General features: G+C 42.3%; 3 protein-coding genes across 7 annotated transcripts; 1 reads left to right on the forward strand and 2 right to left on the reverse strand.

Annotated features, from left to right (window-relative positions):
• Positions 1–34,455: 34,455 nt before the first annotated feature.
• Positions 34,456–103,388, reverse strand: rnf144aa (ring finger protein 144aa). 2 transcript variants are annotated; one of them, XM_029713946.1, is made up of 9 exons: positions 103,010–103,388; positions 102,636–102,860; positions 59,912–60,062; positions 51,344–51,448; positions 47,589–47,649; positions 45,192–45,411; positions 42,082–42,229; positions 41,279–41,368; positions 34,456–39,267 (listed from the first exon to the last, which is right to left on the reverse strand). In XM_029713946.1, exons 3-9 carry the CDS (start codon positions 60,044–60,046, stop codon positions 39,136–39,138), a joined length of 891 nt encoding a protein of 296 aa, XP_029569806.1. In that variant the 5' UTR covers positions 60,047–60,062; positions 102,636–102,860; positions 103,010–103,388; the 3' UTR covers positions 34,456–39,135. The 2 variants fall into 2 exon arrangements, with proteins under 2 accessions (XP_029569806.1, XP_029569807.1); XM_029713947.1 differs by lacking the exons at positions 102,636–102,860; positions 103,010–103,388 and adding an exon at positions 87,722–87,990.
• A 7,228-nt stretch (positions 103,389–110,616) lies between these two features.
• On the reverse strand, positions 110,617–115,947 carry rsad2 (radical S-adenosyl methionine domain containing 2). Of its 3 annotated transcripts, none has more exons than XM_029713949.1 (7): positions 115,779–115,947; positions 113,293–113,550; positions 113,005–113,166; positions 112,309–112,538; positions 112,031–112,180; positions 111,704–111,736; positions 110,617–111,252 (listed from the first exon to the last, which is right to left on the reverse strand). In XM_029713949.1, exons 1-7 carry the CDS (start codon positions 115,798–115,800, stop codon positions 111,088–111,090), a joined length of 1,020 nt encoding a protein of 339 aa, XP_029569809.1. In that variant the 5' UTR covers positions 115,801–115,947; the 3' UTR covers positions 110,617–111,087. The 3 variants fall into 3 exon arrangements, with proteins under 3 accessions (XP_029569809.1, XP_029569810.1, XP_029569808.1); XM_029713950.1 differs by lacking the exon at positions 115,779–115,947 and adding an exon at positions 115,168–115,719; XM_029713948.1 differs by lacking the exon at positions 115,779–115,947 and having other exon boundaries at positions 113,293–113,791.
• Positions 115,948–122,611: 6,664 nt separating this feature from the next.
• Positions 122,612–134,165, forward strand: cmpk2 (cytidine monophosphate (UMP-CMP) kinase 2, mitochondrial). Of its 2 annotated transcripts, XR_003869574.1 has the most exons (6): positions 122,612–123,324; positions 130,353–130,467; positions 130,672–130,873; positions 131,612–131,845; positions 133,337–133,687; positions 133,746–134,165. XR_003869574.1 is itself a non-coding variant. In XM_029713951.1 (5 exons), exons 1-5 carry the CDS (start codon positions 122,737–122,739, stop codon positions 133,455–133,457), a joined length of 1,260 nt encoding a protein of 419 aa, XP_029569811.1. In that variant the 5' UTR covers positions 122,612–122,736; the 3' UTR covers positions 133,458–134,165. The 2 variants fall into 2 exon arrangements, 1 of the variants encoding a protein (XP_029569811.1); XM_029713951.1 differs by having other exon boundaries at positions 133,337–134,165.
• Positions 134,166–144,179: the final 10,014 nt, after the last annotated feature.

Consider the following 144,179-nt stretch of genomic DNA (forward strand, 5'->3'; position numbering starts at 1 on the left):
GCAAACACAATCCCATCCATCCCTCTGAACCAGCGTTTTAGCCTGCTTCAAAATCACACAGCATACTGTTGGCCCTAGGAAGTCTTCCCTGAGAGCTGAGATTTGTGTGTGTGTGTGTTTATGGAAAGAGTAGTCCTCCTCTCCTTCCCTGGCTTGTCCTCCCTGACTTGGCTCCTGGTGAGGAGGAAGGAGAGCTGTTCCTGTTCCTCAGGACTGTCCTCGCGTCGCACACAGATGGTTATTACGGCGCTGCACATAAATTGATTATGTTGGAAATTAACTGTTGCTGTCAAAGGCAGCCGCCAACCTGTCCCAGTGTGTCCCTCTGCTTGCTGATGCATAGGATCCAGCTGATGAGCCAGATGTTGCACAGTGCGCTGCTCATTTTAAGGTCAGCACAAAAGTGGTATGGGGGCTCCGAATCGCCGGCTTTGTAGTCAGTGCACCGCTCGCCCTCTTGCGGGATTGTGATGTTCGATGAGTGTGAAGTTTTTTGTTTTATGCTGATGATTTGATGTTAGGGAGTGATGGCTGGTGTAGTTTGTTGTCTTGGCCGTTGCCAGCGATACGTTTTCAGGGTCAAGAGAATATCATGGCTGTTGGAATCCCTTTGATTTTGCTTTCCTTATGACTCAATTCCCCACCGAGGGTCACCAAGGAAGGTTTTCTTGGGTCACTGGTGACTGTTTACCTTGTCCATGTACGTGGTCCATACAAATAGCTTTCGCTAAATGACCTTTTAACCCGTTGAAAAATGAAGTATTCTTTTGTGACGTGCCAAACGACCATGTAGGAGTCCATTCCAGAATCTCATTACAGGTTTGCATGGATAAGCATGGGTCGTTCCTGGTTCCTGTCTCAAGGGATAGGTGAGGAGATACCAATTCAGCACAAACTCAGGTCTTCGGGGGGGCTTGAACATTGTTATCCAGGACTACCTTGATTCCAGTCTCATTCCTGGATGTTTTCTTTATGCATGGCAGGGTAGGGGAGACAGGTTGGTTTTCACACTTTTTTACTCGTGGGTATTTCTCAACACTAGTATATCTTACCAGACTTTTTTTCAATATTAGGATAAATACCATTGTCTTGGGTTGAAATGGGGACACATGTTTGGATGAGGTGTCCCTCTTCGAAGAGACATGCATCTGAACCAACAGCATGAATGCAATACGTCCAAATAACAGGAAATGTAAATTCGAAGGTTTTTGAAAAGCCCAGTTTTGGTGTCTTTGTTCTACATCGTTATTATTTTCTGTTACATTGTCCCCCTTCTGTTGCACGATACATATACAGTATACGAATCCAACACAGGCCTTTTAGTCGAGCAAGCCGGTCAGATCCTGTTGCAGACATTAATATGAATGACGGCAGGTGATAAAGTGTCGGTCTCTGGGATGTGTTGCTGACACATCCCCCTCACACCCCAGATGTACTGGAGCTAGGGAGGCTGTCACTCAATCTGGACACATCTGAGCAGCTAGAAGGGAGTCGTCACAACACCACCCAACTCTAACCAAGTGAGAGAGATGCGAAATGGAGGCAAATAAAAATTCTTCAGCCTCCTTATGTGATGAAACTGCAATGCTGGGGTGTTTCTTATATATATATATATATATATATATATATATATATTTGAGATTTATTTTGATATATGACATAATGCTGGTGTGTTTCAAACATTTCTGATTTCTGTGTGTGTGCACGTGCGTGCTTGCGTGTGCGGTGTGTATGTGAGAGAGAGGTGAGAGCACAGTAAGTCCTCTTTTGATATCTTACAAAGTCAACAAGGTATGGGCGTAAGCGGTTCCACTCCCACTGATGCTATCAAAACATGTATTTTTTTCATTAACCCACGTACTTTCACCTTAGCTTCCTGAAACATGTCATTACGGGAGACATCAGAAGTGGGAAATGATCTGTTTATCGAGTACACCATTGAGAATAATCTGCATCTTTGTCATTAACATAAGAGTCAACCTAATTTACCTCACAGTGACAAACAGTGCTTAGTCAACTGACATTATTTGACGTGACTGTGTACTGTAGGTGCTTCTAAGGTGTTGCGTAGGGACGTGAACTGGTTTTGAATAATCAACAGCGGTTTTAAAAAATGTCATGGTAATGATACCACACATATTTGCAAAAGAACCGCATTGCTTTGCAAATGGAGTTGCAATGTTTATATTGGATGGTGAAGCCTCACACTCACAATATGTAAATGAGTTGCCTGCAACACAGAGAAAAATTAAGTAGAAGTAGATGATAGTTTGCATACCCAAAGGGGAATACTTTTCTTATTAAAAATGCTTGGGAATTTTAACATATTGAAGAATTACATGTTTATCTTCCTTTATAAAGGCTTTGCTTAAGAATATCTTTGAACATCCAGACGGGGGGAAAAAAAAGCCAGGCAAAACAAGGTTTGTAGCAATGTGTGTTTATTGTTTCCCAATTTAGATTAAAAAAAAAGAGAGGGGAGGATTTTTGGCGATTTACACACCTCTGTAAAACGGCAGAAATCTCTCTGCTGTTATATCAGGCTCGAACACCTTGGCAGATAGGGGCTCAGAGGTAGCACAGACCCAAATGAAATTTTCTGTGCTTAAATGGGAAAAAAGGGGGGATATTTTCCAATCACCGCTCCGCCGACTTCTCATTGTTCTGGGGAGCTGTTCGCCATTCTGCACGATTAACAATATTATCTGTACCTGCCCGAGTCAGCCTGGCAGTCCTTGGGCCATTGTGTTCCCGTCAGGGGTGACTGCTTTGGGCCCGGCGTGTCACGCACGCTCCCGCCTTCACCCATCAGTGGGGACAGGCTTGGCTGGGTCCAGGTGGGACGTGCTGGCATTTGGGCTTTCGTCCGCAGCAGGAGGGAGTGGAAGGGACCGGTCCACCACAACCTCCACAGCAGGCCGGTGCCACAGTGCAGGTTCCCTCTCCCCAGCCGTGGCAGCCCCAGACCAGGGGCGAGGCAGGGTGAGGAGGGTGATGGGGGGGGGGGGGTCCCCAGGGGCCACCTTTGCGTGCCCTGAGCACGGAGTCTCCATCTGGCCACTCTGCAGTGGAGAATGGCAGCGACATGGCATTCGCTCAAAATAAGTGTCTCTCTCTCTCGATTTTCTACTTTTGACTGTTTCTTTCGCTTTTTCGTTCTCTCTCAAGCTCTCTCTCTGTCACACTCACAATGCAAGACACGCTCACCATTACACCATCATCATGTGCACCTTTAAACATGTTTGACAGTGTACTCTATCACAAAACCATAATACATGCCACCACTTAATGCTGTGGCCATGTATGAAAACAGCTGATAAATGCAATATGATGGTGGTACCATTTCACAAATAATCCCCTTCAAGCCTACATATTTGAATCACAGGTTTCAGGACACGGTTTGTTTGGGTTTTCCCCAATCCCCACAGAAGTAAATGGCAGATTAGCATACCTGAGGTCCTATTTGATTAAAGATCTCTCTCTCTCTCTTTCTCTCTCTCTCGTCCATCCTCAATGCACCAGTGACCCAGGCCACCTCTGCCCCCAATGGAGGCTCCTTTGATGAAATCAAGAATTTATTGCCCAGGTGGCCGGCCCCTTCTATTCCTTTGGTCCTTTCTCTCTCTCTCTCTCTCTCTCTCTCTCTCTTGCCCCCTCACCCTTCTCCCCTATACTGAATAATTGACTCAGCTGCAGCCTTTGTGATATAATAACCCGTTTACTCCACAGAATGACATTTCACAGGCTCTGCGCCGGCATAAAGCTAATTGTTCTAGAGAGAGGGAGCAGTGTGTGTGCCGGCTAATGATAAGAGGAAGAGCGGGCGGCTGTGTCTGTGCTGCAGGCCTGCGGATAGGATGGAAGTGACATTTATCTCCTGCACCGAGCCCCAGCCCCAGCCCCAGTTAGGTCCTGTATCCAGCCTCACACAGACTCTCTCTCTCTCTCTCTCTCTCTCTCTCTCTCTCTCTCTCACACACACACACACACACACAGTGCTACACTGTTACTGTAGTTTTATTACTTTTCAATAACCAACCGTGTGTGTGTGTGTGTGTGTCTGGAGCTCAGTAGGCTGCCCTGCAGAGAACAGATAGGATGTTTAATTTCAGGGCGAAATTCCCATTTTCTCCTCTCTCTGTTCCTCACAATGAGAAAAAAAGAGGGAAAATGAGATATGGACAGATGAGGAGGAGGGAGTGGGGGGTGGGGGTGGGTATTTTTTGGTTTGATAAGTTTTGAGCTCTGTGTTGGTTACTTTTGTGTGTTGCTGTCTAGGCAACTTCTCAGTTCCTTTGTTTAAAGGACAATGTGGAAACATGTCGGATAAGATAGTCAGTCTAAACCCCTCATTCTCTTCTAAATAAGCAATAGCATGAATGAGATATCGGGGTTTTCTAGTGCAGAATCCACAAGATGATCCACTTAAAAATATTGATATTCAATATGTAATAACAAGATATCCAATATACAATTATCATCAATTGTAGAAATTAAGCATAGCCTTCAGAAAAGCATAGTCTTGACTGAGTATTGATTTAAACGTATCTCTGTTTGAATGACATTTATAGATATTTATGTGACCGGGGCCATAACTATACTGAACAAAAAAATGTAAAAGCAACATGTGAAGTGTTAGTCCCATGTTTCATGAGCTGAAATAAAAGATCCCAGAAATGTTCCATACGCACAAAAAAGCTTATCTGGGGAGGAGGAGTTGGCTTTGGGGATGACCAGTGAAATATACCTGCTGGAGCGCGTGCTACGAGTGGGTGCTGCTATGGTGACCAGTGAGCTGAGATAAGGCTTTACCCAGTAAAGACTTATAGATGACCTGGAGCCAGTGGGTTTGGCGACGAATATGAAGCGAGGGCCAGCCAACGAGAGCATACAGGTCGCAGTGGTGGGTAGTATATGGGGCTTTGGTGACAAAACGGATGGCACTGTGATAGACTGCATCCAGTTTGCTGAGTAGAGTGTTGGAGGCTATTTTGTAAATGACATCGCCGAAGTCGAGGATCGGTAGGATAGTCAGTTTTACGAGGGTATGTTTGGCAGCATGAGGGAAGGATGCTTTGTTTGCGAAATAGGAAGCCGATTCTAGATTTAATTTTGGATTGGAGATGCTTAATGTGAGTCTGGAAGGAGAGTTTACAGTCAAACCAGACACCTAGGTATTTGTAGTTGTCCACATATTCTAAGTCAGAACCGTCCAGAGTAGTGATGTTAGATGGGTGGGCGGGTGCGGGCAGCAATCGGTTGAAGAGCATGCATTTAGTTTTACTTGCATTTAAGAGCAGACCATTGAAGACAGCCTGATCAACTCTATGCAAAGAAGATGTTTTAAGCTGCACGAGGTAAATGTTGGTCACACCAGATACTGACTGGTTTTCTGATCCACGCCCCTACCTTTTTTTTTTTTTTTTTAAGGTATCTCTGACCAACAGATGCATATCTGTATAACCAGTCATGTGAAATCCATAGATTAGGCGCAGCATTTCCCAAACTCAGTTCTGGGGACCCGAAGGGGTGCACGTTTTGATTAATGCCCTAACACAACACAGATGATTCAAATGATCAAAGCTTGAGGATTAGTTGATTAGGGCAAAAACCAAAACGTGCACCCCTTGGCGTCCCGAGGACATAGTTTGGGAAACCCTGGATTAAGGCCTAATTAATTGATTTAAATAGACTGATTTCCTTGTATGAACTACAACTCAGTAAAATCTTTGAAATTGTTGCATGTTGCGTTTAGATTTTTGTTCAGTGTACATACTGCACGAGTACATGTAAACCCACCCCCCCCCCCAAAAAAAAATAAATGCTTCTAAATAGCGCTCCCAACGTTGATCAAAGCTCAGAACGCTTATGTTCTTGATCTGACAGAGTTCTAATCGCATCTGGCTCTTTGCGAATGAGTGGAATCATGAACAGTGGTTTGTTTGTTATGTTCGCCTCCGAGTCCTCTCAAGTAGGCAACTGCTGACAGTGTGTTTGCAAGACGCCGGACAAAAGGCCATTCTGAAACCGTCTCGAGACTACAGACATCCCCCAAACAAACAAAAAAACAACTCTGTCAATGAGTGCACAACTGGTAAATAGTCGCTTATAGATATGTGCAGTAACGTTGAAGGGCTCTGGCTATTAGCCAGCTAGAAGGATGAAGTAAGAAGCTAATGTTAAACAGAGCCTACCTCAGCAGGAGCAAAAAAAAATAGGCTACTAAATTCTCATAATAACTTTGCTTTTCAGAGAGTAGGCTACTGAGACAGACAGTGATGTGGTGCTCAGTGGTGAGGTTAAAGCAGGTTGCAATGCATGCAGGAGGAAGCAGAGTGGATACATAGGAGAGAGAGGAAGCAAGCGGAGAGAGAGGTTAGTACAGTGGTTCCCAAACTTAGGGTCGGGGCCCCATGTGGGGTCCTCTGAGAAAATCTGCACTAATCAAACAAGTTAGGAAGTAAATCAAGTGAAGATACGTTTCAGTATGACCATCTCCACATGGCCTGTCTTCCCTATAGGCCTACATTAAAATGCTATCAAAATGCAAACAATACAGTTCTAAAAATGGCATACGTATTCGTTTACGTCGGTGGTTGTTCGTTCGTCTTATCTTGATCGCCCACTGGAGTTTATAGTTTAACCATTACGAGCTTCTTTTTTTTTACTACTACGCTACTGATATTAATACAGAATCACAAGTAATATTCTCATAATTCACGTGAATGGGATAATACGATCGATCATCTGTGTGCTACGTTGATGTCTGTTTGTGCGGAGCTTGATTAGTAATGCCTAAGAGAACGTTATGTCTACATAAAGAGTTGGTGATTTTATGCAACTCCTCATTACAACCGACTGTCGCTGATACACTGACTGTGCAAAACATTAAGAACAGATGCTCTTTCCATGACATATAGACTGAGCAGGTTATTGATGTAATTTGTTAAATCCACTTAAAAATCAGTGTAGATGAAGGGGATGAGTCAGGTTAAAGAAGGATTTTTAAGCCTTGAGCCAATTGAGACATGGATTGTGTATGTCTGGAAGGAAATGGTTCCACTGTTGAACCAGAACATTCAGTGCATACTGTCTGTCTGGACATCTCAGTACAAGGTTAAGGTCTTTGAAGTCTCCCATCTTGTGATTGAATTACATTCTTTATATAGATCCAGATAACTCACTTAGCAGGAGAAACTTGCTGCATGAAATGTTTTCTATTGATCGTAGGTTTGTAAAATTCTAATGGTTCTGTCTAGAGTTTCAATAGGGAGGCGAGAGAGAGGCGAGAGAGGGGGTAGGGAAGGAGAAATAGAGGGAGGGAGAGAAAGGGCGAAGCAGCCTCAAAACAAGATTATGCATTGCTGATGGCTATATCTTTCTTGTCGTCTCTGATATGACACACACTTAGACATTTAGAGAATGAGTGAAATAATCTGTGATCCGTCTTAAATAGCTCATGAGAAAATGACTTTTGTCTGTTGTCAATATTGCAGTTGATTTGAAGCCCCAGTAAAATGATTTATTGATTGAATACCATTTCAACTATATCCACTGCCATTGGTAATGACATCAGAGGGAGAGCATGTCACTTCACCTTAGTCCTCTCGGATGTCAAATGCAAGTAGACATTAACAGAACAAGTCATGTGACCTCTATAGACACAATGAGAGGTCGTCTCGACATTACCATAGCCACTTATACGAAGGGACCATGAGTGGGATTTTAATGCATTTTGGTTTTAAAGAATATAAATAGTTATAGTAACAGTATCTCCAAATACATGATCAATATCAACAAATGTTGAAATATTATATATAAGGCCTATTAAATCAAACGTTGAAGATTTATGACAATAATCTATGGTTTAATCAGCAGATGCACAGCGTGTTGTCTGCAGCACCTTTCTCCTCCCAAGAGGCCCCGCAATCAAGAGCCGACCAAGCAAGACCCTGCTTACTGTAGCCGCAGCTGTACTGTGTAGCAACAGATTTAAGAGCCTAATTGCAATTTTAGCACCTATGAGTCTTTTGTATGATATACAGTAGTAGAGTACTGATGAAAGCCTGCAAATGAGGGATTTACTGAGACCACAACCTTCCACTGAAAACCCCTCTACCTACAAACGCTTAAGAGAACAAATTAGTACGGGTAGAAAAAGTTCCAACTTTACCACCTTGAATAATTATGCCGTCAGAAAAGAGCAGGCGTGATGATAACCTCGGCGGTACTGCCGATGTGTGGATCTCTGTGGAATTCTTATGACACTGCGTTTGGCCCCGCCTTGTATCTGTTTCTCATCCTAAGTTGGTGTTTGAAGTGAGAACCGCACCTGCACATGAGCCCAGCAACAGCTGTGTACGGGGCGGTGGTTGCTCTGCAGTGTGGTGTGTCGCCACACACACACACACACACACACACACACACACACACACACACACACACACACACACACACACACACGTGGGTGGTGTGAACAGGAAGGTTGGAATGCTAAACTGAAAGACACCCCCAATGCACCTCTGAAGCCCAGCATCCACCTAGACAGGGAGAGATACAAAATCATGGGTATTAATATGGAGTTGGTCCCCCCTTTGCTGCTATAATAGCCTCCACTCTTCTGGGAAGGCTTTCCACTAGACGTTAGAACATTGCTACGGGGACTTGGTTCCATTTAGCCACAAGAGCATTAGTGAGATCGGGCACTGATGTTGGGCGATTAGGCCTGGCTCACAGTCGGCGTTCCAATTCATCCCAAAAGTGTTCGATGGGGTTGAGATCAGGGCTCTGTGCAGGCCAGTCAAGTTCTTCCACACCTATCTTGACAAACCATTTCTGTATGGACCTCGCTTTGTGCACGGGGGCATTGTCATGTTGAAACAGTAAAGGGACTTCCCCAAACTGTTGCCACAAAGTTGGAAGCATTGGCTAGAATGTAATTGTATGCTATAGTGTTCAGATTTCCCTTCCCTGGACCTCAGGGGCCTAGCCTGAAGCATGAAAAACAGCCCCACATCCTTATTCCTCCTCCACCAAACTTTACAGTTAGCACTATGCATTCAGGCAGGTAGCGTTCTCCGGGCATCTGCCAAACCTAGATTAGTCCGTCGGACTGCCAGATGGTGAAGCATTATTCATCACTCCAGTCCAATGGCGGCGAGCTTTACACCACTCCAGCCGACACTTGGCATTGTGCGTGGTGATCTTAGGCTTGTGTGCGGCTGCTCGGCCATGGAAACCCATTTCCTGAAGCTCCCGACGAACAGTTCTTGTTCTGACATTGCTTCCAGAGGCAGTTTAGAACTCGGTAGTCTTCCCTGTGGCTCGGTAGTCTTCCCCCTGGTCTCCCCTGTGGCTCAGTTGGTAGAGCATGGTGTTTGCAACGCCAGCATGGTGTGTGCAACGCCAGGGTTGTGGGTTCAATTCCCATGGGGGGCCAGTACAAACAAAAACAAAAAAAGGCATGAAATGTATAAAATGTATGCATTCACTACTGTAAGTTGCTCTGGATAAGAGTGTCTGCTAAATGACTAAAATGTAAATGGTAGTGAGTGTTGCAACTGAGGACAGGCGATTTTTAAGTGCAATGCGCCTCAGCACTCGGCGGTTCCGTTCTTTGAGTTTGTGTGGCCTACCACTTTGCAGCTGAGCCGTTGTTGCTCCTAGACGTTTCCACTTCACAATAACAACATTTACAGTTGACCGGGGTAGGTCTAGCAGGGCAGAAATTTTATGAACTGACTTGTTGGAAAGGTGGCATCCTGTGACGGTGCCACGTTGAAAGTCACTGAGCTCTTCAATAAGGCCATTCTACTGCCAATGTTTGACTATGGAGAATAAACATTGTAAAAGAAGTTCAGGCCTTGTTCCGGCCTTGCCCTGAAGACTTCACGTCACATCACTATGATCAGGTCTCAAAATCAAACCACTGGTCATTTCACCATCACCAGGTGATATGGATTATTAAACCACCTGTAAAACAAACTTCCTCTATGATTTTACGTGGGCGAGAACAGGAACAAGGGTTCTTGTACAAACACCACAGTCCACCTCGATCTGAAATGGCCTCTTTGTTTCCTACTCTGAAGTGGATGGAGTGTTTCAGAGATGTATCAAGTCAAATGCCACCAAGCAGATGACTTGCATGTTATTACCATAATTTACCCCGCTGCAGGCTGTGTTGTACCATGGCCATGTATGCCTATACTATTCTGTGAAACCTACAGTACTGACAGGCTTAAGAGCTCTCAGGCAGTTATGTACAGTAAAGTTTGTAGCAACTCGTCAGCAAGGTTAGAGATTCGCACTAGCTCCACTTCTCTGGTGACAGCTGAGTTGATTTGAGTGGCGTGCTGTGTGTGTCATTCTGTCCTCCTCCCATCATCCTCCCCGGCTGACAAGGCTTTCATGGGGCTGTAGAAAATCTGCTCGGCAGATGGGAGCTTCGCTTTTTACAGCTCACTTGAGGGACGCCCATGCGGGCGACACAATCTGTGACCCACAATGCAGCACCCGTGGATCCAAACAGAGAATCGATGCAGAGCCACGGCCCAGATTTCCTCAACAATCCCCTATGTATCTCTAACCTGCATCCCTTTCTTATTTCTGCCCGGCCCTGAAGAAGCATCGCACTTTATTTATCTACTGGAAATAACGTAGGACCTTTCGAGCACACACATGCATAAACACAAAAACACACACACACACACACACACACACACACACACACACACACAGCCTCCTTCTGTCTCTCAAAAGTCGACACTTATAGGGAGTGAGGGGAGGGACAATTGGGATTTGCATATGTCGTAGAGAAAGAACTACAAGTCCCAGCAGGCACGGTGGTGGAAATGAACCAGCTGTCCATGGTTTGTAGATCAGATCCTATCCTCTTGGTTACGAAATCGTAAAATAATGAGGACCAAAGTGGTAAGCATGCCGTGTGTCTCTCCTTTGTTGTTTTCCTACGACAGAAGTTATTTTTCTTCCGTTGCCTCCGAGCTGGGTTCGGTTTGTGCCAATGTTTGCTGTGCTACATTTGCTCTCTCTCTCTCTCTCACACACACACACATACACACACACACACACACAGAGAGAAGGAGAAGACTTGTGCCCTGCCCCTCCAAAGCTGTCATCCAACTCCCGCCATTTGTTTAATTTAGACTTGAGAGTGGTCCATAAATTGTCCTCACCAACTGGCTTCATCAAACATGCAAAGATCAGAGCGATCAGACACATATTGAGGTTTCAGGAACTTTTTTTCCATCCAAGTTTTGGTTGTGTGCTGACCCTATGCTATGGACTGGTTTGTTGGACTCGATGTATCTTGCAGTGTACTCAATGTACACCCAACAGGTAGGAAATAATTGAACTTGAATTTGATTAATGTTCCACTAATGTTCCCCACACACCACCACCCACACTGGTACTTCTGAAATGTCATTAGAAAGAACATTCCACGCCAAATAGAGACTATTTTCAAAATACTACTACAAAAACACAGTGGGTATAGGAACACATGCGTGCCTCACTTTCAGTGGGTTTAAACAAGAGGCCTGCTTGCTTTGTGTGTTTTGGTGAGAAGCATGTCTCCACAATTAAGGATAGCTCTCCTTGCAAAGACAAACATCTGTCAGGACTAAAAGAAATAAGCACAAACAATGGCATAAAAGCTTAATTAAACAGATAAGGATAGAGGTTGTTATGGCAGCGGAGTCGAGTGGCAGGCAATGGGGGATGGGAGGGGCCTCTAAATACATCAATACAGTGTGTGGGTTTGTGTATGATGTTGGGTTCAATATGTTTTATAGGCCCATGCTGAGGTGACTGTATACATCCAGCTGGCTGGTCATCTTGTGAGGATGAAAACAGGTTATATTACTGTTTATGGGAAGTAATGAATTCTGTACCAGTGATGGTGTCTATAGACTATAGGTCATTTTCACAGGCATATCGTTACCATATTCCTGGACTACATGGAACCTCTGAAAAAATGTTGACGTACAAACAAGTGTCTACCCACTGGGCACACCACGTCATTTCAACGTGGACATTTCGATAACATTTGGTTGAGAAGTTGATCAATTCGATTTGAACCTTTATTCACCCACTCAAAAAGACAGCCAGAGGTTTGTTGAATTCCCAATGTGTTATCACTACGCTGTCAATCATCTAAATTCCCAATGCAAAAACAATGTCTGATTTTTGGTTTAGTTGTAATCTAAATGTGTTATTACTGAGCTTTCAACCATTTAAAAATAATAACAAGGGTCAAATGGGATTACAATGTCAGATATTTTGTATTTATACAATTTAATGTGTTATCGTCGAGCTTCATCTAATAGCACAACCAAATGACCTGGATTACAGTTGAGATTACCTTAAAAGTACACGGTGCAAGTGATCAATTGTGAAGATCTCCACAGACCTGCGACCTTTGCAGGCTATTTTGAACATGAACGCTTTCTATGATTACATAAGAAGACATTTATAGTTACAGTAGGCTAACCTCAAAATGTGGTCATGGATGTGCTACTCATTTTAAGGTTGAATAAATACTGTTACATTAGTTTGTAAGATAGCCTTAACTTTAGGCTATTTTTGTTTCATCTGATCGACTGGTTCTTTAACTTTTATTTTCGGTTTAGTTGGAGACGTGAATCCAACATATAAATTGAACTTGTCGACAAGTAAATAGGCTATTTACTGTATTTCAAAAGTGATATCCCACTGGGCACACACTGATTGAATCACCATTGTCGAATAGATGTTGGATTGACGTCTGTGCCCAGTGGGATTGAATGGTGTTTGGTTGTCAACACAACCAAATATCAACATTTGAAGGACATGTAAACCTTTGTGCCACTGTCTCGCTTTAATTGCAGTTTTTCTACAAATGAATGATTGATACGTTGGATTCACATCACAGTCTCAACCAAAATTCTAGTTCAAGAATAGAACTAAATGAAATCAAACTTTAAAATGCACTTTAAAAAAAAGTTTGATTTGATTCCGTCCTACTCTTTAACCTAGATTTTTGGTTGAGATGGGAGACATATTAATGATTAACTTGAAGATGACGTTTGAAAAATCAACCAGAGCTTGAAACCCTAGGCCTATATGTACTTTCAACTTTTTGTTGAACCCTGAGTTGAATTGAAACAATAGCTGTTGATGACTTTGCAAATGCTATACAGGCCTAAATAGTCTCAGTGATGATATATATGACTTCGAAAGTATGGATACATTTCATTTGCTCTGTTAAACCTACCCTTTGGAATGACTTTGATAGCAACTGTAAATATATTTAGTGATTAAGAGATCTCTCAATAATCTTTCTCACGATAGTAGTCCGTGACAAAGCCAAGCTGGGCTTGGTTAAAAAACGGGATGGGAGACCAAATTAATAGCTGTGGATAGACTCAATCTCCAGTAGAAAGTGTTGCATATCCTGTTGTTGTTTTTTCTGATAGTTGATATATCGTTGAAGATCTGACGTTGTTTAAAAAAAAGGTACAAATTGTCAAAAATAAAAAGTCAAGGTTTGTCTATGTTGAAAATAGGTTACAATGAGGACATAACCCTGTGGTTGAAATTTCACCCTCAAAAACAACAGTTGATTGTTTTTTTCCCCCAAACGTAATGTATATTCCACTTAGATTCCACATTACAAAGTGGTGACAAGTTACATTGAAACAACGTTGATTTAACCAGTTTGTGCCCAATGGGTATTTATTCATAATGTCACAGCACCCCCTTCAGATTATTTCTCTTTTTTTCTCTGCATTGTTGGGAAGTGCCTGTAAGTAAACATTTCACTGTTAGTGAAACCTGTTGTTTACGAAGCAGGTGACAAATAACATTTGATTTGATTTCACATTTGTTATCGCATTAGAACTGGATAGAACGTTTTCAGACTGTTATTGTACCAGTAGCGGTGGGGAAGCCAAGATAGGGGGGAAAAAATTGCCATATTACAACCTATGTATCGATATAATTGCGTTGTTTGCTCTATAACCTGTTAGTTCATATGCCTTGCCACCGTGATATATATAGGCCTAAACGGCGAGACAATAAGACAACGTAGTGGCAGAATAAATTCAACCACACCTTTGTTTCATCACAAAACCGGAGAGCAATATCTGCAAGTTAATGTTTCCGTCATTTTCGGAATACTAAACAACTATTGATTTAGGAGCACGAAGAGTTACCGCTAAGTCTCTAATAAAAACAGGACCTGCCTCCACTATTGCCCACCATTTCAATTTCACCATCATCAAATCCCCTTTGCTTAGTCTAATTCATTGTCAACTAAAAATACCAAAAAACGATTTAGTCCAATCAACAGAAGCTAATATGATGTGGCTGTCCATAGTACTGATTTCTCTCTGTGTGTGTGTAAGTAGAAAAAAACATGTTGAAATCACCCTACTCGTAGAGAAACGCCAATGCCATCCTCCTCTCATGTTGGCGAAACGGTCTATGGGAACACGCCTTTCATTTTTGTTGTCCTAGGCTACCTGGCTAAAATGCTTGCTCGCTAGCCTAACTTCCTTTCATGGGCAGTGATGTGCCAGGCCAGCTAGTTAACATTAGCTTACTACATCTGGCTACATATTGAAATTCCACCCTCTCAGGCCAGGGGCATTGGCCTGTGCGTTGAAGTAAAACCACAAGTCCAAATCCCTATCACCATCCATGGCTAATTTAGAAAAGGGACAATTGTAGCTAGCTAGCTAGCCACCAGAGGATAACGACACAATTGAAGATTATTTTTGTATGATGTTTTGCTTCTGATGTGATGTGATTGGTGTGAAGAAACTGGCTTGCCTTGACACTTTTTTGGGGGGTGTGACAGGACACAGTTGAGCTCACTCAGTTTAGCTCAATGCTGATTGGCTATTATTGTATAAAAAATAATTATCAAGGGAGGCTAATGCTCGCTGGCTTCCCTGGCATTCAATGCTATGAGCGGCAACAATGTCATACTCTTTCTGACCAGACAGCATTAGATTGATGGCCTACACATACTTAGACAGAGGGGCGCTGTTTCGCTCACTCGGATGCTTTCTCTGGTGAGATACACTGCATACGGAAAGTATTCAGACCCCTTGTTACGTTACACCCTTATCATTAAAATTGTATAATATATATATTTTTCCATCAATCTACACACAATATCCCATAATGACAAAGCAAAAACAGTTTTTTTTTAAATGAAATAAAAAATACCTTATTTACATAAGCATTCAAACCCTTTTCTATGAGACTCAAATTGAGCTCAGGAACATCCTGTTTCCATTGATCATCTTTGAGATGTTTCTACAACTTGGAGTCCACCTGTGGTAAATTCAATTGATTGGACATGATTTGGAAAGGCACACACCTGCATATATAAGGTCCCACAGTTGACAGTGCATGTCAGAGCAAAAACTAAGCGAGGAGGTCGAAGGAATTGTCCATAGATCTCAGAGACAGGATTGTGTCGAGGCACAGATCTGGGGAAGGGTACCAAAACATTTCTGCAGCATTGAAAGTACCCAAGAACACAGTGGCCTCCATCATTCTTAAATAGAAGAATGGGAGAAACTCCCCAAATACAGGTGCGTCAAGCTTGTAGTGTCATACCCAAGAAGACTCGAGGCTGTAATCACTGCCAAAGGTGCTTCAACAAAGTACTGAGTAAATGGTCTGAATAATTATGTACATTTGATAGTTTTGTATTTTTAATACATTTACAAAAATGTCTAAAAACCTGTTTTTGCTTCATCATTGTGGGGTATTGTGTGTAGATTGATGTTGGGAAAAAACGATTTACTCAATTTAGAATAAGACTAACGTAACAAAATGTGAAAAAAGTCAAGGGGTCTGAATACTTTCCGAATGGACTGTGCATTCAGCCTCTTGTGAATTGAAGGACAATTATGAAACACAAATTATGAAACACAACTATGAAACACATATCTATGCTTTTTTCTTGCAATTTTTTGGGGGAGAAGCCTGGCTTCCCTTGGCATCCATGATTACACATCACTGTACAGGACTTAACTTGGACCAAGTTATGACTTTGGCAAGTTTAAGGTTGAGATATTGTCAAATGATGCTTTTATTTTCCCAACATTTAATTTCACACATTCCATTTTCATGCAACTGTACTGTATGATAATCAAAAATCCAACTTCTCCCACCTTTCCATATTATGAGGAACACAAAATGAGCAAACTGCAAAATGTGGTTTGAATGTGCTGCAGGTGGGGGAAAAAAACATGGAAAAAGCTGACACGTTAATACAGGAACCAAAAGGAGAGCGCAACCTGGCAGTCACTCAAATTCTGCACCTGCACCTATCCAAAACAAGCTCTCCTGTGTGATTCTCTGGCTCTGGCTCCCTTTCCCATTTCCATTCTCTTCCGTGTTCAGAGGCTAGGGAAATTGTCATATTTTTTCGTGTTTTTTGGGGGGGGGGGGGGGGGGGGGGGGGGGGGGTGTTGCACTCCATGTGTGTTAATTGTGCCCACCCTTATGAAGAGGACATGTTTGAGAGCAGTCGTGCCAGGTTCTATCGATGACACAGCATGGAGCTACAGACACCTGGTCTGCCTGAAGGGCAAGCGGAAGACTTCCTCCCTCTCCTCTCCTCTCTTGCCCTCTATTCTCGCTCTTTCTCACTCCCAACTCGCTTTCACTCTTTTCGCTTGGAGAAAACAGCTGCTGTTCAGCCGCTCACACACAGCTATACCACCATACCAGCCTAACCCATCCCATCAATCACCACACCGTTGTGTAGAATGGGTGTGTGTGTGTGTGTGTGTGTGTGTGTGTGTGAGAGAGAGAGTGTATGTATACACCGCGCTTTGTGTCAGATCAAATAAAACTTGGGTGAAAAGTCAATGCATTAACTAATATACAGAGAACTATTCCAGAACATTCAATTATTTTTGTGATTGAAGTTGAAAAGCCATGAGCAGATCGGTACAGTGGTGAATATTCATGGATGCCAAGGGAATCCAGGCTAGCCCCAAAAATTGACCAAGAAAAAACCCCACACTAAATCATTTATCTTTCATCTCTCTGTGTTTCATACATTTCCTTGAATTTGCAAAAGGCTGAATGTATCTCTTGTATGTTGCCTTGTTATTGTTGTGTTACTATTTTCCTTTAGTTGATTTAGCACATTTTTCTTGCTTTTTAAAACTCTTTATTGTTGGCTAAGGGCTCTTAAGTAAGCATTTCACAGTAAGGTTTACACTTATTGTATTCGGTGCATGTGACAAATGAAATTTGATCTCACCGGAAAAATTATCCAAGCGAACTAAACAGCGCCCCTCTCTCTCAGTATGTGTTGTGTATCTATCTGATGCTGTCTGGTCAAAAAGCGTATATGTCATTGTTTTTGCCCGTAGCATTGAATGCAAGGGAAGCCAGCGAGCTTTGGCCTTCCTTGATAAATGTTTTTTTATAAAACAGTAGTCAATAAGCATTGAGCTAAACTGAGTGAGCTCAGCTGTGAATGGTCCTGGTGCACTGAAAAAAAAAAGTCTCAAGGGAAGCCAGTTTGGATTTGGCTTAAGACCAATCACATCACATCAGAAGCCAAACGTCATTGACAATTTTTTTTTTTTATTGTTGCTTCTCGTTGTGTCATTGTCCTCTGGTGGCTGGCTATCTAGCTAAAATCAGCCCTTTCCTAGAGTAGGCATGGATGGAGATAGAGATTTGGACTTATCCTAATCCTAGGTGTTTTGATGATGTTGACTGTTTTAAGATGAAATGGTGCTGGAATAGTGGAGGGACATGGTTCAAACGCAATAGTTGTTTAGTGTTCCGAAAATATCGGAAACATTTCCATGCTTGACCATGCAAGTGTTTGTTACATGCAATATGTTTTGTGAACTTCACCGGACAGATGTTGCTCTCCTGTTTTGTAATGAAACAAAAGGTATGGTTGAATTTATTCTGCCACTGTCTTCTTATTGTCTCGGCCTTAGGCCTATACAGATATCACAGTGTGAACTAACAGGTTATAGAGCAAACAAAGTAATTATCAAAACACATACAGTATGGTAGATTGTAATATGGCTTCTTTTTCTGGCCCTTGCTTCCCCGGTGATTTCAAATCTAATTTTATTGGTCACATACACATGATTAGCAGATGTTATTGCAGGTCTAGCGAAATGCTTGTGCTTCTAGCTCTGACAGTGCAGTAATATCTAACAAGTAATATCCAACAAATAACACAACATATACCCAAAACACACAAATCTAAGTAGGAATGAATTAAGACTATATACTTATGGACGAGTGATGTCAGAGCAGAACGGACTAAGATACTGTAAAACAGTATAGAAAACAGTATATACACATCAGATGAGTAATGCCAGATATGTAAACATTAAGTGACTAAGATACCGTAGAATAGTATAGAATACAGTATAAACAGTTGAAGTCGGAAGTTTACATACACTTTAGCCAAATACATTTAAACTCAGTTTTTCACAATTCCTGACATTTAATCCTAGTTAAAATTCCCTGTTTTAGGTCAGTTAGAATCACCACTTTATTTTAAGAATGTGAAATGTCAGAATAATAGTAGAGAAAATGATTTATTTCAGCTTTTATTTATTTCATCACATTCCCATTGGGTCAGAAGTTTACATACACACTTAATTAGTATTTGGTAGTATTGCCTTTAAATTGTTTAACTTGGGTCAAACGTGTTGGGTAGCCTTTCACAAGCTTCCCACAATAAGTTGGGTGAATGTTAGCCCATTCCTCCTAACAGAGCTGGTGTAACTGAGTCAGGTTTGTAGGCCTCCTTGCTCGCACATGCTTTTTCAGTTCTGCCCACAAATGTTCTATAGGATTGAGGTCAGGGCTTTGTGATGGCCACTCCAATGCTTTGACTTTGTTGTCCTTAAGCATTTTGCCACAACTTTGGAAGTATGCTTGGGGTCATTGTCCATTTGGAAGACCCATTTGCGACCAACCTTTAACTTCCTGACTGATGTCTTGATGTTGCTTCAATATATTCACATAATTTCCCCTCCTCATGATGCCATCTATTTTGTGAAGTGCACCAGTCCCTCCTGCAGCAAAGCACCCTCACAACATGATGCTGCCACCCCCATGCTTCACGGTTAGGATGGTGTTCTTCGGCTTGCAAGCCTCCCCCTTTTTCCTCCAAACATAATGATGGTCATTATGGCCAAACAGTTCTATTTTTGTTTCATAAGACCAGAGAGCATTTCTTCAAAAAGTCTGATATTTGTCCCCATGTGCAGTTGCAAACCGTAGTCTGCCTTTTTTATGGCGGTTTTGGAGCAGTGGCTTCTTCCTTGCTAAGCAGTTGATAGAAGACTCGTTTTACTGTGGATTTAGATACTTTTGTACCCGTTTCCTCCAGCATCTGCACAAGGTCCTTTGCTGTTGTTCTGGGATTGTTTTGCACTTTTTGCACCAAAGTATGTTCATCTCTAGGAGACAGAAGGAGTCTCCTTCCTGAGCGGTATGACGGCAGCGTGGTCCCATGGTGTTTATACTTGCGTACTATTGTTTGTACAGATGAACGTGGTACCTTCAAGTGTTTGGAAATTGCTCCCTAGGATGAACCGGACTTGTGGAGGTCTCCAATTTCTTTTCTGAGGCCTTGAAATACATCCATAGGTACACCTCCAATTGACTCAAATTATGTCAATTAGCCTATCAGAAGCTTCTAAAGCCATGACATAATTTTCTGGAATTTTCCAAGCTGTTTAAAGACACAGTGTCACAGTTTACGTCGGTGAAGGAGGACCAAAACGCAGCAGGTATGAGTAAGCTCATCTTGAGATTTATTCACTCCAAAATGAACGCCAAAATAACAAAAGAGAACGAACGATAAACTGACAGTCCTGTAATGTTGACACACACTAAACATGGAACAATCTCCCACAAGTGACAAACACACCCTCATATATGGGACTCTCAATCAAAGGCAAAAGGGAAAACACCTGCCTTCAATTGAGAATCCCAATCCCAATTAATCAACCATAGAAACACACTTACTAGACTAACATAGAAATACATAAACATAGACCATAAACCAAAAACCCCAGAAATACTAAATCAAACACCCTTTTAACAAACACACCACCCTGAACCACATAAAACAATACCCTCTGCCACGTCCTGACCAAACTACAATACTAATTAACCCTTATACTGGCCAGGACGTGACACACAGTCAACTTCGTGTATTTAAACTTCTGACCCAATGGAATTGTGATACACTGAATTATAGGTGAAATAATCTCCTTAAACAATTGTTGGAAAAATTACTTGTCATGCAAAGTAGATGTCCTAACCGACTTGCCAAGTGGTTGAAAAACGAGTTAATGACTCCAACCTAAGTGTAATGTAAACTTCCGACTTCAACTGTACATATGAGATGAGTAATGCAAGATATGTAAACATTATGAAGTGACTAAGATACTGTAGAACAGTATAGAATACAGTATATACATATGAGATGTGTAATGCAAGATATGTAAACATTGTTAAATGGGGTGGCAGGTAGCCTAGTGGTTAGAGTATTGGGCCAGTAACCAAAAGGTTGCTAGATCGAATCACCGAGCTGACAAGGTAAAAATCTGTCGTTCTGCCCCTGAACAAGGCAGTTAACCCACTGTTCCTAGTTTGTCATTGTAAATAAGAATTTGTTCTTATTAACTTACTGGTCTAGTTAAATAAAGGATAAAAAAATGTAAGTCTTCCATTCCTTAAAGTGGCCAGTGATGTCTATGCCTATTGGCAGCAGCCTCTAATGTGCTAGTGATGGCTGTTTAACAGTCTGATGGCCTTGAGATAGCTGTTTTTCAGTCTCTCGGTCCCTGCTTGGGTGCTTGATGATCTTCTTGGCCTTCCTGTGACATCGGGTGCTGTAGGTGTCCTGTAGGGTGGGTAGTTTGCCTCCGGTAATGAGTTGGGCAGACCGCACCACCCTCTGGAGAGCCTTGCGGTTGCGGGCGGTGCAGTTGCCGTACCAGGTGGTGATACAGCCCGACAGGATGCTTTTAATTGTACATCTGTAAAAATTTGTGAGGGTTTCAGGTGACAGGCCAAATTTCTTTAGCCTCCTGAGGTTGAAGAGGCTCTGTTGTGCCTTCTTCACCACACTGTCTGTGTGGGTGGTCCATTTCAGTTCGTCAGTGATTTGTACGCCATGGAACTTGAAGCTTTCCACCTTCTCCACTTCGGTCTCGTCGATGTAGATAGGGGGGTGCACCCTCTGCTGTTTCCCGAAGTCCACGATCATTTCCTTTGTTTTGTTGACGTTGAGTGAGTGGTTGTTTTTCAGGCACCACACTCCCAGAGCCCTCACCTCCTCTCTGTATGCTGTCTCGTCATCGTTGGTAATGAAGTCTACTACTGTTGTGTCGTCTGCAAACTTGATGAGAGGTAGTGTAGAGGTAGTGGCGGAAGGAGAGTGTATAGTCATCATAACAGTCTCATCTGAACTTAGGCAGGTGTGTCCCACACATACTGTATCTCTCTTCCCATCATCCCAGCTCACTGAATCTAGGATCAGCCATCCTTCCCTATATCCTAACCACAACCACTAGGTGAAAATACCCTAAACTGACATACAGTGGGGGGAAAAAGTATTTGATCCCCTGCTGATTTTGTACATTTGCCCACCTACAAAGAAATGATCAGTCTATAATTTTAAAAGTAGGTTTATTTGAACAGTGAGAGACAGAATAACAACAAAAATATCCAGAAAAACACGTGTCAAAAATGTTATAAAATGATTTTCATTTCAATGAGGGAAATAAGTATTTGACCCCTCTGCAAAACATGACTTAGTACTTGGTGGCAAAACCCTTGTTAGCAATCACAGAGGTCAGACGTTTCTTGTAGTTGGCCACCAGGTTTGCACACATCTCAGGAGGGATTTTGTCCCACTCCTCTTTGCAGATCTTCTCCAAGTCATTAAGGTTTCGAGGCTGACGTTTGGCAACTCGAACCTTCAGCTCCCTCCACAGATTTTCTATGGGATTAAGGTCTGGAGACTGGCTAGGCCACTCCAGGACCTTAATGTGCTTCTTCTTGAGCCACTCCTTTGTTGCCTTTGCCGTGTGTTTTGGGTCATTGTCATGCTGGAATACCCATCCACGACCCATGTTCAATGCCCTGGCTGAGGGAAGGAGGTTGTCACCCAAGATTTGACGGTACATGGCCCTGTCCATCGTCCCTTTGATGCGGTGAAGTTGTCCTGTCCCCTTAGCAGAAAAGCACCGCCAAAGCATAATGTTTCCACCTCCATATTTGACGATGGAGATGGTGTTCTTGGGGTCATAGGCAGCATTCCTCCTCCTCCTCCAAACACGGCGAGTTGAGTTGATGTCAAAGAGCTCAATTTTGGTCTCATCTGACCACAACACTTTCACCAGTTGTCCTCTGAGTCATTCAGATGTTCATTGGCAAACTTCAGATGGGCATGTATATGTATTCTTGAGCAGGGGGACCTTGCGGGCGCTGCAGGATTTCAGTCCTACACGGCGTAGTGTGTTAAACAATTGTTTTCGAAGGTGACTATGGTCCCAGATGCCTTGAGATCATTGACAAGATCCTCCCGTGTAGTTCTGGGCTGATTCCTCACCGTTCTCATGATCATTGCAATTCCACGAGGTGAGATATTGCATGGAGCCCCAGGCCGAGGGATATTGACAGTTCTTTTGTGTTTCTTCCATTTGCGAATAATCGCACCAAATGTTGTCACCTTCTCACCAAGCTGCTTGGCGATGGTCTTGTAGCCCATTCCAGCCTTGTGTAGGTCTACAAAATGCATGGCTGTGCGCTGAAACTAATCGACGGATTACTTTCAATTTCTAGAAAGTGTTTTACCTAATTATTTCGATCAATGGTGAGCTCACTCGTGTTGTGATTAATTATACATAGTAATTGCTATTAGCTAATTCATGGTATAGTTTACGTCAGCCGAGAGACAGAAAAAATGACCGCTTGTGTTGCGTCAATCTTTCCTCAGTTAGCACTAGGACAAATGTAGCCTACATTTTTCCAGTTAGGATGATTGTGTTATGCTATAGATACTTCTGTGAATATCTGAACATTGCATCCAAAAATAAACTGCTCACATTCTGGACATAACTTTGTAAGGACTGTGTTTGTGTAAATAGTTTCTGAAAAAAGTGTGGCCAGCTCAAATGCTGATTGTTGCGTCATTCGAAACTGGCCGTTCTAAATGAGCGTTCTAAATGAGTGTTCTAATCACACGGGGTGTGATCGTACGCTTCAGGGACCACTGTAGAACGATCACACCCCGTGTGATGGTACGTGTGAAAGGGTTAAGAGTGTGCTCCTAATCTCAGCTCATTACCTGTATAAAAGACACCTGGGAGCCAGAAATCTTTCTGATTGAGAGGGGTTCAAATACTTATTTCCCTCAATAAAATGCAAATCAATTTATAACATTTTTGACATGCGTTTTTCTGGATATTTGTGTCGTTATTCTGTCTCTCACTGTTCAAATAAACCTACCATTAAAATTATAGACTGATCCTTTCTTTGTCAGTGGGCAAACGTACAAAACCAGCAGGGGATCAAATACTTTTTTCCCCCACTGTAAGATCAGTGAGTGTCTCAAGGCAACTGCATCCAACCTCATCATACTTTACCAGACAAACAGACTCAAGTCAAACGCAACAGCTTGTCTCCTAGTTTCAACTCCTACCTATTTTCCTCTAAAGTGCATGGCCTTTCTAGATCAACTCTCGCCCATATGTGCACATGGAGGTTGAGCTCTGAGGAAAGTTGGATGTTACATATTCTGACATATTGAATAATGAAAAGTTGCTTGTGGAGTACTTGTGGGCAGAGCCAGTGACATACGGGCACAGGCACGTACACACACACACACAACTTGGTCAGCACAGATGAGTTCTGGGAAAACAAGCAGCTGCAGGAGGAAGAATGGACCATAAGGCTGGACTGCTTGCCAAATTCCATCATCTATTATGGATTGCCTGAGAAGCACACTCCTCTGCGACCGGGGGCATGTTTCTGAATCACATGCAATCTCAAATTTGCATACTTCACGCAGACACCAAACCCTTTTGGAACGAAAGAACGCATTTTATTGTATTGCATTTCATATTGTGTTGTTTTATAAAGGAAGTATACTATATTGTGATGGGTAAGTGGATTGCCAATCAAAAAGAAATGACAGGGTATAAAACTGTGAGAAAATGCTACCATTATAATCATAATGGATAACGAATCACAATATCAATTGGAGTGTATCATATTGAAAAAACAACAATCATAATGAAACCATGAATTCACAATACAGATCACTTACAACACAATGCCAATTTCACATGAGCACCATTCCCGAGCCTAATATCAGGAGAAAGTTAATGGTAGACTCAGCGATAGGCAGAAAGCATAACAGGGGAGTGCGTCAATTTCGGCGAGGCTCAACTTCTCCTCTGTTTTGGTGCCCTGGCTACAACGCTGTGAACAGCGTGAAGCGAACCCGTGCACACGCGCAGATACTGTGTGTGACTGTGTGATGGTGGCCTTTGTATTGGGTGTACCTTCGCAATGGAAAAAGAAGTCGAAAAGTAGGTCCCAGGTAAGAAAATGCCAGAAGTGATACCTCTATGTCCAGGATGATGACACTCCAGCTATGATACTGTAGATTCAAAGCATTCTTCTGAATAGGAGCAGAAGACAAACCCCAGTGTTTCTTGGGTTTGTAACATGTTTTCGGAGGGAGCCTCTTTGGCAGGCACCATTACCACTCAGCAGTCAATTGCCTTGTAAATTACAGGGCCCGGGTAATAAAACCAGATTTGTACATCACCAGGAGTGGAGACTGTGTCTGTCTTGTAAATTTAATTAAACAGCAGGTGCAAAATCAGGTCATATGGCTTTGATGTGCCCCATGTGAGAATGACAAGCAGACAAAGATTCTAATATGGGCAGCATTTACATATTTTTGCATGCGCACGCTTGTACGAGGGGAGCTGCTATCACCTTGTAGAGTATTCAATTGCACCCAAATTAAAAGATGATTCAAATTAGCTGTCACCTTCAATTTTAATAGATCGGCGCCAAAATAAACGGTTAAGCTCTTCAAAAACAACCCCTGCTCGTCTAATGTGGCGTAAACGCCCCTATTACCAACAGCTCGTGGAGACAGGAAGGTTTGCACTAATTGCGTCTTAGCAATGTGCCCGTCTACTGTACATGACAAAACCAACCTCTAAACCTACCTCTAAAATGCATTCAGAGTACTCCTTCAAAGTCCCATAGACAACACTTGTCAACTAATGCCTACAGCACAGTATAATCACATTCTATATTTTCTAAGCTATTACAGTCAGCCCTTAATATAGACTTCCACTGGGGAAGGAAGTGATGCGCAGTGAAGCTAGAAATCATCCTCTTATGGACGCGCGTGACCTGTGACACCATTCGCTCGCCATCTCCACGCGGCAGAAGGCCGCCATCGATTGGAGTTGACTTGCGAAATGTGTCAACCACCTGACCTGATGGCAACACCTTCACTTGTTTTTGGAAGGAAGTGTTTGATAATTACCACCTAGGATGTAGCCATCTGTGCTGCTCTTTCACGGCCTGTTAAACTTGCTTTTCAAAAAGTTTACTGGCGACAGAGGGCACGCCGTCGAAAAAAAGACTGTACACTCAAGCATTATTAAAGCCAGAGCTAAGGAGCTCGTAGAAACATGGAATTACTGTAGTGGCTATATAGAGTAGACTGCTCTGAGAAACATGAAATTACTCATAGTGAAATATGAAGGCTGAAGGTAAGACATGTTATTTCTTAAAAAGGTGAATATTAATTTTGAGTAAAATGCTTACATGTATAAGGATCTAATTTGCTTGAACAGAACAAATTACTCACCCAAAGCCAACAACCTAGTGTCACCATGACAACAAGAGTTCATCATTGTTTGCTTCATACGTCTCCCACGAATTGCCATTAGTTGGACATCTACCCTGATTCCATAAAAACAGTCAGTGATTATCAGCATTGTCAATTACATCTGGGTTTTGTCCCTAGCCTGAGACACCGGTGTTTTCACAATAAGGCACCAGCTATCAACAACCCGCTGCTGGATGTCATCTGTCTGTCAGTTTGAGAGTCTTTGTGGGAAGCGTCACTCGTCAGAACTATTTCTGTCAACTTTCGTCAGAGTTTTAATGAGAAACGCCAAGCAAAATCCACAAGCAACACGAGAGCAGGAGGAAGGAACAGGTGCATGGCTGGGAGCGCTGGTATAACTGAACATCCATCGGAGAGCTGTGCTACACATCTCTTCTGATTACTGCCACATCCAATCACACTAATCAAACACACATAAAAGAGAATAAGTAATACAGATGTAGGATCTTACTTTGAGCCAGTTTGCTACAGCGGGAAAATAATCATTGCAGCAACAGGAAATGTGAATTATTATGTGGGTTATAATTATTGGACATTTTTGTAGGGGTTGATACATTTTCCGTAAGGGAAAATCAAGACATTTCAAAGTGGAAATGACAAACTTTAGAAGCCTTTTCAAACCTCAAATAAAAACTACAAGTTCTATATTTCCTGCATTCCACGACAATTCTCCTGCAACAGGGTGATCCTACACCTGTAGAGAGATGACTGAGTGACACAACTTAAAAACTGGTGCGGTGCGAAATCTGCCAAGTCTAACCCTGGTGGTTTCAAAACAATGTGCCAAACTCGTGCGAATTCAGGTTCTCTCTACTGCCCAAGGCTGTGCAGCAGTTTGAAGTCTAAAGACAAAATGTACACTTTGAACACTGGCAAATTCTTGGCAAACTGGAGGCCAATCTACTTAGATCCATAACCAGGAGTGGTGTATTGTGGAGTTTAGGGAAAGTGGAAGGCAGATAAATTCAATGAGCTTTTTTGTGACTATGAACATCAATATGTAATTGAGCTCTTAACTGTCATTTGACACCTATAAGGAAAACTATGCAAAGAATGATAACTCACACAAAATTCTCCTAATTTCAGTCATTTCCCTTATGACACATCATCTCTCGTGTCCTGTGTTCTTATATAATCAAATCGTCCCTAAAAATCAGTCCAAGACATAGATATGGCTGTTTGCAGATTGACTCGGTGATATCCATTTCAAACATGTTTGTGCATCTGCATTTGCCTGCATTCACTACCGACAAATTCCTCTGGCACGCTCAGGTCTGAGGGCGTGTCAGAACAGACACAGAGAAACAGGGCTTTTTGCCCGTGCAGCAGGGAACAACATTTCCACGGAAGCCAGCAGATATGTCAAAGAGAGAGAACGGCTGAGAAGACTCAGGTGAATGACTGCAGGCGGGAGAGGACGAGGGTGGAGCCCTCACGGAGAAGAGACATGTCAACACTATTGGCAGTTGTTACATAACAGTTTCTACTGTAGGGCATGAATGTCGTAGGTCCTACCTTTGGTATCATAACATTCACTGGGATGGTTACTCAATAAACACACTGTAGAACAATACATACTGTATGTTGATATGAGGTTATTTGGGTGATTCAGTGCAATACACTCTTAGAAAAAAGGGTTCCAAAAGGGTTAAGAGGCTGAGAACCCTTTTTGGTGTCAGGTAGAACCCTTTTTGTTTCCAGCTCTTTTGGGTTCCCTCTGTGGAAAGGGTTCTACATTGAACCCAAAAGAGTTCTATGTGGAACCAAAAGGAGTTATTCAAAGGGTTCTCCTATGGGGACAGAGTGTACATAAAGCAATGACTTGGAATTAAATGTATTCTGCCCTGGTATCCGAATGTTTATGGTTATCAATCAATCAAATGTATTTATAAAGCCCTAACATCAGCTGATGTTAAAGTGCTGTACAGAAACACAGCCAAAAACCCCAAACAGCAAGCAATGCAGGTGTAGAAGCACGGTGGCTAGGTAAACTCCCTAGAAAGGCCAGAACCTAGGAAGAAACCTAGAGAGCAACCAGGCTATGAGGGGTGCCGTCAGGAATATGGTGAGTTTAGAATTACTTCCATCTGTCAGAATTACTTCCATAGGAGTATGATGGTAATTTGCCTTATGCTATACATTGATCCCAGAATGGATTTTATTGCCTCCCATATGTGTGACATCATGGGCAGAAAATCTTGTCAAAGGGGCAAGAAGACCTTTGGAAAGCCACCAATAAGTGCATCCTTTGTTGGTCGGAGGCCAACAAGCCTTTTCTTCTTCTGCTAATGTCACACAGCGTGAGAGTACCAAGGCCACGCCGAACCACAGGAAGTTAATAGGTGTCATGGGTGACATGGACAAAGAGCAGCACTGTAGCATGCTGGGAGAAAACTGATCAACATGTCATCTGATGGCAGTCACATGGCCTCCGGTCACAGCTTGAGTCACATCACCCCGCTCATTATTAACCTTTGACCTTTCGGGGGCATCCCCGATGGCAACCTGTGTTTACTCCATTCATCTGTGTGTGGGAAACAAACAACCCCTGTCAACAGATCATAACAGGCATGTATGCCTCCACTGACCTCACAACAATCAACACTGTGTCAGCTATGGATATGAAGCAATATATGGGCTACATTCAGGAAGGCTGAAGCGTTAGAGAATGTTTAAAAAAAAAGAAGAGGAATATGGTATAGAAAAGACAGCCCTCTGTCATGCAAAATTTGAAATCACATCAGCACCTATACGTTCCCGGTCCATATGCAACACTACATGTTGTTAAACGCTACTAAATAATTCACTTGAAGCACAACTTGTCATCATGTTGTGGCCAGAAGGTGACATACTCTAGGTTAGGTTAGCTCTATATTCAGGTTATCAGTCACATAATGTGTATTAGTGTGTGTGTGGGGGGGGGGGGGGGGGGGGCATGCCATCTGTGGTGTAGATGATAGCACTCTAGTTCCCTCTTCTGGCAAACTGATCTATAGCATTCACCTTGGAATTCTACATGGCATCCCTTACACTGCTCATATCCCTTGAATTAAGCCCCCAAAGATCATAGAAGCAAAGACAATCACGACATCATTTTTTTACAGTATTTACTGATTTAGTTAACATCCTAGTACATTTATGAGGACCAGTGAGTTAAAGGAAATAACTTGAGATTAATATTGCACATTTAAATCCAGGTAGATATAAACAACCATGTCACTGGGCCAGTAAAATTGTGAAATTCCAACACCATACATTTTCCAGATGATTGCGTGATAATCAGTCTATTCATATTGTATGCATTTCTTACAAATCACTGCTGTGAATCTAATGTGTTGTAGGTGGTGGTAAGAAGAACAGATACATGCTAACTGAAGCGAATTAGTTAGTTTAAGTGATAATGATAATATTCAAAGTTGAATACTTTAACTAAAAAGGACTTTTAATTGCCACAGTGCTGCACTCCTTACATTTTTTTAAAGTGAAAGTAGGAAGGACCAAAATAACCACTTGCTACGTGTTAATCATATTATCTCAATTCATCACACATTATAGACAATTAACAAAAACTAAGAACCAAAAATGGATCATCACCGACACCTTAAAAAGTTTGAACTTTTCAATATTGGCTAATTCATCTAACCATATGTGCTGTGTATATGAGGTGTGTGAAATGATTAACTACTTACATTGCAAAGGTTAAGTTGAGCTTTAGTGATACTGAAACAGAAACCATACATGGAAGTTAAGGCATGAGTAGGTAATGAACCAATAAACTGTGGTCTGTGTCATTCATCACTGAAAAACATTGTGTAACATCGGGTTGAGCATGAACTGCCATTTGTCAATATCAATGTGACACCCTTATCTCAAGTTCTAACACAACTCAACCACTGATGGACCAAAAGGAGTTCTTCGCTTGCAGTATTATCAAAGCAAAGATGTGCATTTTCACATAACACAATGGGGGGCGAAGAATCAACGACGCCCCATTCATTTTCAATGGAGGGAAGTGGGCGGGGTGGGGGGGGCTGGGTGGGCAAGAGAGCGTGAACAAGGCGGGACCAAACTTGGGGAAAGCTGAAATTTATGCAAATGCACAGCAATATCGCGACGCTACTGACCAGTCGAAGCTCTCTATAGCTCACTGGATTAGCTGTTGATACCGAGCACTCCCTAGCCTGCTTGCTATCTCGCTAGCACCCACATGAGGGCAAAGATGCGTGGCTATCCAAATGATTGTGTTATGTGGATAGGGTCGGTCCAATACCGTCTGGGCAGCACCTGGGGCCTATTTTACAGCACCAAATCGCTTTGAGACATTTTATGGGCTATCCATCAAGTTGCCACTTAGAGATGATGAGAAATTCCAACCACATACCATCACCAGTCCAGTCCAGTCCAGTCCAGTCTCTCCACAGCCAAGTTTACAGCTGCCTCCCAGCTCCTAGCGGCTTGTTACAAACCACAGAGACAGGAAGAGGACCTCTGAAAGAACAGGCAGGGTCTGCAGATATAGAACAGAGCAGAGTCCTATCTAAGGTAATATATAATTGTGACATTTTATATACAGTATCAGTCTAAAGTTTGGACACACCTACAGGGTTTTTATTTATTTTGACTATTTTCTACATTGTAGAATAATACTGAAGACATCAAAACTATGAAATAACCCATGGAATCATGTAACCAAAAAAAGTGTTCAACAAAATCAAATATATTTTATATTCTTCAAAGTAGCCACCCTTTGCCTTGATGACAGCTTTGCACATTGGAATGCATTTCAATTAACAGGTGTACCTTGATAATTTGTGGAATTTCTTTCCTTCTTAATGCATTTGAGCTAATCAGTTGTGTTGTGACAAGGTAGGGTTGGTATACAGAAGATAGCCCTATTTGGTAAGAGACCAACTCCATATTATAGCAAGAACAGCTCAAATAAGCTAATAGAAATGACAGTCCATCATTACTTTAAGACATGAAGGTCAGTCAATCCGGAAAATGTCAAGAACTTTGAAAGTTTCTTCAAGTGTAGTTGCAAAAACCATCAAGTGCTATGATGAAACTGGCTCTCATGAGGACCACCACAGGAAAGGAAGACCCAGAGTTACCTCTGCTGCAAAGGATAAGTTCATTATCCTCTGCACCTCAGATTGCAGCCAAATAAATGCTTCACAGAGTTCAAGTAACAGACACGTCTCAACATCAACTGTTCAGAGGAGACAGCATAAAATCAGGCCTTCAGGGTTGAATTGCTGCAAAGAAAACACTACTAAAGGACACCAATAATAATAAGAGACTTGCTTGGGCCAAAACATGAGCAATGGACATTAGACCGGTGGAAATCTGTCCTTTGGTCTAATGAGTCCAAATGTGAGATTTTTGGTTCCAACAGCCGTGTCCTTGTGAGACAGAGTAGGTGAACGGATGATCTCCGCATGTGTGGTTCCCATCGTGAAGCATGGAGGAGGAGGTGTGATGGTGCTTTGCTGGTGACACTGATTTATTTAGAATTCAAGGCACACTTAACCAGCATGGCTACCACAGCGTTCTACAGTGATACGCCATCCCATCTGGTTTGTGCTTAGTGGGACTACATTTGTTTTTCAACAGGACAATGACCCAAAACACACCTCCAGGCTGTGTAAGGGCTATTTGACCAAGAAGGAGAGTGATGGAGTGCTGTATCAGATGACCTGGCCTCCTCAATCAGTCAAACTCAACACAATTGAGACGGTTTGGGATGAGTTGGAACGTAGAGTGAAGGAAAAGCAGATGCTCAGCATGTGGAAACTCCTTCAAGATTGTTGGAAAAGCATCCCTCATGAAGCTGGTTGAGAGAATGCCAAGAGTGTGCAAAGCTGTCATCAAGGCAAAGGGTGGCTACTTTGAAGAAACTAAAATATATTTTGATGTTTAACACTTTTTTTGTTCAATACATGATTCCCTGTGTTATTTCATAGTTTTGATGTCTTCACTATTATTCTACATTGTAGAAAATAGTACAAAATAAAGAAAAACCCTTGAATGAGTAGGTGTGTCCAAACTTTTGACTGGTACTGTGTGTATATCATGGGTATGAAGAGGGTGTGTTTGGGTAAGTACAGATACAACTAAATCATGTGTGTACATGAAAGATCAAGCTAAAAGAAATGATGACCTACTCATGAACCTGCATATTTGCACAATCCAATTACTATGCAGGTCCACTCTAGAGACAGTACAGCAATTAGTGTAACATTTCACAGAAACACACCCTGGAAGACACAAGGAGAAAGAAGTAACCGAAGTATAAAGTACACTCTTTACCCCAAAGGATAAAGTACAGGAGAGAGCAGAGGAAGGATTTGGCAGCGCAGTGGGTAAACCCAGCCCTGCGGCCGGACGCCCACACACGTGTGATTTCAGGACTTTGTGTACCCTACAGTGCAGGTGTGAGAGCCTGGTGCTGGCTTACTATCCACTCTCCTTGCTTAATTCGCTCCAGATAACCCATCAGCCTCAGCACCCGCAACCCTGTCGCCATGGCGCCCACAGATGGCGCTTTCTGCGGCCGGGCCCTGCGATTGGTGGGGGCCTTCCAAACAGAGAACAGCTGCTGGGGGATGATATATCACGGAGTTGTTATTTGGCGTTAGCAATTTCATTTCAGGCTCGTCTGCTTGACACTTCCAGACCCACATCTGGCAGGAAATAGAAGCACAATGAAAGAAAGAGGGAGAGAAAAAGAGGGAGAGAGAAAAGAGAGAGAGTGATTAACAAAGGGCTGAAGAGCAGGTGTTGGTTTGACAGGGCCACACAGGACTACAATGTGTGAGGAGAAAAGGAGGTTGCTTGCAGAAGGCTTTTCAATAGCTTTCGTGAGCATGTATTCTATAGCTTCTTGATCCTCAAAAAGTTCTACAGCTGCACCATCGAGAGCATCCTGAACGGTTGCATCACCGCCTGGTATGGCAACTGCTCGGCATCTGACCGTAAGGCGCTACAGAGGGTAGTGCGTACGGCCCAGTACATCACTGGGGCCAAGCTTCCTACCATCCAGGACCTATATACTAGGCGGTGTCAGAGGAAGGCCCAAAACATTGTCAAAGGCTCCAGTCACCCAAATAATAGACTGTTCTCTCTGCTACCACTCGGCAAGCGGTACCGGAGCGCCAAGTCTAGGACCAAAAGGCTCCTTAACAGCTTCTACCCCCAAGCCATAAGACTGCTGAACAATTAATCAAATGCCCCCCCCCCCCCTTTGTTTTTACACTGCTGCTACTCGCTGTTTGTTATCTATGCATAGTCACTTTACCCCTACCTACATGTACAAAATAACTTAACAAGTACCCCCGCACATTGACTCGGTATCGGTACCACCTGTATATAGCCTCGTTATTTCTATTTTTACTTTAGTTTATTTAGTAAATATTTTAACTCTTTCTTGAACTGCATTGTTGGTTAAGGGCTTCAACTCGGTATGTACAGTATTGAACCCCAAAGCTATACGAAAACGTTTGAGACCAAAACAACATTGTGAATGGTACCACACAAACATATTACATTTCTATGAATGTACTGCATTTATTTATTAAATGGTACCAGGAAATGAATGTTGACTATCCTAATTCTCTGTAGTCTTTGTTTATTCTGAGAATCTGTCTCTGTGCAAAGATGATAACAGGAAGAAAATAAATGGCCATCAGCTACACTATGAATAGACTTGAATGTCTCCCTCTCTTTCTCTCTCAAAAAAAAAGGATCCTTTGGAAGCTTAGCAACATTAGATTAGAGCCCGACCGATATTATCTACCTATATTGGCCTTTTAACGCTACATCGGTATCGCCCGATAACTCCACTAATAACCGATATTCCAAAAATAGGAGGGAAAAAAAGGGAATTATTCTCATGGTGTCTTTGTCACAATGTATGAAATCAACATTTGAAGCATAGTTATTGGACAATTGCTCTTTTGGATGGCAATTTATGAGAATTCAGTGTGGAAAAATGTCACTTTAGCAATTTCCCTGCTGTAAAACGTCGGACCCCCCCCCCAAAAAACATATTTGTCGGCCTGTCTTCAAATAAGACAAGTACATTGATGGCCCTTGCTCACATACTCAACATTAATCTCTATTCAGTGACCTTTACATGACCCGAGCGCTGACTGGAAAGACAATGTCCCATCAAGTGTTGGCTGAGATATGAACATACCATCTTCCAACACCAGAGGGCACACTTGAACATGAGACTGTCATGTGTTTGGAATTGATGACGGGGACTGGCGAGACATGTATTGCCTTCTTCACGCCATACGGCCAAAACTGAGCCAAGCTGTACTGGTCTGGACTGGTTAGACATCCACCACAGCTACTGGAAACGTGCTGGAAAGGACAACGCAAAAAAAAAAATCTGAGCCAGCACAGTACGATTCAGCTTGACCTATAGCGTGAACTAATGTCAATATGCTTGCAGCGTTCATGTCCAGAGGAGAGGCGAGTCACAAAAAAACAACCACATTTATTCCATTTCACAGTGTTAGTGGAACAGTAGATACATGGGAGAAGTACAATGTGTTTATCCAATGCTGTCCACACATGCCAATTTACAAGGTTACATCTTTTGAAAAGTTGGAAATATGAATCCTTCCATAGTTAACACAAATACAAGTCATTACTGTAATGATTTACTGCATAAAAGCCTACAGAACAAGTATAACACAAAGGCAACCTAAGTACGGTAAGTTGAAAGTGAAACTTAAAATCCAGGATAAAGGGTACGTCATGACCGAAACCGTCGGACGTTTTGTGCACACAATGTTGTTTCGGAGGCACAGTTTGACCTTATTTTAAAAACATATAGCGACGGTAGAGAGTAGAACATGCAATGTTAAAAACAAGAGCAATGTCATCATCTGTTATAACAGGTTGAAATATAGTTTAGAAGCCCAAAAGTGTGAACAAAGAGCTAAATAAGTTTCAAGCCATAGAATATAATTGTGCAACAGGCTTGGTCTCACCTCGAGGTGAACGGAGTTTATTAAATGTTTTGTGTCCCTTTGCTGCATAATGCTGAAATAAACCAGATGATAACAACACTAATGACGGTACGAGTCATCGGAGTTTGATTGGTGTACTGGCAAAATCAGCTGAGTCAAAGGATTTTGTGACAAGCATTCAAGATTCTCTCAGCTCAAAGCCCCTCTCAACCAAATGAACTCGTTTCCACTTCGCTTGAATGTACATTTCCTATAGTCACGCAATGCCATCCTACCAAGTCTCTGAGTTATGAGGAAGCCTGGAAATAGAGGCTACATTTCTTAAAATTACAATCCCCGAACCCCTTTAATAAGGACAACAAAAAGTGTCTGTGACAGCTTTACACATTTCCAGAGAGAACGGCAATATTTAATGAACATACTGCATCTTGAAAACAAAAACAATAGTACACTGTCATACTGTACAGTTTTCAAAAGCTCAACTTCCAACATTAACATCCCCCTGCCATAGGCAGGGCCGGCTCTAGCCTTTTGGGGCCCTAAGCGAGATTTGGTTGGGGGACCCCTACCTAGCGGGGGGGAAAAAAACATTTTAGTGGCCCCCGTCTTGACGATGGGGAATTTCCTCTGTAAGGAAAACGTACAGAAAGTTTAACTATACACACATCCCCAGGCGTTTTTTTAGATAACAGTTATTCTAGTTATGCTAATGTTAGCTAGCGAGCTGAATGGCTGAATGCCTATGACGGAATACCTCGATATAACTGCCGATTAATCCCAATTCATTATTTTCATTGTTTGACAGACCTAATTTCCACACTATGAGGTTGGAATAATACTGTGAAATTGTGAACATGATAATTCCCTTGTAGTGTTTAAGCTGTTTGAAAAGACTGTCTGAAATTTCATCCTGTTTTCATGGAATGGTGTTTTGGCCTTCCATGGTGACATCACCATGTGGTAAATTAGTTAATAGACCAACAAGAAAGAGAGTTCCAAACTTTTTTGCCAATAACAGCTACTTTTCAGTTTTCCCCTCCCCACTCAGACCACTCCCAGACAGTCCTAGCAAAATTGTTGCCTGAGAAATTGCTCTTAGCTAAGAAGCCATTTTTGTTTATTTTTTACCATTTTAATTTAAAACAATCACAGAAATTATTTGATATTGAGATAAAAATGGCTGCATTGGACCTTTAAAGCATGTTTTTTTCTGCAATTCTACATACTTTGCCATGGGGTGGGGAGAGAACTTTGCAATTGTAGAAAAGTCAGATAATTCTACAAATTTTGCCATGGGGCAGAAATAAAACATTTCAGTTTTACAGCCAATTTACTGCAATTCTACACATTTTATAATGACTTATGCCATGTTAATATGATATCGGAGTGAGAATGACCAACAAATTAAAAAATGGGGGCCCCCTGGAGGTCAGGGCCCCTGGGCACGTGCCATGCATGCCCGGTCGGTATGCAGCCATGATTACTACGGGTTTAGATAGTCTAGCCATCTAACTACCACTCTGAAAATTGTTAACTGACATTGCTAATTGACTGTCAGTGAGTGACATAAGAGAAAAACTGCTAACGCACAACCAAATTCCAAAATAGCACCTGGTGTACTCTACTATTCTTACTCTCAACAGTAAGTTGAGACCCTGATTGGCTTATGCCTGGAACCGGCCATAAGATCTCCACTTTTACTTTACAAACCTTAAAACGCTTGAAACTATTCACTTACTCTCTATCGCCACCCACAAGACTTGCTTGGCATGATTGTCACACAAAGACATGCTCAGTTGGGACCTTCATATTCCCTATTGCCAGAAAATGAGGGTAAATTAGCTCAACTGAAATGTTTTTTTTTTTAAATTTTTTAAATCGAGTCTGACTACTTGCATGCATTAAGGGTTAGCGGGAAATGATGAGGCTAAAGGTACGAGGTACTTAAAAGTTAAGGCTAATGTTTTCTTTGTGTGTGGTGGCTACCATGAGCTAGAGGTGAATGGCTAATGCTAGTTCGAGTAACTGCCATACCCACTCTTCGAATGCTACGCGGAGACCAATATGGAAGAGCAAAATTAAAAATCAGGGATTTCTGAGAAGAGTATCTCAGTATTCTGTATGTAGTCTACAGTAGTCCCGGATTTGTTTGTGCTTTTTCCCTAAATCCATTGTCAAGCCAGTTTTGCGTGACAATTTCATAAGGAGTTGGCAAGAGAGCAGAAACAGACTGGCACCCAGGCTTTTCTGTATGTGTTCCAAAGTGGCTTATTGAAGGCGGAACGCCAATGACTGATCGAGTTTAAATGGGTTTCAGAGTGAGAAATGGTGTAGCTACAGTAAATGCCTCCTCACCACAAGTTCTGATGCAACAACTTACGGGGAAATTATGGTGATGAAATAATGTATGGCTTCCCTGATAGATAAAAAAAAAAAAAAAAAAAAACTAGCAATACATCTGATGTAAGTCAACCACCCTTTTGTGAAATTTTTACTGTATGATGTGATAATGGCACATGGAATCTGGTATAACATACTGGACCACTTGATATGACCACACTGTCAGCAAGACTAAGATACTAAGATTGTACATTTCCTAACTTGCATAGATACAGTCATGTGTAGAGCAGTTTTCGGATGTGTCCAAAACAGTCCAGTGAAGTTCTTGACATGTTTATATCCCTGCGTAGGTTGCAGTAGCTGCATGTAGCGAGAGCTCTCGACTTGCTCCCAACAAAAACGTTGACAACAATACCACTAACATTATGCAAGTTTGCCACAGATTCACACAATAAAGAAAACATTGTATACGATTATTGTTCATTAGAGTAGTTGGACAGATGACCAACATCAATGTAATATAGATCATATGAAGGGACATCTTTGTATCAGAGAGACAAATTAATTTCATATGTTCTACCTGAAAATAGACAGGTTTTAATGACTGACTGTGATGCATTAAACAAATTCATTATTTAAGTGTGCTTTCACAAGGACGGAATTGGACAATGGCCATGTGTTTTTGTAAGACAGTTTTTTTCTTCTTCTTCAGAATACTGGAGGTGGCTTTTTTGGCTTTGTTTCTTATTCATTTAAGGCCATTTGTTGCTATGTGGCTAAATAGTATTCTTATTTGAGTTTAGAGGAACTCAGAACGAACACCACGACATCTATATTAAAGTATTCCATTCGACAACACAAGTCAGAACCAGTTCCATCCAGATGGTTTGTTCACGTCTGTGTGGATGGGGAGACGAATGTTCAGGGCCCATGTTCACAAAGTGCCTTGAAGTAGGAGTATTGATACAGGATCAGTTTTGTCTTGCCTAGACAGGCACTCCTACTCTGAGACTCTTTGTAAACACAGGACCAGGAGTCTTCTTTTTGGGCTGTGAGAAGGAGTTTGGGACCCTCTCTCACAAAGACACATATAGGAGGAGTTGAAATCCATTTTGTAAAAAGAATAACTTCTTGCTGATAGTGGGAGCAGAGCAAAAGATTACAGAAACACAGACACCACCAAGAGAACGTGCTGTACAGGGGAGTGAGAGACCGAAAACCTCCCGACTCCCGCCCCGGTTCTTAAAGCGACAAACGGAGTGTCTTTAATGAGTAAACACAGTGCTATTTCCTGTATGTTGAGAGCTAAAAAGAGAGAGTACAGGGGGGGAAAGCTTTGTGTTCGACAAACCAACAAAAACAAGAAACTCGACTGAAACGAGTTAAGGTGAAGGTCCTCCGATAGTAGCAGCTCCTGCATGAAAATGTCTCCGACAAGAGGATTCAGACATCACGTCTTTATCCCTCTTCTCTTGATAAAACATCCTCTTCTTCTTCGGTTCTGTACTACACCACTGTCTGTAGCTTACCTCAAGGCCTCAGAGTGGCCCTGCTACAGTAAACGGACACATGCTCCGAAGCCCACAGAGAGGCGCATCATTGTCGTCCTCAAAGTCTGACCTCTGTGAACCCATCTTCCACCAGGCCAGGGAGCACAGGGTCAACACGACTCCTCCTGTCCCACCATGACACTGCGAGCGAGATGGATCGGGATGCGGCTGGGCCGAGACAGCGCAGCTAGGCCCCAGCCCCGTTAAATGAAGCACCGCAAGAAGCTTGGAGGGAGAAAACAGAAGGGACGAAAAGAAATATGGCCGCCTGCTAAGATGAGTGAGGCGGGGTTTAGGTGGGCAGGGGGTCGTCGTCCCCTTTGCTGCACTTGCACTTACAGCAGAGGACAAAGGGCGTGGCCAGGAGGAGAAAGGGAGAGGCCACCAGCAGGAGAAGGCCGAAGCCAGCGAAGATCCCCACCACCTTGGAGAAAGAGAGAGAGAGAGAGTAAGAGACTGCAAACAAGACAGAGGCACCATCAAATAAGACACCTTTTGTTTAGCTACACTGCAAACATATCACTAAGGAAGAACACAATTGGCACTATATAGAAAATACTTTGAAAACAGGACTAGCGTACGAGAGATCCCTTAACAAGATAATACACCCCAAATCATTTCCACTTCCCTTCTCAAAACTTGCTCTCTTGTTTGACGTGATCATAACCCCCGTGCGAGTTATTTTCAATCTTTGTAGTGCAAGTCTCCCATCTCACCACATGGGGGCATCATATACGAGCAGAAACATCTCAGCTACAAAATGGCCTTCGAAAGTAGCAATTACACGCAATCCTGCCTTCTTAGAATAAATGAACGGACTTCTGCCAGTGTCAGAGTAGGAGGAGAGTCATTTTGAGGATCATCCAGGGCGGGCCAATGCAGGACAAAACAGCAGAGAGTGGCATCCTATGACAAAGACCTGTTGATTAAATAGCTCCATGCAAGTATATACATTGTTGTTGCGATCCATTCTTGTGTATTTCTGTCCACTTCCCTCTTTTTGGAGGTCTTAGTAAATCACATTATTTACCCAGACGAGCACCCCATGAACCTTTAGTTCCACCGGCATACCTGTATTAACGTGATATCCTATTTGCTCAGATCAACCAACCCTTGACAAAGCTACCGTATATAATAGACCATGTCTGATCTGAGAACAGTAAAGCGTCGAGAGAGGTGACCTTCATTCCTTCTATGGCGTCCCTAGCGGATGCAGACCCCTCAGCTCAAATCTCAAAACTGATTTGAAAAATCAGATACAGAGGCAAAAACAGAAAACACAGAGGCTGAGCTTTCTTAGTAAAAGGCAGGATTTGCCCTAATATATTAGGGCCTTAATTCATAAAACGTCGGAGTGCTGATCTAGGATCTGTTTTTGCCATAATGAATAAGATTACATTGACAGGGAGGACCTCATCCTAGATCAGCACTTATTTTGCAAATAAGGGCCCCGGGGTCCTTTCTGTATGTGTTATGCATTCATGAGAAGCTAAAGAGAGAGACTGGACTTGGGGAGCAGTGAGGTTGCACGGGCTGGGTAAAGGAGGTGCAGTACCACAAGCTGTAATCATGCTCAAATGACTCAGCCTGTCCTACTGGGCAACAGATGTCAGTGTGTATGCTAGCGTAGCGTTCACAACGCTCTGTTAAACCCGGGAAATGTGCTCGTCTACGACTAGATATGCGCCGGACGATAGCTAGAGCTGGGCGACGACTGGGGGAACAAGAAAATATATAACGTCTACTCAATATTCTCACTCGATATTAGAATCAGAATTCGAAAGGATGTGTTGGACTTTTATTTCGTAATGTATGGCATGCATTATGCATGTTGTAACTGAACAGCTTAACAGTACCGTAAAATAATATTGAGCAACCAGTGTTACGTTTTACCAGGGGCACAACTTTGGTTTTAATGAATATCATTTTTTTATCCAGTCAACTCGGAGGCGTCCGCATGGTCCTAAAGCACGCCGTTGCCTCGTTTTGTATCGCGTTCCAATGATACAACTGTGGGGGACAAAAATGCCATTTCAGAATGTGCAGTGAAAGTTGCGCCCCTGCTTTTTACTTTAGAGATTGTGCCAAAGTAAAAGCATTACTCTGACCTCATAAGTGACGCGCAAATGTCCACATATTATACACAGAAAGAAATCAACTATAAGAAAGCTATGCTGGAGACACATTGACACAAACAACGGGCCGGCACACAGAGCACGTCAACCAAGCTGCGCTCCCCTACCGACTAGTGTTTTCACAGAGCACCCTCCATGTTTATTCACGTTAAAAACATGTGCGTGTGTGTGGAAGTGTTTGTGTGAGGGGAAAAGTGTGTGCATGTGCCCTAGCACATGCTGCAGACATAGGGGAAGTCCAGTGTGTGTGTGAGAGTGAGTGAGACAAAGGAGGAAAGTGGGCACACTAACTTTACTCACCTGTGTTCTGTGCCAGATGACAGACGCCCTGGAGTGGCCCAGTTTGTTTCGACAGGGCCCTTTGTCATAGTGGATCAGGAGGAAGTCATCCTGTGTCACACACACACACACACACACACACACACACACACACACACACACACACACACACACACACACACACACACACACACACACACACACACACACACACACACACGCACACACACACGCACACACACACGCGAAGAGGAGAAAACAATGATCTATCGTTAGTACTGAGAGGTAGGGGCAGCTGCTTGGAGAAAATTGCTTTTAAATTACCAGTGTGGCGTAAAATCGCCTGTGGTCTGCAATTAGAATTGACTTAAGCCACTGCCAGTAAAGCCTCCTACAAGCCCAGATAAAATCCCTCTGTTTCAGTTCCATTGTCTTGTATCAAACATCATAAAAACGGGTTTGGATTTGGAAATCCATCCGCCTGCAGCCTTATCACACCTCCTGCAGTGCTGTTATTCCCTGATAACACATTGGATCACTGCTCACACTGCTAACACCAGACATGCGAAATATACACAGAGTGAATTCTATGCACATTTCAGACTGCTGTATTGAAGTCAGGACCAACATACTGAAAAGGGAAATTAAAACTCATTTGCAAAGTTACGTGTGTATTATTCTATACGAACATGTTGCAGCGGCACAGATGTGGGGAGGTGTTTTGGGGAAACATTGGGACAAAGTTGTACTCGTATCCAGGGGCTCCAGAAAGTACAACTAGAAAGGGGTGTGTGTGTGCGCGTGCGACAAGGTTCTCTACTCACGTCCAGTGACTCCAGACAGTACCAGCAGAAGGCGTGTTTGCAGTTCTTACACATCATCTGGGCACAGCCCTCGTCCCTCTCGATGTACACCTTACACTTGGGACAGCGCTTGATGGGACCATCGTCATCGTCACTCTTGTAGAAGGAGCTGAGGAGACACGGTAAGCGCGAGAGGGAGAGAGCACCATGTTCAGTGTGTTACGTTTCTTAAACAAATGTTGGGTGAAACAATTGTTTTCGCTGAATGACGCTAAAGAACAAAGACCATGATACATCAGAGATCCAGAATGCCACAAGAGATTATCCACTCATACAGTTTATCATGCCACAGATCTTGAACAGCCTTTGTTAATGTGCAATAGATCTAAGCTTGCAATAAACGTCAACAGAATTTTCTCCTAACACCTGAAACGCAAACGAAATGAGAAATGTAAAGTGTGCTTGTCTCTGCCTTTCTTTCTTCCCACTCCTTTCAGGCTTTTCTTTCTTCTATTCATCTTAAAGGCAGGTCTGTTGTGTCTTTTCCCCACCTGAGTGCTGCTGACTCTTGAAGGCCAGAAAGGAGAGCAGGTGATGCTGTCGGCTGTCCTCTCAAGTGTCAGAGAGGCGGAGAGAGAGGAACAAGCACATTCATTTTCTGAGCCAATTCTCCGGCTATTGATCGCATCTGGCCAGAGTGAATTAATGCACACCTTTCATGTCCTACTTCATTTGATACCCTGGCAGCCATTTTGTAACTAAACAGGACTTTCGGATTCTAGCTTTTACTCTGGAAGGAACGGGATAGAGGCCTGAATGTAATGGAATACAGGCTAAAGGTCAGATGGTAAAATACCTGGATCAGTGTGAGGATTAAGGAGAGAGTGTCCTTCTGAATGCTGGCTGTTATGTCAGAGGAATGTCATGGGAGAAAAAAATATTTAAAAAATTGTATCAGCAAAAGGCAGCAAGATCCAGGCAAATGGGAAAGGTCCACAGAGTAATACATTTGCCCTTTGAGGTAATTGCTGCATATGTCAGCTGGGTGCAGATCGGGCTAATAGTGTACGTGGAGTCCATTCGAATTAGGACACTAATTTCCCACACACTTGAAGGGGAGAGAGGAGAAGAACGTACTCCAGAGCTCATTGTTTAGATAAGTGCAGTATGTACAGTAATCACAGTAAGAGCCATACAAGCCATACTTGGAGTCCTGACAGGGGTAGAGAGAGAGAGGAAGCGGCAGAGTTTAAAGGGGAAGTTCAGGATTTTACAACTTGATGTTAGATGGTCCCTCAACCTAAAAGTAGTGTATGGGCCTGGAAAAAAACAATCCATGGCTCAAGTTAGATGAAGTTTGTTGTGGCTGTTTAGAGAAAACTGAACTATGGATTACAGTTTCTTCTGGCCCATAGACTACTTTCAGGGCGAGGAACCATCTAACATTAAGTTGTAAAGTTAGAAACTTCCCCTTTAAACCACTGTGGCCTTTTCGTGACATCTGAGGACAACTCCACAACCCTCTCCCTCGCTTTATTTTTAGATACTTTTGTGTGTGTGTATATATAGTGTATGTGTACACCCCTTCAAATTAGTGGATTCGGCTATTTCAGCCACACCCGTTGCTGACAGGTGTATAAAAATCGAGCACAAAGTCAAGCAATCTCCATAGACAAACACTGACAGTAGAATGGCCTTACTGAAGAGCTCAGGGACTTTCAACGTGGCACCGTCATAGGATGCCACCTTTCCAACAAGTCAGTTTGTCAAATTTCTGCTGTTGTTGTGAAGTGGAAACGTCTAGCAGCAACAACGGCTCAGCCACCAAGTGGTAGGCCACGCAAACTCACAGGACTCGACTGCGGAGTGCTAAGGCGCATGGCGCCTAAAAACAGTCTGTCCTTGGTTGCAACACTCACTACTGTTCCAAATTGCCTCTGGAAGCAACGTCAGCACAAGAACTGTTCGTCGGGAGCTTCGTGAAATGGGTTTCCGTGTCCGAGCAGCTGCACACAAGCCTAAGATCACCATGAGCAATGCCAAACATCTGCTGGTATGGTGTAAAGCTCGCCGGAGTCGACAGACAAATCTCGGGTTTGACTCGTGGCTGAATGGAAGCCAGTCCCTGCAGCAATGTTTCAACATCTTGTGGAAAGTCTTCCCAGAAGAGTGGAGGCTGTTATAGCAGCAGAGCCCATGATTTACGAATGAGAAGTTCGACGAGCAGATGTCCACATACTTTTGGTCATGTAGTGTAGCTTTGCCACTGGGCCACCGCATTCTAGAGTTTTAAGTAGACGAATAGTCCAAATGCAGGTTGGCTAAGAGTTACGGCCTTGACTTCTAATGACTCCTTATATTGACATATTGACTTCCTCTGTGACCTTGATCAACCTCGGCTAGCCTTATCTGAGCCCATGGGTCCCCCAGGACTATCATCAGGCAATCTGCTCCAGCCAATACACTCAGTCATATTAAATATGCACTAGAAGGCACTAGATGACTAGTGCCTGGATGGTTATGCATGAGAGCAGCTGGCTTCATGGAGACATCAACACAGCAGTAGCTAGGCTGGTATCCAGAGTGGTAAATACAGGTTCCCACGGGGACCAGAGGCTGTGTCCTCACAGTGTCCTCAGTAGAGGGGTGAGAGCAGGTGAGGGCAGATCATCAACCACATTAGGAGAAAACAACTACAAGCTGTTTGTGTGTGTGTTGTGTGTGTTGTGTGTGGGCGCGCGAACGTGTGAGTGAACGTGTGTGTGGATAATGGCACCAGGGTTTCCAGGATAAGGACATTATTCCTGTCAAACGTACGAGTTTATAGTCTCAACAACGCAGTGTTTACAGTGTGGCTCACTGCGGAAAGACAGTTACCCTGATTGATTGAATGAGAACCTATGCTTTTTGCGATGAAATGTCATTCAACGTTCACAGAGTCTAACCTCTCTTAACTAGCTTGAGGAGGTGATGGGGAGGAGAGTGCGATTGAGATGGTGAAGACAGAGGAGGAAGAAGAGGAAAAACTCCAGCTCCATCTATACCTGGTCTCTACAGATATCAAAGAATTGATGAGGTGGAGAGGAAGTGATTGAAATGATGAAGGAAGAGGCAACAGTCCAGTTCCATACCTGGTCTCTCCGGGTAGGAAAGCGGTGATGGGCAGGTTGTTCTCCTGGGGTGGGCAGACCTGCCCGGGGTGCCAGTTAGCCTTGCAGGCTGAGCAGAACTCCAGGGTGCACACGGCACACTTCACCAGCTGGGGCTGCGCCACCTCCATCTCCTTCAGCTGGCACACTGCCTGGCATGACGACGATGGGCACCACGTCCGGCACGGGTCCAGAAGCACCTCTGTGGTGGCACAAAACCAGGTGTCACCACCAACAGTACTGTATACAGTGACTGCTTCCAAAGCATGGTGACAGGTCATGAGGTCACGAGGTGATTGTAGCGCCTATGTCTCTGTGTTAACACACACACACACACACTTTCTCATTTGCAATGGCTTTTTGCACAGATTACAGATCTGTAATCTGTGCAAAAAGCCATTGCAAATGAGAAAGTCTGTGTGTGTGTGTTAACACAGAGACATAGGCACTATGTGCTGGACGTGGTTTACTACTTTACTGTTGATTGTTGTCTTTTTTCGTGTCTATTAATAAAACATGTATCTTTTTATTTCATGCGTTTAACCTATGCACAAGGACACACTCTCAGAAGCACAAGTGTCATTTGACATATGCACACACAGATCAGTTGGTGCTCCCTAACACAGCAGCTAAATCAACATCTATTTTTCTCCAAATCACCCTATTTGAATGTGCTTCTACCAAACTAAAACAAAGTTGGCAGACGCTCAATGTTTGGTCTCTGTGGCTACATAGCAAGTCCAACCATCCTGTCCCAATGACTAACACACACTGCTTGCTATCACATGGCTCTGTTCTGTTGACTCGCGCATGTCCCTCAGTCTGTTGCTGTTGAACCAAAATGGCAGCCCCCTGCCCTGCTGTCCTGCTGTCTGTGCTGCTCTGGCTCTGCGACTCTCCATCCTTGTGTGTCCACAATGTGCGTCTGTGTTTGTGCCTTTGGATGGGTGGAGTACCTTCAAGGCACATGCCATATAGAGTGGGTGTGCAAGTCTGGCTGAGATTAGCGTGGGAACCCCATGTCACAGATTAGCACATATCATAATCACAATATTATTCACATTTTTGGTGGTATTTGAGGTTTGTTAATAATAAAAGTTCTAAATGTGCTTTATTAGTAGCGTATGACCTTAGGGTGGCAACACATACATTCTAAGTGTTTTTTTTTTTTTTTAATGGGGCTTTGTCCATTCTGATTGTTTTATACTGTTCAATGAAATTTCAAAAGTTGGAATATAGTAGGCACTTTGAATAGTGAAAAAAACAGGGCTATTGGGACAGGGAAGGAACCAAAGTGTTGGTCAGTGTTTCCCAGTGGACAATAATGAATGCTACATAAAAAAAATGGTATCTTACTGTTGCTTTGATGTAGCTAAAATGTCCATGCTTTGCCTATTCCTCTCTTATTTATAATATACCATTGCGTAAACATGCTGATCTAGGCCTACACCAGCACTGGTATCAGGCTGTATTAGCTAGTTAGCTACTTTTGCTCTGACTAAGTACATTTAGCTAGCTAGCTGGCTAGCTGGCTAGCCAGATCTGCAGCATTGCATCTGCACCATTGACCATGAAGACTGACTGTGAGTGGTTGTTGCGACTCGTGGTAGCGCAAAACTGCTCTCCTTGAATGACAGGGGGTGGGGAATGGTGTGTCTGGAAGGAGAGAGACGACTCAAGTAGAAAACGGAGTAAACAACAAAAACGGACATTAATTCACCGCCGAAGAACCGGCGTTAACACATTTAACAAACCAAACATTGAAATACCGTTATACAAGGTAAAGTAAAAACCCAAACCGGTTCGTGCATCAATATCGGTGAATGGCCATACGCCATTCACAGCAGAAAGGCACCCCCTTATACTCCTCAGTGAGACTTTTACGTCATCGCTCACATTCGAAAGGTATAAAAATACCTTTTATTAAATATACAGACAGACAACCACAGATGATGAATTCATAACTTAACACAGGGACTAAATATTAAAGGCTTTGAATTAGGATATTTAGACATACTGTATAGATATATAGTCCCCAGCCAGACACAGTTTAGGTTATGATATAGCACTACCTATCCAATTAACATCACTTTAAATGAACCTGAAAAGGCTTTTCCCCCATGCATCTTTGATGGTGGCCATGTTAAACTTTGATACAGAATTTAGCCAAAAAAAGGTAGAGGGTTGTCATTGTCCTCCAGGTCAAATTGATATTGGACTCCAGGAAGAGTAGTTACTGCCTTGGCAGCAGCTAATGGGGATCCCTAATAAATACTAAATGGTGTGGGGAGACAAGGGAGCCAGGTGGGGCTCAATTACCTACACGCCCCACACGTCTATGAGCAGTGATGCGGTCAGTGCGGTTACTCTCCCACTTACCCCTCTCAAACTGCAGCTTCTTGTATCTCTGCATAATCGCTGTAGCCACTATGCACTCAATCTGCAGGAGAAAGAAGAGGAAGAGTTAGGAACATAAACGCCCTTGCGATAGCGTACCAAACGAATACAGGACATGATGCTTTCAGCCACACTAGTCTGAAGATGATCAATTACAAAACCTCACTCAATTTCAGCATAATTAGGACTAGCCCATCGGTTTTATTCACATGTTCCGTGAGCGGTATACTTGCATACTGGCTACATATACTAAAAGGTTAAATGTAGTCATTACGCAATGATGAAAATAACAATCGGTTGAGTGTGAGAACAGTCAATTATGAGTCAAAGACTTATCTGTCACAGCGGCTGGATGAGAGACGCCTCGTCTCTGACTGGTGTGACAAGCCGGGTCCCATTAAAGGCCAGTGACTTTGATTGATTGGAAACATACGGCCGTGCCGCCGGCCTCCGAGACAGAGAGTGAGAGGTGGGGCACAGTGCCTTCGGATTGACCCCAAATCGGGGAAGGACGCAGACAAGCGGGGCCCATTCACTCTGTATAAACATGCTGATACGTCTAGAAGGTGGGCCAGAGCTGAGACGGAGCTAGGCCAGACTGGTTTGTGCAGGTAGTTTTGGAGAAGACGGAGCGCGATATTCACAGAGGGCTAACATCTGCTCGGCAAGGGACCCTAATTAAAAACACTGTCTTTCCTCAGCCTCAGAGGTCTCTGAGGTCATGTTAAGAGATTTCTTTCATCTAAATAAAGCACACACATTACCTATATGTTCATAGTAATTGAACATGTTCAAAAGGTCTAAATATCAATAAAAGTAAATAAGTTTATTGGGCCAGGAAAGACACTAATCCCTGAGATATATATATATATTTTTATGTCTTTCAAATCCACGACGGCCACTTGAAATTCATTGGTTTTGGTCATCAATGCTAATATTAGTAGTTGATAGCAGCGGCTTAGTAAATAAATCAGAAGAGTGAATTAAAGTTTATCTTGGCCCATACAAGTTTAAAGGTAAGGAGACTAACTATTTCTGTAACTGTCCCTTTAAATTGGAACTTTCCACTTCCCCCGCATGTGTAAATAACTACCGTACTAACTGTGTAAATATGGAAGAAAGAAAATACTTAAATATGTATTCTTAAATTGTTTTTACCTACAGTACATTTGGAGAGTATTCAGACCGCTTGATGTTTTTCACATTAAATGGTGGGGCAAAAAAGTATTTTGTCAGCCACCAATTGTGCAAGTTCTCCCACTTAAAAAGACGAGAGGCCTGTAATTTTCACCACAGGTACACTTCAACTATGACAGACAAAATTAGAAGAAAGAAAATCCAGAAAATCACATTGATTTTTAATGAATTTATTTGCAAATTATGGTGGAAAATAAGTATTTGAGATGAGAGAACCTTCCAGAAGAACATCCATCTCTGCAGCACTCCACCAATCAGGCCTTTATGGTAGAGTGGCCAGACGGAAGCCACTCCTCAGTAAAAGGCAAGACAGCCCGCTTGGAGTTTGCCAAAAGGCACCTAAAATAGGCTCAGATCATGAGAAACCAGATTCTCTGGGTCTCATGAAACCAAGATTAAACTCATTGGCCTGAATGCCAAGGGTCACGTCTGGAGGAAACCTGGCATCATCCCTACAGTGAAGCATGGTGGTGGCAACATCATGCTGTGGGGTGTTTTTCAGGGGCAGGGAGACTAGTCAGGATTGAGGGAAAGATAAATTGAGCAAAGTACTAAGAGATCCTAGATGACAACCTGCTCCAGAGTGCTCAAGACCTCAGAATGGGGCAAAGGTTCACCTTCCAACAGGATAACAACCCTAAGCACACAGCCAAGACAGCGCAGGAGTGGCTTCGGGACAAGTCTCTGAATGTCCTTGAGTGGTCAGAGCCCGGACTTGAACCCGATCGAACATCTATGGAGATACCTGAAAATATCTGTTTAGCAACGCTCCCCATCCAACCTGAGAGAGCTTGAGAGGATCTGCAGAGAAGAACGGGAGAAACTCCCTAAACAGTTGTGCCAAGCTTGTAACGTCATACCCAAGACGACTGAAGCCTGTAATCGCTGCCAAAGGTGCTTCAACAAAGTAGTAGTAAAGGGTCTGAGTACTTATGTAAATGTGATATTTAATTGTACTTTTTTACAAAAACTTCTAAAAACCAGTTTTTGCTTCGTCATTATGGGGTATTGTCTGTAGATTGAAGAGGATCATCTGTCTGTGCTGAACAAAGGGGGAGCCCCATACGCACTGAGCCTGGCCAACCATCTCTAAGGAGGCTGAGGCTTTCCTCAGTGAAACCAAGAAGTACTACAGTGCCAAGTTGGAGGTCCAGTGTAGAGGCTGCAAGGGGGTATGTATAAAGCTGGGTGGAGAAATAGAGGGTAAAATGAATTACCTGATGGGAGGAGACTTTCAACTCTTTAACAAAACTAGTGTTGGTGACTGCAATCTACTTCAAGGGCAAGTGGAGAGAGGCATTTGAGGAGTCCTGAGAAGATCAGGTTCAAAGTGAGCAAGATTTAGAAACTGCCAGGTAGAAAATATGAAAATGATATTCAATGTCCACTTGACCTTCATCCCTGATATGAACCTCCAGACTCTGGAGATGCCCTATGAAGGAACCAATGTGAGCATGCTCATTATGCTCCCTGATGAGGGCTGGAGAAGCAGCTCACATATGAGAACTTTGCGGCATGGACGGGGCCAGTGAGGATCCAGTACATGGAGGCACGAGTGTAACATCCACAATGTAAATTGGATGAGACCTACAACCTGAATGACATTTTGTCTAGGACGGGCATAGTTGACGCCTTAGACTGGTGTAGCGGACTGGTCTAGTCTGGAGTGGTAAAAAAGGCCTTTGTAGAAGTGAACAAGCAGTGCAACAAGGCCGCTGCCATCACCGCTAGCTTGTTTGAATAATATGACTTATTTTCTTATTTTTGGAAACCTGAAGTAAACACCTTCAAAGCCGACTACCCCTTTTTGTTCTTCATCCGCCACAACGACACACAGAAAATCCTCTTCTGTGGGCACTACTGTCCCCTTAAGGCTTTACCAAAGAATGGTGAAGTTGAGGGGCTTTGGTCACATGGTTTTCCTTGATGATCTGATGGTATACATGCAATACATGCAATGCATTGTGCCTCACTATGAAATAGTGGCTGTGTCTCCATAGCCAGGTCCCGGATCGGTTTGTTCTTGCCAACTCCGTTGCTCAATGTCAAGCCAATCATTGGCATGACAATGAATGACAAGAAGTTGATATGATAGCACAAACAGACTGGCCCTCAGGCTAGTTTCCCCCATCATCTATCATGACTGTGTTGTGTTATGTCTGTGTAACCTCCCTTTTGTCGTCTCGATATGAACACACTTTATGAAAGACACTTCTGTCAATTCTGCATTGATTCTGTTTTGTTGCTGTAAAATGCAAGCATCAAGTCCAGTAAAATCAAATGCAATTATCCTCCAACTTGCCACAACTTTGTGTATTGTGATCATGAATTCACTCGCATGAATTATGAAGATGTGTATGTGCGTGTTCTGATGTAAGAAAGGTTCTTACAATTAAGCAACTGTTCACTGGAAATAAGCGCCTGCTGAAGTGTGATGGTACAATACATGACTGTTTTTTGTTCAATGTATCAATATCATAATTGTATCTTCCCCTCAATCAAATGATTAACAGTAAAATACAAATAGTTGGAAATAATACCTCATTTTCCAATAAGTGTCCTCGTTTTGGACAGGCAGAGTCTGGACAGCTAATAGCAGTTTCAAGGCCCTCTTTGATCAGGAGTTCCACATACTGCTTCAGGCACTGAAAGAAAAAAAAAAGAGCATAACATTGACCTTATTCTATGGCCATGCAGTCAATCAGAAAACGTGTAGGCCTATTGTGTGGTGCGATGACAAACTCCACTGTGCCTCTCCCTCTCTGAAACCCGTAGTAGATGTTCTCTGCTTTTGGCATCGACTATTCATTCTGCTATCTATTTTTTTTGTTTACAGTGTCTGGTTAGCTAAAGAGAAGCATGCTAACCACATAACATCCTAATGAAAGTATTGTTTTATTTATTAATGAGATAACGATAGAGGGACTTCTAAACTAAGACTCCTCTCAGCTACAATATGTACACTTTCATTGTGCTACAAATCCTGTCCATTCCCTATAAGCAACTGCAGTGAACATTAGTTTACTCCCAAACTAAAAGCCATTGCTCTTTCATAGCTCTGATTGAGCTCCAGTGAACAGGAACGGTATAATCAGAACTTGCTAATGGCGCGATGCTTCACCGTTCAAATAGGCCATCGTCGTAAAACAAGTACAGCACACCTGATATTTATCACTGAGTTATTTACTTTTTATGCCTCATTATTTTTATGGTTCGGTAAAAAACAAAATCGTTTCTCATGTTTTGTATTTCTCCCACTGTCCAAACACAGAGTGGCAAGAGAAATAGCATGATTCATATTAAGGCTGAGGATAAGAGGGGCTGAGTTTTCAAGCATGTTTAGACATTTCCCATGCTGGGAGAGTCATGGCTGTGGTACCAGCTTGCTTGTCAGGTCAAATGTCCATTTGTCTCTCTGAATTCATGCAACTGGACATCAGTCCAGATTGACTGTGGGAGAAATGTAGTTCAGTGTAGTTTAATGACATGTAAACACTGGAAGATACAAGTTATATTTCTCTACATGCAATGCAAACAAAATAGCAAGATCAGGAAGTCAAGAAGGGATTGAAAGTTGCAATGAGATTTCAGATTTACCCTGGTAGGCGGACCATGGACTTACGTGTGTAGGAGTTGCTCACTCCCAATAGGTCCTAGATCTAATTATTAACTAAGTATGTGAGGTACAGTGGGATCTGGAATTATTGGATCCCTTGATAAAGATGAGCAAAAAAGACTGCATAAAATAAATAATACAAATACTGAGATGAATTGTATTGTATGGACATTATTTTATATTAATACAATTGCTCAGAGAAAGAGATTGTTTAAAAATAATAAAATAGCCAAAAAATATTATCAAAATGATTGGATCTCCTGTTTCTGATACTCCAGCAGCCTCACCTTGTGAGGATAACGACACTGAGCCTTGAATATATTTTATATGACATACATGATTTTTTGTTAACCTGTTAGGGTATAGGGGGCAGTATTTTCACGGCTGGATAAAAAAATGTACCCGATTTAATCTGGTTACTAATCCTACCCAGTAACTACAATATGCATATACTTATTATATATGGATAGAAAACACCCTAAAGTTTCTAAAACTGTTTGAATGGTGTCTGTGAGTATAACAGAACTCATTTGGCAGGCAAAACCCTGAGACAGATTCTGACAGGAAGTGGATACCTGATGTGTTGAATTGACTTTCAGCCTCTGCCATTGAAAAACAAAGGGGCTGAGGAATGTTTTGGCACTTCCTATTGCTTCCACAAGATGTCCCCAGCCTTTACAAAGTGTTTTGAGTCTTTTACTCTGAGATCTGACTGAAGAAGAGCCTTGGAACGGTGATGTCCCATTAGACACCTGGCGCGCGAGTTCATGTTGGGTACTCTCATTCCGAAACATTTTAAAAGAGAACCCAATGGTCCGCCTTGAATTTTATTCATGTTCTGGTTAAAAAAGGCCCTAATGATTTATGCGATACAACGTTTGACATGTTTGAACGAACGTAAATATATTTTTTCCGTTCGTGAAGTGAAGTCCGGCTGGCTTAGATCATGTGCTAACAACACGGAGCTTTTTGGACATAAATGATGAGCTTTTTTGAACAAAACTACATTCGTTATGGACCTGGGATTCCTGGAAGTGACATCTGATGAAGAGAATCAAAAGGTAATGGATTATTTACATAGTATTTTCGATTTTAGATCTCTCCAACATGGCGGTTAGTCTGTATCGCAATGCGTATTTTTCTGGGCGCAGTGCTCAGATTATTGCAAAGTGTGATTTCCCAGTAAGGTTATTTTTAAATCTGGCAAGTCGATTGCGTTCAAGAGATGTAAATCTATAATTCTTTGAATGACAATATAATATTTTACCAATGTTTTCTAATATTAATTCATTATTTTGTTGCGATGACTTGACTGCCGGTTATTGGAGGGAAACGATTTCCTGAACATCAACGCCATAGTAAAACGCTGTTTTTGGATATAAATATGAACTTGATAGAACTAAAAATGCATGCATTGTCTAACATAATGTCCTAGGAGTGTCATCTGATGGAGATTGTAAAAGGTTAGTGCATAATTTTAGCTGATTTTATGGTTTTGGTGACGCCTGTCTTTGAATTGACAATACAGTACACACAGCTATTGTCAATGTACTCTCCTAACATAACCTAACTTTATGCTTTCCCCGTAAAACCTTTTTGAAATCGGACAACGTGGTTAGATTAAGGAGATGTTTAATCTTTCAAAGGGTGTCAGATAGTTGTATGTTTGAAAAACTTGAATTTTGACATTTATTAGGTTTCAAATTTGCCGCTCTTGACATGCACCTGCAGTTGATAGGGTGCGCCACGGGTGGCACGCTAACGTCCCAAATAGCCCCAAGAAGTTAACTAGTAAATAGTAGCCTACAGCAAAGTGTGTTTAAATAATTTCTAACTTGTTAACAATTTCTGCTAGCTATTTTTTGCTACCATGTGGGTTTTAGCTTGCTTGAGCATGCTAACTGAGGAGTGTTAATTCACCTGTTTCCATACATGTTTTTTTTTTTTTAACTCATTTTTTTCTAATCTTAACAGGACAATGCCACGGGCACAATCTGATGTGTGGAGACATTTCACAGCAGCTAATGTAGAAGGAAAAGCTGTGTACATTTGCAAATACTGTGCCAAATCATGTGAAGAATGCAACAAAGCTGCAGAATCATCTGGCCAAGTGCATAAAGTTGCCTCAGCGCTCACAACTAGCAAGCTCTGACAAAAGTCCCTCTACTTCTATTCGAGGTGAAAATGATGAAGACACCTTATCGATAGCAACAGCTCATGGTCCTCCTGGAAATATAAGTTTTTTTTTACTCAGTGGAAGAATGTAGTCAGAGAAATGCTGATGAATGTCTTGCTCGAGCTGTGTATGCAACTGGTTCACCCTCTGATGCTCACAGGCAATGTGTATTGGAAGAGATTTCTGAATGTTCTTCGCTCAGCATACATCCCTCCAACCAGACATGCTTTATCTACTCATTTGCTGGATGCAGAGTTCAAGTGAAGGTCAAGAAAATCATAGCGAAAGTAGACTATTGCAATCATCTCTGATGGCTGGTCGAATGTCCGTGGGCAAGGAATAATTAACTACATAATTTCCACCCCTCAACCAGTATTCTACAAGAGCACAGACACAAGGATCAGACACACCAGTCTCTACATTGCATATGAGCTGAAGGCAGTCATCAATGACCTTGGACCACAGAAGGTATTTGCACTGGTGACAGACAATGCTGCGAACATGAAGGCTGCTTGGTCTAATGTGGAGGAGTCCTACGCTCACATCACACCCATTGGCTGTGCTGTTCATGCATTGAATCTGCTCCTCAGGGACATCATGGCACTGAGAACAATGGATACACTCTACAAGAGAGCCAAGGAAATTATTAGGTATGTGAAGGGTCATCAAGTTATAGCAGCATCTACCTCACCAAGCAAAGTGAGAAGAATAAGAGCACCACTTTGAAGCTGCCCAGCAACACCTGTTGGGGTGGTGTTGTCATCATGTTTGACAGTCTCCTGGAGGGGAAGGAGTCTATCCAAGAAATTACCATATCACAGTCTGCCGATATGGACAGACCCATCAAGAGGATCCTCCTGGATCATGTATTATGGGAGAGAGTGGTAAGCAGCCTGAAACTCCTGAAACATATAGCAGTAGCCATTGCATGGATGGAGGGAGACAATGCCATTTTGTCTGATGTTCAGACTCTGCTTTTAGATGTAAGAGAAGAAATCCATACTGCCCTGCCCACTTCACTGTTGCTCCAAGCAGAGTACACCGCAGTTCTGAAATAGATCAAAAAGCATGAAGACTTCTGCCTGAAGCCCATATACGCCACAACATACATGTTGAACCCCAAGTATGCTGGCAAGAGCATCCTGTCTGGTGCAGAGATCAACAAGGCCTATGGTGTCATCACTACCGTGTCTCGTCACCTTGGCCTGGATGAGGCCAAGGTTCTTGGCAGTCTGGCGAAGTATACTTCCAAGCAAAGGCTTTGGGATGGAGATGTAATATGGCAGTCGTGCCAACATATCTCGTCAGCCACCTGGTGGAAGGGACTTTGTGGATCTGCGGCTCTTTCCCCTGTTGCCTCCGTCATCCTCCAAATCCCACCAACATCAGCCGCCTCAGAGCGCAACTGGTCCTTGTTTGGGAACACACACACCAAAGCACGCAACAGGTTGACAACAGGGTTTAAAAATTGGTGGCCATCTGGGCAAATTCTAATCTTTTTGAGCCTGACAACGAGAAAACCTCAACAAGGTTGGAAAGTGACAGTGAAGATGAGGCCTCAGAGTCTGATGTTCAAGAGGTGGACATTGAGGAGGTCCAGGGAGAAGACATGGAAGCCTAAGAGGAAGACAACCAAAGCTTTAGTTTCTTGAGTATCATTTTACAGATGTATGTTGAAAACTTTTTGGGGAGATGCAATGGATCCTTGGGGATCATTCAATATTCCCTTTCTTTTGTTGTTCAGTGAAATCATCCCATGTGAAGAGTCAACTAATTTAATTAAAGTTAAATTTGTAACTAAATAGTTTAACATTTCTATTGGAAGGATTTAATCATTTGCAATTATGTCTACTTAAGATAAACATTTTACCTTATGTTTCTGTCTCCATATATGGTAAACATATCTATTTGCAAAAACATAATATTTATTAACTTAATATTAATTTGCATATATTTCCACAAAAAGTTTACACCTCTGAATATTCCCCAAAATGTGCAACCTGAGCTGCATGTGGGACATAACTTATAAATATGACTGGTGGAGTTAAAAGAAAACAGGTTTAAATCTTCAGTTTTTTTTCAATTAGTACATTTGAGTTTGCCCACAATATTTATTGTTTTATTTGTTCGGTCTTTTCTCGTGGATTAAATTGAAATCGTAACAAACTTTTTATGGCTTGTTTTAAGATAGCGATATTTGGGAGATTATTTCCTTTTCAAATAACTGAAAGTGAGAGGTTGTAATCTGAATAAAGGGGAAAAGGCTATTCTTTAACGTGGGGTGAGAAGTTCTTACTAATTTGCTATACAGAATCTTTCCAGATCCTTGATATCCTTCATCTGTGTTAATGGAGTACCCTCTTCAATATTATAATTTTTTTTTTAAATTTTTAAACAGATTTTCAATGGGGTTCAAGTCCAGAGACTGATTGTGTGGTCAATTAACCATTTCTTTGTGGAATTTGATGTGTGCTTTGAGTTAATGTCTTGCGGCCAAGCTTCAGCCCATCCACCCACCCACACAGTGAATTGGGAAAGTATTCAGACCCCTTGACTTTTTCCACATTGTTACATTAGCCTTATTCTAAAATGTATAAAATTAAATTGTTCCTCAAATCTACACACAATACCCCATAATGAAAAAAGCAAAAACAGGTTTTTAGAAATACCTTATTTACATAAGTATTCAGACCCTTTGCTAAGAGACTCAAAATTGAGCTCAGGTGCTTATTGTTTCAATTGATCAGCCTTGAGATGTTTCTACAACTTGATTGGAGTCCACCCGTGGTAAACTCAATTGATTGGACATGATTTGGAAATACACACCTGTCTATCTATATAAGGTCCCACAGTTGACAGAGAAAAAACCAAGCCATGATGTTGATGGAATTGTCCGTTGAGCTCCGAGACAGGATTGTGTCAAGGCTCAGATCTGCAGAAGGGTACCAAAAAAATGTATGCAGCATTGAAGGTTCCCAAGAACAATGGCCTCCATCATTCTTAAAACCTGTTGGGGATACCTGCCCGGTAATGGGATTCATTGTCAAGAGACCATGGCGGGAAATTCAAAACGGCAAGAATCTAATAATTTCAATTTCTCAAACAATCAACTATTTTTCACCATTTGAAAGATAAACATCTCCTAAATTCAACCACATTGTCCGATTTCAAAGAGGCTTTACGGCGAAAGCCTAAAGTTAGGTTATGTTAGGAGAGTACGTTGAAAATAGCTGTGTGTAATGTTTTGTCAATTCAAAGACAGGCGTCACCAAAAGCAGATAACCAGCTAAAATTATGCACTAACCTTTGACAATCTTCCTCAGATGACACTCCTAGGGCATTATGTTATACAATACATGCATTTTTTGTTCCATCAAGTTCATATTTATATCCAAAAACAGCATTTTACAGTAGTGGTGAAATTCAGAATTTTTTTCTACCTCAAATGCTTCCCGTCAATCAACGTTACAATTTACAAAATTACTATTCGAAAACATTGGTAAATTATAATATTTTCATTCAAATAATTATAGTTTAACATTTCGTAAATGCTACTGCATTGCCAGATTTCAAAATAACTTTACTGGGAAATCCCACTTTGCAATAAACGGGGTGCTGTGCTAAGAACAATAGGCTAGGATATACAGTTTAGCACCATCTTGTAACCATGTAATATCAATAATACTATTGTCAATAATCCCTTACCTTTGATTATCTTCATCCATTGGCACTTCCAGGAATCCCAGGTCCTCAACAAATGTGGTTTCTTTCGACAAAGTTCATAATTGATGTCCAAATAACTCCAAGTTGTTAGCGCTTCGGTAGGCTACTAAAAAGTAGGGCGGGAAAGGGCGAGGAAGTCACGATGAAAAGTAAAAAAAATAATCTATTTACATTCGTTCAAACATGTCAGACGTTGTTTAGCATCAATCTTTAGAGCCATTTTTAACGTGAAACATCAGTAATGTTTCAACCCGACCTCTCCTGTGTCTTGAAAAACGTTTTTGAAAAAAGTCTCGCTTGACATGAACTCACATGCATGCATGCGCAGGTGCGGGCAATAATGAAGTGACGACATCCCAGGGAGGTCAACTTCTCTTCCTTGTCATTCGGTCTCTGTTCATCATAGACGCTTCAAACAACTTTATAAAGATCGTTGACATCTAGTGGAAGCCGTAGGAAGTGCGAAATGAATCCTCTCACACTGTGTGATCTATTAACAATGACTCAAAAAAATAGTACAGCCACAAAATTCTTTTTTTTCTCTTCAGATTTTTGCCTGCCATATGAGTTTTGTTATACTTACAGACACCATTCAAACAGTTTTAGAAAATTCAGAGTGTTTTCTATCCAAATCTGGTAATAATATGCATATCCTAGCTTCTGAGTTGGTGTAGGAGGCAGTTAAAAATGGGCACATATTTTTTTCAAAATTCTCAATACTGCCCCTAGCCCCAACAGGTTCTGGAAGACGTTTAGAAAACGGCAAAACTTGTCCTAGAGCTGGCCGCCCGGCCAAACTGAGCAATCGGGGGAGAAAGGCCTTGTTCAGGGAGGACCAAGAACCCAATGGTCACTCTGAACCCAATGGTCACACCAAATCAGGCCTTGGTAGAGTGACCAGACAGAAGCCACTCCTCAGTAAAAGGCAAACGACAGCCCACTTGGAGTTTGCCAAAAGGCATGTAGAGGACTCTCAAACCATGGGAAACAAGATTCTCTGGTCTGATGAAACCAAGATTGAACTCTTTGGCCTGAATGCCAAGCATCACATTTGGTGGAAACCTGGCAGCAGCCCTACAGTGAAGCATGCGGGTGGCAGCATCACGCTGTGGGGATGTTTTTCAGCGGCAGAGAAACTCCCCAAATATAGGTGTGCCAAGCTTGTAGCATCATACCAAAGAATACTCGAGGCTGTAATCGCTGCCAAAGGTACTTCAACAAAGTACTGAGTAGAGGGTGTGAATACTTGTGTAAATGTGATCAGTTTTTATTTTTAATACATTTGTAAAAATTTCTAAAAATCTGTTTTTGCTTTGTGACTAGTTAAGTGACTAGCTTTGCTACTCTCGTGTCCTTATATCAGTTGTTAGATGTAAACCAGGATGACTTTTTTTTTTTACTCAGTTTGTTGACTTTTTTATTTTTTTATTACATTTTGTAATCTATAAAAACGGTTATGGCGGTTATTTAATTTTGATGACGGTCTTCATTCATAAATCGGCGGTTACACGATTATACAATTACTGTGCCAGTCCTAATGCATACAGAGGACATTTTGACAAGATGGGTAAAAGACGATGAAAGGGCACTCACTAGTGTACAGAAGACACATTGGCACTGAGTAATGGTGGTCATCTGCTCCAGCGGGAACTCTCCAAGGCACAGTTTGCAGGAGACCAGGGGGTCCAGGGCCAGGTCCCAGGTGGGCCGATACCTGGCTGTGGTCATCTTGCCTGGCACAGAGCTGACAGAGGGAGGGAGGGAGAGAGAACGAGGGGAGTTAAAGATGTAGGTTGGCTAATGTTTGTTGTTTCACAGACAACAAAAGGAAACTGACATGATATTCATGAGGTATGAATGAAGCTAGCTCAACATGAGCATGTATACATGATCTGTCCCTAATCCAAGACGTGCACATTTTTTGCTGCGATATTATGCATTGGCCAAAAAGGCCTACTGAGTTGTGTCCAAGTGAGGACACATTAGAGACACAGGCCAATGCAGAGTGACACCAGCTCTTTGCCTAAGCGTCCCTTGTCAGTAACTATCATTTCCGTTCTGTTCTGGTTGCTCACATACAGAGAATACATTTAGGGCCCTTTACAAATGCGTGATGCGGAGAAGACGGACAGAATCACGGAATCCAGACATTAAAACGGAATTCAGTTCAACAATAGCATTGAACTTAGTAGGGAATCAACTACATGCATTGAAAATGTAGGGAAACGGGGATGCCTAGTCAGTTGTACAACTGAATGCGTTCAACTGAAATGTGTTTCCGCATAAAAGTATTACATTTGCCCAAGTTTATCATAAGATATGAACAGTGATTTCCCACCCCCGGGCTGTGCATGTACAGAGCGCACGTCTACCACTTTGTGTAGCTGTTAGCGATGATGCTAATGAAAAGTCTTCTGGTAGATGGAAAGGCTTTCCCAAAAAAACCTTCTCAATTGAATGTTAACTATAAAGTAGCCTATGCCTACCTGGCAGAATAATATCATGATTATTTGCATCAATCCAATGGGTGTTTTGTTTTGAAAACTCTGCCATCACATACAAAAATGTCAAAACAACAGCCCCTTGCTAGGGAATTAAAGGGTAACTACACTCAAAAATCTACATTTCTCAGTTCACCCAGACCTCAAAAGTGTTCTCCTGATGTGGTTTAAGCTTTGTTGTAGACTTAGAACATCCAATTTAATTGATTTTCTATTATCAATTGTGATTTTCAGAGGGTAAACATGAAGAAAAAAAACAAAAACAGGTGAAAACAGAAACCTGGAAAAACGAAACAGAGAAATACTAAACGGAACCAGTAAAAAAATTCAACATTTTATAGAGCCCTAAATAAATACATCTCAAAACAAACAGTCCTGCAGCAAGCGTCTTGTTCCCCCATACGATAAAAGCATTCATATTAAAATAACACTTTCCCTTTCCAGTCATCTCCTTTCTATTTGGAGAAAGGGGTTTATTTTGGGCCACCTCAACTCTGATTCCCACTGCCTTTCTTCCACCGTGGATGAGAGCGGAGGCGGCGAGATAGAGAGACACAGAAAGAGAGAGCGCGAGCACAGAGTGGCTTAATGTCTCTGAGTGTTTACAGGAAGTGCCCCCATGCAGGCAACGTCAACACTGTCAAAATCTCCCATTGCTGCTAGGCAACTGGGGGGAGAGACGAGGGAGAGAAGAAGGGGCCACCAAATAAATAGTAGTTACTGCTTAGACAAGTGAAAGCTAACAGAATAGTGTCCCTCTCAGAAACCTAAAAGGGGAAGGAGGAGGGGCTGCTGCGGGGGATGGGAAGGAGTAAAGCCAGCCCAACGCTGTTTACATGTGCTGCGGGAGATAACGTGTCCTGACCTGTGCTAGAGGCTGACTGACAACACACTGGCCAGTGTGAGTTGCGCACAGGAACAGTGTGCTGGTATTGTAGCTGTGTGTCAACAAGGTCAACATGCTGCATGGGAAGTCACCAAAACCACCATGTCTACTAGACAAAAACATGGAGACAACAGACAAGATGAAGAGTTGTGGGAATCATTATGTGATAAATTATTATGCTAATGATATAGCAAGCAACTGAAATGGGCACTTCCTAATTAAAAAGTGATTCCCCTTGATTTGTGGGCTCCGGTCTTCCCTTCAGCTCAGTGGAGGCAACCAGGTTGTGTGTGTGTGTGTGTTTGTGTGAGAAAAAGTGCGAGTGAGTGAGAGAGTGTGAGTGTGAGAGAGAAAGAGAGCGAGTGTGTGAGTGTGAGTGTGAGAGAAAGAGAGCTTGAGGAGAGCCTCCCCTCTATCCATTAGCCTAGTACACTGGGCCTGCTTTCATCAGGACAGGCAGTGAGGTTAGCCAGGAGCTCTAAAAGCCAGTACTCTACACCAAATCAGACCGGAGGTGTCAAGAGAAGACTCACTGGCTGCTCAGTGAATACCTGCCAGGGCCAGCTGAGACGTCAGCAAGTGGAAGCGGAATCCCATTAGCGCTATAGATAGCCATATAATTGATGAAATGCTACGTGCATTATACGGCAGTCTTTACAGCGAGAGCCTCATTGAAGAGGTTGTGTTGTCTGTTACAGTAGTACCAGGTAGATGGACTGCCATAATACAGACCGCGTACTCAATCACAGTACTATAAAGCTTCATCCTCCTTTTTTCCCCACCACCGTCTCTGTATTGCTTAGGCTAAGGTTAACAATGAGAGTCAAGAAGGACAAAGGAGCGTTTCATAAGGCGAGCCAGACGAGTGGAAAAGAGCAGAATTTTCTTGACAAAAAGGTGGTGCAATGCGAAAGGGAGCACTCCCACCGCTGCATTATTTACAAGGAGGTCCATTATCGCTCAGTGAGAAAAACACACACACACACACACACACACACACACACACACACAAACCAAATGCATGATCTCGGCTCCCTGCTTTATGAAACGCATGTCTGGCAGGTCACATGTCGGCACCAATCAATACACAGGGTGCCGTAAGTGAACATGGTTAACCACTGCTAGACGAGGAAGTTACCAGTCATATCATATAGATTAACTAAACGGAGTGGGAGTGATGAGTCTGGTGTAGCATTTATGCTTCCAACCACATACACCCCCTGGCAACAGGGGTTAGAGCCTGCAAAAAATAACACAAATATATAAGGGGCGGGGGGTCAGAATTCTGACAACAGAGTGTGATTTTGTATGTGTCTACATTTTGTAGTGTCCCAGGGGGTTTGAGGGCAGTTCTATCATCCTGTGACTATAACTGCACAGAATGCGTATCTCTGTCTCTGTCAGCGTTGAACTCTTCCATAACATATTATGTGAGCAGCCTTGATAGTGAATGTGTACAGTAGAGGGTAGGGCTGTACGGAAAGTGGAGCAGTGGTCCTTTCTGAGATGAGCTAGCCAAGTAGGACATCTATAAGTGGACATATCCTGTACAGTATATTATGAGCTACAAAATCCCTACGGTCTCCACACAATTCATCTTCCATCAGAGGAAAAATGGGTCATCTTCAAATGACCCGAGTTATGATATGCAGAAACACATGACACTTCATCATATTGGCCTAGTCGAACCTCCGTTTCGTTCTCAACCCGTCTGTCACTGCACTCTACCATTGAGACCACACAATAGCCGAGCTCTGCATTAAAATCAATGCGATACGCGCTGCCATTGCTCGTTAATATCAATATTAAAACGCCTACTCGGCCGCGATGCAGACGGAGACTGGTCAAGAACGGCTCTCGTTTGAACCTAGCAGCTTTCTCTGTAATTACATAATGTCATATCAAACTGGGTTGCGTAAGGTCTATTTATACTCTACCTAGGCTAATGTGAGAGAATGCTTATGACTGCAGCCTCCCGGAGCGGATGCACTCTGTGTTCCACACTCCAAAACGCAGGTTCACTTTTGTGAAACGGCCAAGCCACAAGCCGTCGTCGTGCGTTTGTGCTTTGATGGTGGATAGGGTTACTTTCTCAAAGAGACCAAAGCGCTGTTAAACAACTGATGACCTGGCCCTGGTCAATTCAACCTTTGAAGGACAAAAAAAATGAAACAAAAATAGAATATAACACATGCAAAAAATGGCTTAGAGATGGAATCAAATTGTATTTGTCACATGCACAGAATACAACAGGTGTAGACCCTACCTGAAATGCTTACTTACCAACAACGCAGTTACGAAAATTAAGAGTTAGGAAAATATTTACTAAATAACATAAAAAATATATATATATTTAAATCACAAATAAGTAATAAAAAATAAATAAAATTGTTACTTTATTGTATTTCACCTTTATTTAACCAGGTAGGCAAGTTGAGAACAAGTTCTCATTTACAATTGCGACCTGGCCAAGATAAATCAAAGCAGTTCGACACATACAACAACACAGAGTTACACATGGAGTAAAACAAAACATACAGTCAATAATACAGTAGAAAAATTAGTCTATATACAATGTGAGCAAATGAGGTTAGATAAGGGAGGTAAAGGCAAAAAAAAAAGCCATGGTGGCGATGTAAATGCAATATAGCAAGTAAAACACTGGAATGGTAGATTTGCAGTGGAAGAAAGTGCAAAGTAGAAATAATGGGGTGCAAAGGAGCAAAATAAATAAATACAGTAGGGGAAGAGGTAGTTGTTTGGGCAAAATTATAGATGGGCTATGTACAGGTGCAGTAATCTGTGAGCTGCTCTGACAACTGGTGCTTAAAGTTAGTGAGGGAGATAAGTGTTTCCAGTTTCAGAGATTTTTGTAGTTCGTTCCAGTCATTGGCAGCAGAGAACTGGAAGGAGAAGCGGCCGAAGAAGGAATTGGCTTTGGGGGTGACCAGAGAGATATACCTGCTGGAGCGCGTGCTACAGGTGGGTGCTGCTATGGTGACCAGCGAGCTGAGATAAGGGGGGACTTTACCTAGCAGAGTCTTGTAGAAGCTGTTAAGGAACCTTTTGGACCTAGACTTGGCACACCATGTGGTAGCAGAGAGAACAGTCCATGACTAGGGTGGCTGGAGTCTTTGACAATTTTTAGGGCCTTCCTCTGACACTGATCTGAGGACCCATGTCAAATATTTGCAGTCTCCTGAGGGGGAATAGGTGTTGTCGTGCCTTCTTCACAACTGTCTTGGTGTATGATAGTTTGATGGTGATGTGGACACCAAGGAACTTGAAGCTCTCAACCTGCTCCACTACAGCCCCGTCAATGTGAATGGGGGTGTGCTCGGCCATCCTTTTCCTGTAGTCCACAATCAGCTCTTTTGTCTTGATCACGTTGAGGGAGAGGATGTTGTCCTGGCACCACACTGCCAGGTCTCTGACAACCTCCCCATAGGCTCTCTCATCGTTGTCGGTGATCAGGACTACCAACATTGTGTCGTCTGCAAACTTGATGGTGTTGGAGTCGTGCTTGGTCACGCAGTTGTGGGTGAACAGGAAGTACAGGAGGGAACTAAGTACGCACCCCTGAGAGGCCACCATGTTGAGGATCAGCCTGGCAGATGTGTTGTTGCCTACCCTTACCAGCTGGGGGTGGCCCGTCAGGAAGTCCAGGATCAAGTTGCAGAGGGAGGTATTTAGTCCCAGGGTCCTTAGCTTAGTGATGAGCTTTGAGGGCACCATGGTGTTGAACGCTGAGCTTTAGTCAATGAACAGAATTCTCACCTAGGTGTTCCTTTTGTCCAGGTAGGAAAGGGCAGTGTGGAGTGCAATAAAGATTGTATCATCTGTGGATCTGTTGGGGCGGTATGCGAATTGGAGTGGGTCAGCGCATGTGCTGAGTACACATCCTAGTAATCCGTCTGGTGAATGTTGACCTGTTAAAAAGGTTCTTACTCACATAGGGTATGGAGAGTGTGATCACACAGTTGTCCAGAACAGCTGGTGCTCTCATGCACGCTTCAGTGTTGCTTGCCTCGAAGCACGTATAGAAGTAATTTAGCTCGTCTGGTAGGCTCGTGTCACTGGGCAGCTTGCGTCTGGGCTTCCCTTTTTAGTCCTTAACAGTTTGCAAGCCCTGCCACATTCGACGAACGTCAGAGCCGGTTCCATAGGATTCAATCTTAGTCCTGTATTGACGCTTTGCCTGTTTGATGGTTCATCGGAGGGCATAGCGGGATTTCTTAAGCGTCCGGGTTAGTCTCCCACTCCATGAAAGCGGCAGCTCTACCCTTTAGCTCAGTGACGATTTTGCCTGTAATCCATGGCTTCTGGTTGGGGTATGCATGTACGGTCACTGTGGGGACAATGTCATCGATGCACTTATTTATGAAGCTGGTGACTGATGTGGTGTACTCCTCAATGCCATCGGATGAATCCCGGAACATATTCCAGTCTGTGCTAGCAAAACAGTCCTTAGCTTAGAATCTGCCCAGTTCCGTATTGAACGAGTCACTGGTACTTCCTTCTTTAGTTTTTGCCTGTAAGTAGTAATCAGGAGGATAGAATTATGGTCAGATTTGCCAAATGGAGAGCGAAGGAGAGCTTTGTACATGTCTCAGTTTTTTCCTTTGGTTGCACGTGACATGCTGGTAGAAATGCGGTAAAACGGATGTAAGTTTTCCTAGGAGTGCCACCTCTGGATCAGTATTTTCTTGTTTGTCATGGCCTACAGCTCATTGAGTGCAGTCTTAGTGCCAACATCGGTTTATTGTGGTTAACCTGTTAGGGCTAGGGGGCAGTATTGACACGGCCGGATAAAAAACGTTTAATCTGGTTACTACTCCTGCCCAGTAACTAGAATATGCATATAATTATTGGCTTTGGATAGAAAACAACCTAAAGTTTCTAAAACTGTTTGAATGGTGTCTGTGAGTATAACGGAACTCATATGGCAGGCAAAAACCTGAGAAGATTCTGAACAGGAAGTGGCCTGTCTGACAAGTTCTTGTTCATCTTGGCTCTTTTTATTGAAGACTGAGGATCTTTGCTGTAATGTGACACTTCCTACGGCTCCCATAGGCTCTCAGAACCCGGGAAAAAGCTGAATGATATCGAGGCAGCCCCAGGCTGAAACACATTATCGCGTTTGGATTGTGGCCGGTCAGAGTACTCAGACTCAGGCTCGTGCACGAGATGTTTTTATTTTCTCTCTCTTTGTACGTATACACGCTTTCCCGGTCGGAATATTATCGCTTTTTTTACGAGAAAAATGGCATAAAAATTTATTTTAAACAGCGGTTGACATGCCTCGAAGTACGGTAATGGAATATTTAGATTTTTTTTGTCACGAAATGCGCCGTGCTCGTCACCCTTATTTACCCTTTCGGATAGTGTCTTGAACGCACAAACAAAATGCCGCTATTAGGATATAACAATGGATTATTTGGGACCAAACCAACATTTGTTATTGAAGTAGAAGTCCTGGGAGTGCATTCTGACAAAGAACAGCAAAGGTAATAACATTTTTCTTATAGTAAATCTGACTTTGGTGAGTGCTAAACTTGCTGGGTGTCTAAATAGCTAGCCCTGTGATGCCGGGCTATCTACTTAGAATATTGCAAAATGTGCTTTCACCGAAAAGCTATTTTAAAATCGGACATAGCGAGTGCATATAGGAGTTCTGTATCTATAATTCTTAAAATAATTGTTATGTTTTTTGTGAACGTTTATCGTGAGTCATTTAGTAAATTCACCGGAAGTGTTCGGTGGGAATGCTAGTCACATGCTAGTCACCTGCTAATGTAAAAAGCTGGTTTTTGATATAAATATGAACTTGATTGAACAGACATGCATGTATTGTATAACATAATGTCCTAAGATTGTCATCTGATGAAGATCATCAAAGGTTAGTGCTGCATTTAGCTGTGGTTTGGGTTTATGTGACATTATATGCTAGCTTGAAAAATGGGTGTCTGATTATTTATGGCTGGGTACTCTGCTGACAATCTAATGTTTTGCTTTCGTTGTAAAGCCTTTTTGAAATCGGACAGTGTGGTTAGATTAACGAGAGTCTTGTCTTTAAAATGGTGTAAAATAGTCATATGTTTGAGAAATTGAAGTAATAGCATTTCTGAGGTATTTGAATAACGCGCCACTGGATTCAACTGGCTGTTGAGTAGGTCAAGCGTCCCACCTAGCCCAGAGAGTTTAATAGACGGCTACAAAAAAATTAAGATGTGATACAATTACTGCTGAAAGTGCTTGTTTCCTACTGAAGTGAACTCTCTGGAGCAGTGCATCAAAGGAAAGCTGTCATTCTGAGGGGAATTATCCATCGTCTTCCACTTAGGAGGGGATGTGAAAAGAAACAAGGTTGGTGTGCATTCAGCCAGAGGGGAAATTAATGGCAGTTGAGATGGTTGGAACCATGCTTATGATGTAACCTTCAGGGAAATGGTTTCTGGGTTTATCATGCAGTGAAATTATCAAGTTTTTTTTTGCTCTCGCAAATGGCCGTATCAATGAAGTGCAAATAGGAACATAGAGGCTGACCACTGAGCCAATCAATCTGCCAAACTACATCCTGGTCATCCAAAAGCTGCCGCTAATCTCATTGAACGTTTAGCCTCTGTAAGCTCCCACTTACTGGAAGTTCCTCAACACCAAGCATATATTAGGTTGTGATGATAGTGCGAGTCCAAAAATCGTTCGAGTCCAAACCACAAAACTAAAATGACAAACAGGCTAGGTTCATTCTTAAAAGTCTAAGCTGACATATGGAATTGTTTTAAGATGGTCATACTATGGATCATTTAGTTATTTTATGTAGAATTTTAGGACCCCTTTAGGTATCAAAAATGTTTCATCAGTCGCTATCGACAAAGGTCAGTGGGAAAAAGTTGTGATGGACTACTTTCAGGAGGACGATCGTCCCATGCTGACTATCTGACTCTGAAAATGAATCAGACTAGGAGGAAATCCCTGATTTTGGTAAAAACATCTTAATTGAAGAAGACATTGTAGAGTGTTCTGATGACAGTGATGGGGAAGAAACAGCAATCAACAGCGTTGTCACAGAAGAAATTGAGTTTTGAAATCAGTGGAATGTCTGGTAGAAGCATAGTATGATAAGGATACAATTCTGGCGTTTGACTGCAAATGCAGAAGGATTCGAAAAGAGAACATAAAAGGCTATAAAACACCTGTCCCGGATTACATCTTCAAACTACGGGCAACCATGGCATCCGTGACAGAGAGGAATAAATATTTTACAATTCTTATGGCATTGCACACGATCAGTGTGAACCAGAGTGACTTGACACAACGGGCCAAGCAAGCTGTACAAACAAAATGGAAACGACACAGGACGTCTTATTTAACGAAAGGGGTTGCGGTTTGCCGTGAAGCATTCGTCCATGTATACGGGTAAGAGTCGAGCTACAGTTTCAGATATTATACAATTCAAATTGTCAGAAAGATGTTTTCATTTCAAGTTAAATCTTACTGCTTGCTAGCTAGCTAGCTAGCTAGCTAGCTGAAGTTTGGTGGCTGGCTCGCTAGCTAACATTAGCGTTAAGTGTATGATCTGAGTAGTAATATTTTCTCAGAAAGCCATTTGCATTGCTAGTTATAGCCTAATGTTAGCTAGCTAACGTTGAACCTATTTGGTTAACTTTAGCTAGCTATGACAAATCGTTTTGTTTTGTTTGTACTCATGGATTGGGATTATGGTTCACTGTTTAGCTAGCTAGCTAGATGTCTAAACAAAAATACCAAGTTAAAGCATACTGTTAGCTAGCTAGCTAGTTGACGTTAGATGGCTGGCTCGCAAGCTAACATTACGTGTATGATCTGTGTAGTAATATTATATCAGCAATCCATTTGCATTGCTAATTATAGCCTAATGTTAGCTGGGGGGACGTTCACAGATCTGCAGTGCCTCTATGCACATTCACATGACTCTCTCCGAACACACACACCATACGTTGCTGCTAACATTCATTTTTTTTATCCTGCTGTGGGTATAGACAAAAGAGCTCTCCAGTGGGTATACCAAAACATTCAATGGTCATTTTCTCAAAGTGGTGTTACAAGTTTATCATCAACTTTCAAAGCAGAATTACTTTCCCATTGTTCCTCAAACGCAGTGCATCATTTTATCCAATGTAAAAACACACAATTTTTCCAAATGTAAAAAACTATTAAAATGTTTCTACATAAGACCGAAACAAGGCGGTCGGTCACACACAAATATTTAATTTGGCCTTTTACTACCATAGCGCATTTATACATGCCAAAAAAGACAGTCAAAAAACAAAAACCATAAGAAACAAGGTTTTAAAGTGTTTGTCCTTTATCTAGGAGATATAAGAAAAGGTCAGGAAATATTTAACCCCTTTTTTAGGGTAAGCACAAAACTTTCATACTTCAGACTGGTCCCGTGACACTTGTGGGGGTCGTAGAGCAAAACGTATGTGAGAATCTCCCCTTTCCATAGAGTGGTCATAATAGTTATGTAGGTCAAACCGTTCAGACGCTACAGACGTTTCGTGAGAATGCCTATTTTTCGGGATGTCTCATGGTCTGACAAACACCGCTCCGGTAGCAGTGCATGGGTCAAATCACTGAGGAAGCCAGAGAAAAAAAAAATCCATATTACAACCTGTGTGTGATGATTGCGTTGTTTGCTCTATATCCTGTTAGTTCATATGCCTTGCCACTGGGATATATATAGGTCTAAAAGGCAGAGACAATAAGACAGAGTGGCAGAATAAATTCAATCACACCTTTGTTTCATCACAAAACCGGAGAAGTCTGGTGAAGTCCACAAAGCATTTTGCATGTAACAACCAGTTACATGGTCAAGCAAGTTAATGCCTCCGATATTTTCGGACCACTAAACAACCATTGATTTAGAACCACAGAGAGTTTAGAACCATGTATGCTCTCAATGTAATGTGATTGGAGTGAAGCCAAATCCAAACTGGCTTCCCTTGACACTTTTTTTGGGTGCACCAGGACCATTCACAGTTGCGCTCACTCACTTAGCGCAACGCTGATGGGCTATTGCTTTATACTTTTTTTGTTATCAAGGGAGGCCAAATGTTCGCTGGCTTCCCTTGCATTCAATGCTATGGGTGGCAACAATGTCACTTTTTTAGACCAGACAGCATCAGATAGATGGCCTACACATACAAAGACAGAGGGGTGCTGTTGTTTCGCTTGCTTGGATGCTGTCTCCGGTGAGATGCATAACTTTCAATTCAATTCGCAAAAGGCTGAATGTAACATAGAAAGACGAAATATACATTCTTTTACATGATTATTAACTTCTTTGGTACATTTTCAGGGAAGCTTGGCTTCCCTTTGCATCCATGAATATACGCCACAGCACAACTCTAGCTCTGCCACCTCGTGGAAGTGCGACATCGGCGGATGCGCTGGATTGAGACACATCCAATGCAAAAAAACTGATATCTCTAGCTTAAACTGACATATTGATGGGAATTTATTACGTTACTAAGATTGACCTACCGGGGCGTCAATCGACTCTAGGGGGATTAACCGGCTAGGCTAATTGAGGCTAAAAGGCTAGGCCAACAATCACAATATGATTTTGTCCAGGTGATTAGAGTCAGATCTAGGCCTCTAATAGACGTGCTAAGTGGGCCTGCCATCGTCTCGTGTTCCTTCCTCTCGCTGTGCTCTTGTTCTAGAACAGGGATGGGCAACTGGCGGCCCCCCTTTTGTAGGTCCCCGGATCAATTCCAAACCCCCCAAAAAATAACTCAGTCGGGTACTTAAATTAAGTGTTAGAATAGACAATATACAAGACGCAATTTCGAAATTTGGTTGCGCATCAGAGATATTTCTCTTGTTATGTCAGTCAATCAACTAGCCGACGTCAGCTAAGCATTTTTAGATTGGTAAGTTAGCTGGCTAGACTCTCTAAAATTGTAGTAATCATGGTCGAATTTAAAACTGGGGGGGCCAGATTGATTTTGTTAGTCACTCTGACCAATACACTACATGGCCGGAAGTAGGTGGACATCGTGGAATATCTCACTCCAAAATCATGAGCATTAATATGTTGATTGGTCCCCCCTTTTCTGCTGTAACAGCCTCCACTCTTCTGGAAAGACTTTCCACTAGATGTTGGGAAATTGTTGCGGGCACTGATGTTGGGCAATTAGGCCAGGTCGCAGTCGGCGTTCCAATTCATCCAAAGGTGTTCGATGGGGTTGAGGTCAAGGCTCTGTGCAGGCCAGTCAAGTTCTTTCATACACCGATCTCGACAAACCATTTATGTATGGACCTCGCTTTGTGCACAAGGGCATTGTCATGTTGAAACAGGAAAGGTTATTCTCCAAACTGTTGCCACAAAGTTGGAGCACAGAATCATCTAGAATGTTATTGTATAATGTAACGTTAAGACTTCCCTTCACCGGAACTAAGGGGCCATAGCCCGAACCATGAGAAAAACAGTCCCAGACCCTTATTCCTCCCCCACCAAACATTATAATTGGAACTACGCAGTCGGGCAGGTATCGTTCTCCTGGCAAACCCAGATTTGACCATCGGACTGCCAGCTGGTGGAATGTGATTCATCACTCCAGAGAACGCATTTCCACTGCTCGAGTCCAACAGCGGCGAGCTTTACACCACTCCAGCCGACGCTTGGCATTGCTCATGCTGAGCTTGTGTGGCCTACGACTTTGCTGCTCTTAGACGTTTCCACTTCACAATAACAGCATTTTCAATTGACCGGGGCAGCTCTACCAGGGCAGACATTTGACGCAAGGTATGGCCCCCACTTATGGCCCCAAAAGGGCTAGGGCCGGCTCTGACTGCATGTGTGCTTATGGATGTGGGCATGCAGACCCACGAGCCACTGCAGACCCTAATGATGAGTTCAGATTTTGTGGCCCCCACCCCCATCAAAGTTGCCCATCCCTGCTCTAGACAGATAAGGCAAAACTTTGGTGCTCATGTGTGTCAAATTGTCCTCTAAAATCATCTTTGATTGACCTTATTTTAATCAACACTCCACATCGTTTAATGTTTCTGGTGTTTTTGCTAATTATATAAGTGATGACTATGCAGTTTGTGTAAGGGATGGTACAATTCCTAAACTACCTCCACGTACCATCATGAAGAGAAACTTTAAGCACTTCGATACTCATTTCCTTGAATAGAGTTGAATTCATCCCTGATGTTGAATTAGCATTTTCTTACTTCCATAAAGCCTTCCAGGATATATGCAACAAGCATGCCCCTTTCAAATACAGAATTAAGGGCAGCGACAACACTTAACAAGCTGTCGTCTAGACTGGACACATGCATGTTGATTTTGTACATCCACACCAGAAGGCGATGCAAGACACACTAAACACTCTGAAAACCATGTATTTACTACCTTGGAAAATGTACAAATATCTTGGGAGTTTGGGTGGATGACAAGTTGAGCTTCACCACCCATGTAGAGAACCTTATCAAGAAACTCAAGCCTGCATAATGGGTTTTATTACCGGCACAAAGCTCGTTTTTTCTTTGCCGTCAGAAAATAGTTTATTCATTGTACTTCTCTCTGTATTGGACTATAGCGATACTATATACAGTACGTGCAAGCGACAAGCTCTACACTGAAGGTTCTTGTCTCTATATCACACAGCCCTTTATTTTGTCACCAATCAGACGTGTAACCGACCATTTTGACCTCTACAGTGCTGTCCGGTAGATATCCCTAGCAACACGTAGGCTCAAACACTGGTACATTGTTATTTATAAAGCCATTTTAGGAAAACTGGCATTTTATCCATCTTCTCTTCTAGCTCGAAATGAAAACATATACAAGCTCAGATCTCAATGTTGTTTTATGCTACGAGTCCCGAAAATTAAAACCGAGCATGGAAAAAGGTCCTTCCATTACTTAGCCCCCTGCTTTTGTCTCTTGTCGTCATTGTAAATATGAATTTGTTCTTAAAATTGACTTTCCTGGTTAAATAACATTTTAAAAATGAATCTTTAGCATCTAGTTTTTGTCTAGTCCTGGCCATCTGCCAATATCCTCAGTCTCCCGGGTCACCTGGTTTTCGGCAGCGCTGCCTGCTTTCCGGGACACCTTGCTGTGTAGCTCCCACTGGGCATACATTGTACAACACGAGCACAGACATACCTCCGTTTGCGGTCAAGCCCTACAAGCAAGGGGAGGGGGTCTATCTAGTGTTATGAAGTCAGACAGTGTATTCTATATCTATGTACAAATGAATTAAACCAACAGATGGTTTGAAGCCTGCATGTACTTCAACGAAAGGCTGTGAACATTTCCTGTGAGTTTTCCTGTTGTTTATAAACCTGAAATTGCCATAAATGACATATTGTATTGTATTGTATTGTATAGAGGTATTGGAATAGGGAAAGGATACAACAAGTCACTGCAATCTCTTGGAATCATAAAAGAGAACAAGATGACAACAGCGTTGACATATTGAAGAGGAACGACGGCGTCTCTGAGAGGCAGTCAGAGTACGAAGTTCTTGATGTTGCAAGCCAGACAAAGGACAAGTCAATGCTATTTCATTGTCTTTGCCAAGGGATGTATTATATGCAGAGATCAGGGATTTAAAGCATAATCCCAACGGAACATGAGAAACATTTATCTTCATTTCAAGCCTGGTTGTACTACAAAAGAAAATATGAAATCTTCGCTCAACTACATCAACCGCAACACATTTAGACAGGAACCAACCCACAAGTTGCAACACAAAGAAAAGAAAGAACACAGTATATTTCCAGATGGTGATCTGGTGCATCCCACTTGCGCTTACCGTGCTCAATGCTACATTAACTCGTTCATCAGTACAAGCAGATAAAGATGAAATCAAATCCGGAGAGCATTCAATCAAATGCACCACAACGTAGAGGCCTTATTCCCATCCAGCCTGCATGTTTGGCTGTGTGTGTGTGTGTGTGTGTCAGGCTGGTCTGAGGGCCTCCGATACGGTGGACTCGGTGTGGAGTCAACCTGCTCCTAATTTGTCTGTCTCTGTAAAAAAAAAGGTCACCCCCCCTGGCCCTGTGCCAAGAACACGGCGACTCATTAACTTCTGGTTGCCATGGAAGTCATGCTTTCACCGTTTCAGAAGGAGCGGAAGACCGTGGGTAGGAGCAGGTGCACGTTGCAATGTTGCGACAGTAACACCGCTGTGACAGTTCTGGTTCTAAACGCAGCTGGGCTTAAGATAGACGCTCTCATTATTCCTGAAGCGGTCATCGGCATGCGAATTGAAGAATATAGGTACTGTGGTGGTAAGTCAATCCCTCGACCCATCTCACCCTCCCCCAAACATAGGCTCAAGGCACACAAAAAAATGGCACACATTATTCAACACAGAACATTATGAAAACAATAAGAGAATTCAAAGAATGGAACGCTGTTTCTGCTATAGCGACATATGAATTCAGTTTAATGCATTTGAATGTGCTGGGCCCGGTCGTTATCGTAACAAAATGCCGTGAGTGAAATGTTTCAAGCCGCATATTTCATGTCTCTCACGTCGGTCACATTGTTTGAATGTAGGACACAAGTTGCCATTCCTCCGTCATCAACGCTTCTGTAATATAGTGCCTGTGATCTCGGGAGGCCACACATACACTTCGCCGCTTTCCGCCGCTCTCCAGCCCCAGCCAACTGACCCAAATGTATTACCCAGAGGGATCCAGGGGTCCTTTATTTTGGGTTCGCTCTTTTTTCCCTTAATGAGGATCTCGGAGTTGACATGACATGCATGCCGAGTGCAGCATAGTACGGGGCGGGCCCAGACATTGAACAATTGGCCTTCTGTCCTTGATGCTGTGGGGGGGACTGAACTGGACGCTTAGTTGAGTGTGACAGTAGAGGTCTATTTATTCCATAGCTGGAGGAGTTAGTTACACATCAGACAGACCACCGTCCAAATGTAGAGTTGTAGATTTGATGGAAGGGTATATACAGTGTTGTGCTGTTTGGGATTGAGGTATTCATTTAGACAGGCCAATGGACAGACAGTGGCCATGCCCGGGTAACTAGGACACAACCAGTCTCATGCCTATTGGGCACGTCACCATCCCAGTGCAGGCCTTGTGCTGCTTTCTCTATTCTGAGGAGAGGAGGGAGGGGTGGCAGGAGGAAAGGGGTGGCGGTAATGAATGCTGCCGTAGGCCCTAGTGCACTTTCTACACCGTGATAAGTCTTCTAAATGTGCCATTAGCCAAACGACCCAGGGTTTAGGCAGAGCTTAATGAATCAGCGTAAATATTCATGAGATTTTGTGCCATTTATTCCTTTCCGATCCCCAAAAACGCAGAGGCAGGGACAAAACCCATCTTTCATCTGCTGTGTCTGATTGAAATCCCTCTTGGTTTTGGTTGGCAGTATGCAATTGTGGCTCAAAACGCATCCCCCCCCCCATACCCTGTGGCACACACACAAACTACAAGGCACTGTTACCGTCAGTGCTAGTCCTGAACTCATCCATACTACTATGTCAACAACAGTCAACTTGACAACCGTGTTGTTGCCACAGAGTCATTTTGAATGCTGTACACATACTCCGTGCTGGAGAATTCTAAATGGCTTCACACAGCCCAAAAGAGAATGACAACCACAGACTAAACACAAGCCTGGGTTGTTTTGATTTTGAGTAGGACGAGGTCACCCTAAGACGAGATGACTCATTTCAAAGCAACGTTTGAAGAGCCACAACGACGGAATTAAAGGAGAACAACTGGCTTGAAAGAAAAAAAAGTGAATTGGCTTACTACAGTATCTTCATTGTGTCGACCCAAACACAGTAACACACTGACATTGGTCCACACTGAAGTAGCAATGGTCATGAAAATGGATAAAAAAAAAAAATTTAAAGTACAAAATAGAGTTGTAACAGCTGAATAATAGAGTAATATACTCAACTCACTTAGATTTTTTCATTTTTTATCCATCAAATAGACTGTATCCTATAGCACACAAACAATGAGACAACGGAATCCAGACATTTTGGAAGAACTTCTGGTATTCAATGGAATGTAAAATTTGTTCTTCTTTGAAAACATAAATGCCAAGGTTTTTAATCCACATATGCCCTTGTTATATTTTTTGTTATTACGTTGCAGAACAAATAACATCTAATTAGCATTTAAATACGGGCATAATTTAATACATTTACATTATTCTATCCAACCAGCTCTTTCTAAGGTACCGCCTAGTGATGAGGGAAAACAGCAATAGTTACATAAATCGGGATATTATTTGACGATACATCGTATTGACAATATCGCAATATTATTTTTGCGCTAGTTGGCTGTACCTGCACCAAAACTCCAGCATTTTCCCTTCATAGCTTGTTCTCGATCTTCTTTTCAATAGGGAGCCAATTTGTTTACAGCACTTTTATTTCCATGGCTTTTACTCAAAGACGTGCGGCATTACATATTCATGATTGATGTCATCTAGAATATAAAAACATGAGGTGGAAATGTTTCGTACCAAATTAGCATAGACCTGTTGTGAATATCAACATATACAAATCGCTCTAGAATTAAACAATGTATATTTATTTGACAATAGGGGGAAGACAAAAAAAAGTACGATTTATGTGGATTTTGTGTGTCGGCTTTCTTTTCAATCCGACAAAGGGGAAGACTTACAGTAAGTAGACCATTTTTTGTTCCCTCTTATTCTGTTATCTCGTGGCTACCGAGTGGCGCAGCGGTCTAAGGCACTGCATCTCAGTGCAAGAGGCGTCACTACAGTCCCTGGTTCGAATCCAGGCTGTATCACATCCGTCCATGATTGGGAGTCCCCTAGGGTGGCGCACAATTGTTCCAGCCTTGTCCGGGTTTGGCCGTCATTGTAAATAAGAATTTGTTCTTAACTGGACTTGCCTATTTAAATATATAAATAATGAAAATCATGTAGTTGATGTGTCAGTGCATTTAAAAATCTGGAACAATTTTCTTGACACAGTCATAATACTGTCATGACCCATATATTTTACACCTCTTGTGACATATTGCATTATTTTATGGCTGGTTAAAACATCTACATAAGTGTCAAAACCCACTTTTATACAAATTAGTTATTTCCCTGCCAAGAAATGTCCTTTCGTTTGAAAGTTTGTTTCTTAAGTAAAATGTTAAAATAAATTCTTTACAGTTATGTTTTTTTCATATTTTAAATAACTATGACACCGTCAAGAAGCATTATGACCATCCTGTGTCACTTTACATAGACAAAGAAAATACACTATAACTGTCAAGAAGCATTATGACTAGCATAATCATATAAGCCAGATATGCCTATCATGTACAGCCTTATCTCAGTCATCAGTCAAAAAAAGGGTGTCTTGTCCTGGTCCTGAAATCTGGTCCTGAAATCTGCTCCTGCATTCATCCCAGTCATCAGCAACAGAGCATTGGGGTAGGTGCATGTCTGACATCAATGTGTGCACAATTACAATGATACTTTAATATGGTAAACAAAACTAAAACATTTTATATACTATATACACTGCTCAAAAAAATAAAGGGAACACTTAAACAACAATGTAACTCCAAGTCAATCACACTTCTGTGAAATCAAACTGTCCACTTAGGAAGCAACACTGATTGACAATAAATGTCACATGCTGTTGTGCAAATGGAATAGACAACAGCTGGAAATTATAGGCAATTAGCAAGACACCCCCAATAAAACAGTGGTTCTGCAGGTGGTGACCACAGACCACTTCTCAGTTCCTATGCTTCCTGGCTGATGTTTTGGTCACTTTTGAATGCTGGCGGTGCTTTCACTCTAGTGGTAGCATGAGACGGAGTCTACAACCCACACAAGTGGCTCAGGTAGTGCAGCTCATCCAGGATGGCACATCAATGCAAGCTGTGGCAAGAAGGTTTGCTGTGTCTGTCAGCGTAGTGTCCAGAGCATGGAGGTGCTACCAGGAGACAGGCCAGTACATCAGGAGATGTGGAGGAGTCCAACAACCCAGCAGCAGGACCGCAACCTCCGCCTTTGTGCAAGGAGGAGCAGGAGAAGCACTGCCAGAGCCCTGTAAAATGACCTCCAGCAGGCCACAAATGTGCATGTGTCTGCTCAAACGGTCAGAAACAGACTCCATGAGGGTGGTATGAGGGCCCGACGTCCACAGGTGAGGGTTGTGCTTACAGCCCAACACCGTGCAGGACGTTTGGCATTTGCCAGAGAACACCAAGATTGGCAAATTCGCCACTGGCGCCCTGTGCTCTTCACAGATGAAAGCAGGTTCACACTGAGCACATGTGAGTCTGGAGACGCCGTGGAGAACGTTCTGCTGCCTGCAACATCCTCCAGCATGACCGGTTTGGCGGTGGGTCAGTCATGGTGTGGGGTGGCATTTCTTTGGGGGGCCGCACAGCCCTCCATGTGCTCACCAGAGGTAGCCTGACTGCCATTAGGTACCGAGATGAGATCCTCAGATCCCTTGTGAGACAATATGCTGGTGCGGTTGGCCCTGGGTTCCTCCTAATGCAAGACAATGCTAGACCTCATGTGGCTGGAGTGTGTCAGCAGTTCCTGCAAGAGGAAGGCATTGATGCTATGGACTGCCCGCCCGTTCCCCAGACCTGAATCCAATTGAGCACATCTGGGACATCATATCTTGCTCCATCCACCAACGCCACGTTGCACCACAGACTGTCATCAGGAGCATGCCCAGGCGATGTAGGGAGGTCATACAGGCACGTGGAGGCCACACACACTACTGAGCCTAATTTTGACTTGTTTTAAGGACATTACATCAAAGTTGGATTAGCCTGTAGTGTGGTTTTCCACTTTAATTTTGAGTGTGACTCCAAATCCAGACCTCCATGGGTTGATAAATTGGATTTCCATAGATAATTTTTCTGTGATTTTGTTGTCAGCACATTCAACTATGTAAAGAAAAAAGTATTTAATAAGATTATTTCATTCATTCAGATCTAAGATTCAACAACAGACATAAACTGAACAAATTCCACAGACATGTGACTAACAGAAATGGAATAATGTGTCCCTGAACAAAGGGGGGGGTCAAAATCAAACGTAAACAGTCAGTACCTGGTGTGGCCACCAGCTGCTTTAAGTACTGCAGTGCATCTCCTCCTCATGGACTGAAACAGATATGCCATTTCTTGCTGTGAGATGTTACCCAACACTTCCACCAAGGCACCTGCAAGTTCCCGGAGGTTTCTGGGGGGCAATGGCCCTAGCACTCACCCGCCAATCCAACAGGTTACAGATGTGCTCAATGAGTTTGAGATCCGGGCTCTTCGCTGGCCATGGCAGAACACTGATATTAATGTCTTGCAGGAAATCAGCCATACTGCCCGTTCTGTGCGTGGTGGCATTGTCATGCTGGAGGGTCATGTCAGGATGAGCCTGCAGGAAGGGTACCACATGAGGGAGGAGGATGTCTTCCCTGTAAAGCACAGCGTTGAGATTGCCTGCAATGACAACAAGCTCAGTCCGATGATGCTGTGACACACCGCCCCAGACCATGACGGACCCTCCACCTCCAAATCGCCAGTCCTGTCTGGTCCAGCGACAGTGGGTGTGTGCCTATAGGCGACGTTGTTGCCGGTGATGTCTGGTGAGGACCTAGAAAATAAAGGAAAGCCGCACACTCTAAGAGCTCAGATGCAAAAAATTTTAATAACCAACGTTTCGACAGCTAAGCTGTCTTCATCAGGGTATCATCACAAACACTGAGAGATGAGTCATTTATATAGTGTCAAGAGACACACAGGTGTTTGTAATCATGGCCAAGTATGGCCTAATATCATTGGTTAACTGAAATATTAAAAAAATGGTATACAAGGAACATACAAAAAGACAAACAAATGGATAACATATGATCATAGCATTTGTAGTCTAAAAAGTATCTAACAAACAATTACAATGGCAAAATCACAATAATCACAAGAATGGCTTCAGATCAAAGTCTATGTTGAGACCGAAGGGAGCAAGTGTCTTTAAATTAAAGATGGAAATTACAAGTGTAATGGCTGTGCTCAATGCAATGGCACTTACAAATGTAGATCCTTCAAACACCCCCAAACAGGGAAATCTATCCCAATTAAAGGTGTTATTACGTGTTCCACTAAGTCAGTTATTTACCTTATAACTTGTCCCTGTGGTAAAAATTATGTGGGTAAAACAAAGCGTGAATTAAAAGTACGTATCTCAGAGCACCGTAGCACCATTAGGTGCAAAAACCTGACTTACCCAGTTGCGGCCCACTTTTTGGAGGCAGGCCATTCGATTTCGTCTCTGCGTTATATTGGCATCGAACATGTCACCCTCCCGAGGAGAGGGGGTGACCTTGATAATTTATTGTTAAAACGAGAGGCTGCCTGGATCTTTAATTTAAAGACACTTGCTCCCTTCGGTCTCAACATAGACTTTGATCTGAAGCCATTCTTGTGATTATTGTGATTTTGCCATTGTAATTGTTTGTTAGATACTTTTTAGACTACAAATGCTATGATCATATGTTATCCATTTGTTTGTCTTTTTGTATGTTCCTTGTATACCATTTTTTTAATATTTCAGTTAACCAATGATATTAGGCCATACTTGGCCATGATTACAAACACCTGTGTGTCTCTTGACACTATATAAATGACTCATCTCTCAGTGTTTGTGATGATACCCTGATGAAGACAGCTTAGCTGTCGAAACGTTGGTTATTAAAAATTTTTGCATCTGAGCTCTTAGAGTGTGCGGCTTTCCTTTATTTTCTAGTGTTCTGCTCCGCTAGCCAGCACCTCGCCTTTATAGGTGTGCGTTTCTTTTTTCTAGTCTGGTGAGGACCTGCCTTACAACAGGCCTACAAGCCCCCAGTCCAGCCTCTCTCAGCCTATTGCTGACAGTCTGAGCACTGATGGAGGGATTGTGCGTTCCTGGTGTAACTCAGGCAGTTGTTGGTGCCATCCTGTACCTGTCCCGCAGGTGTGATGCGGATGTTACGATACTGTGCAGGTGTTGTTACACATGATCTGCCACTGCGAGGACGATCAGCTGTCCGTCCTGTCTCCCTGTAGCGCTGTCTTAGGTGTCTCCCAGTACGGACAATGCAATTTATTGCCCTGGCCACATCTGCAGTCCTCATGCCTCCTTGCAGCATGCCTAAGGCACGTTCACCCAGATGAGCAGGGACCCTGGGCATCTTTCTTTTGGTGTTTCTCAGAGTCAGTAGAAATGCCTCTTTACTGTCCTCAATTTTCATAACTGTGACCTTAATTGCCTACCGTCTGCAAGCTGTTAGTGTCTTAACGACAATTCCACAGGTGCATGTTCATTAATTGTATATGGTTCATTGACCAAGCATGGGAAACAGTGTTTAAACCCTTTACAATGAAGATGTGAAATTATCTTTGAAACACAGGGTCCTGAAAAGGGAAGTTTCTTTTTTTGCTGAGTTAACACACATACATACAGTTGAAGTCGGAAGTTTACATACACTTATGTTGGAGTCATTAAAACTCATTTTTCAACCACTCCACAAATTTCTTGTTCACAAACTACAGTTTTGGCAAGTCGGTTAGGACATGTACTTTGTGCATGACAAGTAATTTTTCGAACAATTGTTTACAGACAGATTATTTCACTGTATCACAATTCCAGTGGGTCAGAAGTTTACATGCACTAAGTTGGCTGTGCCTTTAACCTCTTATGGCTAGGGGGCAGTATTTTCACGGCTGGATAAAAAACGTACCCGATTTAATCTGATTATTAGTCCTGCCCAGAAACTAGAATATGCATATAATTATTATCTTTGGATAGAAAACACTCCAAAGTTTCTAAAACGGTTTGAATGGTGTCTGTGAGTATAACAGAACTCATTTGGCAGGCCAAAACATGAGAAGATTCTGTTCAGGAAGTACCCTGTCTGACCATTTCTTCCCCTTGTTGATTCTCTCTATTACAAGGGATCTCTGCTGTTACGTGACACTTCCCACGTCTCCAATGGGCTCTCAGAGCCCGGGAAAAACCTGAATGACGTAATTCAAAGCCCTGGCTGAAACACACGAGCGCTTTTGCTAAGTGGTCTATCAGCAGACAAAAGGCTTAGGCGTGGGCACTGCCCGCCCCCGCCTTTCTGTTTTTCCCTCTGTTTACAGACACGCAGATTCCCGGTCGGAATATTATCGCTTTTCTACGAGCTAAATTGCATAAAAATTTATTTTAAACAGCTGTTGACATGCTTCGAAGTACGGTAATGGAATATTTAGAAATTTTGTCACGTTATGCGTCATGCGCACGACCGTGATATACCATTCTGATAGTGTCTAGAACTCACGAACAAAACGTCGCTGATGGAACATAACTATGGATTATTTGGGACCAAACCTACATTTGTTATTGAAGTAGAAGTCCTGGGAGTGCATTCTGACGAAGAACAGGAAAGGTAAGACCATTTTTCTTATAGGAAATGTGATTTTGGTGAAGGCTAAACTGGGTGGGTGTCTAAATAGCTAGCCCGTGATGGCTGGGCTATGTACTTAGAATATTGCAAAATGTGCTTCATCCGAAAAGCTATTTTAAAAATCGGACATACCGAGTGCATAGAGGAGTTCTGTATCTATAATTCTTAAAATAATTGTTATGCTTTTTGTGAACGTTTATCGTGAGTAATTTAGTAAATTGTTAGTAAATTCCCCGGAAGTTTGCGGGGGTATGCTAGTTCTGAACGTCACATGCTAATGTAAAAAGCAGTTTTTTGATATAAATATGAGTTTGATTGAACAGACATGCATGTATTGTATAACATAATGTCCTAGGTGTGTCATCTGATGAAGATCATCAAAGGTTAGTGCTGCATTTAGCTGTCTTCTGGGTTTTTGTGACATTATATGCTAGCTTGGAAAATGGGTGTCTGATTATTTCTGGCTGGGTACTCTGCTGACATAATCTAATGTTTTGCTTTCGCTGTAAAGCCTTTTTGAAATCGGACAGTGTGGTTAGATTAACGAGAGTCTTGTCTTTAAATAGCTGTAAAATAGTCATATGTTTGAAAAATGGAAGTTTTCGGATTTTAGAGGAATTTGTATTTCGCGCCACGCCCATCATTGGATATTGGAGCAGACGTTCCGCTAGCGGAACATCTAGATGTAAGAGGTTTTTAAACAGCTTGGAAAATTCCAGAAAATGTCATGGCTTTAGAAGCTTCTGATAAATTATGTCAATTAGCCTGAGTCAATTGGAGGTGTACCTGTGTATGTATTTCAAGGCCTACCTTCAAACTCAGTGACTCTTTGATTGACATCATGGGAAAATCTAAAGAAACCAGCCAAGATATCAGAAAAACAAATTGTAGAACACAATCTAGCTCATCCTTGGGAGCAATTTCCAAACGCCTGAAGGTACCAGGTTCATCTGTACAAACAATAGTACGCAAGTATAAACACCATGGGACCACGCAGCCGTCATACCGCTCAGGAAGGAGACGCGTTCTGTCTCCTAGAGATTAACGTACCTTGGTGCAAAAAAGTGCAAATCAATTCCAGAACAACAGCAAAAGACCTTGTGAAGATGCTGGATGAAACAGGTACAAAACTATCTATATCCACAGTAAAATGAGTCCTATATCGACATAACCTGAAAGGCCGCTCAGCAAGGAAGAAGCCACTGCTCCAAAACCGCCATAAAAAAAAGACAGAATATGGTTTGCAAATGCACATGGGGACAAAGATTGTACTTTTTGGAGAAATGTCCTCTGGTCTGATGAAACAAAAATAGAACTGTTTGGCCATAATGACCATCATTAAGTTTGGAGGAAAAAGGGGGAGGCTTGCAAGCCGATGAACACCATCCCAACCGTGAAGCACGGGGGTGGCAGCATCATGTTGTGGGGGTACTTTGATGCAGGAGGGACTGGTGCTCTTCACAAAATAGATGGCATCATGAGGAAAGACAATTATGTGGATATATTGAAGCAACAGCTCAAGGCATCAGTCAGGAAGTTAAATCTTGGTCACAAATGGGTCTTGCAAATGGACAATGTCCCAAAGCATACTTCCAAAGTTATGGTAAAATGGCTACAGGACAACAAAGTCAAGGTATTGGAGTGGCCATCACAAAGCCCTGACCTCAATCCCATAGAAAACTTGTGGGAAGAACTGAAAAGCGTGTGCAAGCAAGGAGGCCTACAAACCTGACTCAGTTACACCAGCTCTGTCAGGAGGAATGGGCCAACATTCACCCAACTTATTGTGGGAAGCTTGTGGAAGGCTACCCGACGCGTTTGACCCAAGTTAATCAATTTAAAGGCAATGCTACCAAATACTAATTGAGTGTATGTACACTTCTGACCCACTGGGGATGTGATGAAAGAAATAAAAGCTGAAATAAATCAATCATTCTCTCTACTATTATTCTGACATTTCACATTCTTAAAATAAAGTAGTGATTCTAACTGACCTAAGACGGGGAATTTTTACTAGGATTAAATGTCAGGAAAGGTGAAAAACTGAGTTTAAATGTATTTGGCTAAGGTGTATGTAAACTTCTGACTTCAACTGCACATACAAGCATACTGTTGACATGTAGGCTATGGTGTAGTGAAATGTTTTGCCTTGTGTGGTAGGTTTTGTGGGTTTTAACACTTAAAATGTACAGTAGGTGACATAAGCAGCCATAAAGTAATGCAACAGGTCTAAATATACTGTATGTGTCATGATAAGTTATAATATGGTCATAACACTATGTCAGCCGTTATGACATACTATGACATGGTCATGACCATGTTATAATACGTTATGGCGCTGGGTGTCAAGTAAAGTGTTACCGTTTAATCCCCATCGATATATCAATTTTGATAAACACGTGTCAAAACTTTGTCCCATGTCTACAATTTCCGACGAAACTCAAATCCTTCTGAGAATGTTCCCCCAATAGTGAAGTCCAGGAGAAAAGGTGGTTTGCACAGGTAAATCGTATGAACATTTTCAGTTTCTATTTTGAAAGCAAAATCGGTGACATGACAATTAGTAGACAAATAGATGATCCACTTCTCAAACACAGCCAAATGACAACTGAACAGAGGTGTAATCGCAAGGGGGCTTGAGCCTTGAACACACAGAGAGAGAGAGAGACAGAGAAGAAAGCATTTGCCGTGTCGCCTTCCCACAGAGGACAAACTGACACAGTGAATAATGAGATCTTAGAAACAAACAAGAGAAGGCAACATTTTTGTCTTGGTAAACTGCAGCAGGATAAATGAAATCAGTCTTGCCACAATCTTAAAAAAAACGGAGCGCAGAGCAGCTAGAGGACACGTCCTCTCCCCTGAAAAAAAGCCTCTTGGCACATATTAACGTCTGAAGAGCTAAGAGGAGACGACGCGTGCGCTCCAACGTGCAGATCCTTATTGACAGACGCAGAGAGCAAAGGCCCAGGGTTGAATGTGTCTACAATCTGTTGTCTCTCACGCCTCTCTGTGCTCTACTTCTTACAACAGCTCAAGTCGCATCACAATATATTCACCATCAGACAGGGAAAGTGCTTTCAGTTACATACATGCATACATACATACATACATACATACATACATACATAACATACATACATTACATACAGTTGAAGTCGGAAGTTTACATACACCTTAGCCAAATACATTTAAACTCAGTTTTTCACAATTCCTGACATTTAGTCCTAGTAAAAATTCCCTGTCTTAGGTCAGTTAGGATCACCACTTTATTTTAAGAATGTGAAATGTCAGAATAATAGAGAGAATGATTTATTCCAGCTTTTATTTTCTTCATCACATTCCCAGTGGGTCAGAAGTTTACATACACTCAATTAGTATTTAGTAGCATTGCCTTTAAATTGTTTAACTTGGGTCAAACGCGTCAGGTAGCCTTCCACAAGCTTCCCACAATAAGTTGGGTGAATGTTGGCCCATTCCTCCTGACAGAGCTGGTGTAACTGAGTCAGGTTTGTAGGGCTTTTTTATGGCGGTTTTGGAACAGTGGCTTCTTCCTTGCTGAGAGGCCTTTCAGGTTATGTCGATGTAGGACTCGTTTTACTGTGGATATAGATACTTTTGTAACTGTTTACTCACCTCATCTTCACAAGGTCCTTTGCTGTTGTTCTGGGATTGATTTGCACATTTTGCACCAAAATACATTAATCGAGGAGACAGAAGGAGTCTCCTTCCTGAGAGGTATGACGGCTGCGTTGTCCCATGGTGTTTATACTTGCACACTATTGTTTGTACAGATGAACGTGGTACCTTCAGGCGTTTGGAAATTGCTCCCAAGGATGAACCAGACTTGTGAAGGTCTACGATTGTTTTTCTGAGGTCTTGGCTGATTTCTTTAGATTTTCCCATGATGTCAAGCAAAGAGGCACTGAGTTTGAAGGTAGGCCTTGAAATACATCCACAGGTACACCTCCAATTGACTCAAATGATGTCAATTGGTCTATCAGAAGCTTCTAAAGCCATGACATTTTCTGGAATTTTCCAAGCTGTTTAAAGGCACAGTCAACTTAGTGCATGTAAACTTCTGACCCACTGGAATTGTGATACAGTGAATTATAAGTGAAATAATCTGTCTGTAAACAATTGTTGGAAAAATGACTTGTGTCATGCACAAAGTAGATGTCCTAACAGACTTGCCAAAACTATAGTTTGTTGACAAGAAATTTGTGGAGTGGTTGAAAAGCGAGTTTTAATGACTCCAACCTAAGTGTATGTAAACTTCCGACTTCAACTGTATATACACCTTCACTGTAATGTCAGGAGACGTGTACGCATTTACAAATCCTTTCAAAAACACTCCTCAACGATACATTCTAAGTACATGTATACAAAATAGGTTGACTTCCTTTCTTTTTTGGGGCCTTTTGTAACCAGATGTTTTCCATTACATGACTCAAATCAGAGAGCATGCCATAACTTAACTCGTTCTTAATGCACATTTAACCCTCTGGGCACACTCACAATGCTTCTGCCCCGAGTGCCTACTCACCCCTGTTGTGTTGACTTGTGCGTGCCTTGTCGGTCATCACGCACACCGGCTAGCACATAGTATGTTCACACACAGCGCTCAATGCTCTCACACACAGAGCTCACTCAAAGTACTGCACACACTCCACAGACCAGAGCATCCAGCGTGTGACTGGCCTTGCTTCCCCCCCCTTTGCCTCCAGACTCAGTGTCCTCAGCGTCCTCTCAGACGTCAGCAGATTCACACTCTCCCAGAGCCCTGGGACGGACACACACACACACAGAGAGAGAGGCTGGAAAAGCCAATAGACCACAGCTACGCTAGACCACATGTTGACGCTAGGGAAAAGAGCTGGATGAGACCGGATCTACAAGGGGAAAAAATACGTAAAAGCATAATTTAAGATAACATACCATACAATTGGGTGAAGACAGAATGTACTGAAATACGCATGCAGCAACTAGACTGTAAAACATGACCATACTAGATCCAGCTAATCAGGACCTCCATATTTGAGATGAAAGTGTAGGTCAAATCTAACTTATTCTGACACCAATGTCAACACTAAAGAAGATTCTGTGCATTCTCTCCCATCGCACCTAAAAAATAACAGGGCATAAACGGTGCAGCAGATTGCTGCCTGGCAAAACGGTAAGGGAGTGACAATGGCACTCGTCATAGCGGCTGTATTTCTGCCTGCTTGAACGGCGAATAGCTCAGATACACATGAAAATATGAATCTCTGAGCGATAGACAATATAACAACATAAAAAAGCAATATAACATTCAAAATGGTTGAACATTTCTTTTCAGGGGCTCCTAAGAGGGAGCTCTCATCCTGACTGGGCTCAGAGAGAGACGGTTACATCATCATCATCACCTGCATTCCACAAGTGCCTGGGCAGGCGGGACACCATGCTATTTTACCACAGACAGAGATATAGAGGAGAGATATAGAGAGAGAGAGAGAGATATAGAGAGAGAGATATAGAGGAAAGATAGAGATATATATAGAGAGAGAGATATAGAGGAGAGATATAGAGATATATAGAGGAGATATATAGAGATATATAGAGAGAGAGATAGAGGAGAGATAGAGATATATATAGAGAGAGAGATATAGAGGAGAGAGAGAGATATATAGAGGAGATAGAGGAGAGATATAGAGGAGAGATATATATAGAGAGAGAGAGAGAGAGGAGAGATATATATAGAGAGAGAGAGAGATAGAGGAGAGATATATATATAGAGAGAGAGAGATAGAGGAGAGATATATATATAGAGAGAGAGAGATAGAGGAGAGATATATATATAGAGAGAGAGAGATAGAGGAGAGATATAGAGGAGAGATAGAGATAGAGGAGAGATATAGAGATATAGAGGAGAGATATATATATAGAGAGAGATAGAGGAGAGATATATATATAGAGAGAGAGAGAGAGGTGCAGATAAAATGGGAATAAGAGAGAGAGACAAACAGATAGAAAAACAGAGAGAGAGACATATATATAGAGAGAGATAGAGACAGATATATAGAGAGAGAGATATAGAGAGAGAAAGATAGAGGAGAGATAGAGATAGAGAGATATAGAGGAGAGATATAGAGATATATAGACATATATAGAGAGATATAGAGGAGAGATATAGAGATATATAGACGAGATATATAGACATATATAGAGAGAGAGATATAGAGGAGAGATATAGAGGAGAGAGAGGAGAGATATAGAGATATATAGACATATATAGAGAGATATAGAGGAGAGATATAGAGATATATAGACGAGATATATAGACATATATAGAGAGAGAGATATAGAGGAGAGATATAGAGGAGAGAGAGAGAGATATAGAGGAGAGATAGAGAGAGATAGAGAGATATAGACGAGATATATAGAGGAGAGAGAGGAGAGATATAGAGGAGATTATATATATATATATATATATATATATAGAGAGAGAGAGAGAGAGAGAGAGAGAGAGAGAGAGAGAGAGAGAGAGAGAGAGAGAGAGAGAGAGAGAGAGAGAGAGAGAGAGAGAGAGAGAGAGAGAGAGAGAGAGAGAGAGAGAGAGAGAGAGAGAGAGAGAGAGAGAGAGAGAGAGAGAGAGAGAGAGAGAGAGAGAGAGAGAGAGAGAGAGAGAGAGAGAGAGAGAGAGAGAGAGAGAGAGAGAGAGAGAGAGAGAGAGAGAGAGAGAGATAGAGAGATAGAGAGATAGAGAGATAGAGAGATAGATAGATAGATAGATAGATAGATAGATAGATAGATAGATAGATAGATAGATAGATAGATATATATATATATAGAGAGAGATATAGAGGAGATATAGAGAGAGATATAGAGGAGATAGAGAGAGAGAGAGAGAGAGGTGCAGATAAAATGGGAATAAGAGAGAGAGAAACAGATAGAAAAACAGAGAGAGAGACATATATAGAGAGAGGGACAGAGAGAGACAGGGAAAATATATATAGAGACAAACAGAGAAAAAGAGAAACAGAGAGAGACAGAGACAAAAACAGAGAAAGAGAGTAGGAGAGAAACAGAGAGAGATATAGAGAGACACAGAGAGAGAGAGAGAGCGAGAGAAACAGAAACACATTATATATATATATATATATATATATATATATATATATATATATATATATACACACACACAGAGAGAAACAGATAGAGCGACAGATATATAGAGAGACAGATTTATATAGAGAGAGAGACAAGGAGAAACAGAGAGAGACAGAGACAAAGAGAGAGAGAGACAGAGAGACAGACAGAGAGACAGAGACAGACAGAGAGAGAGAGAGAGAGAGAGAGACAGAGAAACAGAGGGAAATAGAGAGACACAGATATAGAGAGAGAGAGACCGAGAGAGACTATTGTGTTAATTATATACTTCACTTGCTTTGGCAATGTTAACACGTTTCCCATGCCAATAAAGCCCTCAAATTGAATTGAATGACACACAGAGGGGGAGAGACAGAGGGGGAGAGACAGAGACAGTTTAATCCAAAGGGCATGGCACAGGGTTATTTTCTCAAGCGTAATGCAGTTTGGTAAATTGACAGGAATTTCAAAACTTCTAACCGTAAAAAAAAAAAATGCAATGACAGTGAGTTCTCTTTAACAAAAGGACACGGTCAAAGATAAAGACGTCCTTTGTGTCATCCCGGCACCCGTACCATAGGACTGACACGTTTAAGGCACTTTCTGATTTTCCCAACACAGCACTTCACGGATAATCAGTGGGAAGACTGACTGAGTGGGCACTAAGTCTCACTGTGGCTTGAATGAGATCCAGCAAGGCCACACTGGGCCATCCCAACTACCTAGCAGTTCACCACACAGTAAATGCAACGGGAGAGTAAAATGTCTTTCAGATGGAATGCAATCTCTATTTGCATTCTATTGTCCATAAAAACGGATGCAAGCTCTATTGATAATGTTGTACATACTGAAAGGCCTTATGACATACTGGTAAATACAATGCTGCTAAACATGCTCCCCCAGTCTGTGGAAACACATTTGCTGTTGTCTGACATTGATAAAGTGTACTTCTACTTAACTCTCTCCCTATGGGGCTATACAGCCGCGATAACACCTTACGCAGCATGTTGGCTCACATCTCCCCATACCCTACTTCAGAATCCAAGTCCGAAAAAAAAATCTCCTCTCCCCCTTTTCACAGACTAGTTCTGCAGCCCTCTCTGGTGTTCGACCACAGACTGACTTATACACTAAAGGCCTGGGTCATAATCATTAGGCACCAAACGGAAGAAAACTGACTGAAACACGAAGGGTTAGAGAAGGAGAGAGAGGAAGTGAAAAGTACCTAAGGAAACACACTCACATCCTGTTTGTTTTGTTGAATGCACTGACACAATTGAGCCTGTAGATAGACAGAACACACTCGCTTCAAGTAAGGAACACTCAAAAAGAGCAAGGTCTCCGACTTACCATATCAAAAAGGGAGAGACAAAACACCATGGTGACTGACTTAATAGGGGAGGGAGTGTGGGCTTTAAGGGCGGTTATGACTAACGCATTCACTTATCTGATCAAAGCATTCCCGATTTTCTCCAGTGGAATTACATAAGCGTACGAGATATCTATCTATCTATCATCTATCTATCATCTATCTATCTATAGATATATAGATATATCTATCTATATCGATATAGATCTATATCGATCTATAGATCTATATCGATCTATAGATCTATATCGATATAGATCTATATCGATCTATAGATCTATATCGATATAGATCTATATCGATCTATCGATCTATATCGATATAGATCTATATCGATATCGATATAGATCTATATCGATATCGATATCTATCTATCTATCTATCGATATCTATCTATCTATCTATCGATATCGATATCTATCTATCTATCTATCGATATCTATCTATCTATCTATCGATATCTATCTATCTATCTATCGATATCGATATCTATCTATCTATCTATCGATATCTATCTATCTATCTATCGATATCTATCTATCTATCTATCGATATCTATCTATCTATCTATCGATATCTATCTATATCTATCTATCTATATCTATCTATCGATATCTATCTATCTATCTATCGATATCTATCTATCTATCTATCGATATCTATCTATCTATCGATATCTATCTATCTATCGATATCTATCTATCTATCGATCTATAGATATATAGATATATCTATCTATATCGATATATCTATATCGATCTATCTATCTATATCGATATAGATCTATATCGATCTATCGATCTATATTGATATAGATCTATATCGATATAGATCTATATCGATCTATCGATCTATATCGATCTAGATCTATATCGATCTATCTATATATATATATATATATATATATATAGCTCACTCGAATGGTTCTTTATCGTAGCCTACCGAGCAAGCCTGTTGCCTTTTTCTTTAAAAATCGCACAAGAATCAAAGCCCAGGCATACAGGCATCATGTTCGAAAGGTTCAGGTTTGTAGTTCTCCTGAAAATGTGTGAAGTGTGTATCCATTTGTAAGGGTGTACTACTACTTTGAACTCCACCGCAGCAGTATAAGTGTACACTCCACTACGTATTCATTTGGACACTAAAGCTAGATCTTTTAATTTGGGTTTATACCCCCAGTATTTTGGATTTGAGATCCAATGTGTCAAATGAGGTGACAGTACAGAATGTCACTTTTTATTTTAAGGTATTTTCATACATATCTGTTTTACCGTTTGAAATGAAAGCAGTTTATGAATCTAGGCCCCCATTTGAAGGTGTCATAAGTATTTGGACAAATTCACTTCTAGTGTTTTAAAGTAGTCAAAAGTATTTGGTCGCATATTCCTAGCACAGAATGACTACATCTAGCTTGTGACTGACTACCGTAATTTCCGGACTATTAAGCGCACCTGAATATAAGCCGCACCCACTGAATTATTTTTTTATTTTGAACATAAATAAGCCGCACATGTCTATAAGCCGCAGGTGCCTACCGGTACATTGAAACAAATTAACTTTACACAGGCTTTAACAAAACACGGCTTGTAACAAAAATAAATAGGCTTTAACGAAACACGGCTTGTAACAAAAAATAAAAAATTAGCAGTAAGCTTTAGTTGTCTTTTTGCACTGAGTCAATTCCTCACGGTGCTGTTTCCAACGTCTTATCATCGACTCATTAAGACCAAGCTCCCGTGCAGCAGCTCTATTTCCTTTTCCAACAGCCAGATCAATCGCCTTCAACTTGAAAGCATTTCTCCGTGTCTTTGCCATGATGAGGGTGACAAAATGACTACCGTAATCAGAATGATGGGAAGTTTGAGAGCGCTTGATTTAATCTAAACAGTAAACAAAAAAGTTTGACCTTAACCCGTTCGGCAATTTCATTGGTCTAATGAAAGCTTCATGCCGGCAAAAAAACTGAGCACGTCACAGAATGTGTTTTTTTGGAGAAAAAAAAATTGAAAGCGGGAAAAATACATATATTAGCCGCGTCATTGTTTAAGCCGCGAGGTTCAAAGCCTGGGAAAAAAAGTTGCGGCTTATAGTCCAGAATTTACGGTACATCTAGCTTGTGACTGACTACATCTAGCTTGTGACTGACTACATCTAGCTTGTGACTGACTACATCTAGCTTGTGACTGACTACATCTAGCTTGTGACTGACTACATCTAGCTTGTGACTCTACAAACTTGGATGCATTTGTGGTTTGTTTTGGTTGTGTTTCAGATTATGTTGTGCCCAATAGAAATGAATGGTAAATAATGTAGGGTCATTTTGGAGTCACTTTCATTGTAGATAAGAACAGAATATGTTTAATGTGGATCCTACAATGATTATGAATAATCATGAATGAATTGTGAGTAGTGATGAGTGATAAAGTTAGAGGCAAAGATCATACCCCCAAAACATGCTAACCTCTCACCATTACCAATAACAGGGAAGGTTAGCATTTTTGGGGGGTATGATAGTTATGCCTCCAACTTTCTCTCCCAGCTGGCCTAACAGCATTTACAAGGTAATGGCCTAAAATTAGGCCCTGCTCAAAAAATGCTAACCTCCTGTTATTGGTAATGGTGAGAGGATAGGATGAATGTAAGAATGTCTAATTTACCAGCCATGTTGCAGGGTGGTCAGTCAGGGCTCTGCAGTGCAAACATTTCATTAAAAAAATGACCAAAGTCCAGTATAAGCAGTCACGTGCAAGTTGTGATTATTAGCAAAATAATTGCTGCAGTAGCTGTTTTCAAAGTATTTCTGCCATTTTGTTTCATGTCTGGTGATGTATAAAGAAATACACATCCTAACGTTATATCCCACCTTGCGCAGCAACACAGCCTGGTTGGGGCCAAAAAAAATCTGAATTAGGCTCTGGTAATGAAGAACTGAAGGTAATTAGGCATTTATTAGCCGGTAAATGCTTCTGTTTAAACGGAACGCGTGTCACATTTCTGGAATGATTGTGCATGCAGTCACAAGGAGCCTGAGCTACTTACACGAGTAACTTTTAATGGTTTAACAAGTTCAATGGCACTAAACAGATTCATGGCATTCCAATTCCGTGTCAAGGCGTGAGGAGCAGTGTTTTCAGTTACTCCCTCCATACTTATGTGAATGCAGCGCGATCAAATGTGGCAACCTTAACTCCCATCGGGTAGTCCAGTGCATGGTGCAAGCATACCCACAATTTCAGCACGCTACAATTTCCCAGTCACGTGTAACATTGATATGGTATTTCTATAAACAAATACCATATCAGAGGAGGGATAGTTTTTCTGCTTATGGCAAAGTAAGCCCTAATGTTTATCTAGTGACGATGACCAATACATTATGATTGAGTTAAAGCTGTTTGAAGTAACATCTTTCTTGTGATATTGCAAACAGAAATGGCAGTTTCACCGCTATGGATTCCAGCTTTAAAGTACAACAGTCATAAATCCCTTCATTCAAAAACAGAGGTTCCCTTCTCGAAACGGAGCAACTAATGGGCACTTTTTCAATAAAAAATGTTCAATTCATTTTTTATTTTATTTCAAGCAAATACTTTTAACAATTGCCACTTGAGGAACAGTGCAGATAAAGTTTGGTAACAGAATGACAGTAAAACCTCGGGCAGTTTTTTAGGCGACGGCGTTTTCCAAAAACTCTTACATTTCTGCTCTGAATTAAGATTCAAAGATGTCTGCAGAAAGAATGGGGTGTCAGCTATGACATGACACCTTGAGTTAGAAAAAAAATATATATTTTAGTTATTGAACTACAGTAAGTGGAGTGGTTCACCACCCGTTAACAGAATGGCATCATGGGTCCTTACAAATGCATAACTATGAATGTCATTCTCTTCATGGTGATGTATGCTGAATAGGTACACAAAGGTAGAAAAATATCCTTATTTTGCATGGTATTATTCTACACACTGGCTTTTATTCTATTGAGCTCCACCCTCAAACAAGACCACATTTGGTTGGCACAGACCGGACCAAATCTGTACCAATCATAGACATCTACACTGAACAATTATAAAACGCAACAATTTCTAAGATTTTACTGAGTTACAGCTCACAAGGAAATCAGTCAACTGAAATAAATTGGGCCCTAATCTATGGATTTCACATGACTGGGAATACAGATATGCATCTGTTGGTCACAGAGACCTTAAAAAATAGGTAGGGAATTGGATCAGAAAACCAGCCAGCATTTTCCCACTGAAGTTGGTTACAACGCCGAACTGTAGTCAGGTCAAGACCCTGGTGAGGACAACGAGCACTCAGATGAGCTTCCCTGATACGGTTTCTGACAGTTTGTGCAGAAATCTTTCGGATGTGCAAATCCACAGTTTCTTCAACTGTCCGGGTGGCTGGTCTCAGACAATCCCGAGGGTGAAGAAGCCAGATGTGGAGGTCCTGGGCTGATGTGGTTACACATGGTCTGCAGTTGTGAGGCTGGTTGGAATACTGACAAATTCTCTAGGTTGCTTATGGTAGAGAAATGTACATTCAATTATCTGGCAACAGCTCTGGTGGACATTCCTGCATTCAGCATGCCATTTGCATGCTCCCTCAAAACTTGACACATCTGCGGCATTGTGATGTGTGACAAAACTGTATATTTTAGAGTGGCCTTTTATTTTCCGATGCACAAAATTGTAACAATATATTTGGGGGTTGTTGTTTTTTTGTTGTTGTTGTTGTTGGGGCTGTGTAATGATCATGCTGTTTAACCTGTTGGGGCTAGGGGGCAGTATTTGCACGGCCGGATAAAAAACGTACCCGATTTAATCTGGTTACTACTCCTGCCTAGTAACTAGAATATGCATATAATTGTTTGATTTGGATAGAAAACACCCTAAAGTTTCTAAAACTGTTTGAATGGTGTCTGTGAGTATAACAGAACTCATTTGACAGGCCAAAACCTGAGAAGATTCCAAACAGGAAGCGCTCTCTCTGACCATTTCATGGCCTTCTTGATCATCTCTAACCAAAACAGGGGATCTCTGGCATGACGTGACATTTTCTAACGCTCCCATAGGCTCTCAGAAGGCGCCAGAAAGCTGAATGGTGGCTTTGCAGGCCCTGGCTGAAAAACATTAGCGCATTTTGTAAGTGGTCGATCTGAGAACAATGAGACTAGGGCGCGCGTGCCCGAGCTGACACCATGTTTACTTTCTCTCTCTTTGAACGAAAACAACCACTCCCGGTCGGAATATTATCGCTTTTTTACGAGAAAAATGGCATAAAAATTGATTTTAAACAGCGGTTGACATACTTCGAAGTACGGTAATGGAATTTTTGTCACGAAACGCGTCGGGCACGTCACCCTTATTTACCCTTCGGATAGTGTCTTGAACGCACGAACATAACGCCGCTATTTGGATATAACTATGGATTATTTGGGACCAAACCAACATTTGTTATTGAAGTAGAAGTCCTGGGAGTGCATTCTGACGAAGAACAGCAAAGGTAATAACATTTTTCTTATAGTAAATCTGACTTTGGTGAGGGCTAAACTTGGTGGGTGTCTAAATAGCTAGCCCTGTGATGCCGGGCTATCTACTTAGAATATTGCAAAATGTGCTTTCACCGAAAAGCTATTTTAAAATCTGTCATAGCGAGTGCATATAGGAGTTCTGTATCTATAATTCTTAAAATAATTGTTATGTTTTTTGTGAACGTTTATCGTGAGTAATTTAGTAAATTCACCGGAAGTGTTCGGTGGGAATGCTAGTCACATGCTAATGTAAAAAGCTGGTTTTTGATATAAATATGAACTTGATTGAACAAAACATGCATGTATTGTATAACATAATGTCCTAGGTGTGTCATCTGATGAAGATCATCAAAGGTTAGTGCTGCATTTAGCTGTGGTTTGGGTTTATGTGACATTATATGCTAGCTTGAAAAATGGGTGTCTGATTATTTCTGGCTGGGTACTCTGCTGACATAATCTAATGTTTTGCTTTCGTTGTAAAGCCTTTTTGAAATCGGACAGTGTGGTTAGATTAACGAGAGTCTTGTCTTTAAAATGGTGTAAAATAGTCATATGTTTGAGAAATTGAAGTAATAGCATTTCTAAGGTATTTGAATATCGCGCCACGGGATTACACTGGCTGTTGAGTAGGTGGGACGCAAGCTTCCCACCTAGCCCATAGAGGTTAATCAGGTTACTTTATCAGGTTACTTTATATGCATTACCTGTCAGGTGGATGGATTATCTTGGCAAATGATAAATGCTCACTAACAGGGATGTAAACTAAACTAATTTGTGCACAACATTTCAGAAAAATAAGCTTTTTCTGCGTAAGGACAATTTTAGCTCATGAAACATGGAACCAACATTTTACATGTTGTGTTTATATTTTTGTTCAGTGTATATTTCACAAGTTTTGACAGAGTACAGTACAGTTCAACAGAGTATAGTAAAGTACAGTAAAGTAGAGTCGAGTTCAGTACAATACAGTAGAGATGCTAAGCTACAAGACTGTTTCGCTAGCACAGACTGGGATTCATCTGATAACATTTAGGAATTTACCACATCAGTCACCGGCTTCAATGATAAGTGCATTGATGACGTCCGCCCCACAGTGACCGTACTGTACATACATATCCCTATAAGAAGCCATGTATTACAGGCAAAATCTGCACTGAGTTACAGGCTAGAGTCGCTGCTTTCAAAGAGCGGGACACTAATCCGGACACTTATAAGAAATCCCACTACGACGTCCCATCAAACAGTTAAAACGTCAATACAGCACTAAGATAGAATTCTACTACGCAGGCTCTGACGCTCGTTGGATGTGGCAGGGCTTGCAAACTTTCACGAATAACAAAGGGAAACCCAGCTGCGAGCTGCCCAGTGACGCTATGCTTGCGTCGAGGCAAGCAACACTGAACCATGCATGAGAGCAATAGCGGTTCCGGATGACTGTGATCTCGCTCTCCATAGCCGATGTGAGTTAGTTAAAACAGATTAAGGTTAACATTCACAAGGCCGCGGGCACAGACGGATTACCAGGACTCAGAGCATGCGCTGACCAGCTGGCAAGTGTCTTCCTGACCAAGTCTGTAATACCTACATGTTTCAAGCAGACCACCGTAGTCCCTGTGCCCAAGAATTCCAAAGTAACATGTCTGAATGACTATCTGTAGCCATGAAATGCTTTGAAAGGATGGCCATGGCTCACATAAACACCATCATCCTGGACCCACTCCAATTAACATACCGCCCCAACAGATCTACAAACGACGCAATCTCTATTCAACTCCATACAACCCTCTCCCACCTGGACAAGAGGAACACCTACGCGAGAATGCTGTTCATTGACTATAGCTCAGTGTTCAACTGACTCAATCAGGACCCTGGGACTGAACACCTACCTCTGCAACTGGATCCTGGACTTCCTGACGGGCCACCCCCAGGTGGTGAGAGTAGGAAAACAACCCATTCGCCACACTAACCCTCAACACGGAGGCCACCCATGACTGCATGGCCGCGCATGACTGTAACACTATCATTAAGTTTGCCGACGACACGACGGTTGTTGGCCTGACCACCGATGACGCTGAGACAGCCTACTGAGAAGAAGTCAGTGACCTGGCAGTGTGGTGCTAACCTCTCCCTCAATGTCAGCAAGACAAAGAGCTGATCGTGGACTACAGAAAACAGAGGGCTGAGCACGCCTCCATCCACGCCGACGGGCCTGTAGTAGATCAGGACGAGAGCCTCAAGTTCTTCGGTGTCCACATCACTAAGGAATTATCATGGTATTCACACACACCAGAGTCGTGAAGAAGGCATGACAACGCCTCTTCCCCCACGTGGCAGAAAAAAAAAATGCTATTGGCCTTCAGGTCCTAAAAAAGGTCTACAGCTGCACCATTGAGAACATCTTGACTTGCTCGCTTGGTATGGCAACTGCTTGGCATCCGACCGCAAGGCGCTACAGAGGGTAGTGCATACGGCCCAGTACATCACTGAGGCCGAACTCCCTGCCATCCAGGACCTCTATACCAGGCGGTGTCCAAGGAAGGCCCTAAAAACTATTAGACTCCAGCCACCAAAGTCATAGACTGTTCTCTCTGCTACCGTACGGCAAGCGGAAACAATGCACCAAGTCTGAAACCAACAGGACTCTGAACAGCTTCTACGCCCAAGCCATAAGCCTACTAAACAGTTAGTGAAATATTTGTTAAATTTACAGAAGGCAAATCATTTCTCCAAAACGAAATATAAAATGTTGATATTAGTTGACAGGGGGCTTTACTAAAACATGATTGATTGCGTTTTGATTTCTTACATCTTTTTAGACGTTTTCTAGTAGATATTTTTTTAAAGACCCCTTTTCCGTCTGTGTGACAAGAAATCAAAGCTGCTTATTCTAAATGTTTAGGATGAAAATTGGTTAAAAAAAACGTATCTATGCCTTAATTTAGCCAACATATAGACTCTTAGCTTTCATTTGACACTAAATGTGATATGTTCTTTTGAACTTCACGTTGGTGCTCATGGGTCCTTTTACATGGAAATGACCTAATCATTCACTAGCGGTCTTTTAAAAACTACAGCCGCTCACGTTACACGCCAAGGCAAGGTCAACGGCCATAAAATGCTTGGACGCACATTGCAAAATGCCCATGTACTTATTACTGAAAAGGAGGCTTGTGCTGTTTGAAGCCAACATAACACCCCACACCCAGGTACATGCAGTGCCTGTTTAAATGAAAAGGAATACTCAAGGCTGCAGTCAGTATCATTCATCTGGGCTTTCTGCTGGTAAAGGTGGATGCTTGAGGCAGGACTCACAGTTCTGAGGGATTGGGGAGTGCAATGTTGACTGCGTTCCCAAGAGGCTGGCAGGTACAGTGGGTTCTCAGCCTGCCTCTCATAACCAGCATATCACATCCATTGAAAAACACATCCATCTTCCTCTCATGCAAATCCAGGTCCATTTCCCCCCGAGAGTGGCTCGTCACTCAGTGAATGCATTTCAATAGAACCATTCTTCTCAGAACAATCATTTTTCTTAACGAGAAAACCTTTGGCCATGGAGTTGGATGTGTTTTGTTCCCTAACGGGAATGCCTGCCTCATTCGACTAGGAATAAGAAAAATGGAAACTGCATCACCTTGCATGCCTGTCTGCGAGGCTGTATTTACTTAACCTTTGAAGTGTTTGATACAATACAGAATCATTTAAGGGAAACAGAATCAATTGTAGAGCATGGGCCAGATAAGAGCAGTGATGGTGAGAGAGAAATGGGCATGTATGTACAGTATAACAATGTGTTCTCAGCCTTGACCATGCAGACATGCTCTTTGTTCAGTAGCAGGATGTCATGTCTAGGCCTAATCTTTACCACTGATGTTACCTAGCTGATTTAAAGATGCACTATGCATAAATCACACCGCCATTTCCTGGTTGCTAAAATTCTTATAGCTCGCCTAATTTCAGTTTATGTGACAAAACAAGCAGTCATTGCGTAGAGAACATTGTACCATCTAAACCACTGTAAAATATATTTTCCATAAACAAAAATTATGTATATTCAGCTGCTTGAAGCTGGTGTACAAAACCGAAAGAAAGACGCAAAAATTAAACTTCTAAACGGGAAGCATAGAAATGACACACAAAAGAGATCCACCTCTTCTTAGACTTGCTTTCAACAGGAATGAAAGATCTATAACTCATATTTCTATGTGAATTTGGTCAGGTAGTCCAAAAAAGTGAGATATTGTATCTTTAAATGGAAATGCCATGGCAAGGCACAATATGACCTTTTGGTGCCAACAAAGAGCAGTCGACCAGTCTAAACAACACAGGTTGAGATTAATATTGAAATCAACCTCTGCTGTGTTACAGTGTCATCAATGATCTTTTGTATTTCAATATGTTTACCTTGAAGAATATCATGGATTAGCTTCATCTAGAATCTTTGATATTCATTTTTTATAGTATCACTATATAGCATTTAATGTTACCTTATTCTGGGTGATGACACTCACTAGAACAATAACCCAGGGGGATATTAGACTCACAAACGTGCGTACGTACGTTCACCTAGCTGTGCATCATATTCAACAAAAACTCTAGCAGCCTATCGGATATCAGCGCTGTATCGGTCTCATGGTTGCTGAGGAGCGCTGTACTTGGATAATGATAATGTGGCTGCAGTGTCAACAACAGAGAGCAGCAGCTCATAAAATCATAACAGTGGTCACCACCTGAGTGGATCAACAAATAGTCTTGGCTAAATAAATTGGAGAGCTCGGAGTATAGGCAAGACAAGCAAATGACAAATGCAAAAGCGCTAACTAAACAACAGGTCATTGCAGAACAAAAGGCAATCCTAATGTTGGCACCCTCTCAGTTAATTTTCAATAGGCCTAATGTTATAACAAAAAGCCTACAGTAGGCTGCAACACTATTAAACACTATTTTCTTGCATCAAGAGTATCCCACTGGGCGCAGACGTCAATTCAACGTCTAGTTTTGTTGTCAACAAATGTGAATTCAACCCCCAAAAAATTTACCATGTCATCCAAGTTAAAAATTGTGTGAAAAAAAATATCCAATGATGACTTTTTGTAAATCCAATCCGTTTTCCACGTTGATTCAATGTCATCAATGAAATGACCTGGAAACAACGTTGATTCAACCCGTCTTTGCCCAGTGGGACGCTACTGTAATCTACCTGTGCAATGTAAAAGGTGAGGGATATTTCAGCTGGAATTGCGATAACAATGTACACCTATATTGCAAAGCAAATTCGTTCAAAATTGTCCCTCCGCTTATTACAAGATAACGTTACAGAAACCGTGTCGCCTCGCCTGGACGAGAAACACGGCGCCGGGTTCTCAGGCAGAACTGTCGTGTGTGAACGTTACATCTCGGTGAACATGTTGGAAATAAAAACACAAATATTACCTGGCCTTTTGTGACAGCGCTGTCTTCTTGGTTCGGAAATGACTTCAGGAGCGATGAAAGCAGAACTGCAATGGTTATCTCCTGGAAATATGTAGGTGGCTGATAGCCAGCTGCTACTCGAGAGGCATCGTGAAAGGCAGGTTACAGAGTATCGTTTTCGGTGGTGACTGACATTCTAAATGACTCCATGAATGAATGTATCTGAAAGATTCGACCATGTATCACCTGGAAAGAAACGAATATTATAATCAATGCAAACAACGACTACCGTTATGTGGGTAACGAAAGCAGCACCACAGCTGACAAGCACTAACGCCTGACAGCTACAGTATAGTAGCTGCATGGGGAAATAATGAAAATACTGGTGGACTCACTTGCAACGTCCAGAACGTCCCCTTTACCCGCCTCGAAACCGTTTGCTCACATAACACAAACCGAGCTTATCTCTGCACATAATATTGTGAATGTCACAAGGTGATGTGCCTACCTTGAAAATGCCCTGCAGCACTACACAAATCGTCAACAGTTACCAAAGCCATAAACCCCGCCCAATTCTACAATTTATATTCTAAAAATGTGATTTTGAACCTAACCATAACCACACTGCTAACCTTATACCTATCACTAAACTGTATTAAATTATGGCCAAAAAGCCAATTGTTGTCTTCATGATTTTCGCGGTCGACGCACTGGAATGACGGTAAATGTATGTGAACGTGAACGGTTCTGTTGACTTCTTCTTCTTCGTGTGTCTTTCCGGCAGACTAGACGCTGTGTTGCGTATTGCAGCCTTTCACAGATCGTGCGCATTGCACGTTTCGGTCACCCCCCCCCGCCCCCTCCCCCAAAAAGGGAAAAGGGGAATAGGAAAAACTTAAATTCCACCACCATCTAAACCTGCACCTATACATTATCTCCCAAAACCCATCACCCCATCCCACTACTTTTAGGGTGTAGGCTCCCCTAATGGTATATATAAGTCCGATGATGCTGTGACACACTGCCCCAGACCATGATGGACCAGCCACCTTCAAATCGATCCCGCTCCAGAGTACAGGCCTCAGTGTAACGCTTATTCCTTCGATGATAAACGCAAGTCAGACCATCACCCCTGGTGAGACAAAAACCGCGACTCGTCAATGAAGAGCACTTTTTGCCAGTCCTGTCTGGTCCAGTGACGGTGGGTTTGTGCCCATAGGCGACATTGTTGCCAGTGAGGACCTGCCTTACAACAGGCCTCAAGCCCTCAGTCCAGCCTTTTTCAGTCTATTGTGGACAGTCTGAGCACTGATGGAGGGATTGTGCGTTCCTGGTGTAACTCGGGCAGTTGTTGTTGCCATCCTGTACCTGTCCCGCAGGTGTGATGTTGGGATGTACCGATCCTGTGCAGGTGTTGCTACACGTGGTCTGTCCATCCTGTCTCCCTGTAGCGCTGTCTTAGGCGTCTCACAGTACGGACATTGCAATGTATTGCCCTGGCCACATCTGCAGTCCTCATGCCTCCTTGCAGCATGCCTAAGGCACGTTCACGCAGATGAGCAGGGACCCTGGGCATCTTTTTCAGAGTCAGTAGAAAGGCCTCTTTAGTGTCCTAAGTTTTCATAACTGTGACCTTAATTGCCTACAGTCTGTAAGCTGTTAGTGTATTAACGACCATTCCACAGGTGCATGTTCATTAATTGTTTATGGTTTATTGAACAAGCATGGGAAACATTGTTTAAACCCTTTACAATGAAGATCTGTGAAGTTATTTGTATTTGTACGAATTATCTTTGAAAGACAGGGTCCTGAAAAAGGGATGTTTCTTTTTTTGCTGAGTTTATATACATATATAGTTTTTATATACATATATATACAGTGCCGGTCAAAAGTTTGGACACACCTTCTCATTCCAGGGTTTTTCTTTATTTTTACTATTTTCTACATTGTAGTGAAGACATCAAAACTATGAAACAACACATATGGAATCATATAGTAACCAAAAAAGTGATAAACAAATCAAAATATATTTTATATTTCAGATTCTTCAATGTAGCCACCCTTTGCCTTGATGACCCCTTTGTACACTCTTGGCATTCTCTCAACCAGCTTTACCTGGAATGCTTTTCCAACAGTCTTGGTGGCCTACAAACCTGACTCAGTTACACCAACTCTGTCAGGAGGAATGGGCCAAAATTCACCCAAATTATTGTGGGACGCTTGTGGAAGGCTACCTGGAATGTTTGACCCAAGGTAAACAATTTAAAGGCAATGCTACCAAATACTAATTGAGTGTATGTAAACTTCTGACCCACTGGGAATGTGATGAAATACATTAAAGCTGAAATAAATCATTCTCTCTACTATTATTCTGACATTTCACATTCTTAAAATAAAGTGATGATCCTAACTGACCTAAGACAGGGAATTTTTACTGGGATTAAATGTCAGGAATTGTGAAAAAACTGAGTTTAAATATATTTGGCTATGTATTTGGCTATGTAAACTTCCGACTTCAATTGTATACAAAGACATTTCAATGGAAAACAGGTCAAATGAAATCCAGATAGTTTGCAGTCTTTCCAGCTTCAGTTTGAAGCTATTGTGTTAGCTGTGTTAATGGCTAGGTTCTCTGAAAAACAGTGAGCAGAATTTCTATGCCAGTCAAAAAATGTGCATCGTTAGCGCATTGTTATGGATGTATCCAAATAAATGTCACTAGAAAACAGCTTAAACAAATGCAAATGCGGCTGCTTTGATGTTATTCTGGCTGCACTGTTTGACCTAACTGTAAGTTGGCTAACTAGCAAGGAGGGGATAAGAACGTTCCCAGCCAATTTGGCAATAAAACATTTAGAAAGAACAACTGGGTCGCGGTCATACATTCTGTGTAGAACAAAAAATACTTAATGACTGGGTCATAGAACGATAGAACGAACGACCAGCCGGCTTGGGTAGCAACCTTTGATCTGTGACGGCACTATATCTCGTGAAAGGATGAAATAGTATGAATAAATTCATTTTTATGAAAATAATGTCAACCATCATTTAAATATGTTGGTAACCCATTGTATAAAAGTGATAATGCACTTGATGCCGGTGTTTGGAGGATATATTGGCACGGTTTGCCAGCCCTCAATTTTGTCTCGGGCCTAACAACACCCGTGCCAATATATCCTCCAAACACCGGCTTCGCGGGCATTATCACTTAAATAAACTGGTTATCAACGCAATTAAAACAGTAAACAAGTAATTTTGCATCATACCCGTGGTTTATTGTTTGATATACCACAACTTTCAGCCAACTAACATCCAGGACCCAAACGCCCTGGTTTATCAATAGATATTGTGTTTCTCACTGCAACTCCCCTCCAAGTCTCCGACCACTACCTTGTATCCTTTTCCTTCTCGCTCTCCTCCAACACTACTCACTCTGCCCCTACTCAGATGGTATTGCGCCGTCGCAACCTTCGCTCTCTCTCCCCTGCTACTCTCTCCTCTTCCATCCTATCATCTCTTCCCTCTGCTCAATCCTTCTCCAACCAATCTCCTGATTGTGCCTCCTCAATCCTCCTCTCCTCCCTTTCTGCATCCTTTGACTCTCTATGTCCCCTATCCTCCCGGCCGGCTCAGTCCTCCCCTCCTGCTCCGTGGCTTGACGACTCATTGCGAGCTCACAGAACAGGGCTCCAGGCAGCCGAGCGGAAATGGAGGAAAACTAGCCTCCTGTCACGTCCTAACCAGCAGAGGGAGTAATTGTATTAGTTTTGGTCAGGACGTGGCACAAGGTTTGTGTTTTGTATGTATATCTACGTTCTGTCTAGTTTCGTTTTTCTATGTTTAGGATTGGGTGTTGGACTCTCAATTGGAGGCAGGTGTTTCTAGTTGCCTCTGATTGAGAGTCCTATATAGAGGTGTGTGTTTGGTTTGGTATTTTGTGTAGTAAGTATAGCCTGTTAAACTGCCGGTCTGTCGTTCTTCGTATTGTTGTTTTGGTGTTCACTTTATTTAAAATAAATATTCAAGATGAGCATCCACATTCCTGCTGCGTTTTGGTCCTCTCTACCCGAAGACAGCCGTTACACCTCCCTGCGGACCTGGCATCTTTTCACTCCCCCCTCTCTACATTTTCTTCCTGTTTCTGCTGCTAAAGCCACTTTCTACCACTCTAAATTCCAAGCATCTGCCTCTAACCCTAGGAAGCTCTTTGCCACCTTCTCTCCCTCCTGAATCCTCCTCCCCCTCCCCCCCCTCCTCCCTCTCTGCGGATGACTTCGTCAACCATTTTGAAAAGAAGGTTGACGACATCCGATCCTCATTTGTTAAGTCAAACGACACCGCTGGTCCTGCTCACATTGCCATACCCTATGCTTTGACCTCTTTCTCCCCTCTCTCCCCAGATGAAATCTTGCGACTTGTGACGGCCGGCCACCCAACAACCTGCCCGCTTGACCCTATCCCCTCCTCTCTTCTCCAGACCATTTCCGGAGACCTTCTCCCTTACCTCACCTCGCTCATCAACTCATCCTTGACCGCTGGCTACGTCCCTTCCGTCTTCAAGAGAGCGAGAGTTGCACCCCTTCTCAAAAAACCTACACTCGATCCCTCCGATGTCAACAACTACAGACCAGTATCCCTTCTTTCTTTTCTCTCCAACTCTTGAGCGTGCCGTCCTTGGCCAGCATTCTTGCTATCTCTCTCAGAATGACCTCCTTGATCCAAATCAGTCAGGTTTCAAGACTGGTCATTCAACTGAGACTGCTCTTCTCTGTGTCACGGAGGCTCTCCGCACTGCTAAAGCTAACTCTCTCTCCTCTGCTCTCATCCTTCTAGACCTATCTGTTGCCTTTGATACTGTGAACCATCAGATCCTCCTCTCCACCCTCTCCGTGTTGGGCATCTCCGGCGCAGCTCACTCTTGGATTGCGTCCTACCTGACAGGTCGCTCCTACCAGGTGGCGTGGCGAGAATTCGTCTCCGCACCACGTGCTCTCACCACTGGTGTCCCCCAGGGCTCAGTTCTAGGCCCTCTCCTATTCTTGCTATACACCAAGTCACTTGGCTCTGTCATATCCTCACATGGTCTCTCCTATCATTGCTACGCAGACGACACACAATTAATCTTCTCCTTTCCCCCTTCTGATAACCAGGTGGCGAATAATATCTCTGCATGTCTGGCAGATATATCAGTGTGGATGACGGATCACCACCTCAAGCTGAACCTCGGCAAGACGGAGCTGCTCTTCCTCCCGGGTAAGGACTGCCCGTTCCATGATCTCCCCATATCACGGTTGACTACTCCATTGTGTCCTCCTCCCAGAGTGCTAAGAGCCTTGGCGTGACCCTGGACAACACCCTGTCGTTCTCCTCTAACATCAAGGCGGTGACCCGATCCTGTAGGTTCATGCTCTACAACATTCGCAGAGTACGACCCTGCCTTACACAGGAAGCGGCGCAGGTCCTAATCCAGGCACTTGTCATCTCCCGTCTGGATTACTGCAACTCGCTGTTGGCGGGGCTCCTTGCCTGTGCCATTAAACCCCTACAACTCATCCAGAACGCCGCAGCCCGTCTGGTGTTCGACCTTCCCAAGTTCTCTCACGTCACCCCGCTCCTCAGCACACTCCACTGGCTTCCAGTTGAAGCTCGCATCTGCTACAAGACCACGGTGCTTGCCTACGGAGCTGTGAGGGGAACGGCACCTCCGTACCTTCAGGCTCTGATCAGTCCCTACACCCAAAGAAGGGCACTGCGTTCATCCACCTCTGGCCTGCTCGCCTCCCTACCTCTGCGGAAGCACAGTTCCCGCTCAGCCCAGTCAAAACTGTTCGCTGCTCTGGCACCCCAATGGTGGAACAAGCTCCCTCACGACGCCAGGACAGCGGAGTCAATCACCACCTTCCAGAGACACCTGAAACCCCACCTCTTTAAGGAATACCTGGGATAGGACAAAGTAATCCTTCTAAACCCCCCCCACCCTCACCCCCAAAAATATATAGATTGTAAAGTGGTTGTTCCACTGGATATCATAAGGTGAATGCACCAATTTGTAAGTCGCTCTGGATAAGAGTGTCTGCTAAATGACGTAAATGTGTTTAACTTTTTTTAAATGACGAATGGCATTTTGCTTTCAGTGTCGATGGCTCATTATGAATACGTAGGATTACCCAACTGAGTACATTTCACTATCAAATGTTCACTCATCAACGGCCTGGTTGGAGATTAAATCATTTTATTTTGCAATTTCTGAATTACAGTTCTTATTGATAGGCCTATTACAAATTGAATCAGTGACTGTGTCAAATTCCATTCTGGTCAGGCAATTAATTTTTTTGCTATATTATGGACTAATACCAATAAATGGAAAAAAGGTGTTTACTGTAGGAAAGCACTAACATTGATCAGCATAGCAATAGCAAGGTGTCACGTCCTGACCAGTAAAAGGGGTTGTTTGTTATTGTAGTGTGGTCAGGGCGTGGCAGAGGGTGTTTGTTTTGTGTGTTTCGGGGTTTTGGTGTATGTTCTATATTTTCTATGTGTTTATCTGGGTTTTCTATTTCTATGTTGGTATTTTGGACCGACCTCCAATTAGAGGAAGCTGGTTGTCGTGCCTCTAATTGGAGGCCATATTTAAAGTGGGTTTATTTTCTCTTGTGTTTGTGTGTGGTTGTTTCCGTGTATAGTCAGCACCTTACAGGACTGTTTTCATCGTTTGTTTTGTGTAAGTGTTTTGTTTTGTTTTTCCTTCAATAAAAGAAGATAATTCATATACCCGCTGCGTTTTGGTCCACTACCTACAACGACGCTTATGACACAAGGAAGGAAATATCTAATGTTTTAGAACAGAAAGAAGAATATGAAGAAAGGAAAACAAGGAAAGAAAATTAAGCTTTACTTGATTTAGGTATTCAGCTTCAGTAGCAACCGATGAAGGCTTATAGGCCTGCTTAATATAAGGGGGACTGACTATTGTCCCATTGAGAATTTCCAGATCTGATGAGACAAAGATCAAGACAAGATTACAACATACTGTAGTAAACAGAGACATTATGTCAGTCCCAAGAGAACCCCTCCTCTTCGTGCTCTAGTGAGCAATCTTATCAGGGGTGGGGATTTGAGTTACCTCAATACACATTTACTGAACATTTAGGCTACAGTAGGCCTACAACACACTGGGGCAGCAGGTAGCCTAGTGGTTAGATGTCACAGTATCCACAGAAGGTGGCGCCCCTCCTCGGTCGGGCGGCGCTCGTCGTCGCCGGTCTACTAGCTGCCACCGATCTATGTTTCTGTGTCTTTTGGTTTTGTCTGTCTAGGTCCGCACCTGTTCCTTGTTTGTCATTAGTGGGGGGGGGGGGTATTTAGTTTGTCCTTTTGTGTTTAGGAATTCGTGCGGGATTGTTTGTATGTCACTAAGAGGGCAGGTGGTAGTTAGAGCTGCCTTAGTATTCAGCGTGTTGCTATACTGTATTGTGTTTGCCGGGGTGCGCCCCGTGCGTTATCGTTTTGGAACGAGTCTCCTCTTTGGGTGTTGTGCGCACCCTGTGCTTTTTCGGCTACCTTATTTTCAACGGTGGAATAAAACTTCTGTGCTACCGGACCTCAGTCTCCTGCTCTTGACTCTGCCCCCTTTCCTGCTCCTAAGAAAACGTGACATTAGAACATTGGGCCAGTAACCGAAAGGCTGCTAGATTGAACCCTGAGCTGACAAGGTAAAATTCTGTAATTCTGAACAAGGCAGTTAACCCACTGTTCCTAGGCCGTCATTGTAAATAAGAATTTGTTCTTAACTGACTTGCCTAGTTAAATAAAGGTAAACCCCCCCCCCCCAAAATAACATTTACAGAAAACTGAAATGCATGGAGAATAAGAGCATATAACTTTAAGCTACAGTATTCGCCTCTTAAAATTGGAATGGTTGTATGGCAACAAACCTGATAAGATAATGAGCAAATGTACTTACTGTAAATAGATTGTGATTAACAAACATCATTCTGTATCATGCAATGTCATAATTTTGTATTTATTTGAGATACATTACAAACAGAGAGAGATGTAACACACTGCAATTCATAAATTCCCTACACTTCAATCAAGGTGCTAAATTCCAAATGCTACATGAAAGTGCAAATAAGCCTCTTGGTTGGTGAATAGAAAATGTAAACAAATTTGGATAACAGGGTATATAAGAAAATTCAAACAAAACTGGGCATACAAAAAGTTATTATTATCTTGTGGGATAGTGAGTGATTAAATAGTTGTCCCTGTAGAGTAGCTGTGTTGTGTGATTTTACTACAAATTAAAGGTACTCAAACGCCTCAACATATAGCAGTAAAGGATTCCAACATAAATATTTATGACATTCTAAAAGTTAAGTGTAAAGTGCAGTTAAACAGGCGGAAACTATTTTTATAGAAAAACATACAGAAAATATATACAGAAGTGTAGCAATAACTTATTATAATGTGTGAATCACCACTCTAGCCGCATGTCAGCTTTGCTCCACACATATTTCCCTCCTCTCTTTAGAAACATCTTCTCGTCAAAGCCACTGAACTGAATGGCCTCTTCCACGCCAACATCAAGGATGGACTTGGATGGATCTTTCCTCCCCTCTCGGCAATCCAGGAAACGCATCTAAAACAGCATTTAAAAAAATAGAATTCATAAGCATTTAGAACATGAAGAATCATTTATAAAGAATTTTATAAGCATTTATAAAGGCTTAATCATGAAAGTTATTATAAAGTATTACCAACTGTTCATAGAAGAGCCTCTTGACAATCTAGTCCATTATCAAAATATCATTGCTATGAAACCTCATAACTAATAAATATAAAATATCTACAAAACAGCATCTCATTTCATCCTTCTCAAAGCCTGTAAATCCACTCTGATCAAGATTGAAGCCACACGTTACTCTGGGACTTACTATGTGAAGGTACATGTCTATAAATCTCAATCGATGAGAAGCATTTAGACAGCTGTTCAATAGTTCTGATGGATGAGGACTGTCTCCTGGGATGCTAAGACTTGGAATGTAGAGTGAGTATCATGGAAAATGACAGATTGAAAAAAAAGGACTTACATATTCATCCAGAATGAGGTAGGAATCTCTCATCTGACAAGAGAAGACAACAAGGAAACATGTTAATGTCAAAACTATTTTGTATTACAATATTGTCCACATGCAACCCAAAAGATGGTTCTACCTGGAACCAAAACGGCTTCTCCTATAGGGACAGCAGACGAACCCTTTCGGAACCCTTTTTTCTAATAGTGTACTTTAAACCTTAATAGCATTTGGAAACAACTTAAATAGAGTAGCAGTTGTTGAATCATCATAATATATATAACGGACAATAAAAAAAAACGATAATATTGTGTCGTCTTTGTCTTAAGTCCAGTCCCATACCTTCTGATTGGACTCTGGTACCAGGCAGTTGATGCTGCTGTGTCTATCCAGGAAGTCCTGAAACTGCTGGTCACTGATGAGAAACCTCTCTGCCTCCCTGAGACTGTTCTCCCCAGCGTTCTCACCATCGATCAGCAGACACTGGAACACCTATACAGCACACACAGTGAAGTCAAGGCCATACAACTTATTTGTTACATCTATGGTATGAGAAGACGCCTCTATTCACAGATACAGCAGTACTGGTGTGTAATGTTAATGCATTGGAACACCCTAACCTTCCAGCGTACAGGGTTGAGTTTGGTGATGTTTTCTCTCATGTCTTCATCCACATTGAAGGTGTTGATCACAGAGTTAATTTTGAATGCCACTTTGTACTTCCGGCACCACTCACGGACCTTGCAGAGGTTGTCCAGGTGGCTCTTCCTACCCTGGGCTCTGCCAATAGTTTGGTTGGTGTCCTCGTCAAAGCTGTCACAGGAAATGGCCAGAATGTCCAGGTATTCGCCTGTGAGGACAAGGAGAGTTTTGGTAATAAAACTGATATCATCTCAAATAATTGTATTTTGAAACCCCAATGTATTGTAAATGTATAAATATCCACACATTCACGTGATAGTTTAGATTTATTGAGATAAAATATCAACAAGTCTTTTTTTAAAACACCTTGATGATCAAAGTATGCCTTTTATGATGAGTCCTACGTTTTGTAAGGAGTCAACTGTGAAGCCTTTCAAATAAAACGTGTGAAACGCTTCTCTGAGTTTGCATTTTGTGACCTCATATCAAAAACTAACCCGATGCTGACATCTAGTGTCAATCACATTGACTTTTTTTCCCCTGACCGCATGAGAATAATGAGGATTGTTTGTTTATTATGGGTGCTTTATGATATAATGATGATCACTTGGGTAACGTTGGTCAGCCTACCATATTTTCTTTTAACACAGAAATGAAAATGAAAACCATCTTACCATACGTTTGGAACCACTTTTCTCTGATCATGCTGCCATTGCTGACAATACTGACACTTGGGAGCTGTAGGTCGTGTTTGCAGTATTGGACTAATTTCCCCAAGAAATCACCTCTGTCGTGTATGAAAGGCTCTCCACCAGAAAAGTTAATTTTTTCCAGTCCTGCAAAAAGAATGAAATTCTGAATTGTAAACACTGAATATAATATTAAATTACATAGAAATAGGCTATAATAATACTGTCATAACATATCATGTGAACTTAAATATCATATTTGGGCAAACTTACCTGATTCCTTCAGAAGCTGTAAACCTCTCTTTGCTTCCTCAATAGGTAGGACAAAAGACGTTTTTGCAGTGTGGAAACAAAAACCGCACTTATAATTGCACTGTCGGGTAAAATGGTAATTGACACTGCTTGGAGTTGCCGCAGCTTGAGATATATTTTTCACCTCCTTGATTGTAGCTGGATTGACTTTTCCTGTAGAAGATAACTGTGATGTGTTGTGCATCTGCGGTACGCGCCCACCGATCCAGGCCAGGACAGCTGCAAATATGCACTGGAGGTTATTTATGCAAAGCTGTAGGAACATCTTTACAAACACGACTTGAGTAGAGAACAATATTCTTAGTCTTCACCTGTCCTGTCCAGTTGAAATGTCTGATGCAGGGCTCACTTGACTCTATGTATACCGCGATACACGAAGCATCACATGGCGTTGTAAAGTAACTGACGTTTCATCAAAACATCATCTGGGCAGTTTCTATTTGCGAATAATGAAACCGAACAAGGAAACCGAACATTCCACATTTGAATAGGCCTCCCACAAGCCGAAAACAGGTTGAATCAATGTTGTTTCCACGTCATTTCAACCCCCCCCCCAAAAAAAATGTAATGTGATTATGTTGAATCAACGTGGATAACTGATTGGATTTGTAAAACGTTTTTTTGTCGATTTCACATTTAATTCACGTTTGTTGACAACTCAACCAAATGTAGGCTAAATCAAAACTAAACATTGAACTGACACCTGTGCCCAATGGCTAACAACTGTATGAGTAGTGGTGCAATTAGGCTTAATGGCCATCACTGCAGTGCTCTAAAAACTAACTTAAAAATAAAATCATGCCTTGATTCAAATTCAGTCCTATTACATGCCTACATGCGTAAGCGCTTATAACAAAAAATCCTGCGCGTTGAATAGGCCATCATACCCTAATAGTGCCATGCAAATTAGCTGACTCATTAGCGCAATTTAGGTGAGAACATGGGACAGGATGCAACAGCCATACTATGATAGGCCCACCTCTCTGCATTCCAAACACTTAAAAGACACACCCTATCCCCGCAGCCCTCAAATTAAGTGGACACTTCTGATGAAGTATCATGACGTCTGACGAGTATACAGTACACTTGCCGGGCAAGGGGCGAGGGAGGAAGGAATGATTTTTAAATGGATCGCCCTTGCATGGAAATTCGTCACTCATTCTGTCACGCCCTGACCATAGAGAGCCATTGTTTCTCTATGGTGAAGTGGTTCAGGGCGTGACTCGGGGGTGATCTAGTTGATTTATTTCTATGTGGGGTTCTAGGTTTTATTTTCTATGTTGGTGATTTGTATGATTCCAATTAGAGGCAGCTGGTAATCGTTGTCTCTAATTGGGGATCATACTTAAGTAGCTTGTTTTTCACTTGGGGGTTATGGGATATTGTTTGTGTAGTTGCATTGTAGTCACGGTTCGTTTATGCTTTATTTGTTTTGTATTTTTGTAAAGTTTCACTTTCTAATAAATTATGTGGAACGCTGCGCCTTGGTCCGATCATTCCAACGAACGTGACAGTCATCCCGCGATGATTGTGTTTTCAGCCACAGGTAGCTTGTGCGTGCTTTATATGCGCTACAGTCAGTTATGTCTACTTATATGTCTACTTATATGAACTATATAATTATTAATATACGCTTACTCTATGATAGCTAGCAAATTATTTAGCTAACTGACGTTAGCCTGCCTAGCTGGAACTTCTGAAGGACATTTTTTTTATTTCTACAATTTCCAAAAGCTAACCAAACAAAAACATCATTACTTTTACGAGACGTGTTTGTGCCATCATTGCATTAGTAGCACAATTTCTAACCTTTTTACATTAGTTATTTTTACTTACACTTGTATGTTGACTTATCCATATTGATGTTGAGGTTTTATGTTTCGGCTGACTTTTCTTAGCGATGTACAATCATCATGAATTGAATTATGGGATGTTTCAGGCCCGACCTGAACATAATTGTATACTCGCAAACTCAATAAAAATGAGGGCTGAGGGGCTTACATTGCGAACTTCCCTTGTTTGGCTAATCGTTTGGACCGACGTCCAAGATGGTGACGGGGATTCCGCCAAGGGCATAAGGCGAGGGTAAGAGGACGATGGTGTGTCTTTTATGAGATTGAAACGCAGCCCTTATCTCAGACCGTCAGGTGCACATTGCATCGCTTTCGTTTTTGGTATTATGGCTCAAGTTTCAGTTTGCTCGTCAAGCGCGTCATGAGTTTCGTTTTCTCGTCAGTTTCCCAAATCAGGCGTGCTATTTTGTGATTTTAATCCTACATTTAACCACACTGCTAACCTTATGCCTATCACTTAGCTTATTTAAATTCTGACCAAAAAGCTCATTGTTGACCAAAGAAAAACATCATTACTTTTACGAGACGTGTTTGTGCCATCATTTGCATTAGTAGCACAATTTCTAACCTTTTTACATTTGTTTTTTTACTTACACTTGTATGTTAACTTATCCATATTGACGTTGAGGTTTTAAATTTCGCCAGACTTTTCTTAGCGGATGTACAATCATTGCTAATTGAATTATGGGGGGTTTCAGGCCCCGAAGTGAACATAATTGTACACTCGCAAACTCCATTAAAAACGAGGGCTGAGGGGCTTACGTTGCTTGGCTATTCATTTGGACCGACGACAAATATGGCCACGGGGATTCCCCCAAGGGCATACGGCAAGCGTAAGTGGACAAGGGTGTGTCTTTTATGACTTTGAAACGCAGCCTCTTGACCTACTCTTCTACTTCATGTGTCTTTCCGGCAGACTAGACACTGTGTTGCGTATTGCTGCCTTTCGCAGATCATGCGAATTGCACATTTTGGTACCCACCAAAAAAAGGGACAAGGGGAATGTGAAAAACGTATACACTTATAAACTTATACACTTGGACACACCAAGTGTACAGGTCTAACTTAATTTGATTATATTTAAGCAATAAGGCCCAAGGAGTTGTGGTATATTGCCAATATACCAAGGCTAAGGGCTGTCCTTATGCACAACGCAACATGAAGTGCCTGGATACAGCCCTTAGTAGTGGTATATTGGCTATATACAACAAACCCCAGAGGTGCCTTATTGCTATTTAATATAATTGTTGGGTCTAATCCTGGATGCTGATTGGTTAAAACTGCATTCCAGACGGTCTCTATTCCACAAACTATAACATTGAAATGCCTATTTACTCTGTTCCATCTAACTGTGCAATCCAATGCCTCATCAGCCCAGCCATGGAAATGTATGAACTTGATCTCCACTATAAAAAGCATCTAGGCATTACTTCCCATTTCTTTTTTACTTGCATTTGGTTTTCAACAGCGCAGATATGTATAAACCTTGCTGCCTGTCTCTCCGATATTTGCAACATTGTTTCAATATGGAAATTCGATCTCCAGCTGTCCCATAGTAATGAATGTGTCGGGACAATACACAGGCAGGCAACTTTTCTCAGCCATCGAAATCATGAATCAGCTGGCATAATTTTTATGGATATAAACAAAGAAATGTCAATAGAAAACAGCTTAAACAAACGCAAATGCAGCTAATTTGCTGTTATTCTGGCTGCACTGTTTGATGTAACTGTATGTTAGCCGTAGTTGGCTAGTTAGCAAGCAAGGGATAAGAACGTTGCCAGCCAGTATGGGCAATGGAACATTTAGAATGAAAAGCTGATACTGTACAAAAAGATTTAACGACTCCGTTGCTGTCACGTCCTGACCATAGAAAGCTTTTATTTTCTATGGTAGAGTAGGTCAGGGCGTGACTGGGGGGGGCTAGTCTAGTTTATTATTTCTATGTGGGGTTCTAGGTTTGTTTTTCTATGTTGGTGATTGTGTATGATTCCCAATTAGAGGCAGCTGGTAATCATTGTCTCTAATTGGGGATCATACTTAAGTAGCTTGTTTTCCACTTGTGGGTTATGGGATATTATTTATGTTTAGTTGCCTATTAGCACTGCATTGTCGTCACGGATCGTTTATTCTTTATTTGTTTTGTCTTTGCTTAAGTTTCACTATTGAAAAATTATGTGGAACGCTACTCACGCTGCGCTTTGGTCCGATCATTCCAACGAACGTGACAGTCGCGTCTCTGGCAACCAAACTGATAGAACGAACGACCAGCCGGTTTGGGTAGCACCCTTAGATTTGTGTTGGGTCTATATCTCATGAAAGTATGAATAAATTCAACAAAATAATATTTTTTATGAAAATATGTCAATCTTTATTTGAATATGTTGGTGACCCGTTGTATAAAAGTGATAACGCCCTCGAAGCCGATGTTTGAAGGATATATTGGCATGGTTTGCCAGCCCTCAAATTTCTCTCGGGCCTAACAACACCCGTGCCAATATATCCTCCAAACACTGGCTTCGCGGGCATTATCACTTAAAAAAAACTGGTTTTCAATGCAATTGAAACATTAAACAAGTAATTTTGCATCACATCCGTGGTATATTGTCTGATATACCACAACTTTCAGCCAACCAGCATCCATGACCCAAACTACCCAGTTTATCAATAGCTACTGTGTTTAACTTTATCTTAATGACAAAAGGCGTCACTGGCATTTTGCTTTCAGTGTCGATGGTGCATTATGGAGAGGATTACCCAACTGAGCACATTTCACTATCAAATGTTCACTCATCGGCCTGGTCGGAAATTAACTCATTTTATAATGCAATTTCTGAATTACATTTCCTATTGATAGGCCTATTACATTTTCATACAAATTATATTTTGATGTCCAATTTCATTGTGGTCATGCGATTAATTTCAGAATTGTAGGCCAATTCTTTATTTGTTTTTTTTTTGCAATTCATTAATATCAGTGTTCTGCCATGGCCAGCGAAGAGCCCGGATCTCAATCTCATTGAGCACATCTGTAACCTGTTGGATTGGCGGGTGAGTGCTAGGGCCATTGCCCCCCAGAAATTTCAGGGAACTTGCAGGTGCCTTGGTGGAAGTGTTGGGTAACATCTCACAGCAAGAAATGGCATATCTGTTTCAGTCCATGAGGAGGAGATGCACTGCAGTACTTAATGCAGCTGGTGGCCACACCAGATACTGACTGTTTACGTCAGTATCCCCCCCCCCCTTTGTTCAGGGACACATTATTCAATTTCTGTTAGTCACATGTCTGTGGAATTTGTTCAGTTTATGTCTGTTGTTGAATCTTATGTTCATACAAATATTTACATGTTAAGTTTGCTGAAAATAAACGCAGTTGACAGTGAGAGGACGTTTCTTTTTTTGCTGAGTGTTTTATTTATACACTGCTCAAAAAAATAAAGGGAACACTAAAATAACACATCCTAGATCTGAATGAATGAAATAATCTTATTAAATACTTTTTTCTTTACATAGTTGAATGTGCTGACAACAAAATCACACAAAAATAATCAATGGAAATCCAATTTATCAACCCATGGAGGTCTGGATTTGGAGTCACACTCAAAATTAAAGTGGAAAACCACACTACAGGCTGATCCAACAAGTCAAAATGAGGCTCAGTAGTGTGTGTGGCCTCCACGTGCCTGTATGACCTCCCTACAACGCCTGGGCATGCTCCTGATGAGGTGGCGGATGGTCTCCTGAGGGATCTCCTCCCAGACCTGGACTAAAGCATCCGCCAACTCCTGGACAGTCTGTGGTGCAACGTGGCGTTGGTGGATGGAGTGAGACATGATGTCCCAGATGTGCTGAATTGGATTCAGGTCTGGGGAACAGGCGGGCCAGTCCATAGCATCAATGCCTTCCTCTTGCAGGAACTGCTGACACACTCCAGCCACATGAGGTCTAGCATTGTCTTGCATTAGGAGGAACCCAGGGCCAACCGCACCAGCATATGGTCTCACAAGGGGTCTGAGGATCTCATCTCGGTACCTAATGGCAGACACATGCACATTTGTGGCCTGCTGGAGGTCATTTTGCAGGGCTCTGGCAGTGCTTCTCCTGCTCCTCCTTGCACAAAGGCGGAGGTAGCGGTCCTGCTGCTGGTTTGTTGCCCTCCTACGGCCTCATCCACGTCTCCTGATGTACTGGCCTGTCTCCTGGTAGAGCCTCCATGCTCTGGACACTACGCTGACAGACACAGCAAACCTTCTTGCCACAGCTCGCATTAATGTGCCATCCTGGATGAGCTGCACTACCTGAGCCACTTGTGTGGGTTGTAGCCGCCGTCTCATGCTACCACTAGAGTGAAAGCACCGCCAGCATTCAAAAGTGACCAAAACATCAGCCAGGAAGCATAGGAACTGAGAAGTGGTCTGTGGTCACCACCTGCAGAACCACTCCTTTATTGGGGGTGTCTTGCTAATTGCCTATAATTTCCAGCTGTTGTCTATTTCATTTGCACAACAGCATGTGAAATGTATTGTCAATCAGTGTTGCTTCCTAAGTGGACAGTTTGATTTCACAGAAGTGTGATTGACTTGGAGTTACATTGTGTTGTTTAAGTGTTCCCTTTATTTTTTTGAGCAGTGTATGTTCACTCTCCGTACTTGCTTCTCATCATCAGCGTCGGTTCTTACAGAATGCGGAAGCCACCAATTGAAGCAACGAGGAGTGCTAGCTTTTCGGTAGGTGGTGACGTCAGGTCCGAGGGCCGCCGCAGATTAAACGTTCACTCTCCGTACCTGCTTCTCATCATCAGCGTCGGTTCTTACTGAATGCGGAAGCCACCAAATGAAGCATCGGGGAGTGTTGGCTTTTCGGTGCCTTAGTTGGCTCGTTGGGCTTCCACGCCCTAGCTGGCTCGAGAGGTTTCCTTGCCCCGGTTGGCTCGGCAGGCGCTCATCCCACGTCAGGCTTCCGCCGGATCGTCAGGGTTTTATGCCTCAGCCGGATCATCAGGCTCCCACGTCCCAGCAGGATCATCAGGCTGTCACACCTCAACCGGATCGCCAGGCTCCCACGCCTCAGCTAGTTCGCCAGGCTCCTACGCCTCAGCCTGCTCCCGCTCTCCCTCCTTAGCACTTGAGGGCGCCAGGCTGCCCAATACTACGCACTCCTGCCACCATCATTACGCACACCTGCTTCCCTCGTCACGCGCATCTGCGATTCATTGCACTCACCTGGAGTCAATCACCTGTGTCATTACTTCCCCTATATCTGTCTGTTCCCCAGCTCTGTTCCCCCTCACACCTGCTTTCCTCCGCATTGATTGTCGTATCTCGTTTTGTTCCCCCGATTCTGACGCTTTTCCTGTCCTGTTCCATGTCTGTGCAAGATTAAATGTTCACTCTCCGTAACTGCTTCTCATCATCAGCGTTGGTTCTTACAGGAAGGAAATATCTGTTTAGAACAGAAAGAACATTAAGAAAGGAAAACAAGGAAAGAAAATTAAGCTTTACTTGATTTAGGTATTCAGCTTCAGTAGCAACAGATGAAGGCTTATAGGCCTGCTTAATATAAGGGGACTGACTATTGTCCCATTGAGAATCTCCAGATCTGATGAGACACAGATCAAGACAAGATTACAACATACTGTAGTAAACAAAGACATTATGTCAGGCCCAAGAGAACCCCTCCTCATCGTGCTCTAGTGAGCAATCTTATCAGGGGTGGGGATTTAGTTATCCCAATAGACATTTACTGCACATTTAGGCTACAGTAGGCCTACAACATTTTCAGCAAACTGAAATGGATGGAGAACAATAGCATATAACTTTAAGCTACAGTAGTCGCCTCTTAAAATTGGAATGGTTGTATGGCAACAAGCCTGATCCAGATACTGAATAAATGTGCTTCCTGTAAATTGATTGTGATTAACAAACATCATTCTGTATCATGCAAAGTCATCTTTTTTTATTTATTTGCGATACATTACATACAGAGACATATGTAACACACTGCAAATAGTATTAACTGTATTCATAAATTCCGCACATTTCACCCACTGCTAAATTCCAAATACTACATGAAAGTGAAAATAAGCCTCTTGGCTGGTGAATAGAACATGTAAAAAATAAATAATTGGATAACAGGACATATAAGGAAAAAACAACAAAACTGAACATACAAAAAGCACGTTATCACTTTGTAATTCCGGCACCACTCACAGACCTTGAAGAAGATGTCCAGGTGGCTCTTCCTGCCCTTGGCTCTGCCAATAGTCTGGTTGGTGTACTCGTCAAAGCTGTCACAGGAAATGGCCAGAATGTCCTAGTATTAGCCAACGAGTGTTTTGGTGATAAAACTGACATCATCTCAAACAATGTTATTTTGAAACGCCAATGATTTTAAAATGTATTAATATCCAGACATCCATGTGATAGTTTATATTTATTGAAATGAAAATATCAACAAGTCGTTTTTAAAAACACTTTGATGATCCAAGTCAACTGCAAGGCCTTTCAAATAAAACGTGTGAAATGCTTCTCTGAGTTTGCTTTTTGTGACCTCATATCAAAAACTAACCCGGTGCTGACATCTAGTGTCAATCACATTAACTTGTTTTTCCTGAGAATAATGTGGATTGTTTGTTTATTATGGGTGCATTATGATATAATGACAATCACCAGGTAACGTTGGTCAGCCTACCATATTTATTTTAACACAGAAATGAAAATGAAAACCATCATACCATACGTTTGGAACAACTTTTCTCTGATCATGCTGCCATTGCTGCCAATACTGACACTTGGGTGCACGACTTGAGTAGAGAACAACATTACTAGTCTTCAGCTGTCCTGTCCTGTTGAAACTTCTGATGCATGGCTAACTTGACTCCGCAATAAATGAAGCGTCTCCTGGCGTTGTAATGTAACTGATCTTCAAAACGTCACCTGGGCAGTTGAATAGGCCTCCCACAAAAACGGGTTAAATCCACGCCATTTCAACCAAACAATTAAATGTGATCATGTTGAATCAACGTGGATAACGGATTGAATTGAAAAGTGCTTGGAACCTAAATCCAATGTCATGGTCATTTTTAATTCACCTTTGTTGACGACTCAACCAAATGTAGGCTAAATCAAAACTAGACGTTGACTGCCCAGTGGGCTACCTACTGTATGAGTGTGGTTCACTCGGCTAAAAACAGCGCTCTAAAAACTTGAAAATAAAAATTAATGTATTTATTCAAATTCAGTCCTATTACATGCCTACATACGTAAGTGCTTATAATAAAAAAGCCTGCGCTTTGAATAGGCCTTCATAATAATAGCGCTAAGCAAATTAGCTGACTCATTTGTGTAATTTAGGTGAGGCCATGGGACAGTAGGTAACAGCCATATTATGATAGGCACACCTTTTCACTTTCGTTTTTGGTATTATGGGTCAAGTGGCTCAAGTTTCGGTTTGCTTGTCAAGCGCCATAAGTTTCGTTTCCCCCTCAGTTTCCCAAATCAGGCGTGAGTTGTGATTCAGCTGAAAGTGCATTTTGTTCGTGGTTTGATTCAAGATGGCAAGACGCATGATGTCCCGGTTTGGCCAGTGGTCTTCTTATGTTTTTGCAGTAGACTTCGATACGAATTCTGACCCAATCTACTTCGCCCTAGCAAGCAAGCATAGCGAGCGGCCACAAGTGTTCAGAAATGTCCTCGCTGATGAAACATGCTACTCGCTCCATGTCCAGAGCGATGACAAAATTGAAAGAGCAAAGTTTTATGGAGGACTGAAAAACAAACTTTCAAAAGAGTTACCTCCAGAATGTACGATTTTGGAAATGTTCACATTTCAGCCTAATGTCAAAGATTCTGTCATCAAAGGATATTTTATAAAAGACGCATCTAAGTCCTCAGCGACTGAACGAGTATTAGGCGAGTTGCTTCGCAATGACCCAGTCTATGTATGCTCCTACTTGTGCGGGGGAGAGGACAGACAGTGGTCGCAACACCTGTGGTCCAATACAGAAGACGGTTGGGTGGAGGTGTTGGAGAAATACTGCGTGGTACCTGCTGAAAAGCCAGAGCATCATCCTTCAACTCTCAACATCATCAACTATGACGTGTTCTACAGTTTTGAGGATGCCTACAAAGTTCTGCAACAGGTTTGAATAGTGACACTTTTAAGTTTCAAATCAGTTGACACATGTTGCCGTGTATTTGTGCAGTTGTCATTATGTGTATAGAGCTGGCTAGTTTGTAATCCTAAAACCCTCGAAATTAGTTACATCTGGTTTGCATAGGATTGTGGGTAGTGATGCACCAATATTACATTTTTGGCCGATACTGATATCCGATATTTTCCTTGTAAAAAAAGATACCAATAACCGATATTTAAAATTTTAGCGCTTTTTAAGCATTCTAGTACAGTTAAATAGTTAACACACACACATGGACGCAGTGGTCTAAGGCACTGCATCTCAGTGCAAGAGGCATCACTACAGTCCCTGGTTCGAATCCAGGCTGTATCACATCCGGCCGTGATTGGGAGTCCCATAGGGCGGCGCACAATTGGCCTAGCGGCGTCCGGGTTTGGCCGGGGTAGGCCGTCATTGCAAATAAAAATGTGTTCTTAACTGACTTGCATAGTTAAATAAAGGTTACACACACACACACACCACACTGACCAAAAATATATTTTGTTGGCATTTACGTATGTCCCCATTACCAGTAAAACATAATCAAAACCTATTTCTTTCACTTACTTGCTGTGCTGTTTCATTGTTCACTTGTTCAGTCGTTTCATTCTCAACCAGGATTTCTATGGGACGCCGTTTGGGTCTTTGCTAAGGAACCCCGTTTGGGTCTTTGCGTGTCAAAAAAGAAAACAATGACCAGGAGATAACACTATTTGACGTGTAAAATAAGCTTGTTGACCAATCAGGACCTGAATATGACTGCATGTCACGTAATAGTTATTACACATTGATTACACTATCACTTGTATTTCATGTCACAACGATTCATCGATACGTATGCTATGATGCTGGTAAAGTTGTTTCGCGCACCTACAGTGCTGTTTCAGTAGCTATAGTTAGCTAGCTAACTGTATAGCTAGGTGTCATCATCTAAAATAACCCTAATTTATAAGACAGTTTGTATTTGATTGATGGTGGTCAGACCCATCTATGTGAAGCTAGCCACAATAAGGATTAGCCACAATAGTGGACTTAACGGTTAGTCTTCAAAAAAAAAGTATGGCATAATTCTACTATTTGTATTCAATTGCATCGCTGTCAATGACATACTTTTATTTTAAAGGCAAACCGCAAATTCCACTATTGTGCCTAATCCTTATTGTGGCTAGCTTCACAACACATAACCATTGAACTTCAGTTCATGAAAATAATAGCTAGCCAGCTACTTAACCCTGTTTCCCAAAGCTAATGTTATGAGCAGCCAGCTAGCTTCATCTGGCTAGTGAGTCTCGACCGGACTGGGTTATGTGTTGTGAAGCTAGCCACAATAAGGATTAGGCACAATAGTGGAATTTGCGGTTTGCCTTCAAAATAAAAGTATGTCATTGAAAGTGATGCAAATGAATACAAATAGTGGAATTATGCCTCACTTTTATTTTGAAGGCTAACTGCAAAGTCCACTATGGTGACTAATCCTTATTGTGGCTAGCTTCACATAGATGGGTCCGACCACCATCAATCACATACAGTGAGGGAAATAAGTATTTGACCCCTCTGCAAAACATGACTTAGTACTTGGTGGCAAAATCCTTGTTGGCAACCACAGAGGTCAGACGTTTCTTGTAGTTGGCCACCAGGTTTGCAAACATCTCAGGAGGGATTTTGTCCCACTCCTCTTTGCAGATCTTCTCCAAGTCATTAAGGTTTCGAGGCTGACGTTTGGCAACTTGAACCTTCAGCTCCCTCCACAGATTTTCTATGGGATTAAGGTCTGGAGACTGGCTAGGCCACTCCAGGATCTTAATGTGCTTCTTCTTGAGCCACTCCTTTGTTGCCTTGGCTGTGTGTTTTGGGTCATTGTCATGCTGGAATACCCAGCCCTGGCTGAGGGAAGGAGGTTCTCACCCAAGATTTGACGGTACATGATGGCCCCGTCCATCGTCCCTTTGATGCGGTGAAGTTGTCCTGTCCCCTTAGCAGAAAAACACCCCCCAAAGCATAATGTTTCCACCTCCATGTTTGATGGTGGGGATGGTGTTCTTGGGGTCATAGGCAGCATTCCTCCTCTTCCAAACACGGCGAGTTGATGCCAAAGAGCTCCATTTTGGTCTCATCTAACCACAACACTTTCACCCAGTTGTCCTCTGAATCATTCTGATGTTTATTGTAAAACTTCAGACGGGCATGTATATGTGCTTTCTTGAGCAGGGGGACCTTGCGGGCGCTGCAGGATTTCAGTCCTTCACGGCGTAGTGTGTTACCAATTGTTTTCTTGGTGACTATGGTCCCAGCTGCCTTGAGATCATTGACAAGATCCTCCCGTGTAGTTTTGGGCTGATTACTCACCGTTCTCATGATCATTGCAACTCCACAAGGTGAGATCTTGCATGGAGCCCCAGGCCGAGGGAGACTGACAGTTCTTTTGTGTTTCTTCCATTTGCGAATAATCGCACCAACTGTTGTCTGTCACCTTCTCACCAAGCTGCTTGGCGATGGTCTTGTAGCCCATTCCAGCCTTGTGTAGGTCTACAATCTTGTCCCTAACATCCTTGGGGAGCTCTTTGGTCTTGGCCATGGTGGAGAGTTTGGAATCTGATTGATTGATTGCTTCTGTGGACAGGTGTCTTTTATACAGGTAACAAACTGAGATTAGGAGCACTCCCTTTAACAGTGTGCTCCTAATCTCAGCTCGGTACCTGTATAAAAGACACCTGGGAGCCAGAAATCTTTCTGATTGAGAGGGGGTCAAATACTTATTTCCCTTGTTAAAATACAAATCAATTTATAACATTTTTGACATGCGTTTTTCAGGATTTTTTTTTGTAATTCTGTCTCTCACTGTTCAAATAAACCTACCATTAAATTATAGACTGATCATTTCTTTGTCAGTGGGCAAACGTATAAAATCAGCAGGGGATCAAATACTTTTTTCCCTCATTGTAAGAACTGTCTTATAAATTAGGGTTATTTTAGACTATGATGTCAAGGCTTTGGGTAACTGGTGAGAAGGAGTCAGGCGCAGGAGAGTTGAGATGCGTGGACAAGGTATTTAATACAAAAAAAACAACAGTATAGAAACACTACAACGGTGCGTGAAATATACCGGTACCATGAATAAACGGGCGTAAATTCAAAACCCGGCAACAAAATACCAGCCGTCAGATACAGCTATTAACATAGAACAAACACGCACACAAACATGGGGGAAACCAGAGGGTTAAATAATGAACATGTAATGGGGGAATTGAAACCAGGTGTGTAAAAACCAAAGTCAAAACAAATGGAAAATGAAAAGTGGATTGGTGATGGCTAGAAGGCCAGTGAAGTCAATTGCCGAACGCCGCTCGAACAAGGAGAGGGACCGACTCCGGGGGAAGTCGTGACAGATGACACCTAGCTATATAGTTAGCTGGCTATAGCTACTGAAACAGATTATGTTGTGTTATTTGACACGTCAAATAGTGTTTTTTGATGTGTATCTTTTTTAACACGCAAAGACCCAAACAGCGTTCCATAGAAATCCTTTTTGAGAAGGAAACGACTGAACAAATGAACAATGAAACAGCACAGCAAGTAAGTGAAAGAAATAGGTTTTGATTATGTTTTACTGGTAATGGGGACATACGTAAATGCTAACAAAATAACTTTTTGGTCAGTGTGGTGTGTTTGTGTGTGTGTGTGTGTGTAACCTTTATTTAACTAAGCAAGTCAGTTAAGAACAACTTCTTATTTACAATGACGGCCCGGACGACGCTGGGCCAATTGTGCGCCGCCCTATGGGACTCCCAATTACTGCCGGATGTGATACAGCCTGGATTCGAACCAGGGACTGTAGTGACGCCTCTTGCACTGAGATGCAGTGCCTTAGTCAGCTGCGTCCATGTGTGCGTGTTAACTATTTAACTATACTAGAATGCTAAAAAGGCCGCAAAATGTTTTAATATTGGTTATCGGTATCTTTTTTTTTTTGCCAGGAAAATATCGGATATCAGTATCGGCCAAAAGTTTAATGTCGGTGCATAACTAGTTACACTAGCAGCACAGTTACAGTCACTAACACGCTACTATGAAAACAATCTTAACTAGCTCTGCTAGTTTGAGTAAAATAGTCAGAGTGAGGTTTTCTCTCATATCTGTCGGTAACTAGCAAGCTAGCCAACTTTAGCCAGTTAGCTTTGGTGCTTGACTGCTGTTGTGAGGTCAGAACGCTCGGATCAACCCTACTCCTTGACCAGAGTCCAGTGTGTGCTCTGAAGGCTCCAAGAGCGAAACGCTCTGAAGTTATGAACTGACAATCTGACAACACTCTGAATTTACAAACAGCCCAGACAGGGCCGGCACTGGACGTTCTGCCGCACTCGGCGAGACAAAAAACTGCAGCCCCCCTCTTATCCCAGCCCAACTTTATTCTCAGCTAAAAGTCTCAGGAACAGAACATAATAGCAGTCCAATTCATAGGCTTATGCTGCAAATTTAAACAAACATTTTAAGACATCTGGTTTATAGGCTATATAATCAGTTAAATGTCAATAACATAGCCTAATATAGATTACATTGATAAAATCAGCAATAACTCTATTACCTTCATTTTTTATATTTCTTTGTGTGTTGATTGGGGAAAAACAGCTTGCAATCAAGAGAAAATGTTGTGCTGAAAAAGTCTTTAAAGAAAGTTGGATAGTGAAAATAGGGATGAATGGGGAAAAATGGACAGAGAAATAGGCATTCTTATCATATTTTTACAATGTCAAACCAGAGTGTCTTGTTTGCAATGCTCTTTTCAAATAATGAATTCTTAGACATCCTTATGAATCTAAGCATGGCACTTTCAAAAGTTACCTTTCCACCCAGACAGAGGCTCTATCGATGCAGAAAAATGTAAGCTTCAACTGCTGGCTACTTGTCTATTGCATAACCCAACAACAGAAGTGCTTCCCTAAAAGCCTCCTGGGTTTAAACAAACATCTTCTCTTTTCAGAAAGTGAAAAGCTCAATTAATTAGGGACAGAATAGCAAAGTCATTTTTTTTATCTCCTCGAATATTATCGGCTGCAGCTCAGCCTCAGAATGTCATAGAGAGTAATCAATATATCCTTTTTTGCATCGGAGTCACGTCCTTCGCGGGCATTTTAAAACTTGTTTCTACCATAAGGCATCATCGAGTTAAGCATTGTTATGGAACGCTTTATATAATCTGGATACTTTTTATGTATTTATTTCAAAATATAAAGCAAACAATAGATATCCTTTTTGCTCTTTTCTTTAACAAAGGGTATGGGATACCCTCACTCAATTCGATCCCTGGTTTTTAAGGATTGCATGTGACAGTATCGGAGGATTTGGCTATACCGACATCTATGGATATCATAACTGTGTCTGTTAAAAAGGTAGGCCTACCACTTGTTTTTTTGAATAGAAAGATATAGGCTCCAATTATCTATGTAATTCTATGATTAGGCTCATAGAAAATGTTGGTGCGTGCGTGCACATATAGGAGGTCCCTTGCCTGGAAGAAGGGGATTTTACTTTAACATCTGCAGTGGAGCGTTACAATGTTGCAATCACTATGCAGCCAACTGCCTATAGTAGGAAACCGAGTTTCTTACCAATAATATGCCACCTGTTATCACACATGGTACGATCCCGCAATTGTTACAATTACAATAAAAATATAACACTTTTATTCAACGTATAGTTTAATATTCCTGTAAGACTGTAAAAAGAGTGAGATCATTTGAGCGTTTGGAAACAAGTGCTTTCATAAATGCATGGCGGGCCTCGTTTCACTGGAGCAGTGTAAAATAAGCCCTGTGTCATTTGACCCAGGCTTAACTAATTTAGTTTATTTACATCTCGAATTTGATTGTCCAGCATTAGTTTCAGCATTTATTTATTTCGTGGCCCGCCTAGAGTGGCCTCTTTTCTCTGCAGTGATTGCAGTCAGCAATGTTTTCTCTCTGGTTATTCATTTATTCAAGTCTACATTTAGTAATTGCCTAGTTAAATAAAGGTAAAACATTTTTTTTAAGTGCGCGTGTGTTAATCCAGAGATTCTTACCTTTGCCTCGATTCGGCAGTCTCGTCCAGATCATCATGGCCCTGGTGAGTGATGTGAAGCTTGAGCTATGCATTTGTAGTTCTGTATGATAGCCACATTAGCAGCTAATTAGCATTTCATTATTGGGTGGTAAATACAGGCGAATAAATTGATAAAAGTCACCATGTCTGAGGCCTCCAGAGTGGCGCAGTGGTCTAAGGCACTGCACCGCAGTACTGCCGCGTCACTACAGCCTGGGATCGAACCAAGGCAGTGTCACAATCAGCCGTGACTGGGAGTCCCATAGGGCGGCTCACAATTGGCCCAGCACCGTCCGGGTTAGGGGAGGGTTTGGCCGGGGGGGGCTTTACCTGGCTCATCGCGCTCTAGCAACTTCTTGTGGCGGGCCGGGAGCCTGCAGGCTGACATCGGTTGTTAGTTAAACAGTGTATCCTCCGACACATTGGTGAGACTGGCTTCCAGGTTAAGCGAGCGGGTGTTAAGAAGCGCGGCTTGGTGGGTCATGTTTCGGAGGAGGCATGACTCGACCTTCTCCTCTCACGAGCCCGTTATGGAGTTCCAGCGATGAGACAAGATCATAATCACGAAAAAGGGGGGTAAAAATGTCACCTTGTCCGAGGGGGATTTACACGGTTATCAAAATGTCACGCCAGGGTAAGCCTACACGAAACGCAGAGCTTATTTGAAGTGTTTCTAAAATCCACAATGGATAAAATGAATGGAGGAAAAACATTTGGAACCATTTCCGTGTTTGAGTATGGGTATTATGACTCATACTGTGGTAATCTATATAAGCCTAATATACTGTGTGCAGTCAGAGACAAAATAAAAACCTAGCAATGTCACACTCCAGTGGTGGACAAAGGAATAACATGATATTCAAGCAGGCCAACTACAACTTTATCTCATCTCTATCTACTTTGCTCCTCATCTGTAGTGTGTTGACATCATCCCTGAGTCCAAGGCAGTGCTGGAGCTTGTGGACCAGCGACCCGAGCCTAAGGAGAAAACAGCCTTTCCTGTTATTGTCATAGAGGGATTGGATGCTACAGGTTAACACCATCACTACTTCACTATTGTCCTTGCCAATTCAATGTAGCCGATTGTATACGGCCAGGAGTTTTCCTTTCTGATCACGTCACATGGTCAGGAAAAACTCAGGTCATACAAAACTGAATGCTCTTTCAGTCAGTTGCTTTCAAATTTGTCTCTTTTTTTTCCTTCTCTAATTTCTCTCTATTCCCACTACTGCTCAGGTAAAAGCACTCTGACTGAGTCTCTGACGGAGGCACTGGGGGCCACTCTCCTGAAGTCCCCTCCGCAGTGTCTGTCCCCATGGAGGGCCCGCTTCGACACTGAGCCCCCCCTCATCCGTAGGGCCTTCTACGCCCTTGGGAATTACCTGACAGCAGGACAGATAGGCCAGGAGGCCAGACAAGCACCTGTCATTGTAGACAGGTAAGGGCAGGATGAAATAGCTTTGGTGTTGTAGCAAGTTCGATGAGTTGGTATATGTCATCCCTTCTGAATGTATGGCTGTGTCTGAAATCTGATTTGCCTACTTCTTACTAAAACTACATACCGTGTACTAACCATCAGTGGCTGTCGGTGCTGTTTAAGATGAGGGAGGACATATACTTATTTCTATTACAGCATGTTGGATGACTGTCATTCATATTCCATTCACCCAGCTCAATGTAACATCCATAGGTTTAGGCTGCTGCATGATACTCAACTTTTCCCTATACCCATCATTTTTATGAGCATTTACAGTATGCTTACACCAGAGATCACCAGAGATCTGTATATAATGATGAGATGCACGACTCCGCCCTAACAATGGGAGTCGTTGTCCCAAAGACGGGAAGGCGGGCGACAAGCTTAGGTCCACAATAAATATCTCTATACTATAAAACGTTGTATTTTCACATACCCAATCAGCCTACTGTTTAGAACGCAAGTACGGGTATTCGGACACGGCCATTGTATGGTGCAAATTGTATGTGTAACTCAAACACATTGCCTTAGTAGACTATGCCACTTCAATGTCATAAAAGTGGAAAAGCACAGGAAAGGTTCCAATTTTCAACATAGCTGGGAATGAACCACCAAACAACACCAGTATACCAGACATAGTCTCTGGTCTTTGAGGCTCACAACATCCCACTATCTCCCTATACTCTCCATTCCTCCCAGGTACTGGCACAGCACAGCAGCCTACGCCATTGCCACGGCAGTGGGTGGTAAGCTGGGTAACCTGCCCCAGGCTGGCAGTGAGGTGTATGGCTGGCCAGGGGACCTCCTGAGGCCCAGCCTGGTGCTGATGCTCAGCCTCAGCTCACAGGAGAGGATTAGGAGACTACAGGTCAGAGGTCAGGACAAGACCATGGAGGAGGAGGAGCTGGAGGCCAACCACCTGTTCAGACAGAAGTAAGAATTCTTGTGCAGGGCCTGTGGTCTAGTGGGAGCACACCTGTCTCAAGCGCACATGTCGACCGCAGAGGCCGGGGTTTGATCTCTGTGTCCAACCTTCCTACAGTGTCTCCCCTTCATCTATCCCCCCTCTACTTTGACCAAAAGAGTAAGATGACTGAAATTCAGACGAAACTATACTTCAAGTTTATCACTGTATTAGAATGTGATACAGCTCACACTACTGAAGTGAGTAGATATACAGTAGTACATATTACATGTTCTACTCCAATATATTGACAGCACCTACTGTTTCGGTGTATGTATAAAGACGTGGAGAACGCACACACTTTACAGCGGTTTATTAACATACCTTACACACTGCTGAATTGAAGTGGTCAGATGAGCATCACTAACTGTGATCTGCACACACACACACACACACACAGTCTTGTTTAACCAACCTTGGGGGTACATACAATTGATTCCCATTGAAAATCCTACTTTCCTGAACCTAACTTCTAATTCTAACCATAAACCCCATAGAATTAGACCTTTTCCTTGTGGGGCCCGACAAAATGTCCCCTGTTGGTCAAATGTTGGTTTATTTACTATTCTGGTCCCCACAAGTTTAGTTAAACATGTCCACACCCTACACACACACACACACACACACACACACACACACACACACTACTGTACCTAATTGAGTGAGGACATCAGGTCCTACTCCGTCTTAGTCTGACCCATCAAACACTTAACAATCAATTACCATCCCGAGGGGAACCATCTGATGAGGAAAGAACAAGTGATTAGTTGCTGAGTTGGTGTGCTCCATTACGCACTGCTAGTAGTCAGACTGGTCGATGGCAACTTTCCTTCATTCTGCCCGCTGACATCCTGGGCTTTGTCCCAAATGGCACCCTATTCCCTACATAGTGCACGGCCTTTGACCTGGGCCCATTGGGCTCTGGTCAAAAGTAGTGCACCATGTAGGGAATAGGGTGCCATTTGGGATGAATGCTTTTCACATGGGCTCACCAGATATTCAACCAGCAGTCATTATCCTCGAGGAAGACGGCTGTTGATCACTGTTGACAGTCTGGACTCTGGCTCTCAGTCCATCACCTGTCCAAACCTCTGGCATGATGATTGTGTGCTGTCAGTTGTTGTTTTTTAATCTTCTAGACCATTGTTCTTACTATTGCTCAATGTCCACTATGGCCATATGTTTTGGTACTTGTTGTGTGAAATATATCACGGTATATGGATAGACCAGGCAAAGGCATAGCAATTTGCAGTCTAAACTTGACATACAACTATCGAAAACCATTGTGATCATTATTTTATAGCTTTACTCATCCTTATTGCCCTTAGCTTTTTCCTGGTTAGTTCATGTGATCAGGAAAAGCAATTAATTTGGTATACCATCTCAAAAGTACTGCTGACCCAGATTTTAAGTGCTTTGTTAATTTGTGGAACGTAATTACTTATTCTCTTTGTCTGCAGAGTGGAGGAGGCTTACCAGCGGGTTGAGGGCCCTGCCTGCGTCACTGTGGATGCCAGTCCTTCTCCAGACCAAGTGCTCCAACAAGTGCTGCTTTTAATTAGGGAAAAATGCCACTTGTAAACAGCTCCTCTCCTCCTCTCCCAGTCTTTCCCCAGATGGCTGATATTCCGTTGTGGTCCACTAGGTGGTAGTAGAGTGCCATTGATTTGACAGAGGCAGGGCGAGTGAGAAGAGGGCAGGGTGTAGTGGAGGGTCTGGACTGTGGATAAGCCTCATATGGCAAAGGGCCAGTACTACACACTCACACACACAATCATGCATGCACACAGTAGCACATAGTCTCTCTCCTTCACACACACACACACACACACACACACACACACACACACACACACACACACACACACACACACACACACACACACACACAGAGATAGAGCCAAGACCCCGACCAGTGCATGTCACAACATGTCCTATTCTGTATGACTGCCATCAGTGAGATGAGGAGAAACGTTATTATGAATGCCATTGTGTTCTGTCAGTAGTGATACTTAGGGATATGCAGCCAGACAGCCCGCGGTGACAACCATTTTTATTAGGCCTGAGATTCAGGAAATGAAAGGCAGGGTTTGTATATTCATCAGTCACTTCTATTTCATTGAAACGTATGGGCCAGCAGCTAACTCTACATTTTCCTTTTGAAGTAGCTATATGGACCCAGGGATTAAAACGCACACACAGAGCAATATGATACATTTCACATTACAATAACACTGCTCAATTGTTTGAGTACTATTTCAAATTAAAGGAAACATGTTAAATATACCAGAAGTCTGGCTCTGAACTGTTCTTGTCCGAGTGTCTTATATAAGGAATATTATACAGTGCGATGTCAGGAGGGTTTTCTTTATGCACGGGTACTCTGATGCTTTCAACTACAGTGTACGTGAGTGAGATGTGCATTTGAAAAGCTCTGTGACAGATGCCATGTATTGTGCCACTGAAAATAACTGCGTATGAGGCAGTGAAAGCGGCGCACATGATGTGCTTATCAAAATGCAAACTGTGCACTCATGCACATACACCCATGTGCACACACATGTGCACAAAACATACGCACACAAACCCTCTCTCTCTCCTCCTTCTTCGCTCTCTGTATCTCTCCCTCCCCTCTATCACCAATGCACACACGCACACACCCGCACTTAAACATATACAGTGGCTCATTTATATTGTAGGACGCTGTATTTGGCCAGTGATGGGAAGATTAATTAGAGGTTTTAGTTAATATGATCTTGACAAGACTGTGGGCCGGAGAAGACAGAGTGACCTCTCTCCCTTTTGCAGTGATGCATCAGCAGAGGCAACCTCTTCTTCCAATTACTGCGTTCAGTGTTTTCAGTGGCTGGAGAGATGCTATCATTTTGAATAGTAACATCCAGAATGATTCTGTGACATATATTCCTGGGAATGATATAATGTTTGTTGAAATGATTCAGGTAAGGCAAGTCTGTGCAGTATAGTCCAACACAATTGGTGTTACAAGGAGTGAACATTGCATTGCATTTTGGGTTAAAACCTGACGTACTGAGATGTATCAGCCTCCAGACATTTTATATGTTACTAGGGCGTTAGTCCGGGGCAGTTTCCAATTGTTTACTGTAAGTCTGACTAAAAATGTATTGAATTTAAGCAGTTACTCAGAGAAAAAGCTCTGCTCGTGTTTATAGATGTTCCTTTTACATCTAAAATGTAAAACTGAGTAACACAGCTTCTGTCTCAAGAGTACACTAAAGTTCTGTAGTGGGAAAGCAGATTGACTGGAGCCAGTAATGCCACAGGCCAATCTACTTTGACATCACGTGTCATAGGCTCAATGCAGAACTGTATAGTTATGTGGTAGTAGCATGATGTCTAACATATTTCTTAGATGTTGGTTAATTTCTTGTCTCTTGGCTGCAGAACACTCAAGAGTGATGTTACTGAATGTTCTACCCCGAGGCTTAATGAAGTCCTAAACAATGTACGTTACATCCAAACAAGATGACGCTATCACGCAAAGATCCAACTTTTGTTTTCTAAAAAAGTGAATAACTAAATTCAAGGGAACATTTCAGTCCATAAACGTACACTTTCAGAAATATAGGTTTAGTTTTGTTCCATAAGGGGTACAACCGCTTGTCATTAGCGTGGTACCCTGTAAGGTCCTTCTTTTTACTTTTAGTTATAGGTACATACTTGTATCCCAGTTCATACCTCAGATAGTACCTTTCTCCACAGGTACAAAAGCATACATTTTGCTTTTATATAGTACCACCACAGTAACAAAGCCATTTGTTCCTTGTAAGTGGCAAACATGTACCATGGACCACTTAAACTGGTACAACACTGCTTACTCCTCCCGTTTCCAGGAATTTCCCAACTAGGATTTTGCAAAACAACCCTAACAACCCTAACTAGTTCTCTGCTGCCACAATGACTGGAACGAATTGCAAAAATCACTGAAATTGGAGACTTATATCTCCCTGTCTAACTTCAAGCATCAGAGCAGCTTACCGATCGCTGCAGCTGTACATAGCCCATCTGTAAATAGCCCATCCAACCAACTACCTACCTCATCCCCATGTTTGTTTTTCTGCTCTTTTGCACACCAGTATTTCTACTTGCACATCCTCATCTGTACATCTATCACTCCAGTGTTAATTGCTAAATTGTAATTACTTCGCCACTATGGCCTATTTATTGCCTTACCTCCTTACTTAATTTGCACACACTGTATACAGATTTTTCTATTGGGTTATTGACTGTACGTTTGTTTATCCCATGTGTAACTCTGTGTTGTTGTTTTTGTCGCACTCCTTTGCTTTATCTGGGCCAGGTCGCAGTTGTAAATGAGAACTTGTTCTCAACTGGCCTACCTGGTTAAATAAAGGTGAAATAAAAAAATAAAAAAACCCTAACTGCAAGTCACATTATGCTGGCTTGCTAAGTGATTTGTAATTCCTATTGGAATACAGCCAGAGATAGCATATCCAACAGTTGGAATTTTTGATCAACCGCAACCTGTATTCATAATGACTGTCAGGGTTAGAAACATTGTGTGGAGACTACCTAAGCCATTTAAACTGGAACAACCATTTCCATAATGTGTGCAAAAAATCTAACTAACTAATTGGATTTGTTTAGAAAAACGTATGTTTTTTATCTTTGTGTAGTATAAGATTAATCAACCAATCAATGTAGGTCTACATGCAAAAACACATTTAAAAACAACAACAACAAAAAAATCTGCCTGTTAGAGGATACTGGGAAATATGATGATGATAATAATTATGGTAGAAATGTGCCTTTTTAGGGTACCACCCCAGTGTTAAAGCCATTCGTTTTAGGTGACAAAAATGAATAATTGTTGAAATTAAGGGTATTGAGGGTACACAAAATACATTTGTACCCTGGGAAACAGAAATATACCTTCACATTGTACCCCTTTTTTTGAGAGTGAGATGATTGTACCTACAGACGTGGATGTCGATTAAGGAAAGCCCCCCGCACCTCTAAGATTCAGAGGGGTTGGGTTAAATGCGGAAGACACATTTCAGTTGAATGCATTCAGTAGGACAACTGACTAGGTATCCACCTTCCCTTTCCTTTCCCTTACAGTATATATTCAAAATATGGAGTACAAAAACGTAGGATTATTCTCTTTATCCACACATGTACCCTAAAAGATAGTACCATGTGAGTTCATTACGTGTACCTCTGAATGCACTTTGTGTGTTGTGATTATTTTGTACCCCAGGGAACACCGTACCCTCACTTCCAAGAGTGTAGCACACTGAAGGTTCAAGAAAAAAGTCAGCCCCAGTGCCCTTCTGGATAAAGGAAAGACAGGTCTGTCTGAGAAGAACAGGTATAGTCCAGCATGGGGACCCTTTCCACTACACTACTCCCTTCAATATTTCATCAGCACAACAGAGACCCAGCCGTAGAAAAACCTCCATCAAATAATGAAAGATCCAGGCGGGACGCAGCAGCAAAACAACCCTGGTCCCATTCTAAGTAATAGATCAAATGAAAGCTGTCCCTCAGAACATGAATAATGAGCATGGTGTGGAGAGGAGGGATGGGGACCGTGATGTGAGGGGAGTGGGAGGGCATGGGGTTGGGGATGGTAGTAGGGGAGGGAGAGGGGGAGTCTGGTGCCCTGGCATGGACCCTTCCACTGGGCTTGGCTGCCAGATATAGCAGTATGGAGACCGACTCGTTTGGTGGTGGTGAGGCCGAGTTGGCCCATGCAGACAGGCAGGGATGGGTTCTGTCTGTCTGGGTAAGGGGAGACTGGGACAGGGGGGGGGGGGGGGTATTCCTTGGGCCCCATCATGGCCCTTCAGTGGCTGCACAATCCTTCAGCCCTCCTCAGAATCCTCCAGCTGGCAGGTAGGCCCTGCCTCCCCCTTCCTCCTTCGCTCTGCCCTCTAGACACAGTGGGAGGGTGGCAGCAGCCGCCACTGGCCCAGCACCATCATCATCTCGTGGAGGATTAGTGGGGGAGAAACTTCAGTTTTCCATCTGGAGAAGACAACAGTGAGGAACAGGTTTAATTTGATCAAGGGACAGTGTTTTGACATTGATGTATACAGGAGATAGAAGGATTAAAATAAGTGTGTCTTGATATTGTACTGTAAATGACAGAATGATCTCGATTTTCTAGATTCTGGTCATACTTTACATTCATAGACTCTTTATGACATTGTACTAACACTGTAGATAGTCAATATTAAGGGTAATATTCAGTGAACTGTCCTTTTCAAATCAAATCAAATTGTTTTTGTCACATGCGCCGAATACAACAGGTACAGTGAAATGCTTACTTACAAGCCCTTAACCAACAATACAGTTTTAAGAAAAATAAGTGTTAATTAAGAAAGTATTTACTAAAATAAACCGAAGTACATTTAAAAAAAAAAATAGAAATGAAGAAAATAGAAAAATAAATAATTGAAGAGCAATAAACAGAGAGTAGCAGCAGTGTAAAAATGTGTGTGTGTGTGTGTGTGGGGGGGGGGGGGGGTAGCCATTTGATTAGATGTTCAGGAGTCTTATGGCTTGGGGGTAGAAGCTGTTAAGAAGCCTTTTGGACCTAGACTTGGCGCTCCGGTACTGCTTGCCTTGCGGTGGCAGAGAGAACAGTCTATGACTAGGGTGGTTGGAGTCTTTGGCAATTTTTGGGGCCTTCCTCTGACACCGCTTGGTATAGAGGTCCTGGATGGCAGGAAGCTTGGCCCCGGTGATGTACTGGGCCGTACGCACTACCTTCTGTAGTGCCTTGAGGTTGGAGGCCGAGCAGTTGCCAAACAATGCAGTGATGCAACCAGTCAGGACGTTCTCGATGGTGCAGCTATAGAACGTTTTGAGGATCTGAGGACCCATGCCAAATCTTTACAGTCTCCTAAGGGGGAATAGGCTTTGTCGTGCCCTCTTCACAACTGTCTTGGTGTGTTTGGACCATGATAGTTAATTGATGATGTGGACACCAAGGAACTTGAAGCTCTCAACCTGCTCCACTAGAGCCCCGTCGATGAGAATGAGGGCTTGCTCGGTCCTCCTTTTCCCATACTCATTGAAAGCGGCAGCTCTACCCTTTACCTCGGTGAGGATGGTAACTGTAATCCATGGCTTCTAGTTGGGGTATGTACGTACGGTCACTGTGGGGACGACGTCATCGATGAACATATTGATGAAGCCAGTGACTGAGGCAGCTGTTCTATCTTGCCGATGCACTGAAAACCCAGCCAACTGTATATTATCCATGTCGTCGTTCAGCTCGACTCAGTGAAACATAAGATATTACAGTTTTTAATGTCCCGTTGGTAGGATAGTCTTGATCGGAGCTCATCCATTTTATTATCCAATGACTGCACGTTGGCTAGTAGGACTGATGGTAGAGGTGGATTATGTAGTCGTCCTTACATGGCACCCTGACCTATGTCCCCGATATCTCCGTCACTTCTTCATGCGAACGACAGGGATTTGGGCCTTGTCGGGTGTCTGAAGTAAATCCTTCTCGTCCGACTCGTTATAGAAAAAATCTTTGTCCAGTACGAGGTGAGTAATCGCTGTCCTGATATCCAGAAGCTCTTTTCGGTCATAAGAGACAGTGGCAGAAACATCATGTACAAAATAAGTTACAAATAATGTGAAAAAACACACACAATTGCACAATTGTTTAGGAGCCCGTAAAACGGTAGCCATCTCCTCCGGCGCCATCTCTGTTTTATGGGAATATTCTTACAATACGGACTCTTTATGACATTGTACTAACACTGTAGATAGTCCTTTTAGTGTAATATTCAGTGAACTGTCCTTTTTAGGGGAATATTCAGTGGACTTTACAATACAGACTCTTTATGACACCGTAGATAGTTTTTAGGGACACCTTCTGTGAACTTCTTTTCATTCATCAACATTTGGATATCTTTCAATTTAAAAAGCAAATTTGATATTTCTGAATGCATAATTCATCACTTTACTTAAAGCTCTGTGTACATATCATTTCTCAGGTAGAGGGTTGGTGCATAGATAAATACCAATCTCATTTCCAGACGTAGTCTAGTCTAGTTTTGATATTTTGGGGGGATGGATGATGCGGGGTGATGGAATGAAACCTCCCCGGTTGGCTTCCCTGGCGGCTGTCAGAGAGGCTACACCAGGCATTGTTAAATATTTAAACACGCTGTGAGATCTCATTAAAAGCTGCACAACGGCCCACTTTAAGCCCTACACACACAGCGTTCCCTCACACACACACATATACATGCATCCTAGTGCCTAGATAAATAAAGGTTAAATAAAAATATATTAAAAAATATATAGACATGCACACATGGCTCACACACACATATACACACACACACACATATACACACACACACACACACACACATATACACACACACACACATATACACACCCACACACACACACACACACACACACACACACACACACACACACACACACACACACACACACACACACACACACACACACACACACACACACACACACACACACACACACACACACTGAAACCCAGTTATAACTCAGTGGAGTGTGACAAAACACTTATTGCCTATTGCCGTCTCTTGCTCGTGATAAATCCTCATTTCCTGTCGAATAAGGCAGTCTTCAACTGTTCGTCATCATATCTGCGAGATGATTGAGCTTCAGCGGAGCTCTGACAGTGGCTGACAATAAGAAAAACACAAGCCCAAAACATGACAGGCCGACTAGACTAATATTTCCATAACACCGACACAAAAACAAGACGGTAGAACAAACTTTGGCTCTCTGGAGTCTTCTCCGTCTTCTCTCACTCTCTCTACAAAATCTGGGCAATTAATTCCGCGTATTGTTAGGGAGTCCCTATTTTTATTCCGGGCTGCCCTCTCAAATAAATGGATTTCCTGTGGTGAGCTTAGAATGTTGCTTGTGTGCTGTGGACTTTTTTCTCTCCTTTCCACACAGGCATACCATCCTGCCTGTCCCTGAGGGATAAATCAAAGACAACGCTGCTGACTTCTCTCCTCCGCAGCTGTGTGTGTGTGTCTCGATTTATACTTGGAGATGGTTTATTTTTGTTTCAGTGCCATTAATGCTTAGGCAACTTCATCAGTGTCACCCGTCACCAGGAAGCAGAGGAGCTCGCTACTTGTTTGGATAGTGTTTATCCTTTTCATTCTCTTCATGCGCTCTTTCTTTTTCACTCTCTCTCTCTCTCTCGCTCTCTCTCTCTCTCTCTCTCTCTCTCTCTCTCTCTCTCTCTCTCTCTCTCTCTCTCTCTCTCTCTCTCGCTCTCTCTCTCTCTCTCTCTCTCTCTCTCGCTCTCTCTCCTCTCTCTCTCTCTCTCTCTCGCTCTCTCTCTCTCTCTCTCTCTCTCTCTCTCTCTCTCTCTATCTTTCTCTCTCTCTCTCTCTCTCTGTGTCTGTGAGACAAGCCACGCTGTTTTGAGTTTCGTGCTCCCTGTCACAGAACTGATGGCGAGGTCAAAACAAACTAAGCTCTCAGATAGCGGAAATATTTAAACATCCATTGCTACACATAAATAAAAGTTGAGCAACTTCATGCCAGATTTGTGTAAAAGTGTCAGGGGAGAGACTCGTCTTTGATGAACACTACCAAAGAGAGACGCTGATACTACCACAGTGGTTGGGGGGCCAGACTCTGATTTCAGGAAGAGAGGAGAAGAAATTAGAATGCACAGTGTGACAAAGCTCCAGAGATTACTGCAGAATATAAATCATTGACTAGAGCTAATGTTTGCTCGACTTCACGAAGACCACACAGCAAAACTTCACTACATAATCAAACTCATACTTAATTATTACACTATTACTCCCATACGGTGAGGCAGCATGTTTACTGGCTGCCGAGGTGCTGAGCTACATGTCAATGTTTCATGAGTACAATTTCTCATTCCAAATGACCTGGGATTGTGCGTATAGATCACATCTCCATCTCGCTCTCTCACCCCCTTTGTTGTAGAATGTGGAAACTGCGAGAAAGAGAGGAGAGAGAGAGAAAGAGAGCGAGAGAGAGAGAGAGAGAGAGAGAGAGAGAGAGAGAGAAGCCCCAGGGTTGTGGAGTAAAAAAAAACTTGACTGCGAGATCCGAGTTCCTTAACCTAACTAACCCATATGAATCCACTACACCTATTTAACTGGCTCGCTCTGTAGCAGTGGTGGATAAAGTATTCAAAAGGGGATTACCTTAATAGAAAATGACAAGTAAAAGTAAAAGTCACCCAGTAAAATACTACTTGAAAAGTCTAAAAGTATCTGGTTTGAAAGGTACTTAAGTACAGTGGTGAAAAAAAGTACTTAATTGTCATACTAGAGTAAAAACAAAAAGTAAAAGTAAATGCTATACATCACATTCCTTAAATTAAAGATTCTCTAGTCAGAAATCCCTCTGCCATTTCCTAATTTCAGATTATGTGACAAAACAAGCAAGTACAACGTAGAGAATAATTGTACCATCTAAACCGCTGTGAAATATATTTTCTATAAACAAAAATATTGTATTTTCAGCTGTTTGAAGCTGGTGTACAAAACCGAAAGTAAAAGATGCAAAGATGACACTTAAGAACGGGAAGCTTATAAATAGCACACATAGAACAGATCTCCTGGATCTTAGACTTGCTTTCAATGAGAATGACAGATCTATAACACACATTTCTATGTGAATTTGGTCGTGTCACCCCAAAAGTTATAAATTGCAGCTTTAAGCAAACCAGACGCTACGATTTGTATTAATTTTTTTTTTTTTATTACAGACAGACATGGACACACTCGCACACTCAGACATAATTTACAAACGCAGTATTTCTGTTTAGTGAGTCTGCCAGATCAGAGGCAGTAGGAATACCAACGCGTTGTATTGATAGGTACACAATATAACAAGTTATATTTTTCACAACTCCACTACATTCTGAAAGAAAATAATGTACTTTTTACTCCATACATTTCCCCTGACACCCAAAAGTACTCGTTACATTTCAAATGCTCAGGCATAACAGCAAATGTTCCAATACACGTGTTATATTGATAGGTGAGTGTATTGGAACCTTTGCTGTTATGCCTGAGCATTTGAAATGTAACGAGTACTTTTGGGTGTCAGGGGAAATGTATGGAGTAAAAAGTACATTATTTTCTTTTGGAATGTAGTGGAGTAAAAGTAAAAGTTGTAAAAAATATCAACAGTAAAGTAAAGTACAGATACTCCAAAAAACTACTATTTTCATCAAAGTACTTTACACCACTGCTCCTGCGCAAGAAAACAGCTGTTTACCTACTTCACAGTCCTCTCACATTTGCTATAAAAATATTGAGTTGATAGAGGTTAATCTCAATAATCAACAGCTCTATGTACCCGCTAGCCTTTGCATCTGGGAGCTTAGTCAAAATAATCAGTTTCCCCCTACTCTTCCCGATGCACAAGTCATCAGGTTTTCAGAAGCAACAGGAAGTGAACAGCTCACGGAGGTGTTCTAGGTGTTCTAGAAAAATATACCTCCCCGACTCTAACTCCCTCTGTGCATTGCGACGAGTCCTGTCAATCCATTTTTTTTCTCAGATAAGCCTGTAGCCAAAAACAACCTAGAATAATAAACAAGAGCTATAAATCTGGTATTACACTGTACATCTCATAAATACAGTAGCTTTTCATGCAACAGCCAACACATGGACTTCAATAACACCTGCTACAAAGTGTGTTCACCCGTAAAAAAAAAAAAACTCCCCAACTTGCCTTCCAAACATCCTCTAACATCAGTGATAGAGCGTTTATCCACATCGCCTCGCCGGTGCACTGTCAGAGTTACAGAGATACTGCACGCGCCCGTGGCAGGTGTAATCAATATGGATTCCGGTGGGAGATTGTGTACCAGAGGCAAGTCGTTTCCTCTATCACCGGCTGGCTCTCCAGGGTATATTGCCAGTCAGCCAGGCAGGGTTTGTCTGATGTCTCCTGGCAGAGCTATCCCATGCCAAGCCCACTGATTAATCTTACTGTGAAATAATGCATAATGCAGCATCATGTTTATATTATAGGAGCTGTACTACTATATCAGGCTGGGATGGTTCATTGTTGTGTTAGAGAAAGAGAAAGGGGAATCAGATTGGTGCGTGTGTGTACAATTACCTGAGCAGGAAAAGCAGGGCCCAAGGTTTTTAGAAGTTGGTGAAGTTATTAGCCACTTATGTGTTACCACACTGAAAAAAATGATGGTTCTTAAATGGTTCTTCCTCAGCTCTGAAGGTTCCTTGGAGAACTCTTCCCCTA

This window comes from Salmo trutta, chromosome 25, assembly GCF_901001165.1.
Source record: "Salmo trutta chromosome 25, fSalTru1.1, whole genome shotgun sequence".
NCBI lineage: Eukaryota > Metazoa > Chordata > Actinopteri > Salmoniformes > Salmonidae > Salmo > Salmo trutta.

What these genes read in the sequence shown, in the direction of transcription:
- rsad2 (XM_029713948.1), bottom strand. Translation starts at nt 113,596, where the DNA reads ATGTTCCTACAGCTTTGCATAAATAACCTCCAGTGCATATTTGCAGCT. An exon ending in ACAGCTTCTGAAGGAATCAG is followed by an intron (nt 113,167 to 113,292) that starts GTAAGTTTGCCC and finishes TTCTTTTTGCAG; the next exon opens with GACTGGAAAAAATTAACTTT. An exon ending in ACCTCATTCTGGATGAATAT is followed by an intron (nt 111,253 to 111,703) that starts GTAAGTCCTTTT and finishes ATGCTGTTTTAG; the next exon opens with ATGCGTTTCCTGGATTGCCG.
- rnf144aa (XM_029713946.1), bottom strand. Translation starts at nt 60,046, where the DNA reads ATGACCACAGCCAGGTATCGGCCCACCTGGGACCTGGCCCTGGACCCC. An exon ending in AATGTGTCTTCTGTACACTA is followed by an intron (nt 51,449 to 59,911) that starts GTGAGTGCCCTT and finishes TTTTTCTTTCAG; the next exon opens with TGCCTGAAGCAGTATGTGGA. An exon ending in GACACTTATTGGAAAATGAG is followed by an intron (nt 47,650 to 51,343) that starts GTATTATTTCCA and finishes TTTCTCCTGCAG; the next exon opens with ATTGAGTGCATAGTGGCTAC.
- cmpk2 (XM_029713951.1), top strand. Translation starts at nt 122,737, where the DNA reads ATGGCAAGACGCATGATGTCCCGGTTTGGCCAGTGGTCTTCTTATGTT. An exon ending in AGAGGGATTGGATGCTACAG is followed by an intron (nt 130,468 to 130,671) that starts GTTAACACCATC and finishes ACTACTGCTCAG; the next exon opens with GTAAAAGCACTCTGACTGAG. An exon ending in GCACCTGTCATTGTAGACAG is followed by an intron (nt 130,874 to 131,611) that starts GTAAGGGCAGGA and finishes CATTCCTCCCAG; the next exon opens with GTACTGGCACAGCACAGCAG.